Here is a 136501-nt window from a genome sequence, read left to right on the forward strand (position 1 = left end):
ATATGTTGGGCCCCAAAAAGACACATTGTGCCTGGGATAGAGAAGAAGTAGGAGAAAAAGATAGAGGACCAGTGTGCACATCTGAGACCAGCCTGCCTTGGAGAGCAGGAGTCCAGGACAACTGTGGAGCTGGGGCAGAGACTTCCCAGAGCCTTGTGATGATGACTTTGTCGGTGCTCTAAAATTTCCCTGTAGACTGATTCCCCTGGTGCCCGAAATAAGTCCCTGGCATTCAGGTCCTTTCTGACCAGCTCAGCTACTCTCAATTTCCTAATAAATTTAAAGTCCTTGGAGTGGCTCCAGTGATGTGTTCATGGACCAGAATCCCACACTTTCTCAGGGGCTTGCTCATGAGGTAGTCCCAGGGCCTGGCACACCTGCCAGCTCCAGCCTCCTGGGCTGCTTTTCCTAGGCGGATATAAGAGAGGTCTGGGCAAAACCAAAAATGGGTCCAGAAGTGTTGAACCAGAGCCTCTGTCTCATCTCTGGTGCCCTTATTGTGAATCACAGGGTTCAGAGGAAGAGGGCCAAGGTCACTGGCTAAGCCTCGGAGGCAGAAACTTTCACTGACTGTAGGTCTGGCAGGATCTTTCCTCCCACCCTGAGCCATGGATGGTACCTCTCATACAGGCCGGTTCAGATTCTGTGTCACCGCCCTGAAAGAGGGGCCCAGGCCAGAGCATGGGGGTCAGGGACTCACAGGAGCCCCTTGAGTAAGAGCCCCTTTGCTGTCCTACCTTCCACCATAAGCGGTGAAGCTGGCTCTTGGTCAAGGGAGTCACCGTTCCTGAGTGAGTCAGGGTCACTCGGTGACAGCTGTAGCTCGCCTTACATGAGCTAAATTGGGAGCTGGAATGTCCCACACAGATGCCCCTTGTCCCCCGCCCCCACATTAAAAAATAATCTCCTCTCTGGGCAGTGAGAGACAAACAGTGCCGCCCATAGAGTGGACGAGAGTGGTTTGGGAAACAAAAGGAGAAATTCCCAGGGACAGAGCCATTCAGGGAGGGAGGGGTAGAAAAAGCTACGTGTGCCTGGCTGGGGTACAGAGCAGAGACTCAAGAGAGACACAGAAGTGTCTGAACACAGCTCTCTAAGACAAGCCAAGTTGTTAGAGGACGGGACAGAAGAGATAGCAGAGCTATTTCGGGAGTGCGCAACAGAAGGGAACACGAGAATCCGCAGACTGTCTGAAGTAAACGAGGAAGGGTCCGGAGGCAGTGAGGGAAGGCCAGAACCAGGGTCAAGGCCAGGGTAGGCACGACTGCTGAGGGGATGAACTTCACAGTGGGTTTCAAGCCGCTGCTAGGGGACGCGCACAGCATGGACAGCCTGGAGAAGCAGCTCATATGCCCCATCTGCCTGGAGATGTTCTCCAAACCGGTGGTGATCCTGCCCTGCCAGCACAACCTGTGCCGCAAGTGTGCCAATGACGTCTTCCAGGTGGGCCGGGGCAGGGGCAGGGCCGGGTAAAGCAGTGCAGACTCGTGGGAGACTTCTCTTCAGGTCAGCGCTGAGATCCCAGAAGGTGATGGGAGGAGGGTTCCGTGAGGTGGGTGGTGGCTGTCCTGGCTGAAGAGCAGAAGAAGAGCCAGGGGTCCTAGCAGATCCCTAAGCATGAGTCAGCAGCTGCTCTGCAGGCTGGCGAGTACAGCCTGTGCATGGACAGCCGCTGGGATGCTGGTATCTACAGAGGAAAGGAGACCCCCTTAGAAACTGGGAGAGAAGTGATCCTCCACCAGGCTGTGTGACAGTCTGTGCTAGACTCTGCATTCCAGTTTGGAGTTTGAGATTTCGAGAACAATATGGAAAATCTGGAGAAAATAGCAGTGAGATAATGAAACATTAAAAAATAAACTCGGGGGCTTCCCTGGTGGCGCAGTGGTTGGGAGTCCGCCTGCCGGGGCAGGGGACACGGGTTCGTGCCCCGGTCCGGGAGGATCCCACATGCCGCGGAGCGGCTGGGCCCGTCAGCCATGGCCGCTGAGCCTGCGCGTCCGGAGCCTGTGCTCCGCAATGGGAGAGACCACAACAGTGAGAGGCCCGCGTACAGCAAAAAAAAAAAAACCCAAAAAACAAAAAAAACCCAACTCTGTGAGAAAGGTCCATGATGACAGTGAAACTATTCATATTCAAAGCAAAGCTGAATGCATCCATCTTTGGGGGGGCAGAGTTAGACAGTGGGCAGGAGACTAGGAATCCTCCTCCCAGCTGAAGTTCACACCTGTGTCCCACCTCAGACTGGTCAGTAAAGGGACCTGCTGGTTAAAATGGATTGAGGTCACTTAAGCAGGGAAAAGGCAGAGAATAAATTTTACTTCCCCAAAATGTAACCAGTCTTGGCTTATGTGTGGTCATGGAGCAAATCATAGTTAATCAAATTCACAGATATCATTTTTAGCTCCTGGTTTCAAAAATAAAAGCACATATCAGAATGGTTTATATAGATGGGTTTTCTTTCTTGCCCCGTGCCCTGGTGTAGGTTCTAGTAACCTATAAAATGAAAAAGGATCAGGGAGAGTGAGGGATAAAGGCATGTACACACACACACACACACACACACACACACACACACACTTGCAAATGAAGTAAAAACTCAGAATAGACCAGAGTTGGCTGGCTTAGTAGGCATGGCAGCAATAAGGAACATCATGAACACATATTCTTCATCTGTATCAGAAATTATGAGGAAATGTGTTGAACACAGTGATTTTCAACTTAACCAAGAAAATGTTTCCCTTTTAAGTTCTTTAGGGGCAGCATGTTTGGGGGAAAATAATGGGCTGGCTAATTCAGGTCATTCCACAGCTGTGCCCTGTGACCCACCCTTTGCTGTCTGCCATCTTCACTGAACTCCATGGTCTCTCCTGCCATCTTCCCATCAAGGCTTGTTCCCATCTCCTGTTCCTCTTCGTGTCCAAACCTGCCATTATTTGGCTCCAGAGAACCTCAGAGCCAGTGATTTTCCCTCTCTGGGATCTGCTTATCCCGGGCACTAAGTCATGTACCAGAGGCTATGCCTTGCCCACTATCTTGGGTTTTCCCTCGGTCTTAGTAACACTGAACATCCTTCAGGCTGAGATGCCTAGGAGGGAATGACAACAAGATTTTGCCATCCCTTCTCATGAATTTGTAGTGAAACGTCGTTTCATTAGAGCCTGAAATATGTGAAAGCAAAACAAAGTTTTGAAAGTGAAGGTAACGTGTTCTGTAAAAAACTGGTCAGAATATTAAAGTGCATGGCACGCAGTGTCACTGGGTAGAGGACCCAGGGACGGTCCTACATATGGAGGCTAGAAGATGTTCCAGTCCATCCTCTGTATCTAGACACACTGTTTTGGTTCCTTGAAGCTCTGGGATACTGATCTGGGCCCTGAAAGACCTGGGAATTGTTTGGTACAGAATATTTGGGAGAGAACATGATTCCCAGAGCTTTGGGATGGTTCTGTACATCTGGGCTACTGTGTATCCTTTAAAGTGCTGGGCACCCCTGGGCCCTCCAAGGAGAGAAGTTGAACAGCTCATTTCCTTGCTGCTTTATTTGGGGTGGCCTGGTGGGAGGCTGACCCAGTTCTTCAGCTGCACTATGTATACACATCTCAGTAGACCTCCCTCTGAAAGATGAGCATATTTAGTTTCTTCACACATTGCCTCCACATTTTGACAACTCTAGGCATAATCAGATTGTCTGTTTTCTAAGTATGGGGACAAGAATAGGACTTGTGGTTTCTCTCTCTTAAAACTACTTAGGAAGAACACCCTTAGAACATTGCCTAGAAAGTTAATAGGACTTAGAAAAGTGATACCAGTATATTATACACCCCCCCACACACTTTTTTTTCAAACGCTATAGGAATTTATATCATGAAAAGTAAATCTTCACCTCAGGCCCTATGTAATTCCCTTCTCCAGATGGAGGTAGCCATTACCAACTTTCTTGGGTATCCTTCCAGAAATTTTCCTGGTCCGGTACACGTTTTTGTGTGTATGTGTGTGTGTGTATACACACACGTTTAAGCTAAATTCATCCTATACCTGCCTTTGTTCACTCTCTTGGCCATTGTTTCATATCCACACATTCTGATATGCACCTTCGTTTTGGGGACTTCCCCGGCGGTCCAGTGGTTAAGGCTTTGCACTTCCACTGCAGGGGGCACGGGTTTGACCCCTGGTCAGGGAACTAAGATCCCACAGGCCTTTCGGCACAGAAAAAATAAAATAAAATAAAATAAAGTTAACGCACCTTCCTTTTTCATGGCTGTATAGTTGTCCATTGTTGTAGCTGGGCCACAGTCTGTTTAATCTGCACTCTGAAACATTTAGATGATGCTCAGTGTTCTGCTGTCCTCAAAACTGCTGTGATGGGCAACAAACAAGAATTTGGAGAGATTATGATCTTATAACATCAGGTTAACAAAAGAGCCAGGAAGCAAAATTTTAAAAGTTAAAATATTTCATTGAGGTAATTCCCTGGCAGTCCAGTGGTTAGGACTCCAAGCTGTCACTGCTGAGGGCCCAGGTTCAATCCCTGGTCGGGGAGCTAAGATCCCACATGCCACACAACACAGCCAAAAAAGAAAAAAAAATTTTTTTTCATTGAAAATGTTGAACCATATTAAGGGTTTGGGAGGAAGTCATCCATAATCCCACCTCCTCCAACACAACTATTTTCATGTTTGCATATTACTTTCAAGTGCTTGTCTCATACATATTTTTACTTGGTTGCCATCACAATTTAACTAGTTTTCTTCAGAGCTGTGATACAGCTCTCTCTCTCTCTCTCTCTCTCTCTCTGAATTTAAACAGAATAAAACACCAAAACACCACATTAACCCCCTCTAATTTCTCTCTCTCTCTTTCCCCGCACTTGCACCCACTCAGCTACCAAGCATTTTGACTAGAGGAAAGCTGTCGGTGTGGGAATTTGACACAAACATCTTCCCATGTGTTTCTGAATTTGTAAACTCTATTCACTCCTAAACTACTTTAAAACAGCCTTCGGTTTATTTTTATACCTGCCCCCACTTCACTGTGGGCACTTGTTTATGAGCTGCAACCTGTTGTAATTTAACAGGCAACCAGAAGGGCTTGTAAGAAGGTTGATCAGAAACAGCTTTTCTGGACGGTGTCCATGTAGGGAGAGATTTACAGAGATGGGAATAGCAAGAAAGGGGCCTCCTTCTCTCATAAAGGGCAGTCTGGGAAGGAGATGACCTCTTTTACTTCATCCCGAATTCCACTTCTTTACCAGCTAATTGTTAGGACCTGCTGTCATCAAGTACAGGCCAGCTGGTGAAAACCCTACACAGCCTGTCTCCTCGGCCACTTCCACCTGCTACTGAGGGCACCAAGACATCCCCTCCCCAGCCCAGCCTTGGGCAGGTCTCCTTTTTGAGAAATTGGTTCACTGAAATTTTGTGAATTGTGTTAACCTTGTAGCAGGCTTAGGATCTTCCTTTAGGGAAGAAACTGGGTTGAGTGGGAAACAAAATCATAGAGACTCAGCATTCCTGGGCTCAAGTCCCACCAGCTTCTTCCTTAATTTGTCATGTGATATAAAGCAGGCTATTTCACCTCTTCAAGCCTGTTTACACATGTATGGATGAAACGGAGGTTTTAAACTGATCTTTAACATCCTTGTAATTCTAACAATCTGATTTCACAAATTCAAGAAATATCATTGTGGATTTCCATTTTTTCAGGACTTTGCATTCTGTTACTAGCGTCCTACCTTGGTTCACGCTTCTGCTTACCAGCCCTCCTTTCAGCCAGCCTCCATTCACAAACCCCTGTGCCACACTCATTGCTAGGTTCTGTTGGGCAGAGCTAGCTCACCACCCAAAACCCCTTCTCCACCCACAGCTCAGCTTTTGCCACCAATGCCTGTATTCTTCTAAAGCTCAGAGGAAGAGGGCCAAGGTCACCAGACCAAATGTCTGGTCTTCTGCCACCATTTTCCCAGTTTCTCCAGTGTATTCTGAGGGTCTGGCCCAGAGGATCTGCATGGTCCGCTATTCATCACTGGCCAGGCCAATAGTTTAGGGGAGGTAGCCTCCAACAACCCCCCTTCCATCCTGGGCCAGTATCCCCAATCAGCATCACTCTGGATAGCCAGGAAAGTGGGAAAACATTCTGAGATAAGAATAGATTTGATAGAGAAACTGCATTCACAGAGCATCTTTCTAGATGGAACATTTCTATTGGATGCCATGGACCATTACAAAAGAAATAGAAGGCACCATATAGCTCTTATGCCACACAAAACCCCTGATCGTGGCCTAGAATTCCATGTATTTATTCCACTCCATTTTATCCTTCACGGTGAAGAAAGAACAGTTATTTCATGTCCTGTGGTTCTATGTGGTCATATATTTTTAAGGTCTAGATTAGGATTTTTAATAACCATTTGTACAGTGCTTTATAATTTATAGAGTACCTTCACATGTGTGATTCCATTTGAGTTAGAATCAATGTTATTTCCATTTTACAGGGGAGAACACAGGAAACATGTTACAGTCACACAAACAAAGGGACAGAGTAGGGACGTAAATCTAGGTGTTCTGTTTCCTAGAGTGATGGAATTTTCTCTACACATCACATCATTGGCCCGTGAAATTTTACTTTATGGGGCTGGCTCCCTTGTGTAAATGTAAGATTTAAGCAAAGTTATTTCTTAGTCTTGAAAGAGAAAGATAAGCAGAAGCAGAAGATAGCTTATGCTAACTGGATATTGGTCAGCTGAGAGATCTTTAGCCCAAGGTGGGGACTGTCAGCTATGGAGACGTGTTAAGGAAGTTGCCATGCGCACCTCAGAGTGTAAAGTTCCTATTTGTGGTGAGACCATCTGGGGACTCACGATCAGGGCAGGAAGTCATCTCTTTTTGTGCTATAGATCCCTTTTTGGTTTGTGAAGCCTATGGATCCTAAGGACAATGTATGTGTGTGTTTTTTAAGAACAGGGTTTTTAAGTGCATAAATTATAACATATATGATTATAAAGAAAACCAATTGCATTAGAATACAGCATGCAGTCTCAGTGGGGGTGATATTGCTCCAATTATATCTGTGGTATTAAAATTTATTGCAATTTTACGTTTTATTTATTTTCTGCTCTTACGTAAAACTTTATTCCCCAGCTCTGTTGAGGTATAATTGACAAAATTATATATATTTAAGGTATACAACATGATAATGTGATATATCTATACATTGTAAAATGATTACCACAATCAAGGTAGTTAACACATCCATCACCTCACAGTTTCCATTTTTGTGTGTGAGGGGTCTAGACTCTCTCAGCAGATGCCAAGTACACAATATAGTGTCATTAACTACAGTCACCATGCTGTACATCAGCTCCCGGGAACTTCATTTTATAACTGAAAGTTTGTGCCCTTTGACCAACAGCTACCCATTTCCCCACCACGAGCCTCTGGCCACTGACTTTCTAGTCTCTGCTTCTATGAGTTTGACATTTTTAAGATTTGTGGTGTTAAAATTTAATTGCGGGGGATAGCAATTGGGGGGAAATGTCTTAAAACGCTCTTAGAAGAGGCAGGAGTGAAAAAAAGCTTGAGAAACGCTGGAATATAATTACCAAAATAATTAGAACATGTTTTTTGATAGAGTAATATATGTGCTTCTCGATTAACACATTAAATAATGAGATGGGGGAATTCCCTGGCGGGCCAGTGGTTAGGACTCTGCCCTTCCACTGCACGGGGCACGGGTTCAATCCCTGGTCAGGGAACTAAGATCCCGCATGCCTCATGGTGCAGCCAAAAACAAAAACAAAAAGAGAGAGAAGGAACAGTGGGCCTAATAACTACTATAGTTTAGAAGTAGTGATAAGCATAAATTGTTTTTGGAGATTTGATCAACAACTGTAATGTGATATGAAAATACCCGTGATTTCTGTTGGTGACAAAGTCACAGGTACTGCTAAACCTGCGTGGTTTGTTGCCTACCTTCATAATTGAAGAAAGCGCTCAAGTTCTACTAGGCACGTTAGTGAAAATGAAGATGTAATTGTTTTCCCGTCGAGGTTCACAGACCCCTTAAGTTGTAGTCATGGATCTTTTGGGGGCTGTGGCCCCCAGGTTAAGTTCTCCAGCATTTATTCTCCAGCTCTGTTGAGGTATAATTGACAAAATTATACATTTTGTCATACAAAATGTATACAGCACACAGCTTCCAGTGTCTTCCCAAGCATCCAGTCTTGAAATGCCTGAATTGTCTTACTCCCTCCTTTCCCCCACAGCCCACCCACAGCCAAGTGATTGGCCAGATTCCACCTCTGGCATCCCTAGTCTTTGCAGGATTACTGCCACTACCTGAGGGCAAGCCTGTGACCTGCACTGACTGTGGCTCTTGCTTCTGATCTGTGCCTTTAGATCAGAAGCAAAAGCCATAGTCTCCTCTCCCATGTATCCAAATCACCTGTTAGATTAATATTCTAATTTTCTCTTGCAGTTTAGAAACCTTGCCTATAAAGTTAAGTTCAGATCTTTACCCTTGGATTCAAAGCCCTCTATGTTTTTACCACAATTATTTTTAAAAAGCCCTTCTTGGGGGCTTCCCTGGTGGCGCAGTGGTTAAGAATCCGCCTGCCAATGCAGGGGACACGGGTGAGAGCCCTGGTCCGGGAGCCACAGCTACTGAGCCTGCGCTCTAGAGCCCGCGAGCCACAACTACTGAGCCCACGTGCCACAACTGCTGAAGCCCACGTGCCAACAGCCCGTGCTCTGCAACGAGAAGCCACCGCAACAGAGAGTAGCCCCTGCTCTCCATAACTAGAGAAAGCCCGCGTGCAGCAACGAAAAACAACGCAGCCAAAAAACAAAGGAAAAAAAAAAAGCCCTTCTTGGTAAACCTACCTTTCTAGCTCCTCCCCCACCCCGCAACCCCTGCCCGTCTCAGGACTCCTCTGTCTGTAACCTAAACTCCTATAGGATCTCTGATCTCCTGAAACTCCTTCCTAACGACCATCTCCTGCTTCCTGTCTACCCTGTCTTCAGATGGTATCTTCTTAAACACCTCCTCCCTCGAACTAACATAGTTCCTTTCTCCTAAATAGCGTTTTCACTTGTTAACTCGTCTGGCACTCTAGCGCCCCCTTTCATTCACGGCAGGATTGAGCATTGCACTTTTTAAAAGTAAAGGGTTTTTTTTCTTCCCCCAAACCCAAAGTCCTTGTACAAAATTTGGAAATTATATTTTTTTAAAAAAAGGAATCACCCACAATTCTATCACTCAATGGAAATGATTGTCAAAATGTTTAATTTTTATTTTATGTATTTTATAAAGTAATTTCATGGTCTATACAAAGATATTTGGTAAATGTAGAGGACTACAAAGAAGAAATTCTAAAATCCTGTAAATCCCATCACCCATTTCAAAATTGGGATCCTACTGTCTCTATAGACTTATATCCTGCTTTTTTCATGGGTCTCTCCCCATGTTAAGAACTGTTAAAGATAGTTGCATTATAATTCCTCTATAACTCATTTAATCTTTACTATTCAATAACCAGCATGTTAACTATCTGAAAAAGCAATTTTACTGTTCATTCTGGTTACAAAAATAATACAGGTGTATTATGTAAAATTTAAACCTCACAGATAATACAAATTGTAGAATGTATAAATCCATCTAAACACACTAGGACTGTTTCAGAGGAGATGGGATTTCAGGAAGTGCTGACATCAGGCGGGAAGAGGGCGATCCAGGGACAGCTAGGGACTGGCAAAAGCAAGTGAGATACCGGATCACAGGAGCCAAAAGGTTAAACAGAGTGGGATATGGTGGCCTGCAAGGTGTGAGAGGAGAAGGTTGTTATGAAAACCAACAACTCCCTTCCCCCACACTGGTCAGTATTCTTACCATAAATATATCCATTAAGGCTCATTGCCCAGAAAACATCAGCCTTTCAAAGGAGCTAGTGCTAAGTACAAATCCTCTTTTTAGATCTGAGGACATTTGAGCCCTAAGAGAAATTATTTTCCCAAGGTCATAAATGGCAAATCCCAAACCATATCTTCAGATCAGTGTTACTTTCCCTACATCATCCTGCATTAAATGCCCTCCGTTAAAATACAGAGATGTTGCCAAGAATGGGTAACAATTTTATCTACATATCCAGTACAGGTGACTTTCTCAAGGTAGCCACCTAGCATCTGCACAAGGTTTGGGACACAAGACACACAAGTTTTGATAAGGGGAGGGAGTCAGAAAAGGGTTAGAGCAAACATCCCAAGCTTCATTCTCGTTTCACCTTCCTGATGTTTGCCAAAGCTGTGTACCACCTATGCTATGCTTGAGTATTTCTATTTAAAGGAACTCACATTTTAAAAAACTTTTTATTTTACAATATATTGGAGTATAGTTGATTAACAGTGTTGTGGAAAGGAACTCACCTTTTTTTAAAAATAAATTTATTTTTGGCTGCGTTGAGTCTTCGTTGCTTCACACGGGCTTTCTCTAGTTGCGGCGAGTGGGGGCTACTCTTCCTTGCAGTGCGCGGGCTTCTCATTGCGGTGGCTTCTCTTGCTGCGGAGCACAGGCTCTAGGCACGTGGGCTTCAGTAGTTTGGGCACACGCGCTCAGTAGTTGTGGCTCACAGGCTCTAGAGCGCAGGCTCAGTCGTTGTGGCACACGAGCTTAGTTGCTCCGTGGCATGTGGGATCTTCCGGACCAGGGATGGAACCTGTGTCCCCTGCATTGGCAGGTGGATTCTTAACCCCTGCGCCACCAGGGAAGTCCTGCCAGTCCGCCTTCATTCCAGCCAGCAGGAAGGAGAGAAGAGGAGGAGTAGGGCCTGCCCTTCCCATTAAAGATACTTCCTAGAAATTGCACAAAACATTTCTATTTATATACCATTGGCCACAATGCAGTCACCTGGTCATACTCATCTGGAAGGGAGGCTTGGTCACATGGTCTTTATTCCATGTGTCTTGCTAACAACTCAGGGGCTCTATTATTGAAGAAGAAGGGGTGAATATCAAGCAACAATAAGCAGTATTTACAAGTCTTTCATCTCTGCTGCTCTCCCCAGATTGACTGTTTCTCTTCCTTGCAGACCAGCCTTCTCTGTTCACAGTGTCTGACCCCTCACACTGTCCACTTGCACAGATTTTGGGGTGGCCACAATGTCAGCTTTTAGCCCAACTTCACAAGTCTTTTTTCAGTTCAAAAGCTGCACATGGTCTAGTCACCTCAGCCTCTGTGACTCGATTCCAAGTTCCTAGAGGGAAAATTTGATTGGTCCTGTTGGGTCAGGTGATCACCTCCTCAATTCTGAGCCAAGGATCGGTGGCCTGGGCCACGGCAGGGCTCTCCCTTTTAGGATGGAATGGAGAAAGTCCCCTAAGAGGTGTAAGTGGGAGGAGGCGGTGAGCAGCTCTGGTAAACCCTTCTTCTGAGCTTCCTCCTGTCATAACACGCAGCCCATTGGATGTGGCTGTCGGTTTGCTCTCCCTGAGGGTAATGTGACGTACCTGTTCATGTTTTATCCCCAGAGCCTAGCAATTACCTGACACACTCAATGTTTATGGTAGGATGAATAACCCAATCTCGTCCTTAATTGTACAGAGGTTGAATGCTTGCCCAAATATGCATAGTAGGGCAGTGTCGGGGCAGCACAAGAACCCAGGACTACTGATTCCCGGTCTCTGGAGTGATTTTCCCGAATTACCCGGCTTGATATGTCTGCCCCATTGTTCAGCACTTGTCTCCGAGCCCCTGACCGTGGCTGCAGAGAACGTCCCCCAGATGTGGCCCGTGAGAGCCCCAGGCTGGAGGACTGCAACACTCAGAGTCCATTTCCTACTTTGGCCTTCCTGCTGAGGTCAATGTCTCCCCACAGCTCCAAGCTGGGCCCCTTTGAGGAGAGCTTGCCCTAACTAGGCTTGATCAAGCTAGGCTCTGGATGCAGGGACACTCAAGGAGGTGGGCTGAGTAACAAGGCAAAGGTGGGAAAGTCTCCATGGCCACCCACCGGGAGCTGCTCTCAGAGGAGCGCCCAGCCATAGAAAAGAGCCGATGCTTCCTCTTCACCACTCTCCTACTCCCCAGGCCGCGTGACATCCCCCCTGCCTCCTCCCAATTCCCCCATGACTCACTGTGCCTTTCTCTCACGCTCCCCGTCCCCACAGGCCTCAAACCCTCTGTGGCAGTCCCGGGGCTCCACCACTGTGTCTTCAGGAGGCCGTTTCCGCTGCCCGTCTTGCAGGCATGAGGTTGTCCTGGACCGACATGGTGTCTACGGCCTGCAGCGAAACCTGCTAGTGGAGAACATTATCGACATTTACAAGCAGGAGTCCTCCCGGTGAGCTGTTAGGGTCTCTTGTTTCTCTAAAGTGCAGGGCCTGGGACACAGGCAGGGAACCCATCAGGGCCAGAAGAGAGGAGCTGAAACGATCAACCTGCCTCTTCAGTTTAGTGATGAGAGGACTGGACCTGAGAAGAGGAGGGACTTGCCCCCAGCTCGTCAGGTCACCCAGCTCAGGCAGCCTCTGATTCCTGGTTAGTGCTTCCCCCTCTTCACCTGGGGAGGGGCTGGCCGTCCACCAGCAAGGTCCTTGCCAACCCTCCATGACATCCCGCCCCACGGGACTTCCCTGCCCTGGAATAGAAACTACTCTTGGATCTAGGTCTCCTCTACGCCGTAGCTCTATTCCTCAAAGGAAGAGCCCCGTGGAAGTCACTTGCCTGCCCAGCCACAGCACCAGCTGCAGGGGCAGAGAAGGTGACGCTGGGTGGTGGAGGCTGATGAGAAGGTGTTCATGGAGCCTCACACTCTTGCCCCCCACCCAGCCTGGCCCCTGACCCTCCTGCCACCCTGCCCGCTCCCCTCCAGGCCGCTGCATTCCAAGGCTGAGCAGCACCTCATGTGCGAGGAGCATGAAGATGAGAAGATCAATATCTACTGCCTGAGCTGTGAAGTGCCCACTTGCTCTCTCTGCAAGGTCTTCGGCGCCCACAAGGACTGTGAAGTGGCCCCACTGCCCACGATTTACAAACGCCAGAAGGTATCAAGCAGCAGAGGGAGCAGGCGTGTGGGGGTGGGGACGTAGGACAGGGTCTCAAACTATAGCCTCTTAGTCCACGTGGTTTCAAAGGCAGGCAGATCAGGGCTGAGGTCCCAAGTCTATGCGTGACTCAGTGTGTGACCTTGGGTAAGTCACTTGACCTCTCTGGCCCTCACGTTCCTCACTTGTAAAATGGGGATGAAAATGCTTGCCCCTGAGAGCTGTAAGGATAAAATGAGAAATGGATGCAGTACGGTGGACTCTCAAGGCCATCTCACTGTCACACGTCTAGATTCTACATAAAACATAATTCAAAAATTAAATTGGTAGACACGTAGGAAGTAAAGGAAAGCTCCAAGTGCCGCTGAGGTGGGGAGAGGAGGAGGGGAAGTGGGATGAGAACAGAACCCTGAGTGATAAGCACGGAAAAGGCAGGATTTCCCACAGGGCAAATTATTACTGAACTAGAGAGATGAGATTATATCTCCAAACTCCTAAAAGGTGGGGGGCCTGCAGTGAGGACCCCCAAGGATCCCAGGTTAAACTGGAATCCCAGGAATCCCTAAAGTGGTCAGTTGTGCCACCTGGCTTTTGACAAAAGCGAATGCAAATTCTGCCTGGAGGAAAAACCCTCAATTTAGGCCTTGGGTTTTTCTTAGATGAAGAACAACAAAAGATTAGCTCATGATTGAAGATACACAAAGAAATTCAGATACTGGAATTACTGAAGAATGAAAAGTCACTTTGCATAAAATGCTTGAAAATGGAATTTTAAAATAAGCAATAGGGACTTCCCTGCCGGTCCAGTGGTTAAGAATCTGCCGTCCAATGCAGAGACCAGGGTTTGATCCTTGGTCAGGGAACTAGGATCCTACATGCTGTGGGGCACCTAAGCCTGCACGCCACAATGAAGAGCCCGTGTGCTGCAACAAAGATCCTGCATGCCGCAACTAAGGCCCGATGCAGCCAAAAATAAATAAATAAATATTTTTAAAAAGCAATAATAGACTATCAAAAAAGCAGATTTGACAAAGAACCAAATAGAGCTTTTAGAAATGAAAATATAATTGTTGAAATAAAACATTCAAAGGATGAATTAAATGACAGATTTCTCTCAGGAAGAGAGGACTGGGGAATTCCCTGGTGGTCCAGTGGTTAGGACTCCACACTTTCACTGTTGAGGGCCCCCGTTCAATCCCTGGTCAGGGAACTAAGATCCCACAAGCCACGGGGCACAGCCAAAAAAAATTTTTTTAATTAAAAAAAAAAAAAAAGTGGGGAAGAGGGGACTGAAAAAACAACTTAGAATACAGCACTGGGAGATGAGGAGGTTGAGAATGAGAAGGTTTAACATATATCTAATCAGAGTCACAGAACGAGAGAATAAAGAGAATGGAAAAGAGGCAATATTATCCTAATGGATAATCGTGAAGAATTTTTCAAAATTGATGGAAGACGTGAATCTACAGATAAGGCATCTAGGCCAGTGCCTGGCATCTGGTGGATATTTGGTGAATGTCTCTTCCTTTCTCATTTGGTGGTGGGGGACTTCCTCTCTGCACCTCCTTCCAGAATCCATGGAGTGTGCTTCCACACTTCTTGAATGGCTCTAACTCTCTAGATCTCTGTCAGAGCTGCCCTGAAGATGCCCTAATGGTGGAGTGGAGGGGCAGTCCTTTCCTGGGCAGCCTGGCCAGGGTGGGAGGGGCACAGCTCTTGACTAGGTCCTCCAGCCCTAAGTGCTGGCCTGTGTGTGTGGCAGACTGAGCTCAGTGATGGCATCTCGATGCTGGTGGCAGGCAATGACCGTGTGCAAGCAGTGATCACGCAGATGGAGGAGGTGTGCCAGACCATTGAGGTGAGCCTGGGATGGGAGGGAGGGAAAGTTTCTGGACTCCTGGAGGTGGATCACAAGTAGTGGGATGTGCTTACCAGGCTGCTGGTTTGAATCCCAGCTCTGTCCCTGACTAGCTCTGTGACTTTGGTCCAGTAACTTAACTTCTCTGTGTTCAGTTTTTCTTGTTTTTAACTATATAAAATATTGATGAGAGAATGATATGTTAGCTACCTCACTGGATCTTTTTGAGAATTAAATGAGATACTACAAGTAATATAGAGAGCACTCATGAAGCTTCTTTAAAATATAGTGTTATCTGCTGAGAGAGTAGATCTTAAAAGTTCTCATCACAGGGGAAAAAAATTTGTAATCTGTGTATGGTGCTGGATGTTAACTAGACATATTGTGATCATTTCACAATATATACAAATATTGAATCATCATGCTGTACACCTGAAGCTAATATAATGTTATATGTCAATTAAACCTTAACAAAATATATATCATTATTATTACTGAAAAGATCTGGAAATCAGCAGCCCTTGGCTGGAGTTCTGTCTCTGCCACTAATTTGTGGTGTAATCGACAGGTCACTTTTCTTCTTGGCTGACTGTGACTTCCATTAAGTCGGGAGTGGGACAAGCAGCCCCGTGCTCTCCCAGTTATGAGGTCTCATCCTTGCTTCCGGTCTTTCAGGACAACAGCCGGAGGCAGAAGCAGTTGCTAAATCAGAGGTTTGAGGCCCTGTGCGCAGTTCTGGAGGAGCGTAAGGGTGAGCTGCTGCAGGCGCTGGCCCGGAAGCAGGAGGAGAAGCTGCAGCGCGTCAGGGGCCTCATCCGTCAGTACGGAGACCACCTGGAGGCCTCCTCTAAGCTGGTGGAGTCCGCCATCCAGTCCATGGAGGAACCGCAGATGGCGCTCTATCTGCAGGTGGGCTTAGGGGGATGGTGTCAGGCTGCCTAGCGGCTGCAGTGGGGGCCTCGGCACAGGCAGACCGGGTTCAAGTCTTATCTCTGGCACCTACTTGCCCCACGGCCTTGGGCAAATCACCCCCTCTGAGTCCATTATTTCCTTAACGAATTGGGACGCGCATCCCCACCGACCCCGCAGGACTGTGTTGGGCATCAGAAATGGGACTTTGCCAGAGGTTGGCACAATGCTTACTCTCATCCTCTTTTCTTCCCTGCAGCAGGCCAAGGAGCTGATCAATAAGTGAGTAGGTGGAGTGGGAAGGGAAAGGAAGGGGCCGCGGGGGCTCCGCTGCCACCGGGAGGGGGTGAGGGTGCTGGGTGTTTCCAAATGAGTCGCTGCCGCTGCGGTTGCCGCAGGGTCGGGACAATGTCAAAGGTGGAGCTGGCTGGACGGCCCGAGCCCGGCTATGAAAGCATGGAGCAATTCACCGTGAGCGTGGAGCACGTAGCCGAAATGCTGAGGACCATCGACTTCCAGCCAGGTGAGGGAGCGAGGATGGGAGGGGGCGGCGGGCCGCTAGGACTAGGCGTCCAGACCCTCCAGGTTGGGGGTCGGGGGATGGGTGCAAGACGGCCAGAGAATCGGGGACTCCAGCTCACCCAGCCTTCCTTCCGCCCAGGCGCTTCTGGGGAGGAAGAGGATGAGGAGGTAGCGTTGGACGGGGAAGAGGGCAGCGCAGGGGCAGAGGAAGAGCGGCTGGAGGGGCCGGAAGGTGAGTGTGGGCATTGGCGGGGTCTGCCTGGTACCGCCCCTCCCCCGGCGATCTCCCTCTCTGCCGCATCAGGGATCGCTTGGGGCCCCCACTCCCAACCTCAACCAGGAGTGGTGCGCCCCCTAGCGCGCGTGCTGAAGTACAACTTTCTTTCCCACCATCCATTCCTCTGGGGGTTTGGGAGTCCCCGTTGGGGAGTCCGCGTTGGGGGTGGGGGTGGGGAGTGGAGGAGAAACCCTCCTGGCTGGGGAAAGGGAGTGAGCTGGGCTTCGGAGTTGCCTTGTCTCTTTGGAGCGCCCGCCCACCGAGCTTTCTTTCCCGGGGACAGGCCTGCATTGACTCGCCCCTGTTGGGGAGGCTGCGCACCCGCGGCCTGGCGCTCGGGTGGTGAAGGACCTGAGCAGGGACCACCCGCCACCCAGCTCGGGGCGCCGCCGCGGGGGAGGGGCTCAATAAAGGGCTACTGCGTCCCGACCCGCAGCTCCTTTCACTGCTCACTCTCTCAGCCTCGGCTTCGGCGACGATCGCATCACCATCCATCCCAACCTTCTCCTAATCTGGGACCATTTCGGGGGCGGAAGTGGAATGAACCCCTGTTGGGCACCTCCTCGATATCAGGCACGGATTCGCAAGCCCAGTGCCAAGAGGGTCGTGGGTGGTGCGGTGGCACCGGGGCTTGAGTTCCTGGGAGACTTGGGGACGATGGGGACCGCAGGACCCTGGCTGAAAGCCGTTCTCGCGGAGCCCTCCCGCAGCATCTGGTCCCCTCTCGCCGACCTGGGAGCCCCACTTTCCCACGGGTTTACACCCTGCTGTGGTTCCCCGCGCCCCGCAGCAGAGGCCAACGGCTCTTCGGCACTTTTATTAAAAACTAGTAACGCGGAGAGTGCTCAGGGTGTCCCTAGGCCGCTCTAGCCCCGCGGGACTGGGTCAGTTCCTGCCGCGCACGTCTCAGCCCGGGGGTGGGGGATGGGGGTCGAGATTTTCGGGGCCCCAGACCCCGCCGATCACTTGCCCACCGAGTCGAATATGATGCGGTTCTGCTCGGCGCGCTCCCTCTGGCTCTGCGTCCGCGCCAGCTCCAACAGGGTCCGTAGCAGGTGGAAGGTGAGGTCAATGGACAGCGGAGGGTCGTCCCGTCGCGGCCGCTCGCCTGTGATCGCGGATCCCCATCGGCCCTGCCCCGCGCGGCGCGGGAAGCGCTCCGCCAGCAGCAAGAGGAGCGCGCGGGCCCCGCCGCCGTGGTTCCGTGTCCCGGGGCTCCAGCGCAGACTTGGGTCCTGGACCCCGGCCGCCGCCGCCTCCGGGCTCCACTGGCTGCCCCCCGGGCGCAGCTGTGCCAGGAGCAGCAGCGCCGCCAGCAGCGCCGCGCGTCCCGCCGGCCTCATGGTACCACCGGCCCTGGACACACAGGCGTAGCCCAGGGTGAGGTGCGCCAGGGGCAGTCGCAGGGGGAGCCACTCTCCTTCCCGCGCACTTCCAGCGCCCCTGTCGGGCCCCTGCGACTGCTGCCCGGTGCCCACAGCCTTCCCTCCAGCCCCAGCCGCTGCCCAGTCCTGTGCCACCCTTTTCTCCCTCCCTCCCTCTTGGCGGGTCGCGGTGGGTGAGCTGAGCGCAGTCCCGGTGCTGAGGGAGTCTGGGCGGACGCTGAGAGCCACTCACAGTTTGCCGGAGAGCGTCTGTACCCTGCAGGAAAGAGCTCCTGTCTCTGTCCCTCGAGGCGGGCTGTTCCTTGGGGAACACGGGGTCTGTCCCGGGACTGCTGCCAGCCTTATATAGCGCCAGGACAGCTCCGGCTGACGTCAACAAGGAACATGCACTGATTGTAGAGCAATGACGGCCGCAGCTTCGAGTCCGACCCTTGGGGCTGCGAGACCCCGTGGGGCGCGTCTCTGGAATTGACACCTGGCTCAAGAGAGGGAGAAGCCTGCTGAGGAGTAAAGACTGCTCCAGCCATGAGAGTCCTTCACCTGTTTAGAACAGTCAGCAGTGACCAGGGGACCTGTCCCCAGACCAGACTAGTCCAGATCTGCAGTCTTCTCTGGCACATGAAAGGAAGACTGGATCGTGGGGCTGTCCATGGTGCTGACCTTGCCCTCAGCCTCTAGAAGGGGCCAGAGGCCTCTGGAGAATGCTGTCCTGCTCAGACCCAGTCCCTTGCCCCAGCTATCAGTTCTGTAAACAGAGGCCATCAGGACAGCACTGCTGGCCCTCAGCTACCACCATGGTACCCACCCAAGAGGCGTCTGAGGCAGCTTGAGCTGCCAGGGGTTTTGATGTCATTTTAGCCCCAGGATCTAAATTCTAGGGCTGTCTGACTGAGGCACTATAAAAAAGAGGGCCTCTGGTCAGGGTGCTTTCAGACAACAAAAGGCTGGTCCATCTGCTTATAGGTTTGCCCCAAAGCAGGAGTTTAGCCAAGTTAATTTTTCTCCTGGGAATCACAGCAGCAGTATTACTTTATCTTTGACCTCCAGGTTAAGATCACTGGGTAGGAAGTAAGGAAACTTGGTGTCTTAAGTGTTTGAGCTGCTATAACAAAAATGCCATAAACTGGGTGGCTTATAAACAACAAACATTTATTTCTCACAGTTCTGGAGGCTGGGAAGTCCAAGGTCATGGTGCCAGTAGGTTTGGTGTCTGGTGAGGACCTGCTCTCTGGTTCACAGGTGGCAGCTCTTGCTGTCTCATCACATGGCCTCTTTTGTAAGTGTACTGATCCCATGAGCCCTCTGCCCTCATGGCCTAATCACTTCCCAAAGGCCCCACCTCCTAATACCATCACCTTGGGCATTAGGTTTTCATCATATAAATTGGGGAGTATACAAACATTCAAACTATAGCACATGGGTTCAAGTTTCTACTCTGCCCGTAACTCATGGTGTGGACAGGTCACCTCACTTCTGTGGACCTCAGTGTCCTCATCTGTAAAAGATTGGGCTTAAGTCGTCTCCAGGTTCTTTCCAAACTCTAGAAAACGGGAATCCCCAGTTGGTTTCTGCTGGGTCTTACTCATTGCCTCTGCAAGTTCCAGATTACCTATTTAGAAATATATTTATGGAGGCATCATATAAAGAGCTTGAGGGGCTCCCCCAAAATTGGAGCTAGACTAGGGCTGGGAAGGGTTAGAAAAACAGGTGTGTCTATGAAGAGTGGGGATGAGTGGTACTTGCCGGGATATGAGTGTCAACTGAAGGTGACAAAATCATATGGTTCAACAAGTATTTATGGAGTGCCCACTGTGTGGTGGGTATAAGGCCATTATAAAGGTTTTAGTGATTTCAGTAGGAGTCAGGTTACATTTTAGAGTGAAACAGGCCACTTCAGAGTGCTAACCCCATTAAGTTCTGACCAGCCACCAAAGCCTGTGAAAACCAATGTGCCCACTTTGAGGAGGTGGTTTGACCCTTCCAGGGTCAAGCTGCATCACTGCAAGCTTGGAATGATGGGGTGAGGCACACTTAGAGCTGATGTGCCTTCCAGGACAGGTAGGAGTTCCAGATAACGGCAACACACTGGACGACAGCCAACCTAAGGAACAGGGATGGCACCGTGAAGAAGCAGCAGAACAAGGACAAGCAAGCGGGGAGAGATGGGAAAGTACAGTGGGATAAGAGGGATTATTTCCAAGAATGCCCAGATTTAGCTCTCCTTCCTTCAGCCCCCACGGAGGGACGTGTGGCTCAGACGAGAGGAAAACCAGCTCGGGTTCTGGTGCCAGCCCAGAGCTCTGTCTCCTGGACAAAAGCCCCAAAGTTAACCCCCTCTCAGCCACCGTCTCGCCACGCATGGCTCCATTATTTGTACTCCTGTCCAGGCTCCTTCTAAATACACATCTGTCCATCTTGTACAGCTGAGATCTCATCTTCCGAAAAATGTGCTGCCTGCCATGTAAAGTAGCACCTCCTTCTCTTTATTTTAAATATACCTTGCTCTAGTTTCAAAGAGCACTGCAAGGACCCTAAAGTTTCATTTAGTTCATAAGTCTATACTCCTTTTAGCTATGCTACTCATGTCCATTTTGAGCCTGTCCCCTCTGAAGAGTTTCATGTTTTTCCCTGTTCCCAAAGCCCCCACACCTCCAATAATTTTAACCACTCATCTTGGTTCCACTATATTTTTTTTTACTGAGATTTCAGCAACTACCTTTATTACCTAGGATAAAATAATATTTTGCAGTGGACTAACCTGACCACGTTCCTACTTGTCTCTTTGGTCTACCTTTCTGCCTAACCTAGGCTGTAGTCCTGACCCTGCAGACATGCCATCAAAGGTAGAGAGCCCAGGTGGGATGGAGACAAGGACTGCGGAGCAAGATCCTCCCTAGGAAGATGAAAGAAGTCAGCAGGCAGACACTCTGGGATGTTCTGTAATAAAATGCTCAGGAGTCTGAGGAGCTCTGACCAGGGCAGAGTGTTCTGGGGGGTCTAAGGTAGTTCAAGGTTAAAATGAGAATCACTTTGTCTCTAACCGTTCATAATGTGCATCTTCCTTGAAAGGTGGGGTGGGGATCTGTCATACCTGTAATGAAGAGGGACCAGGTAGAAGTTGGCTAACTGCACAGCAGGCCAGAGCTACAACAGAGAGAAGGTAAAGGTTGGTGGGCTGCCTCCATCACCTGACCCCAGACTCCCCGCCTTGCCTGGTCTGACTCCGGCTTCTACAGACAAGGATACGTTGCACAACTGGGTGAGTGCTTCCCTGAGTATGGTGCCCATGTGGGAATGACAGAGTAATCCCAACTGAGGGATTTCTGTGTCAGGAGGACCCCCAGTCCCTGGCACTTCTGGACTCAAGAAAGAAGAAGAGGCAGCTGAGGTGTCAGCTCTTACATAGTAGTTGGTGATGAGAGCATCAGGATAATCCTGAGGAGACAAGAGAAGGAACAAGTGAACATTTGCATTTCCAGGCAGCTCAGACCTCCGGATCTGAGTATCACATAGAGACTTCTGTTCAGAGAAGACACCCCTGCACCACTGCCCCTCAGCTCCTCTCCTTCAGAGCTGGGGCTCTGCCTGCACCTCCACCCTTCCCATCCCCATGAAGCCTGCCTCATTCCCCCGGGCCTGCCAGCCTGCCATCCAGAAATCATCCCCACACCTGCCCAGCTCACCTGCTGGAGTTTGGCCCAATTGTCCTGGGCTGACAGTCCATTGAGTGTCCCTACCAGTGAGAGGAAACAGCCCAGAAAACATGGGGCAAAACCCCCCTAGGGAAGAGAAATTAAAGCACTGTGAGCACCTAAACCCCTGTCCTCCCTCGACACAGCTCACCCTCCCCAACTCCCTTTTCCTTGTGCTCACCTGATCCAACAGCATCTTCTTTAGTGCATCTACCTTGGTGGTGCCAGGGATGAGCCGGTCCAAAACCTTGTACCAGCCTCCTACTACAGGGCCCTGAAAGTAACCCCCAAAGAGGGGAGCAGGGGTGCAGAGGGGAGCATGAGGCCTTTACATCACAAAGCTCCGCCCCCAAACATTAGAAACCAAACCCCAGGGGGAGCAGACACTCAAGGCTGGCTTAGATATGAGAGGGTCCAAGGGAAACTAAAGGATGACAGGGAACTGAAACCACTGTCCAATCCATCGGCAGCCCTGCTGTGGGCAGAACTTACCACAAAGCCACAGCCCAGGGAGACCATGGTCAGGGTCCGGCCAGTCTTGTGTGCCTGCAGACCTCGCCTCTCCACCAGCTGCTGTGAGATAACATCACCCAGGCCCATCAGAGACCCTGTGCAGGGTACACAGGTGTTGTCAGGACATCTCCCAGGGACGAGCTGCCATCCCAAGGAGCGGGGTAAGTCTGCTCACTGAATGAAGCTCTGGCACTCTGAGGCCAGGGGTTTCATTCTGGGGCAAATGGCCAGTCCCTTCCTGCTGCTTCAAGGACGGTAACACCTCCCCAAGGATGGTGATATTTCATATGTGTCCTGTTAGAAACTGGGATGAGCAGCCTTGAGCAGGCCAGGGCCCAAGAACACTGCACTGAGCAGTGAAGGAAAGTTGGACTCAGAAACCGCAGGTAGGGGAAGGAGAATCTGAGGTGTCAGGGGCTGAGACGCACTGACTGTCGGAATTGGAAAGGCCTTCCAGACGTTTTCGTGCAAACCCCTTACTCTAGAGTTATGGATAGAAACGAAGGTCCGGGACCTCACATAACCAGTAAGTGGTAGAGCCAAGGCCAAGGACCAGGTGGCTTGATTTCCCAGACAGTGTTCTTTCCAGGACGCCTTACTATGAATAGATCATGTGCAAAACGCTAAGGAATCCTGGGGTTGTTTTTCCCCCAAGCCGAAGGCAAGGCCCTGGCCAATGTCCTTCACCTTGGTTTTGGGGTCTCTGTTTGTGGAGAACAGCAAGAATAACTCTAAAACATAAGTGTTCAAATGGTCCCAGGCAGGAGGATGACTGGCTGAGCTGGTCAGAGTCCCTGCAAGAAAGGATCCTGTCACCTCCCAGCAGTCAGGTACACCCAGACTTCCCATTCACAGCCTCAGACTGAGCTGCCAACAGGTATTAAGGCCATTTCTCACCAGGTCTTTGCACCCGCTTCCCCTCCCTCACTTGCACAGACACCCAGCTCCAAGCAGCACTAGTAGGACACCCACACCCAGAAACCAAGACAGAAACCATCACTGTTTGGGCTTCCCTGGTGGCACAGTGGTTAAGAATCCATCTACTAATGCAGGGGACACGGGTTCAAGCCCTGGTCCGGGAAGATCCCACATGCCGCGGAGCAACTAAGCCCATGCGCCACAACTACTGAGCCTGCGCTCTAGAGCCTGCGAGCCACAACTACTGAAGCCCGTGTGCCTAGAGCCCGTGCTCCACAACAAGAGAAGCCACTGCGATGAGAAGCCCGCACACCGAAGAGTAGCCCCTGCTCGCCGCAACTAGAGAAAGCCCGCGTGCAGCAACGAAGACCCAACGCAGTCAAAAAAAAAAGAAACCATCACTGTTTACAGAGCCCCCGTCAGTGATGGTGGTGTGATGGTTTCTAGCAAACACACACTTCTACTAGGGCCACTTGGGAGTGACCATATGACCTTCAGCTTGCCTGTCCATCACGGTGAGTAATGAGAGTCCCCTCCAGCCCCATAGCCACCACTGTCCCTGTGCCCTCAATTAGCACTGGGCAAACACATCCTCATCTTGGCCCGGAGCTGGCTCTGACGTCCGTGCTGGCTGCACACTCATTGCTCTTCGCCCGCACCCCTGCACAGCCCTGCCCCTGTGCAGCCTCGTCAGAGGCAGCTGAGTAAGGCTGAGAGCTGGGGTCGGCCTGGGGCACCCACAGGTGACCTAGGCTGCTGGCCTCAGCTGCTGGGACCCCCAGCACACCCACCAAGGGAGCCCTGCCTCTCCTCTCCCTGAAACCCCCAAAGCGGTGGAGTCCCTTCCCAGAACGTGGCTAGACACGGCCTCGCAGAGGGCGAGGACAGAATCCCAGACGTCTTTGTTCTCTGACCCCCCGCCATACCGAGCCTGGCAGGTGCTCAGAAAATCAACTGGGAGAAACGTCCGAGGTACCACCCAGACAACAAGACTGCCCTGGGAAGGGCACAGAGGACGCCAAGTGGAGCCCAAAGGATGCACCCAGGCTCAAGGTGTGAGGAGCAGTGGGGAGAAGGCTCGCTCCCCTCCGCAACTGGCACTAACACCCTATCCCCTCTCCCTGACAACTTGGGGTCACCAGCTGCGTGCCCAGGGAGGGGAGGGAGCTGCTGTGGCCGTGCATAAGGGAAGAGTGACCCTGACGAGGCCTGGGGAAGGGGGAACAGAAAGACAGTCACTGCTTAAATGAAGGGACTAACAGTTCGACAATTGGCAAGATGTTTACACTGTACAAAAGGGCTCTCATACATTTAATCCTCACAAAAGGTCTGCAAGGTAGAGGTCACACCTCCACTGAATGTCTTTGGGAGATGAGGTGACTTGGTAAGGAGTGGAGCCTGAAAGCAGGCCTTCTCTCAAGGGGGTACAGGAGGCCAGGGAATCCCCAGCAGAGGCTGAGACCTGGGCTCAGGGGCCAGTGGGCACCAAGAGGCTCCTGGGGCTGCTACTCACGGGGGTTCCTGCCCAAACAAGGCCCAAAGGCCCGCACATCAAAGACACTTCCTGGACTAACGCACTTCCTCTCTGTCTTTTACTCCCCAGAATGTGACCACCTCTGTTCCCTGTCACCTTGTGGGGAGGGCAAGCAGCAATATTCTTGGGAAGGAAACGGTCACAAAGAGAGGGGTGTTTTCACTCTTCATGGCTTACCAACAGTCACACAACAAGCTAAAGGCAGAGCAGGAGTGAAAACCAAAGTCCCTGACGTGTAGTCCCACAGTCCTGGAAGCCTGCAGCCTTTGAGAAAGATGGATTCCAGGCCCCCAAACCATGCCCATCAGGCCTGAGAGACAACCAAGCAGCAGGAGTGGGTAGGGGGTGTGTAGCCTGTAGCCCTGCCAGTTCTGTCCATTTCAGACAGAACCGTGCCCAGTTCCTCCTCTGGAGGAACACAGATCATCAGGCCCTGTGGGCCTGCAGCAGCTCCAGGGAGCTCTAAGGCTTTGGTCTAAGCACAGAGCAAGGCCTTTTTTGGTCAGAGTGATTGTTTGAGCAGGAAGGGGTGACATCCAGATTCCTCATCCCACCTTCCCCAACCCAGAGCCCAAACAGACCCCAACCACCCTAGGCTCTGGGAGTCCTCTTGGACGTATTTGGTTGGCCTGGACCCTCCAGTGCTCTGGCTCCCCTTTCCTTGGACTTGTTTCCAGGGCGTTGGGACTAGAGGCCTGCCGAGACATAATGCCTGAGCCCCGATGGGGCAGGACAAGGGGCTGCCGGGCAGTGATGCCCCAACGCCAGGCTGGGCGCAGAGCCCAGCGGGCAGACGCTGGCGTGGGTGTGACATCATGCCCCTGGGTAGGTGCCAGTTCTCATGCCGTCACTCGCCACCAGATTCAGCAGAGTGGGGCGGCGGGTAGGGGTTGGGGAGCGCCTGCATCTGAGCACAGATCTATTTGGGATCACCTTCTGCCCGCTAGTGGAAAAGCCCCAACTTCCGTGCCCTCATCCTAGGCATGGGTGGGGGTAAGTTCTCTACTTCCCCTATTTTGTTCCTCTCCTGGCTTTTGTGTGTCGAGTCTTAGATGCAAGAAACCAAAGTATTAATGGAAGATGAGAAAACGGAGGGGCAAGAAGTTGGAATGAGGAGCAGGAAACTGTCCTTGACTATGGGAGGCCTGGGTCGGCAGGGGTAGCTGCTGGCAGGGGGCCAGGGCGCTGTCTCATTCCTCTCCAGAAGCTTCCAATAATTAAATAGCTGCCTGGGGTAGGGGCTTGGTCTGGCAGAGCGTGGAGGGAGCTGATGCCCAGCAGTGACAGGGGAGCGCCTCCTCTGGGATCTGTCGGAGGGCTCTCCCCACTCCTGGCCTGAACCCTTGCCACTGCTAGAAAGTAAGACAAAATGGAGGGCTCTGTAGCTTGTCAGGTACCGAAGCCCAGACCAGCTGGAACTATACTCAGCATTCTGAGGTCGCAGGTCTCAGTCGCAGGGCAGTGCATTGGGAAGTGCCCCAGGTTCTAATGCCAGCTCCACCACTGACCATGAAACCTCATGCATATCACTCCTCCCTCGTGCCTCAGTTTCCTTCTCTGTAGTATCAGGGGCTGGACTGGATGGTCTCTAATGCCTGTTGAGCTCTCACATTCAGACTGCAGGGAAACCAGTGTCTGCAGAAGCTCAGCTGCTTCCACAGCAGGACCAGAGTGGCCTAAGATGGATAGAACTGGGCCCCCTGGAGACTGGAAGGGCCCTCAAGAACGGATGGGAGAAGGCTGACTCAGACTCTGCAGAACACACAGCAGACCTTTGCCCAGGGTGCCCTGTTCCTGACTCTGGCTTGGCCCACAATGGGTGTACCAGACACTTCTTTTGAACCATATCAGATCTTTTTGATTCACTTATCTCTTACTCCAGCCACCACTGCAGTTCAGCTGATGGGTCCTTGTCTCAGGCCTATGCCTTACCTGGGTCTGAGCTACTGATGCTTTACCTGGGGATGATGCCTGTGCAACCTGGTAGAGCACAGAGCACGGACATCAACATCCCATATGGCAAACCTTTGACCAGCGTGGGATGGAGCCGGTGGGTAAAGGTTTCTCCTTTTCTCCAGAAAAGACTATTCACCCATAAAGTCCTAAGAGGCATTTCAAAGAGCTTCTCAGTCAGTTTTAAGGGACTGAGCAGCCATGTGCCCTAAGCAGTGTCCATTTGATAACGCATTCTTCTATTGGCTGTCCCTCTTCCCTCTCTCCCCACCATGGGATTACTTCCTAACAAAGTACCTGCAAAGAAGCTTCAGACTCTACTTTTTGGAGAACCGAGGCTAGATGGTTATCCATGTTCCAAATTTACGGCAAGTGGAACAAACCCAACCCAAACACCACTATAAAAATAAGAGCTTGTTGTTCTTGGGTTGCCAACACTCATATAAAGGGCCAACCCCTGGAGCCTTTAAGTTTCTTGAGCATTTTCTGATTTCTAAAGCCTTTTCAGAGATAATCCCTACACTGACTCTGTGAGGTCATATAACTAAACTCAAATTCTAAACGAGGAAACTGAGGCTCAAAGAGGTTTATTTTCTTGTCCTGATTCACACAGCTCCTAAGTTCTATGGCTCTGAGATTCAAACCTTGGTCTTCTAACTCCAAGTCTGAAATCTCTATTCTGTTTTCCATTGTGATGAGCTATGCCATGGGACCTTAGGAACTACTGTGCTGGGATCTAAAGACAGCTCAGTGAGCTAAATCCACTTCCCCCCTTTATTTGTAGTTGCATTCGAGTACACTGAGCAGCAGGGAAGGAAAAGTCTGAAAGGTCTGGGAAAGTCTGAGAAAAGTGCTACCTAGAGGTTGCTTCAGGGCTGAGATACTGGTACAGCCTCAGGAAGACTCGGGGTGTGGAGCCACAGGGCTCTAGCACTGACAGACCATCACCCCAGTTCAGCTACGTACCTGCACTTGGACCCCTTGGAGCTCTAGCTCCTGCCTTCGTCAGCTGCAGATCCCTTGGGTAAGGAAACACAAGGACTATCCTTCCCTCCCTATTCTTGATGGCCACGAAGGGGAGAGGGGGAAACTTCCTTCCAGCAGTTAGGGTCCCTGAGGGAATCTGAGGCTGGGCAAAGGGCCCAGCGTGTCAGTTCCCATCACAGCCACCCAGTACAGCATGAGTCACCACACACACAGCCAGGTGAGTCATGCAGGCTGACGGACACTCTGAGGACAGGATGGGGGATAGCTGGGCACAGGAGGCTGGAGAGGGGCCCAGAGAGGAGCAAAAGACTCCTTGGCCAGTCACTCAATGAAGTTCCTAGTGCTGGTGTGGGGCTATTCCAGTAACAGGACTTCCGTTGCATCCTGGCTTTCAGTAGCATCCCCCCCCACCCCTTTTTAACAGTCTTCCTCTCAGAAGCCCATGGTCCTCATTAGAACCCTGTTCCCTTCCTCTAAGCATAGGCAAGACCTTGTGTTAACCGGTCACCTTCGCATTGCCCCAATAGTCACAGGCCTTCCAATCCTTCCCCCTATAAAATTTATCTCTGTGCCATCTCCTCTCCTATTAGCTAATCTGCAAAATGAGATGATAACAAATACAGGTAAGTCACTGGGTTACCTTTGTGAGGTCGCTACTCAATCACTGGATTTAGAGTAAAAATAAATCCTTGATTAGTATATCGTTTGAGGATACATCCATAGATAGTAAACTATAAGCAAAGCAAAAGAATGATATAAACAAAATTCAGGAAAGTGGTTATTTCTTAGGGTGTATGAATTAGGGACAGGCATTCAAGGGGTCTCAAAGCTGGGTACTGATACAGGAGTATTCAGTTTACTTTTATTTCAATGGTACATACATTATCGTAATCATTTTTTTGTGTATTAAGATATATTTCACAATAAGAACAATACTAAGAAAAATAAACTGGGGTAAGAGTCTGATTCCAGCACTTATTAGGTGTGTGATCTAATGTGGACCCAAGTAATCTTAGCCCACTTTGTGTCCCCACCTTTGTGGGGACCCTATTAGATAATGTGTGCTGCAAGTGTTTTGCACACTGTGAAATGTTAAAGGAGCCTTTGTTATTGTTCATCTTCTAAGTTAAGGCCTCCTCGGGGCAATGCCTTTCTTTTCCTAAGGGGATGACTCCTCAGGTTTGTGAGGACTTTCAGATCCTACTTTATAGCCAGGTCATCTATGCATACCCCTTTCCTTAAGAACAGCCTTGGGGACCCTCCCTCCAAAACAGACTGGGGTGAGAGCCAATCCTTCAAGGGGTCTGAATAAAAGCAAAAGATGAGGGCGGGGGTGCAGCGAGCTTCTGCCTCCCAGATCAGCCTGCGCTGGTACCACTAGGTCCCACTGGGACACTTACCAGCTGTCAGGACCTGTACTTTCCACGGGTGAGCAGTCAGAGCCCGCTGGTATGCCCGCCAAAGTGCCATGCTTTCTGTCAAGGCGAGAGGAGAGGGGGGTCACCCCCACTGCCCCTCTCCACACTTAAAGAGACTTTTGTCCTTCCCTTGCGCCCACTCCCTCTCCCCCTCCCGCTTCTAAATGGGCAGAGGCTTCCTGGACAGCTTCCTGTCACAGGGATCGCCTTAGGCAATCGGGGAAGAGAGGAAGGCTGTGGGCGGCTATGGAATACCGGTGGCCGCCACCCGCCACCCCACCCCCAGCCCTGAAGCAGGTCTATCTGGGGTCCTCTGTCCCGACCGAGACACACAAGAGGACAGGTTTGCTCTGGCTTTCACCCAGAGCCTGGTCGGTCCCCAGATTCAGACTCTCAGTTGGAACCAGCCCGCATCCTTCCTGAGCCCAACTCCACCCCAGAAAAACGGCCTCTGACTCCCTGGGCCTGGAACGATCACACACACTGCTGCCGCTACGTGATCGCTGCGCTGTGAGCCGGTGACCGCGGAACTCTCGCTACTAACCAGCGCGCGAGCTCAGCCCCTCCCACGTGACCTGAGCGGCGGAGGGACTTCCGCCCCAAATCCCGTCCCTTCCGCTCGGCTGAGCGCTAGGCTTTCCCCTGCCTCCAGGGCCGGAATGGGAGTGCATTCAGCCACTAGTACCGTGGAGAAGGGCTCAGCTGGGTCTGCGCTGAGTCTTGGTGCGGGGCCCGCCTGCCCACCTGGGCCCGACCCCTGTCTGCTTCTGCCCCTTCTCTCCCCGCTGCACGGGCCTCTTAACCTGGATAGACTCTCACTGTTCCCGCGTCCCGGAACTGGCCAAGGTCCAGACGTCGTTCTCGGTCCCAGGAATCAAAGTTTGGAAACTATTAGCCATAGTTAAATGTGTGCGTGTGTGTTACTTAAAAAAAAAAAAAAAAAAGTAAGTTCTTCACTAGCCTCAACTGTGAGCTCCTGAATGGGTGGAACTGGGTCTTGTTCGTATTTGTCGTCCTCATAGCAACTAGTTCAATACTTTGTGCACAGTAGCCTTTAGAAATGCTGCGTAAAGATGACTGCTCCATGGCAATCATTCAGATTACAGAACCTCTAGTTTAGATACTGGTTTCATAACTAGCGGGTTTGCAGCCTTGGTCATCAGTAGACTTGAAGTTCCTCACCTGTGAAATTAGGGGGTTGGATTCTTTGTTTTTCAAACTGGGCTCCTCAGTTTTAGGGCTTTATAGATGTTTGGGGAAGGGGTATCACAGGTTCTTCTTCACCTAAGCTTTTAAAAAATACATGTATACTTCTAGAAAAAGCCACATTTAAACAAGGGCCCACAACTAAAACTGTTAGGAAACCAATAGATGAGGTGATTTCCTAATCCCTTTCCAGCTCTTAACATTCTAAAATTTTGTGAATATACTGCAACATCCTTTCTAGGGTAGTGGAAACATTCACAAGGCTGACAGCCTTTGTTTAATCATCCCTAGGGAGCTCACACTTCAGGAGGCAACCATATCTGACTCTTTCAGGGTCTTTACCTGGCTAGCTCCAGCCCCAATTAACTCAATTCCTATATGATTAAGGCAGGGAGAATCCTGTAACAGATAACTGGAGAAACACAGTAAGGAGGCAAGAGAATTCGATGTCACAAACATTTAACTAAAGCTTTCTATATGCAAAACACCAAGCTAGAGGAGTAAATTTACACTAGTAGTAGGAGACCAAATGTGCTAAGTTGGAAAGTTGTATTCTGAAGTCAGACTGTCTACCACCACTCAGTAGTTATGTGACCTTATTCAGACTGCTTAACCTCTCAGAATCTTATCTTTGTCAAGTAAAATGGGGCAATACCAACCTCATAGGGTTAAATTAAGTAACATATGCTAAAGTACTTGAAATAGATCAAGTGCCTAATAAACTCTCATTTAACCTCTTTTCCTTCCTTTTCTCTTGGGAGCACATGGGAGAATAATTTTTACTGGAGAAATCTGGGAAGCCCCTTGGTGGAGGTGGAATTTGAGCCGGGGCCTTGAACAATGAACAGGACTTAGGTGGAGATGGTGGAAAAGGACACTCCAGGAGGAGGGAATAGTGTGAGCAAAGGCACAAAGGAAGAAAAGTACGGGAACCTATGGACAGTATAAAGTATATATCAGGAGGAAAGTTTGGAAGGGGAGCGGCCTGGGGCAAAAAGGGCTTATGGCAGAGAAAGAGAGCAAGGGCTGAAAGCATTTTCCTGCTTTTCTTTTGGAGGATGAGATTAGGGCAGAGACCCAGCAGCAGGAGCAGGGCTGCCAACACCAACCTACAGCCTCAATGACATGGGTCCCCAGGCCCCATCTTTTCTACCACTGAAAGTGGGATTTCCTGAGGCAGTGTCAAAGGGCTGTTGTGTAGAATGAACAAAGCTCCTCTGCAATGGAAAGCACTTCCCTACCAGTCCTCTCAAAAAGAAAACTGGCATAACCTGAGCTGGCACAATAGGATGGTGCATACTTGGCTGCTTTGCACTGACGTGAGTTGTGGTCTCTCAGCTGCTAATAGTCTGGGTTGCCTCCAAATGTTTCCTCTTCTGTACAGGGGAGGAACTGAACTACTTGATTCCTTTCCTCTTAAAGGAGATTTTCTCACATAATGCTAAACTCCCTACACTGAAGAGGCAGAAAGCTGTTCCCACATATTTGGCCAATCAGGCTATAGTGTCAAAGTGTTCTTTTCCAGGTAGGCACTGAACTAATCTCCACTCCCTTAAATAGGAGCTGGCTATGTGTTTTCCTCTATTTCCTGAAGTCATCCGACTACTCCCTGCCCCAAACCTCAGGTTGTACTCTTATACATTCCAAGACTATGGTTTGCTTATTTCTCCTTGTGGGGTCTATCCTTGCTTAAGAGGCAATATTGCAGTCACTGTGAGTCTGCAACATCCCACATGAGGATTCTAACAAGATGAGCTATAATACAGCACTGTGCTTGGGTTTGAAATACCTCCTATAGGGTTGAAATAAAGTAGCTAAATATGTTTAATAAGTCAACAATGTGACAGTATAATGAAGGATCAAAAATCATGACGTGTAAAAGAATGGTTAAAGTAACTGAAGATATTTAATCTAGAGAAGAAAAGACTTGGGAAACACATGATAGCTATTTTTAAATACTTAAAAGGGCAATCATAGGGAAGAGTGACTAGATTTCCTAACACCCATGGTAAAATTTATAGAGGTATACTGTTTGACTTGATATAAAGGAAGATTTTTTAAAAATGACTGTCTAGGAGTGCTCAAGAAGGGTCAGATGACCAGTGATTGGGAACATTTCATAAGCAGGAGCAAGTAAGATCTGAGCCACTGTTCTGTTGGCAGGGTGTCTGTGGTGTGTTCCTCAGTTAAGAAAGTACTATAAGCAGCTTCAGTGCAATGAATTACCATCACCCCCTTGTGGGCCTGTGTGTTGGGTACTCTAAAGAGGAAGTTAGGAAGGCAGTAATACTGGATCCTGGAATATAGTCAGACAGGAGCCTTCATGCCGATACCCTTTCCAGTTCTCCAAACACCCACTCACATGTGGTCTCAAAAACACCCAGTACCTTTACTTAGTTTTACCCACTTCACAATATGCTCAATATGAGCAATTTGACTCCCAAGCCTAGGTCAGGCCTGAGTGTTGCTCGTGAGTCATAGTTTTATGCTGAGGAGACTTGAGAGTTTGTGGAGGGAGAACCCCCTTGCCCGCGGGGGGCTGTGATGACAGAAGAAGTCTGTGGAAAGAGAGGGATCTAAGGAGTCCTGGGGAGGCAGGTCTAAAGGTCCAGGCCTGGCAGCATCACTGTCCAGGAAAGCCCCAGTTCCTATGGCTGTGTGCACGGGGCCAATTGTTCTCGGCAGACTTCATCCTGAGTGTTCTGTGGGGACCACGACTAGGGACCAGGCAGAAGGCGATGGCTGGTTGGAGGGAAGCCAGGCCCTTTAGTGGGGGAGGCCGGCTGGAACATAGCATTGAAGTGGGCTCGGCTTTCAAGCTGCATACGGTGGCCCAGTGGACAGGTGAGTGCACGGACAAAATGGATCCGAACCAGCCCTGACTGCCCCCCAGAGACCAGCCATCCGTAGGAGTCCAGGTTTGGGCTGAAACGTACCTGTGAAGAGAATAGAAAACAAAAGAGATGCTCACAGTTGTTGCTTTAGGGTGAGTCTTAGCTGTAAGAGAAAAAAAAAAAAAAAAAAAAAGAGCCACAATCTGAAAGGATAGGAGGACCACGATGGGGTGAGAGGTAGGAATGAGAAGACGATGAATGAGGAATGTCTATCATGCTCTGGAGGATGAGAGTGCCGGAGCTGTTCCCCCGCTTCACCGTCTCCATTACCTTTTCATCTCCCATTTCATTGCTCACAGGCCCAGAGTTGGGAGGAAATGAGATGAAGGATGGCAAAGATGAGAGAGAAGGTTCCTACCTTGTGAATAGCTTCCAGCTGAAGCCGGTCCAGGCAGAGCCGCGTTTGCCCCTCTCCCTCCTGCATGCGCAGCATTGGTTCTCTGTGGGGCAGGCCGTGGAATGAACTCTGGGGAGGAGGGTGTAATAGGAGAGAGAAAGCGAGCAGCTTCTTAGTTTTGCATCTTTCTGCTGGAACTCCTTAGGATTCCCTACTATACAAGGACTCAAGTTTTTTACTTTTTCTAATGCCACACCCATTCTCCTGGCCTCAATTTACCAAATCTGTGTCTTGAAAGAGCAAGTAGTGATGGTTGACGGTTTCAGCGTAAGTTCGAGCCTTGGGAGGGTTGGGGGCCCCGGATGAAGCAGAAGAGTGGTCCTGACCTTCAGGACTGTCTTGATATGGCATCAGATCTGCTTTATATATAGGCTAGAAAGAAGAATGTTAGATTAGGTTCTATAATACTGAAGACTGAATAAAAGTAAAAGAGAAAATTGGTTTGGAGCAGGAAAGACTGTAAGTAGTATATTTAAACATATGTGCAGATGCACGAGGGTAGGGGAGATTATGTACACCCTTATTCTAAGGCTTCCAGGGAGAATATCAGGGCTGGGAGACCTAGTACTAATTTGTACTCTGCTGCTAATTGGTAGCACTAATTTGAGAGGTCATGTGGATTAGGACCCAACAGATGGTGCTGCTATTAAATATTCATATACGTACGAATCTTCGCTCTACAGGTCGTTTGACGTTTATTGGGTTCAGTGCCATATCAGGCAATATAGCTGCAATGAGCTCCCCAGATATATCTCCTGCAGCTATTGTCCCAAGCCAGTCGGATCCTGAAAGACTCTAATAGGAAGAGAGAGATATTTTTCATTCATTCATTCACTCATATTTATTCAGTTCTGTGAACTGGTAACAACTTCACAATCTGAGGGGGGAGAGACATTCGCACAAACAAATATGAGTTTATCATAACCCATATCCCTGAAGATACAATTACCACACACCTATCTTCTCCTTTTATCCGAAACTAATGCCTCTGGGAGTTCCCCAGTGGTCCAGTGGTAAAGAATCCGCCTTCCAATGCAGGGAACGCGGGTTCGATCTCTGGTCAGGGAACTAAGATCCCACATGGCGCGGGGCAACTAAGCCAACGTGCGCCACAACTACTGAGCTCGCGCACCTCAACTAGAGCTCATGTGCCACAAACTACAGAGCCCATGTGCCCTGGAGCCTGCGCACAACTAGGGAAGAGAAAACCCGCACGCCGCAACTAGAGAGAAGCCCACGCGTCGCAACGAGAAAGATCCCGCGTGCCTCAGTGAAGATCCTGTGTGTCGCGACTAAGACCCTACGCAGCCAAAAAGAATTAAACAAATTAAAAAATATTAAAACAAAACAAAACCGACCAACCAACCAAAAAAACCACTACTGCCTCTTTCTGACCACCACTAGGTGAGTAAAGGAACGTTTTCCTGTGTGATGAAGGTTTGGAAGAGAGGGGCTCACCCAGACAGTGCCTTTTCGAGGAGCAGTGAAGTAGGCTTTGAAACCAAGGTAACCAGCATCAATATAATGAATTCCACAGAGTCCATAACTGTAAGAGAAAGAGAAAAGAAAACCTTCCTTTTTCTAAGAGTAGACTCATTTCTTCCCCCATAATTCACACTCTCTCAGGGAAACAACCCTCAACCCTCCTCTCCCCACAACCATCTGGCACAGTGCACCCCAACCCTTAGGGCCTGTCCCCAGAGCTCCTCCTCTCTCCATCCTGCCGTACGAGGCATAGCAGTTGTCCTGAGCCACAGTGACACCATTGTAAGGGAGCAGCCAGGCCAGCTCTGTACTCAAGAAGCGCTTGATAGAGTTTATTGGTTCATAAGGTCGTCGAAGGTCCCAGAATTTGATTTTCCGGTCGCTCCCTGCAGAGACTAGGAAATGACTGTGGAAAGACGGGAGAAGAGGGAGAGGATCAAATCTGAACAAGCCTGGAAGAGTCCGCCTGTCCCAGTCTTCACCTCCCACCTCCACAACTCTCCTATTCTATACCTGTTAGCTTTGCACCATTGAAGGGTACGCACAGCCTGGTCGTGGGCTAGGAAACACTGGAAGGGGTAGAGCTTCAAGGAGCCATCAGAGAGCCGTATCCGCTGCAGAGGCGAGTTCGTGGGAAGGTTCCAGAAAACCACCATGCCTGAGGTGGGGACAGAACGCATAGGTATTAGAGCCAGGTTCTCCCTTCTTGTTCTAATTCCTTTCTCTAGCTCCTAGGATCTATGTCTTCTACTCTCAGACCTGATGCCTTATGAAAGGCTACAGAGATCATGATTAGCTAGTCAACATTCCCTCCACGGTTTAAAGACTCAACCTGATACTTTTAGTTCCAATTCTCATCAACATAAAGTAATAGCTCAGTCTGAGATCTGCAGTTGAAAGACAGGCTGAATGAACCCAGTTTCCTCTACTCCCTACTAAACAAAAACAAAGGGATTTAAAACAAAAGCATAAACCTTCCAGGACAAGGGTTGCCAAACTACAGCCGATGGGCCAAATACAGCTTGCTGCCTACTTTGGTAAATAAGTTTGACTGGAACACAGCCACACCCATTTGCTTACCTAAGGTCTGCTTTCACTTTATAATGGCAGAGTTGGATAGTTCCAACAATGGCCAAACAACCCACAAAGCATAAAATACTCACTACCTGAACCTTAAGAGAAATGTTTGCCAACTCTGCTCTAAGGCAAAGAGAACAGGCAAGGAGCCAAAAGCAACAAAATGTAGAGGAATAGAAAACAAATGGACAAACAGAAACTAACTCAGCTGATCCAAAACAAGCTGACCCCTGACCAGGCTGGCAGAGGACAAAGTAATCAAAAGTATAACTTTGATAAAAGTGAAAGACAAATTAAAGAACAAGAATTTAATAAACAAAAGTGGGGGGAACCAGGACTTCCCTGGTGGCGCAGTGGTTAAGAATCTGCCTGCCGGGCTTCCCTGGTGGCGCAGTGGTTGAGAGTCCGCCTGCCGATGCAGGGGACACGGGTTCGTGCCCCGGTCCGGGAAGATCCCACATGCCGCGGAGCAGCTAGGCCCGTGAGCCGTGACCGCTGAGCCTGTGTGTCTGGAGCCTGTGCTCCGCAACGGGAGAGGCCACAACAGTGAGAGGCCCGCGTACCGCAAAAAAGAAAAAAAAAAAAAAAAAAAGAATCTGCCTGCCAATGCAGGGGACACGGGTTCGAGCCCTGGTCTGGGAAGATCCCACATGCCGCGGAGCAACGAAGCCCATGCGCCACAACTACTGAGCCTGCGCTCTAGAGCCCGTGAGCCACAACTACTGAGCCTACATGCCTAGAGCCCGTGCTCCACAATAAGAGAAGCCACCACAATGAGAAGCCCGCACACCGCAACAGAGTAGCCCCCACTCGCCGCAACTAGAGAAAGCCCGTGCACAGCAACGAAGACCCAATGCAGCCAATTAAATCAATTAAAAAAAAAAGTTGGGGGAAGCATGTGAAGCTAAAACCCCTTTTATACATAAACTCAGGAAATGTAGCATCTATGAGCCTTTTTGAAAAAACTTGACAGTGAATTACAGCTAAGCAATACAAGTAATTCAGCAATGGAGGGGGAGACCGAGATGAAAGGACTGGTGGAGACAGGCAATCATTTTCAATATAGAGTTAAGATTAAGTAACTCTGGGAATTAAGATAGCAAAACAGCACTGAGTATCACATACCTTGACAGTGTAAGAACAAGACCACCGAAAGAAACACAATTAGGAGACTGTGAGAAGGATGACAGGAAGCAGTGTAAGAGTGCTAATTTCCTTATCACCCTAGCAGAAAGTCTACTGGTATGTCTAAAAGTGAAGCTGTCGTTTAAAAACAATAACAACCTAATAACGCCAATTACTTAATGTTATTTATAATTTTTTACTTTTTTCCTTTTTAATCTTAAAAGTATCTTTATGGAACTAATCTCTCTGTGGTGAAGGAACATTTATTGGGAGCTTAGCGAATTTTTCAGTTTCACTTGCCTTTTCCTTCCATAAAGTTAAAGTATACTTAAACTTAATACTTTTTAATTTAAAATAGTATCTAGAGTATGATCCCATTTTTACAGAATTCTTTATCTCTCCATCTAATCTTTTTATCTTTGTACATGCATAGAGAGCAGCATGAAATGATGTTTATCTACTCAATTATTTCTTTCTGAGTAGGAAAATTCTAGTGACTTTTTTTCTCTTCTTTGTATTTTTTTACACTCATGAATAGTTATAAGTATATAATGTCGAACACTGAATCAAAAAGGAAACAACAGAAAAACAAGCATATATAAAAGTTTAAAGAGCGGTAACTCCTTATGTTCTGCTTTGCTTTTCACCATTATAATATCCAGCAGCCAGGTGGTGGTGGGGCCGGGTGGGTATCCAAGCCAGGCTAAGGCACTGACCACACTCAGAGGGGTCTGACGCTTGCATAGACCCCACCTGCAGGGTTGCCACACATTGGACCTGCAGGGACAGGAGAGACAAGGCTAGGGTTAGGGATAACTACTGTTTGGAACAAAGGCTCCAATCCTTGTTTAATCCAGCAGGAGGTGGGGGATTTTTCAGGTGGAAGGAGACTCGCTGTGGAATCAGTAAGGGAGGCTCAAGAAGATGGAGCCTTGGCTAAGGTGGCAGGTTCCTCACTCACCTTATAGATGGCAGGCTTCACTGCATCTGTGAGGGAAGAAGAGCAGTAACTGACACTCTGCATCCAGAGGACTGAGGTCCTATTAGGCCTTGCTCTTAGACCAGCAACCCCGGCCCTTTCAACCATGCCCTTCCCACACACTCTTCTCTCTCCACCATCAAATGTATGAACCTGCCTCTATCTGCCCCCAGATTCTCCTTTCCTCCTTTCTATATGATAGTGCCCTTCCTCCTATCAGAATGGCTAACCCCTCCACTCGGCTCTCTTCTCATCCCCTCCTTTTCCAGAGCGTGGCTCATCTGGCTACCCTCCCCTTCTCCTGCCCTGTCCACTTTCTCTCTCCCTATTGGGTCACTCTCATACGCACATGTAAACATGCACTCTTGTCTTCTATCTAAATCAAACGAACAAACCAAAGCCTTCCTTTACCCATTATTCTTTTTTTTTTTTGGCCACGCCACGCGGCATGTGGGATCTCAGTTCCCTGACCAGGGATTGAACCCACGCCCCTGCATTGGAAGCAAGGAGTCTTAACCACTGGACTACCAGGAAAGTACTCCTTTACCCCTTTTTCACCTCCAGCCACCGCCCTCATTTATATGATCCCCTTCATAGCCAAACTTCCGAAATAATTGTCTATACATTTCTGTCTTCACTTCCTCACCTCCCACTCCCTCCTCAGCCCACTCCCACCACCAGACCACCGAACAGGGGATTTCTCAGGGTTCAAACCTAGGTGCCCTCTTCTTTACTTACTCAGTGCTGTTGAAAAACAAATAAATTCAACCAAATAGGAGCTGCATTTCCTGCCCCTTCCTCTTCGTGTTCACCTTCACAAAGGTGAATATAGAGGGAGAACTCCATATTCTCTCCCTCTCTTCACAACAAAGAGTGTGTTTACGTGTATGTGTGGTGGTGAGGGCAGGAGAGGTGGAGGACAGGATCTGGGGAGGAAGAGGAATATGGCAGGGGAGACAAGCCCCAGGCACAAGCCTCAGCCTTCAGCAGCTCTTTACACAGCCAATTAACTGTGGTAGCAAGAGGGGGAAGACATGAGAGCACAGGAGAGCAAGGACAGGGGGCAGATAAAAGGTAATGTGATGAAAGAGGGCAGTTACAAGACTGCAGAAGAGAGGACTGCATGCAGGCTGCCAAAGAGAGAGGTCAAGAACAACACGTGTGAAGTCAGAATGGGAGGAGTGACTCGGTAAGGCTTTGTACTGGAGAGACTGGGCCTGGAGGAGTTTCAGGGGAGACAGGCCCTGCTAAGCTCTGGCCACAACTCCAGCAGCCCCATTCTCCTTGCTCTGCTACTCACCTAGGGGCTGCTGAGCCAGCAGGGCCTCGGGATGGGGCAGACTGAACAGCAGCACCTTCCCGTCTGAGCAGGCAAGAGCCAGGAGACCCAACCGGGGCAAGAGAGGAGCCTAGAGGGTGAGACCAGATCTGCACTGAGGCTTGCTGCCTTCAGGCACCTCTCAGAAAACTTTTCAGGTTCAGGTCCCTGAAAATATGATATGGAGCTGCTGGAAAAACTCCACCCACCACTCTCTAACCTCCCTTCCTCCAACTGTGGGAAGACCCAGGGCCCCTTGGTCCTGGCTCTGTGTCCTAGGGCCATCCCACAATCAACTGGGAGGTACCTTCCGAGGGGTGCCTGGAAGTTCCCACGCTCCACTGGGGCAGAACTTGAGGTCCCAGATGCAGCCGTGGTCACAAGCAATCCCATAGACAAAGTGGGCTCTGTTGCCAGGACTGAGGAGAGAAAGCATGTGGGCAGAGTGGGTGGGAAGGAGGGGCCTGGTGCTGCCAGAGCCTGCGCTCCTCGTCTCAACCCAATCCGAGCCTTGCCCCCTTCCCCTGCCCAGCCCCATCCTTCTCGCCTCCTCAACCACCCTCCAATGGCAGTGTCCCAGCCCCACCTCACCAGCTTTCTTGCTGCAAGGTCCCAAGGTCCCAGAGCTGGAGCAGCCCAGGGCCCGAATAAAGCTGGCTCAGTGGGTGTGTCTCATTCATGTCAGGGCTGGAGAAAAGAGCCACATACTGCGAGGCTGATGCCCCCTCTGGCACTGGGCACCAGTCCAGAGCCCAGAGCGGTCCCCCCGTAAAGAAGGACACATCCCAGCGCTCTGGATGTGCTGTGATAGAGCTAAATCTAGAGAAAAGTCAAAGATGGGATGAAAAAAGGAGTTAATAAAAGGTAGTAAGGACTTCAGTAGGTGAATGGATAAATAAACTGTAATACACCCAGACAATGGAATATTATTTCACACTAAAAAGAAATGAGCCATCAAGCCATGAAAAGACATGAAGGAACCTTAAATGCACATTACTAAGTGAAAGAAGCCCACCTGAAAAGGCTATATACTGTATGATTCCAACTATAAGATATTCTGGAAAAGGTAAAACTATGGAGATAGTAAAATGATCAGTGATAACCAGAGGTGGGGGAGGTAGAGGATGAATAGGCAGAACTGAGTACCTTTAGGGCAGTGAAAATACTCTGGATGATACCATATTGATGGATACATGTCGTTATACATTTGTCCGAACCCACAGAATGTACAACACTAAGAGTGCACCCAAAGGTAAACTATGGACTTTGAGCTATTATGATGTGTCAGTGTAGGTGCATCAACTGTAACAAACGTGCCCCTCTGGTGAGGGATGTTGATAATGGGGGAGGCTGTGCGTGTGGGGGGCAGGGAGTATATGGGAGAAACCCTCTCAATTTTGTTGTGAACCTAAAACTGCTCTTAAAAAAGAAAAAAGAAAAAAGTAATGCGAACAGAATGGGAGCTCCTGTGAACTGACTTAAGCAAGCACCAGAACATCAGTCACAGTCTACAAGTGAAACCAGTCCTAGCCACCATTTATATCTTCCTCCTTTCCTTCCCAAAGTCTGTCTAGTCCTAGGCCTACCTTTAAAGATGACAGGTTGTGCATTCTGGTTTACTACAGTGTTCTCTCTAGGGCCAGTCAGTCTAGGTCTATCGGAGTAGATGTGACCTTGAAAACTGGTTTTACCCTCAACCTCCCTAGGCTCCCTCAGTCTGGCCAGCAGCGATAAGCGCTGCAAATTCGAGGGAGCTGACCAGATCTAGCCAGCACTCCTACCCTTGGGACCAATTGGACCAGCATTAAAGGAAGAACAGGGCCAATCTATCATCCCTTTCAACATCCATTTTTCATTCTTCTGTCTCCCAGCATCAGAAAAAGAGGTGCAATCATCACCTGTTTATTCGGTAGAGTGTGCCATCTTCAGGAAGTCCTTCACGCTGTACAGAAAACAGTGGCGACTTCTCCTCCTGGGGCAGGTAGCGAGCTGCCTCACTGGGGGCGGGCAAGGGGACAGCCGAAGTTTGGAAGGGTTTCATCCACCCTGGGTTTCCCAGTATAAATCTAGAGTCCGCTGTTACCCTTCTGTCTCCAGTCGTGTCACCCCCTCCCAGATTTCAAAGATGTTTCTTCAACTTACAGTTCAGATAACAATTGCCACTTCCAGGCTAAAGGAATCCATTCCGCAAACTCCCAGTATGAATGCTTCTGTTCTCGGCTGGAGAAACAGAAGCATCGTGAATGAAGGAAGAGAGAAATTCTAGAGCAGCGCTGCCCAATAGAAGCAGTGCTGCCCAAGAGCAGCTCCCAATGATGGGAGCAATCTATTATCTGTGCTGAGTAACACACTAGCCGCCAGCTCCAAGTAGCTACTGGGCACTTGAAATGTGGCTAGTGCAACTGAGAAACTGGACTTTTAATTATATGGAGTTAATTGCAAATGAAATTTAAATGGCTTCATGCAGCTAGTGGCTACCATATTGGACAGCACAGCTCAAGAGCTCTTGCCTTGGACTTCCTTGGTGGCGCAGTGGTTAAGAATCCACCTGCCAATGCAGGGGATGGGTTCGATCCCGGGCCCGGGAAGATCCCCATGCCACGAAGCAACAAAGCCCATGTGCCACAACTACTGAGCCTTAGCTCTAGAGCCCGCGAGCCACAACTAATGAACCCGCATGCCACAACTACTGAAGCCCACATGCCTAGAGCCTGTGCTCCACAACAAGAGGAGCCACCGCAATGAGAAGCCCGCGCACCGCAACGAAGAGTAGCCCCCACTCGCCACAACTAGAGAAAGCCTGCGCAGCAACGAAGACCCAAGGCAAACAAAAAACAAAGTACAATAAAATTTTTTTAAAAAGGAGCTCTTGCCTTTGGAGCAGTGCCTTTTAGTTATGAATGTCTTCACAGTGCTCTACCCTGCGAGTGCCTTCCGCCCTTCCCACAGCCCCACTGCTAGATCGTCCTTTGCTCTCCTCCACCACCCTTTCATCCTCAGCCCCCGTTCCCCAAGTCTCACAGGTCCTTGGTGAGATGAAGGCACTTCCAAACAGGAGCCATGATGTGATTTGGTAAGCCATTGGGAGCCACTCCCCGGCAGTGTGGCTTCTGCTTCTGAGGATCAAATTGAAGAAAGTGTAAGGGAGAGAATCTTATAAGCTGGAGAAAGTCCCCAGAGGACCGCTTTCCCAACTTTTACTTTTCTTGGCATTACTTCCTCTCCAACCTTTTACCTATCAGCATCTTAAAAGATTTGTATCTCAACCATTACAATGACTTCTTCATCTTCTGCTCTTATTCCTCCATCAAAACCGCAAAACCTGCTCTCTGTTTTCTGTTCATCTTTCTTGGCGTGTCTCCATGGCACTTGATTCAGAGGACTCCTTTTGCTTCTTGAAACTCCTGCCCTATGGGGTAGTCTCCCCTTATTCCTCCCATGTCTCTAATATTCCTTTGCAGGCTCTCCCTCCTCTGATCCATTTGGTCAGTGACGGTATTTCCCAGAGTCCCTCTGTCTCCTCAGCCCTCAATACACATACTCCTGGTAATTTCATCCTATGTCTCATGGCTTTGACCACCATTTTAATGCCTGATTATCAAGTCTGCATCTTAGTAAATGTAAACTTTACTCAGTCTCAACTTTTCTACAAATTCTAGACTCAGTGTGGTGCTGAGCCATATTAGAGCCTGAGGCAAAAGGGAATATCAATTATATGGTTCCTATCTTTATTTAAATTTTTGATATTTTCTTCACCATAGATTTGTTGCATTAATTTTGATTTTTAAAATGTTGCATCGAGATATTTATCTTGATTACTGGGGGTTTTGGTGCTCCCTTAAATGTTGCATCTGGAGAAGGCAGGCACGGGTCCCATATATCTGACTGGCAAAGAGACGTCTCCAGAAGGATGGCCCTTGATCTACCAGCACCTCCAACTCGACATGTCAGAAAGTAAACTCATCACCTCGCCTGCCCACCTTCCTCCGTCCTGAGTCCCCCACTCTTTCTGTGTGCCCAGGTTCAGTGTATGAGAGCACCATCAAAGCTGGAAACTCTTACTCCAACTCCCAACTGCTATTAATTCTCTTATATATCTCCTTTGTCTGCCTCCCCGTCTTCTTTTCCTTCACTGCTTAATTTAGGCCCTTACTAACTCTGGAGAACTGGAGAACTGAAGCTGTCTTCTTTATTGTCAACTGCAAATTAATCTATTTTCTTAACTGATCATGTTATTTTTCTATCTAAAAACCTCTGTTGTATAGAGTTTCTGTTTGGGATGACAAAAGTTTTGGAAATGGATAGTGGTGATGGTTACACTACATTGTGAATGCACTGAATGCCAATGAATTATACATTTTAAAATGATAAATTTTATCTACTTTACCATAATTACACACACACACACACGCACACACTTTGTTGGCTCCTATCAGTTTTAGTCCTTTCATCCTCTCTAGTTTAATCTTCCCCACCACTTTACCCCAGGCCCTATGCTGCAGCCACAACCAATTTCTGGGAAAACATTCCTCGCTGGCAAACGTCTATTCCTTTCAAGACCTAGCTCAAGTATCGTTCCTCCATGAAGTCCAAGCAGTTAATCATCCTTCCTCTATACGCCTAAAGCATGTTGTTCCCTCCTGATGCAGCACTTATTACACCGTGAGCTTTGTAAAGCAGGACCTTGTCTTATTCATGCTTGTGTTTCCTAGCATAGAATAGATGCTCAACATATGAACAAATAATCTTGTTTAGTTACACCCGCAGCCCCTACAATTTCAACTGTGTTTGAAGTTGCTCTTTTTTCCTTCTACCTGTTTTGGCCATCCTAGTTACTAGGCCTAAGCTTTCCTTCTAGGCATCCTGCTGACCCCCTAATAATCCTGCCATCCCCATTCACTTTGTCTATTCAGGTTACCCCTGAAGTGGATCCTCGTGCGGTGCTTCGGGGCACTGTAGGCTCGGGGTCAGACGAGCTCTCGCTTGGGGCCTCACTTTCTTCTCCATCTTCAGCCTCAACCTGGAGAACAAAGTCTTCATCCCGTGCGGTGTCATCCTCTTCTTCTCCATAATGACAGGCTGCCTGCTGCTGGCTCTTCTTGGGTTTGGTGGGGCTGCTCACCTTGGGGCTCTCAGGACAGGACACTGGAGCAGGCAGGGCTGTTGAGAGCTCTTCAGCCAGTTCCTGAAGATACAGAAGTGCCCTGTAGGATAGGGCAGAGTCAGAGCAATACTCACAGACACTTAACCGAGAGCCCACTTTGCCCGACACTTGGCTGATTCTTATCTCACTAGATCCTCCCAGTGACCATGTGAAGTGGCCATTAATTTCCCTTCCCCTTTGATAGATGTAGAAACAGAAATCCAGGAAAGTTAAGTGACTTGGCTGAGATGATTCAGATCACATATGTGGAATCTGAACCCAGGTCTTCTGACTCCAAGTCCAAAGCACTTTTCACTCTACCACAGTCAAAGATCATTGAGGGCAAAGGGAAAGAATGGAGGGGCACATATATACTGACACATACTGGGCAGTAAAATAGCAAAGAAGACTTGGAGGACACTGTGAACAATGCGATAGGATATGAGGTACAGAAAGGAACCTCCCAGATAGACAAATTTAACCACAGATAAAACTGCTGTGGTAAGAGCTAGAAGACTGCTCAAGTCCCCAGAACCCAGACCCCACCCCTGCTTACCTGACACCTCACCAGTCCACTCATCTCTCCAGCATCTGCCCCACCCTCATCCCTTCACCCAGCCCCCCTCCACCAAGCTGTGCCCCGAAATCCTTACACTTGGGCAGCCCTTCGGCGGGGTCGTTCCCCAGGAGGGGTCTCAAAGTCCTCAGGGGGCCTCTTTGGATGTGGAGACTCTGGCTGATCTAGGCCTTTTGACAACTTCAGCAGTAGCAGATCTGCCTTGGACTTTCGACCTCGTTTCTTAGGCATGGGGGTGGACAGAGGGTTGGACTGATCTAAGAGACCAGGAACCCGAGGGGCTGATGGAGAATTAGGCTGCTGGGGCCTTTTGGGGCCTTTCCGTGTCCTACCACCTCTCTTCGGGCCAGGCTTTGAGGCCCTAGGCTTTGGGACCTTTGACATCTCTGAAGAAAGATCTGTAGAGAAGAATATGGGTCTGTGAGATGGGACCAGAGCTCAAGCCTCTTTGGAACAGATTACATCATACCCAGGTTTGTAAGGTCCTATGAGCTCAACCTGCTCTCGTTCATCTTAAGCTGAGCATGGGGAGATAAAAAGCTGAAAGGTCAAGGGACATACCTTGCTGTTCCAGTCTGGAGAGGGTTTCCTGTCCTGGAGGGAGCCTCCTCTCATCAAGAGAATCCTCAAATCCAGGCAAAGGGGTAAGTAATGACGTCTCTATGGAATCCTCCACACTGGTTGTTTCTGAAGAGGTCTTGACATCAAGCTGGTTTAGCACCTCTTGTCCAGGAGAGTCTACCACAGTCATGTTCCCCACGGGGCCGGCCTCCTCCAGAGCAACACAGCCGACCCCGTAGGGATCCATCAGCACCCCCTAAAATGGCTGGGCCTGCATATAAGAGACATACAAGTGAGTAGAAGGTAAAAGCTATTTGCACTGGCTCAGATTTTTCTTTCCTGTCTTTCACTTCTCACAACCATTTCTCCAACCTCCCCCCACCTTCCCCACCAACCAGAAACCCAAGCTCTCTGATCATTCATTCACTCAGCAATAATCACTAAGCATCTTCTATATATCAGGCACTATTCTAGGAACTGGTAACATGACAATAAGCAAGACAGACAAGGTCCCTGACCTCACGGAACTCACGTGTTAGTGGAGCTAACAATAAACAAACATACAAGAATAAAGCTACCATTTATTAAATGCTTACTGTGTGCCAAGTATTGTACTAAGTGCTTTATTTAGATGATTTAAAGTGAGTGAACAATTATTTAACTCCTCTCCCTGAAGCCCAATGAAATGAATCATCTCCTCCCCTTCAAAAAAAAAAAAAAAGAGAGAGAGAGAGAGAATCACCTGTTATGATTGTAGGAAAGGGCCACAAGTTTCTAGAATAGACTATAAAGAATAGCTGCCAGATACTATAAAGTTTACATCAAATTGAAGGAGGACAGGATGACTAGATCTGACATCCATCTTTGTGAATATTAGTCAAGGTACAGATTTATTTAAGAATAAGTAATTCTCTAGTGTCCTGCTAGCAATCTTTCAGCTGGATGGGGGAGGTGGTAGCCTATGAGACAATTAAGGAACATCCTACTACATTAAGAGACCATTTCCACACTGAAGAATAGACTAAAAAATGGTCATGAATCTTCATTTTCTTCAAACCCAGGAAACCAGCTGTGCAACCATGGACCAAAGTAAACTGACAGAGATAAACAATACACTGACTACCAAACCAAAAACCTGAGCAACATAGAACTCTGCAAGGGCCTAGTTTTTGGCCAGAATAACCTACTTGTCTGTAACAAAAGGGAAGAAATAGCTCAGATCCCAGGAGGAACCCCTCCATAGGTCTATATATGTCTTAAGGATAAAGAACTCATCAGCCTCAGTGGAAAAGTGTGCTAATACAAATACCACAAGAAATATCATACAAATTAAAGTTTCCAACTGTCTCTCTTGAGGAAGCTACAGTCTATCATTATAAACTATAACAATAGCCAACTCTATAACTCAAGTGCTAAGAAAACATTATAACATCATATGCTAGGAGTATAATATAACACTATCAAGGTAAATAGAGGTCAATGAGAATCCACCTACATTGTTCTCTGGTAAACAGCAAACCCTGAGAGAACTACTCCATTCAAAATTAGTAATAAGCAAAAAGGATCCAATGGGACCTATGCATAGTTACTATGAAAAGAATAAAAAGGACACAAATGAAAAAGGTGAAAAGTACCCTTTCAAAGAAAGTCTCCAGAAAACAAGAAATTTTCCAACAAAAGCTTCTATTCTTTCAAAAAAGCCAGAGAGACTGTGGAATCCAAGATGTAAGAGACCAAAGAAGAGATAAAACAATGGCAAGGCAAAAAAAAAAAAAAATGAGCTGGCAGTCATAAGGAAAGAAACTGAGTAAAAGAATAAAATCAAAGAAATGAAAACCAGAGAAGCAAAATGCTGAAACTATATGTACTACTGAAAAGACAATCAGTGATATGAAAGACATGTTTGAAAAAAACCACACAGGTTGTAAAGAGATAAAAGTGATTAGTGAGAAGATGATATGGATGAAAAGAGAAAGTGGGAAGCCAACATATGAATAATTGATGTTCCTGAAGAAGAAAGAAGAAAAATGGGAGCAGAAAAAAAAAATGTTCAAAGACCTAACAAAAGAAAATTTCCTGAAATGAAAACTAGAAATGCATACTTTCCTAACATAAAGGGAGATCTCAGTCTATAGATCAAAAGGGCTTATGGTGCAAAAGGGAGACAAAAATCAATAAATGCTCATCAAGACCAAGAAATACAAGTGAAGATACTAAATTTCTCCTACAAAGAGAAAAAAAAAATCAGGTCAGCCTCAGAGTTCTCAGAAACATTTGATGCCAGAAGATAAAGAAACATTAAAAGGATCAAGAGAATTCTTTACTTAACTGTCATTCATGTAAAGGTAATGGGATGACATTCTAAATATGCAAGTTTCTAAAAAAATCCACTTGAAGACCTAATTTAGCCAATGAAAGATAAATCAATATAAAGAACTTTCTAATGGAGAAGCTGTGTTATTAAAAGGCTGGCAGTAAGGATTTAACCGAGTGACACATCATTAACTGTGGTAACTACAGGTCTAAAACAGACTATAAATTTAAAATTTCAATGCCCCACAATGTAAAAATACCAATATTCTGATTGTAGTAGATTGGGGCAAAAGAAGAAGTTCTTAATTTTGCTTCTAAGGCTGACAAATTGAAAAATATAGGTTTACTAATACCATTTTTTTGGGGGAGTTGCACCGTGTGGCTTACAGTACCTCAGTTCTTGGACAAGGGATTGAACCCCAGCCACGGCAGTGAAAACCTGGAATCCTAACAACTAGGCCACCAGGGAACTCCCTACTAATACCATTTAGATGTTTGATAGAACTAAAAACAGTATACTATATTGCTTCCAAAATACCCAATAGGGCTAAGAAACGGAAGGAATTTTTAAAAAGACCACATAATAAAAGATCATTAAAAATAATGGAAACACACACACATAAAGAGAAAAGAAAAAAAAAACACAAGGGTGACAGAAACAAGATAAATAAAAGGGATTTATTACAGGGTATTAAATGGTTCACATCAGTGGTTCTCAAAGGGTAGTCCCAGAACTGGCACATGACCTGGAAGTCAGTTAAGTGCAAACTTCCAGTCCTACCCCAGACCTACTGAATCAGAAACTCTGGGATGGGGCTAGCACTTCATGTTATAGCAAGCCTTTCAGGTGATTCTGATGCATACTCAAGTTTGAAAACGACCTGCATAGAGGATCACTGGAAGGGTTGGGGAAAAAACATTTAGGAACAAGTACTTGTCAAATTGAGAAGTTGTTTACAGCTGCTGGTTCAAGAACCACATGGCTTCTCCTCTGCCATGGTGGGGAGCCAGAAGCTGGATCAAGAAGCCCCTGCCATAGCTGATGGCTCCATAAATAAGCTGCCTCTGCAATAATCAGAAAGTGACCAACTGAGGAAGACTCTTCTCTGGCTCCCAGATCCAGAACCGTATCACTGCCACAATCTGCAACAGCAAAATGCATGCCTTCTGGCCTGCCTCCTCTCTAAACTCAAGTCTAAATCTGAGTTCTTCAAGAGCACATTTGACTGGCAAGGCCTAAATCATATTCAGAATCTTGGATGGAAAAATTCCAGGAAATGAAGTTTCTAGCTTTCCAGGCTCTCGGAGGGTGCTCATTCTCTCACATCCCACTTACCCCAGGGTAGAAAGTAGGATCAGTGTTTTCTCAATTCCTCTCCAGTGTCAATTCTTGACCAATAGTCCTCCCCATCTTGTAAAAACCTTGTTCCTTCCAAGCTCATACATTCAGCTAAACCACTGCTAGTCACTCCACTGTCACACCTGAACCTTGTCAGCATATAAAACCTTTTAACCTCTAAAATCACTAAGACACCCAATATCTGATCACAGCCTCCCATCATTACAGCTAGATTGCTCAACTACTATCACTATATCTATTCTTTAACCATATTAATTAATCCACCTATCTCTCCAATTTCTCCCTGTCAGCCACATACCATCTAGTTTAGACTCCTTTATTTTAATCAGACTCTTGTTGATATTACAAACTTCCTTTCTTTTTGTCTTTTTGTTCCATCGGCCCAGCAAAATTCAAGCCTGGATGAACCAATCACCCATCTTCTCCATGGGAGCATGTAAGCTAGTTGAGCGCTAGCAATCACACGTTCTCTCTAATCAGCTCCCATACCCTCTCTCCTCCAATGTCTGATACCCTAGTCCTCAGCAGATGACTTAGCCTCAGATTTCTGAAACAATCAAAAACCAAACTTCAATTTCTTGTCAGATAACCTAACACTCCCTGCCTCTGAGCCCTTCATCCACTTTCTAAAGCCAAACTTTCCACTTGTGTTCTAGCCCCATGCCCCCTCCTGCCCCACCCAAAGAAACTGAAGATATTTATCCTTTTCCTTTCCATTGGCTCCTTCTAAACAGAATTTAACGGGAATTCCCTAGTGGTCCAGTGGTTAGCGCTCTGCGCTTCCACCGCAGGGGGCACGGGTTCAATCCCTAGTGGAGGAACTAAGATCCCGCATGCTGTATGGTGCGCCACCTCCCTCCCGCCAAAATAAATAAAATACGTGCCTCCCCAAAATAAATAAATAATATAAAAGTTAAAAAATAAACAACATTTAACTATTTTTGAATTTTCAACTTAACACAAATACAACTATCCTTCAACCCACAGTTCTCCAACTAATATCCTCCTGCCCCTCACAGTCAAACTTTAAGAGCTGTCTGCCCTTGATGTTTTAATCACCCTGCTGCATCCTAACTAGGAGACTGCCCTCAGCTCATCACTGAAGCTAAAGTGATCAATAACTGTTGTGTCAATTATTCTAATAAACTCTTCTCAGTCTCGTTTAACTTGACCTCTCAGCAGCACCAAGGCTCCTTACCACTTGTTTCTTGAAACATTCTCTTTTCTTGAGAAGCAATTCAAGTCCAGTAACCTTCCAGATGTTTACAAAATTTCCTGTCTTTTACAGTTGTCTTACACCTATTTGGTAGCTTTTTTGCTTGTTTGCAAACTCACCACTTTTGTCTCTCCAAAGTATTCAGTTTCGTTTGCTTTCTTTTCTTTTTTAGAATTGTTTTTATAAAATCTTTAGTTGATAAAAAATACTTATAAATAAGTGTAGAATATAAAGAATAACAATAAAACACCTGTATATCTGCCATGTTTCAACTTACTTTTCATAGAAACAGTAACTCTTACATACTCAAATTTCCTTAAAATTTAAATATATGTCACAACTATATAAACATAGTGACAAATCAACTGATATTAAAAATGTTCGAACCAATACAATGACTCTTGGCAAGCATTCAGTTCAACTAGTTAGAGTGACCGGGCCTATAGGAAAAAAAGTCTACAGGCTTCGAGAATTCAGCGTGCCATGGGCATCAGTAAAGTATGCTTTACACAGGAAATGGAGAATGTCAGTTAACAGAGGGAGCTAGTTAAATGGAATCAGTTAAGAGAATTTCTACATGTCTTAAAGATTTTTCCATATCATTTTTCCACATACATCTTTTTCATTCTTCTTAGTTACTATATGGTGTTCCATAGGATTATAGTTTATTTGGATATTTCCCATTTAATGGACAATTGGATTATAATACTATTACAAATAATATTGCAGTGAATATTCTAGTATAGATCTCTTCATTAATGGGAAATTATTTTTCTAGAATCATCATCTGAAGTGGAATTACTGTACTGGGTTAAAGGGTAGACACATTTCAAAATTTAATAGATACTGCCAAACAGGTCACCAAGGTGAAAATCAATTTATACTCTTACTAACTGTAAAAATGGGTATACCCATTTTACCACCCCTTGTCAGTCTTTGATTTTTGCCAGTCTGATGGGTGAAAGAATTCTTCCCTACTGTATTTATTTGCATTGTCCTGATAATGAGATTAGCAACTTCTCTTTATATGTTGGACACCTATGTCTTTTATGAATTGCCGATACACATAATTTGCCTTTATTTCTACAGGACAAATTGATCATTCCTTATTGATCTGTGCAGTTATTTATGTTGCAAATATTTTCTCTCTGTATCTCCCTCTTAAAAAAACTTTGCTTATGTTTCTTGCTAAACTGAAGTTAAATTTTATGAGTTAAATTTCTCAGTCTTCTCCTTTATGGCTTCTGTTTGTGTCTTTTTTTTTTTTTGGCCATGTTGCATGATGCGGGGGTCTTAGTTCCCTGACCAGGGATTGAACCCGTGCCCCCTGCCGTGGAAGTGCAGAGTCCTAACCACTGGACCACCAGGGAATTCCCCTGTTTGTGTCTTAAAAAGGCATTTCCTACCCCACTGATATAATATCAGAATATAAAATATCTTCTTTTATTTTCTTCTAATAATTTTTCTAGTTTTGGATTTTACATGTAGCTCTTTAGTCCATCTGGAATTTTCTTATCATAAGAGATACAGGTATTTACTTATTCCATATCTATCTTCCTTAAAAGTTTCATGAGATAGAGATCTTGTCTCTCTGACTCACTATTGTATCTAGAACCTGGTACATGGTAAGCGCAATAATTAACCTTTGTTGATTGAACAACTAACTTCTCAAGGTACAAAAATCTCTATAAGGATTCACTTCTCATAGAAGGCATGGCATTGGTGGTTAATTTCCATTTTTGACTACACAATGCAAATTCTGGACACAAGTAAAAGATGTTTAGTAAATGTGTACCAGAGTTTATAAAATTTTGCATCGGCACCCCAACTTGTCTGGTTCCCATGCTGCTCCAATGCTGCCAGCCTGATCTCCCCAGATGTGTAAAGTGATTAGATAACACTGCTCCTCAAGTATGGAGTTACTTTACATACACTGTTTGGTCTAATACATTGTTTCTCAAAGTGTTCCTATGGTACAACTGGTGGTATGCAAGATGATTTCTGAGATACAAAAATGAACGATTTTGGGCCTCCCTGGTGGCGCAGTGGTTGAGAGTCCGCCTGCCGATGCAGGGGACACGGGTTCGTGCCCCGATCCCGGAGGATCCCACATGCCGCGGAGCGGCTGGGCCCGCGAGCCATGGCCGCGGAGCCTGTGTGTCCGGAGCCTGTGCTCCGCAACGGGAGAGGCCACAGCAGTGAGAGGCCCGCGTACAGCAAAAAAAAAAAAAAAAAAAAAAAAAATGAACGATTTTATTTGACTAATTGTGTTTTTATTTTAACTTGTATATATAAAAAGAAAACTGTAACTAGTCCATGAAACCCATGGTTTCATCTACATTGTTTAGATCAAGACTAAAGCACTTAAATCTTAAAATTAAATCAATTTAAAGAAAATTACTAAGAAAACAATACTACAGTTGATAAGAAGGGGTGGCCAAAAGAGACGAAGGCACAGGAATGACAGATTTGTGTAACAATATGCCCCTGGGGCTATAAGCCTTGGCCATACCCTGCACCCCTCTAACAAAGTGAGTTACCACGGGTGAAGCTGAAGTCACCACCTCTGCCTTCCCCAACAGAAAGCCAAGTTGCTGCGGGATAAAAGGACTAGATTGGGAAACATAACTGGCCCCTGGCTGCGCCAATGAGGTTGCAGCGCGCGGGGCACAACACCCAGGGTTAGAAGAGCCTCACCGAGGAAGAGGCTAGACACACAGCAGAATGAGAAGACCGATCCGCTACCTCTCTAGGGGTGACCGCCTGCCCTTTCTCAGTCCTGGGCGAGGGGTAGTTTTCATCACTAGCCTGTTCGGGAAGCGAGCCCTGAGTTTCGTAAGGCTGAGGACTACGGTAGGTTCGCAGAGTCCGAGGGTTGCAATGTAGGCAGCGCTGCGGCCGGGACACAGGATAAGGTGTTACGGACACCGCGTGGGGAAAGAAGGCGAGACCCGAGGAGAGCAGAGATGGGGGATGCACGGTTGCCATCGTGGGTTAGGGAGGTGGGGACCACGACGGTTTCCGGAGTTCAGGGGCTGAAGGTCGCGATGCTGTGCAGAGGCGGAAAAGCGGAGCCGGAGTTGGTTCCCAATATCTTAGTGCTACCGAAAAAGAAGTGGGGTGGGGGGTTAGTAATCTTGGGGCCCCGCACATCCCGCTGTGGTACACTCACCCTCACCAAAGTCCTTCCGGAAGCCCAAGTTCGAAGATGGCGCCGCCTGTCTGGTCGCCGTTCTATGACGAAATCTGGTAGCTACTCTTCATTGACGTCCCCCCAGTGCACAAGGTAAACACGTGGGCTTGGTTGGGAGTTTGTGCCCCAGGACGTTTTCTATTAGACTATGTATTCCATAATGCAGTGCGGCCAGCGTCCCCGAGCCCTGTCGCAGCGGGCGCAGCTCCCGGGCCTTAGCGGCGCAGGGGACGCCGCTGCACGGCCTTATGGGAATTGCAGTGTCCTGAAGGGAAGACTGACGCCTGCGCGGACAGTCGTCGCGCCCCCGCCGGTTCCCACGCGGCTTCTACTCGATCCTCGAGAGTGCGAGTGCCCAGGCCCGAGTGTCGCTCCCGAGCGCGGAATCCTGGCTTTCTGTCGAGACTACCGGCCTGTGGCTGGCAGGGCCGGGCTGGCGTGGGAGTATTGACCTGCAGCCCCGCCGTCGAGCCGAAGACTGGGAGACAAAGGAATCCTTGCCTCGGGGGACGACTCCGGCTTCCCCCTCAGGGCAGCCCCCAGCAGATCCAGCCACTAGTGAAGTCAAGGATGGACCCGAGACAGAAACACCGTGAAAGGGAAGAGCAGTAGAAAAGCCTGGCATGGGGACGCTCTACTCAAGTGATCCTCGGGCTTGGACCCTCCCCTTGGTCGTAGGCCTTGCCCCACTCCCTCCCTGGGAGGTAGGATGCTGGTGGGGAAAGAATGTAACAAACTTCCGCCTTTTCCTGAGGCATTTAAAGCTGTGTAAATCTCACAGGTCTCCACACACCGAATAGTGGAGTTCAGGATGTATAAACAAACAGGAAAGGGTGGGGTAAACCAATCTTTCTCTTCCCAGATAATCTCATCTATTAAATTCCCTTGGTTACACAAAACATTTAAGAAAAGCATGGGAGAAGCTAGCTAAGATTTAAAATCTGGAGCAAGGGGACTCCCATCCCATTTGCCCTAAGTGGCCTAAAGACAAGCTAAGGCTGCGCTGTGGCTTAGGACTGACTCCTTTCTGAGAGTGCAAAATCGGGTGCAGTCGAGGCTTCAGTTCCTCTAATACGGGGTATCTACAATGCTTGTCCGATGGACAGCTCTCAACTTGACAACTTCAAGCATTTATTTTTCTATTAAAATTTTTTTTCAAGCATTTATTTCTGTAATGAACAAATCTGACTCTTCTCCATTTCTGTTGCCTCAGATTAGACTATCTTTGACTTCAACTAAAGCAAAATCTTTTTTATACTAATAATTGTATTTATTTTGGGGAAAAGACATTCACATGGCTGAAAATTCAAGATACATAGGGTATAAAGTGAAGAGTACCTCTCACCTGTCTCCAGCCTCCCAGACCACATCCACCCAGGCAGTTTTCTTGTTACAGGTCCAAGATATTTTCTTTATTTATACACATGCAAATACATATATATCTCCCCCCCACACACCTTTTTTTAAAACCTTTTGGCTGCGCTGCGCATGTGGGATCTAGATCCCCAGCCAGGGAATCTTTCCCCTTTTTAATTCAAACAGCAACTACACACACTGTCCTGCACCTTACTTCTTTTGAGTGTACCTTGGAGACTATTCCATTTTTCTATATAAAAACCTTCCTTATTCTTTGTTATGACTGCTTAGTATGTAATTATATGAATGTAGTATAATTAGCCCTTATTATTAATGGATATCCAGGTGGTTTCCAGTCTTTTGCTATTATAAACAATGCTGCTATAAATAACTCTGTATCTAAGCTACTTCAAATGTGCAACTATATGGCTAGCGTAAGTTCCTAGAAACAGAATTGCTGGACCAAAGTTTAGGTGCATTTGTGATTTTGATTGATAGGCAATTTTTTTTGGGGGGGGCTCCCATTGCGGAGCGCAGGCTCCGGACACGCAGGCTCAGCAGCCATGGCTCACGGGCCCAGCCGCTCCGCAGCATGTGGGATCCTCCCGGACTGGGGCACGAACCTGTGTCCCCTACATAGGCAGGCGGACTCTCAACCACTGCGCCACCAGGGAAGCCCTAGGCAATCTTTTTTTTTTAAATTGATCTGGTTCTCTGCCTCTAATCTCTACCAGCTACCTTTCTAAAGCACAGAGCTGACCCTGTTGAACCTCTGCTTAATTTTGATGATTGAGTGGTATGCTCAATATGTAAAAAAAAAATGAATTCATCATGATCTTTATAGAGAGAAAGCCAAAAATTCAACAACTTCTCATTGTATGCCACTGGAAGTAAGCAGTGATCAATCCTAAAAACTGGCAATTAAAAGGAAAGAATTAAACATGTATCTTGCCTTTCCAGTATGAATTGTAATTCAGAATAGTAACTGACGACAGGGAGTTCTTCATAGAAGATTATCAGCTAGTACATATGGAATGATGTAATTAGGAAAAAAAAATTTACCATGTTGCATCCTCTAGTGAAATAATTCAGGCAACAATAAAAGTGGATGAAACCACTAAATGAAAGTTTGTTGGGAAACTTTAAAACACCTGGACCTCTGGGCTTCCCAGGTGGCGCAGTGGTTGAGAGTCTGCCTGCCGATGCAGGGAACATGGGTTCGTGCCCCGGTCTGGGAAGATCCCACATGCCGCGGAGCGGCTGGGCCCGTGAGCCATGGCCGCTGGGCCTGCGCGTCCGGAGCCTGTGCTCCGCAATGGGAGAGGCCACAGCAGTGAGAGGCCCACGTACCGAAAAAAAAAAAAAAAAAAAAAAACACCTGGACCCATTCATCACTGAAAATGGACCGACCAACCTGACGGCAAGGCAGTATGAAGCATACTCAACCTGGTTCCTGGCACGAGTCTATGTCATGAGAAAAGAAGAGGGGTTGGAGAGACTGCTTTTGATTACAAAAAATTTAAGACAAAATGACGACATGTAATATATGGATTTGTTTGGATCCTGATTCAACAGTATAAAAAGCTGCTTTTGAGACAATCAAGGAAATTTGATTATAGATTGGACAATAAGGAAGAGTTTTGTTTTTTTTTTTGCGGTACGCGGGCCTCTCACCACTGTGGCCTCTCCCGTTGCGCAGCACAGGCTCCGGACGCGCAGGCTCAGCGGCCATGGCTCACGGGCCCAGCCGCTCCGAGAGGCATGTGGGATCTTCCCAGACCAGGGCACGAACCCATGTCCCCTGCATCGGCAGGCGGACTCTCAACCACTGCGCCACCAGGGAAGTCCAAGAGTTTAATAAGTGTAATGACATGGTAAGCTTCCATATTTTTTAGAGACATACTGACGTTTGGAGGAGTAAAACGATATAATGACTGGGATTTGCTCTAATACAACTTCAGCAAGGAAAAAAAGGGAAACAAAAAGAAAGCGTATGTGGTGAATCTTGATAATTACTACACTTGGTGATGGGGATTCTTTGTATAGTTCACTGTACTTCTATGCTGCTTGAAATTTTTCAGTAAAACATACACACACACACACAAAACGGGTAACTCTAACATTTTTTTTAGGCTTACCACAACGGTTAGACTCTCACAATCTGGACCCAATCCAACCTAAGTTAGCAGCTGTATCACTAATTGTCCACATAACCCGAGGTTCTAGCTTTACCACACTACTTGACACTTTGGAATTGGCCAGTCATTTTAAGGCCTATTCTGTAATCTAAGTTATTTCCTCTGTTGATCTGCACTCTCATTCTTTTCCAACTGGGAAACTTCTTATCCTTCAAGGACTAGGTCAGATGTTACCTGTGAAGTCTTCTCCAACCTCACTAGATCTCCTGGCAACATCCTGGGTTGCTTCCAATGAACTCTGTTCATACTACTAGTAGAATGTATCTCATACTGTAGATATCATCTGTCTTCCTCCATCATGATGAGTACTCCTTAATGGCAGATAGCATAAAAATTACGGGCACAGTCTCTAGATCCAGAATGCCGGAAATCACATGCTGGTTTAGTTAGTGTTACCTTGGGCAACTAACTTAACCTCTCTGTGCCCCAGTTATCTCATCTATAAAATCGCACTTCATAGAGTGGTATTAATCTTCCTAAATGGATAAGAAAGGGACTACAACAGTTTATGACACACAGTAAATACTCAATACTAAGGATACAAAATATTAATATATTGTGTAACTATTTAATATAAATATCAATATATTGGTTTAACTTAAATATTAATGTAATAATAATACTAAAATACTAAGGATAGGACTCTTATTTGTCCTTATTATACTTTTCCTCATATCTAGCTCAGTGTCTGGCACATAGATGCTCAATAAATGGTTGATGACTTGGATAGTTTCTGGTCTCCATACTGACCTTCACTTTGGCCCCAAAGCACTGGCATGGAGGTTGGTAGCAGGTGCTAAGAGGGGCTGGAGAGTCTGGACTCCTAACCTAAGCGGTGGTGATGCTAAAAGAGATAAAAGGCAGCAGAGTTGCTAAGTGTAGGGAGTATGTCATTTATTGACCCTGTGTTCCCCCACTCACTGGTCACTACTCTTGACTCGCAGCACAACAGGTACAGAACTGCAAGGGATCATGCCCAGCTCCGTGATCACCAGATCCACCAGTTCTGGGGGGGTCACATCATAGACCAGATTCAACAACCGTAGGGACGAGTGGTTCTGCCAGTCAGCCAGGGCCACATGTTCTCCTCGCTCACACAGCAGATCGTCAGGGTCATCTGCAATGGGAGGTGTACCCTTTTACGTACTTTTAAAAAATAAGCTGTGGGCTTCCCTTGTGGCACGGTGGTTAAGAATTCACCTTCCCCCCCCCGCCCCCCCCCAAAGAAGAATCCACCTGCCAATGCAGGGGACACAGGTTCGAGCCCTTGTCCGGGAAGATCCCACGTGCTGTGGAGCAACCAAGCCACAACTACTGCGTCTGCGCTCTAGAGCCCGTGAGCCACAACTACTGAAGTCCGCACACCTAGAGCCCGTGTCCGCAATGAGAAGCCCGCGCACCACAATGAAAAGTAACCCCCACTCGCTGCAACTAGAGAAAGCTCGCACACAGCAACGAACGCCCAACGCAGCCAAAAATAAATAAATAAATTTATAAAAAAATAAAAATAAAAAATAAGTTGTACTTCAACCTCCCCTCTCCCTCCCAAATCTTCTCAGGTCCCTGGAACCTTCTCTCCTGCCCTCCTGGGCCTCCTTACCTAGCTCATTAGAGACAAAGGCATCAGTCTGCACACGCTCACAAAACTTGTATGTTTCACAGCAGACCAGCACTGGCACATTATGGGCCCGTGCCACCAGGGCCAGCTGTGCTGTCCCTACCCGTGACATCACAGACCCGTTGGCCAGGAGTGCATGAGCTCCCAACAGCACCTTAGAAACCTATTTTGGAGAGTAGAGAGGAGGAAAAAAAATGTCATGTGTGACCAATGCAGAATAAGGTTCCCAACTCTTACCCAGGGCAGCAATATTAAGGCAATGGGTAACAAATCTTAATAAAGGCTCTTGGAAAACACCTGACCACTGACTCACTGCACCACCCACAGGAAAACTAAACTCTTTTGTCCTGTTCCCTCTCAGCGGCTACTAGTTTTATATAAGATTCTTGCAATAGCTAGACATGCTATATAACATACTGTGGATGCTGCTTCTACTAAATATAAACACAGCCGTATGATTCTAGTATTTCTAGACAATCACAACGTTGGGAAGGCGAGACTATGTCTATACTACTATACCCTTTTACTCCAACTTTGGAGTCCTTTTCCTCTGCCCTCACCTCTGGGAGCACATAGGAAGCTGCAGGAATCAGCAGGTAGGAGGCAGGGACCCCAGCACGGACCAGAAAACGTAGCGTGTGCCTTCCCTCCAGCCGTGGCCGGCTGTCCACCACTACCACCCGAAACCGCCGGCCCTTAGCCCAAGCCTCCTGAAGAATTCGTGATACCAGAGATGAGCTGGAGTGAATGGAGAGGATTCAGTTATAAATGTCACTGACTGATAGTCAGCTCATTCCAAAAGGGCAAAGGGGCAGTTCCTTCTTCAAATCATTTCACTCCCCGTTTTTCTCAGTCATAGGGTCTGGCCCATACCATCCATATACCAGGATCACATCTCCATTACTGATCTTCTCATAAGCAAAGCGTGAGATTGCCTCAGCTGCAAGCACAATCTTCTCTTTCACGTATAGATTGATGGCTGCTCGAAGTTCTGACTTGGCCTAAATGGAGCAAGATACTTATGGAACAAGAATTGGACACAACTTTCCCTTTGATTATCATGCTGGATGCTTGAATATGCATATAATGCCAAGCCTAAAGGGGGCCCAGGTCAGACAGACCCACCACCTCCTTAACCCCTGACCAGGCAGACCAGAGAGTTGCCCCTTCTGGGAGCCCCGAACATGTTTCCAGCTCTATCCCCCAGGTTCATGCCTTGCTCATTCCTCATACTCATCACCTCCTCTTCCCGCTTGGAGCTGCTCACACCCGTGATCTCCTTGTTAAGGAACTTGATGGCGTTGTACATGCTCGCTGACAGGGGACGGCACTGAGTCAGGAAGCTACGAAAACAACACCTTGCATCTGTGCAACTCTTCACAGCTCACAAAGCTTTCACACTTAAAAACATTTTTTTAAAGAGAAGACAGAAAAATGAAAATAGAGGTAGACGAGCAAGAAAAGGGGTCCAAGTGCAATATAAATTCAGTATCTGGCATCGTTGGTTTTCTTGGCTTTGTGCATGTTAGACCTGGTATTTCTACTGATACAGTATTCCTATAGTTTCTCATACTGTTCAGTTTGACAGTCTTCAATAGTAACTAATACTATTTTTCTAGGGTGTCAAATTCAGAACCAGGCAGATCCATCTCCTGACCCTAAACATGGTCCTCAAGTAAATCGCTTGAGGAAATTGGATCCCAAAGATTACAGGAGGGGAATTTTGAAGTGTGTCCATATTTCACTGGAGATCAAAGAAGCCTAACTAAAAGAATTGTGGCTGACTCACATGATAACTTCTTTTTGAAAGGGCTATTTTATCTTGAAGATTATGAGTTTAGAGGAACCAAGGTGATTGGCAGTGGAAAGAATCAGAACGTGTGAAATTCCTTAAAAATTTATTGACTTAAATAACTTTGTCTGTGTTACACATAATAAAAAAAAAAAAAACCCTTTACACTTTGGGGAAAAAAAAAAAAAAAGGGTCCAAGGAAAGGACTGAGCAAGGTGGGGTGGGAGTGGATGTGCAGTGGTCATCCTTACCTGAAGTAGGGCTTTAGTTTATTCACTAGGTCCCTTGACAGCTCTTCATTGGGAGGTGTGGTGTAATCCTGAATCACCTGTAGGGTACACAGGTTGATCAGCAAAATGCGCCCTAACAAGTCTCTGAAAGGGGGATAGGGTAAGCTTCTCTGAGGAAAGTCTTCTGAGGGTGGAGTCATTCCCTCTTCCCCCCAGAGATTACTCTGGGTGAGAGAAGCTGGGGTAGTGTTGGCGAAGGTGAGGCTGGATCATAAGAGGTAACAAAATGGGACATACCTGCTGCAAGGCACGAAGCAAAGCAATGCACCGGGCATTGGAGCCACTGACCAGGCCCTGGGAGTACTGCAGGCCGAGTCGCACCATGGCTGGGTGGATCACAGAGGATGGGATGCTGATGGGATGGCGGTGTCACACACTTTGCAAGGGAACTTGAGCACCTACCGCCCACCTGCCCCTGATGAAAAGGAACCTCCTTCACTCGCACAGACACCCCCATTTCCTCTAGAGTTCTGCCTTATGTTCATGCTTCTTTCCACAGATCCAACCTCAAGTTTCCAGTCACTTTCAAAACAGAATTACTAAAACTCCTCATGCTTAAAAGTTATTGACAATTTCATAAACTCCTACCTCATAAACTGGGTCAGAGAGTTTTGTCTGCTGTACTGGGGTAGGTGGGAGAAGAGACTGACTTTGGATCCATAATCCTTTCGTGTAGGAACCTTGACAAAACAGGGAACAGGACCAAGAGCCCAGAGTTTAAAACTGTGGGATAATGCTGGGAAGGAAGAAGATGGTGAGCCCAATACCCACCCTTTTCCAGGGTCTCCCTTCGCCCCGTGCACGTTTTCTCCCTCTATTCCATCTCCCTAGGCTCTTTCTGGCCACACACCAAACCCACTTCCTACCCGCTGTCGTTCTGGTTTTTTAACAAGCCTCCTCAGAAGCGTGGGGTCATCCACCTGACTATGCTCCGGTAGACGTTTCACTCCTAGAAGATAACAATCGTGTTTTCAAGACACTGTAGGTGATAATGAGAAATCTGCTTTCAGGGCATAAGGGACATCAAGAAAGATTTGAGAGAGAGATGGAAAAAAACAGGAGAAAAGAGTAGAAAAAGAAACAAGGGTAGGATGAGGTTAAGGAGAGAATTGTGAACTCTGGGAACCAAGGTGAAAATTGGGAGCTGTTTTACTGTGGGGAAGCCTGAGCTAACATAGGCATTTGAACCAACAGAGGCCTTGAAGATACCTGAGGGGGTTTCTCCAGCTGTGCTGGGGCAGGCCTGAGGAGGTGGCCCTCCTTGGTCCCCTTTTCTTGCCTGCTTCAGGGCCCGCTCAGCCTCCTGCTTGGCCCGCCTTTCAGCTCGAAGTTCAGCCTTACTCCGACCTGCTGGAACTTTGTCCTTGGCACTGCCCAACTGACTGTCCAGTCCAGGCAGGTCTTTGGTTGGGCCTGCTAAAGGTAGAAGGAAGAGGTGCCCAAGCCCTAGGTAGGTAACAGCTATGCCCCAACCAAAGCTTCTTTTCCTGTTTATCTAAACTTTTTCACTTTTCACTTGTTCAAACCAACTTTGTCCTGTCTCCCCGCCCCTTCTCTCCCACCACATCCCTTTACCAGCTCCACACCCCGGCCCTTTAAAAAAGCCCCCGCACCTTGACATTGGGCTGCAGACACAGCAGAGCCAGTTTCTGGTTCTGCCCCCTTTTCCTCCTTCCGTTTCTTCTTCTGCTGTTTCTTTTCCTTCCGAAGCTGCAGCTTTTCTTCTTGGGTCATCTCCCTCCCCCCTGCCTAAGACACAGACATAGAACACTAATCTTCCCCAACAATTCCAAAAATGAATAAACACTACTGGATACTTACTAGTCTCCCACAGGATCCCTAATCCTTCCTAAGTCTCAGCAGGTACCTGTTACGAGCTTAGAGCCCACAGGGGTCGAAGTTTCTCCTGCAGGTCACAGTCACATTACCATTAGGGATAAAAAAAGCTCTGTAAAATCTCTCGGCTTTACCAAGAAATAAAGTGAAACGGGGATGAAGACTGGGTCGGAACGAAGTTGACACGGCCTCCTGCGTACCGCCTGACAGGCGGCTAGGGAGGGCATCCGTACTTACCCCAGGCCGAGGAACAAGCTCCGCCTTCATCGCAGATCCCGAGTCTGCATCAGAAAACAGGGCACAAAGTGAACCAGAGAGGCTCCAGGAGGGTTTGCGGGGACACGTACTCGGCGCTGCTGGCTGCTGGGTCTGCATGACCACGGGTCCGCCACCAGGCGGGAGGTGAGCCGGGGATCGGCGTGGGGGACGCAGTGCGCGGCAGGATCAAAGGGAAGGGGGGCGGGGGAAGGCGGGAGCACGCACACCTCCCGGAGGAACAAGTCGGTACGCGGCACGGAGTGCGCCCGAGGCAGTGCGGACCAGAGTCCGGCGTGGCGCGGGAACCGAACGACAGGGCCCAGAGGTACTCAGGGCCCATCAGTAGCCGTCCGAGGCCCGTCCGTCTGCGTACCTGTTTGTGCGCCCGGCCCTTCACTCACCCTCGCGAACAGCCACGGCCACGGCAGCCATCATCCTCCGTCCTAGGCTCCGCCCGCCTGGGTCACAGGGACTACAGCGACCCCTGGGCCGACAGCCTCGGCGCGCAGCCCCAACCGGACTACAAGCCCCGAAGTGCTCTGGGGCTCTCTGCCCCTGGCTACGGGTCGCGATAAGGGCCGTCTCAGCTTTGGGCTCCCAATCCCGGCTGTCGGCTCTTGCCCTTTAGACTACAGTTCCCAGGATGCAGGGGGCGCTGCGCCCCAGAGCGGACTTCCCCAGCCCTTCCCACCTCTGATCGCAAGTCCCCCCCCAAAAAATGGCGAGCGAGGCGGCGGGGACGCGCTGAGGAGCGGAGGCGAGCGTGCAAAGCCGCTGTGGCCCTCACAGTCCGGACCCGGCCGGGCCCTGCCGCAGGGAACATGCACTTTTCCATTCCTGAAACCGAGTCCCGCAGCGGGGACAGCGGCGGCTCCGCCTACGTGGTGAGGAGCGGCCGGAGCCCGGCCGGGCAGGGGCGGGGATAACGGGCCGGAGACCTCTCCGAGCGGCCTCCGAAGTCCGGCCGTCACCTTTCGGGCCTGGTCACAGGCCGCCGAGTCCCGACGGCCTCGCTGGGAGCTTATATTACGTCTCAGATTCATCCAAAGGTCTCCCCAGCTCCTGTAGGTCCTTTGTTCGGCCGCATCGCCTCCCCCGGCTGGGCCGCGGCTACTCTGGTGGGCGTCCCTGGCCTCTTGGGGAGGAAGACTGCAGCCTGAGCGCCCGGGTTTCCCCCGACTGGTCCTTCTGCTTTGGGACCTGGCTCTGGGGAAAATCGACTGGCCACCTTTGGAAGATCTCGGCGCGTTGCTCAGGCGGAGCTGTGGCAGGCAACTTCCGGCCAGGGTTCTCAAGCCCCGCCAAAATGGCGAGCGAGGCGAGCGACCCTAAACAAGACCGCGACCCTAAACTGCTTGCCTGCTTTTGTGTCCTCAGGCCTATAACATTCACGTGAATGGAGTCCTGCACTGTCGGGTGCGCTACAGCCAACTCCTGGGGCTGCACGAGCAGGTGGGACTAGCACCCCTGCCTTGAGGCAGCTTCAAGCCCTTTTCTACGCCTGGGCATCAGTGTCTCCATTTCCCTCCTCGTCGCTTTCCCGTAGGCTGTAGTTCCCCTATAATCACTGCCACAGGGAAGGATTTGGTGCTTTATCTTAGCGTCTTACATTTCCGGGTAACTCCCAGGAAGCTTAATGTCTGCCAGTAACTGCTCCTCCCTATACTCACATACTCCCTCCTTTCTTCTCTGTCCGCATCTTACACAGCCTGTACACTGCCTGTGCCTGTGCATGGAGAAAACGACAACCCTTCCCCCTAAGCTGCCAAAGCACTTTCCTTCTGTCATCTGAGCTGCAACTTGAAATTCTTTTCCCTGCTCATATTGATACAAACCATTCACCAGTTTCTGTCTGTGTTCCTTGACTCACCTGAGCGGGTGTAGCTGTTCCAGTTATCCTTATGTGTCTGTGATGTAACGTTTCTCTGTTCTCCTCACCAGATTCTGAGCTCTGTATTTAACTCGGTACAGAGTCCTGGTTTTACTGATAACTAGTTGTGCAACCCTGAGCAAGTTACCTGATTTCTTTGGGCCTCAGCTTCCGCAACTGAAAAATGGAGTCATTGATCTGCAAAGTCCCTTTAAGTCCTAAAATACTTCGTGAATATATTTAGCTATTACTTAACTGTGCACATAAACTTTCCTTACACAGCCCTTTGCTTCCTGTGAGGGTTCAATGAACACAGCTTTGCTAGATAAGCAAGGGTCTCCCTAGGCCCTGGCCCTATACAAACCCTTCCCACACTGTGGGGGGACTGACTTGTACACTGTAAGATTGGAAAGAACATATATCTAGGACAGGAACGGCTCCCTTGGGATGCTGCCCCTGCCAAAGGGATGATTTCCTGGATGACCAGGGTAGACAGGGGAGCAGGGACTAAGGAAAGGGAAGGGGAGCTCAAGAGAACATTATGAATGTGGATTGCCTCTTCTCATTTGCTATGTTTATGTGAAGAGTTGTATCTCTTTCTCCAAATAGCTTCGGAAGGAATATGGGGCCAATGTGCTTCCTGCATTTCCCCCAAAGAAGCTTTTCTCTCTGACACCCGCTGAGGTAGAACAGAGGAGAGAGCAGTTAGAGAAGTACATGCAAGCTGGTGAGTGGTTGGAGGGAACTTTAGGCTGACTCTGTTGAGGACTGTGGACAGAGACTCAAAACAGCTGATTTTGTAGAAGGTCCTGAAGGAATCTGAGGATCTGGGAAGGCTATTGTTTTATCTATTATTTAATTAGCAAAAGTAAATAGCATGCAAGGATGCTGTGGTATCTAGGTGCCAGCAAAGCAATTTGGGCACTGACGTCTATGAGAAATACTAATATAGCACTAACTAGTCTTAAAGCAGTTTCGATCGGCGGGGAGAACTTAATTTGTATCTGATGTGCTTTAGATGAACATTATTTTTCCCTAGTTCTATAGACTGGACTCAACTAGATGGTAGCCAAGGGTGGGGCAGGTGAAGAATTTATGCAAACAGTGAGTGAGGTGAGGCCAGTTGGGAGATGTGACAAGCCACCATCAGCCCAGGAAAGGGGACCTGGGGGGCCTGCCAAAAAGAGAACTGGGGGGATCCAAGAGGGAATCATAAGTTATTAGAACATCATTCTCTTGTCCCCACAGTTCGGCAAGACCCCTTGCTTGGGAGCAGTGAGACCTTCAATAGTTTCCTGCGTCGGGCACAACAGGTAAGGCTTTGGATGGGACCAAGTTTTAAGGGAAGCACCTTCCTGCAGGGCCACATCATTTTAATGAGGTGGGTACAGAGGAGCCATCCTGGCACCTTTCTGTATGGAATGGGGCTTCTGCTGTACCAGTGAAATCAAGGAAACCCAGTCTATAATTAAACAGCTGAGAATAAAGTCACCAGAGGGACCTACAATACAGCATAGTTGGGAAGGGTCAGAGCTGGATGCTGGGCATGTTGTTAACAAGGCGCCTCCCATTCCCGTGTATGCTCACAACCAGGAGACACAGCAGGTCCCAACAGAAGAGGTCTCCTTGGAAGTGCTACTTAGCAACGGGCAGAAAGTTCTGGTCAATGTGCTAACTTCAGATCAGACTGAGGATGTCCTGGAGGTGAGGCCCTTGTTCTGCACTGCCCCTCCTCCCCCTGCACCCCAGGTTCCCAGGCTTGGGGTGATTGGAACCATCCAGCATGATGAGCGGTATTTCCTTCCCTATTCCTAGGCTGTGGCTGCAAAGCTGGATCTTCCAGATGACTTGATCGGATACTTTAGTCTCTTTCTTGTTCGAGAAAAAGAGGATGGAGCCTTTTCGTGTGAGTTTGTCTGGACTTTACAGCTTCCCTCTGTTTCCACTAGTGAATTTGCCTGTCTCCCCCAAGAATGTGGCATTTCCCCAGGGCTTCTCTCTTGAATTCCCTCTCCTGAGTTTCATTACATTTTCTTTTTCTTTTTTTTCTTTTTTAAACCCATAGTTGTACGGAAGTTGCAAGAGTTTGAGCTGCCTTATGTGTCTGTTGCCAGTCTTCGGAGTCAAGAGTATAAGATTATGCTAAGGAAGAGGTCAGGGCTGGGCTTGGAGGAGGGAGAGGGTGCTGGACTGGATTATGGGGCCACGTATTGAGACAGAATAATCTGGACAAGGAGGTAGTGCTGGGTGTTTCTACCAGGCCTCCCAAGCTTCCTCCAACTGTATCACCATTAGCCCCATACATAGTTCCAGATTGCTCCGGTTTTGCCCCTTTTCCATTCTGCCTCTTGCCTTCCCCCAGCTTAGCCCCATTACCCCTTTCCACCCCTTGGCCTCACAGTTATTGGGACTCTGCCTATGATGACGATGTCATGGAGAACCGGGTTGGCCTGAACCTGCTTTATGCTCAGGTGAGCTTGGAGCTGCCTCAGAACCCTTCCCCTGAAAATGGCTCTGGTGTCCCTCTGCCAAGAAAACTCCTTTCGTATCTTTACTGCCAGTTCATGGGGAAGTTTCTAGAATACTCTCAGGGCATCCGGCACAACCTCTACTCTCCCTGCTTTGTAAGCTGATACGGTCAAGGACTCAACTGCGAAGAGCTTGCTCAAATGTGGGGCTAGGGGTCAGGCTGGACAGAGGTAACTGGACACTCTGGGTCTCTGAATGGGAGCCCCGAACACCCCACCCCTTGTCTCCGCTGTAGACAGTATCAGACATTGAGCGTGGGTGGATCCTAGTCACCAAGGAGCAGCACCGGCAGCTCAAATCACTGCAAGAGAAGGTCTCCAAGAAGGAGGTGAGCCCTGCCTCCCTGTCTGCCTCCAAGGGGTTGCTTCCTCTGGGCTGTCCCACTTCCCCTCCTGACCCGTCCCGCGTGCTGACTGGGTTTCAGTTCCTGCGGCTGGCCCAGACGCTGCGGCACTATGGCTACTTGCGCTTTGATGCCTGTGTGGCTGACTTCCCGGAGAAGGACTGTCCAGTGGTGGTGAGCGCAGGCAACAGTGAGCTCAGCCTCCAGCTCCGCCTGCCTGGCCAGCAACTCCGTGAAGGCTCCTTCCGGGTCACCCGCATGCGGTGCTGGCGGGTCACTTCCTCTGTGAGTTGGGGTAGGAGGGGGAGGCCTTTGGGATGGAGGCCCGGCAAGCCTTGAGCTTCGGGAATGGGCTGGAGTGGGTCAGGGAGAGGCACATCGGTCAGAATGAGCTCAGCCTAATTCTTACCCTTCCTCTCCCAGGTGCCACTGCCCAGTGGAGGCACAAGCAGCCCAGGTCGCGGCCGGGGTGAGGTGCGCCTGGAACTGGCTTTTGAATACCTCATGAGCAAGGACCGGCTACAGTGGGTCACCATCACCAGCCCCCAGGTGTGAGCCCACCCTCAGGCCTCCTCTGGAGCCCATTGCACCGTCTCTCTTAGATACCCAAGTCTAGGGCTTCCAGGACTCCATGTGAGTGGGAGCCCTTGTCTTAGGGGTGCTGGGCTCAGGATGACCACCCAGTCAGGCTGAGCTCTCTCCTTGCCCTCAGGCTATCATGATGAGCATCTGCTTGCAGTCCATGGTAGATGAACTGATGGTGAAGAAATCCGGCGGCAGTATCAGGAAGGTAAGCAGCAAGCACAGACCAAGCAGCCGAGTGGTTGTGCTCTCCCTGCCGTTTGTCCTAGGTGTGATGCCTCTCCCGAGAGGGAGGGGAAGGGATGGGGATTCCAAAGGGAGTGATCAGCCCTTATCAGCACCTCATGTCTCCATCCCCAGATGCTACGCCGGCGGGTGGGGGGCACCCTGAGACGCTCAGACAGCCAGCAAGCAGTGAAGTCCCCACCGCTGCTTGTAAGTACTACTCCCTGGTCAGTCCCCAGCCCCCAGGCCTTGTGTCACCTCCCCAGTGAGGTCTCTGATGCCTCTGCCTCCTCCTCCCCAGGAGTCACCTGATGCCAGCCGGGAGTCCATGGTCAAACTCTCAGTGAGTTTCCCACGAGGGTTGGTGAGGTTGGTATTTGTAGGGGACCTTAGGGAGGCTTGAGCCCTCTGACCCCAACCCTGCCTTTATTACAGAGCAAGCTGAGTGCCGTGAGCTTGCGGGGGATTGGCACTCCCAGTACAGATGCCAGTGCCAGTGATGTCCACGGCAATTTCGCCTTTGAGGGCATTGGAGATGAGGATCTGTGATCTCCAGAGCTCGGATGTCTGCCCTCTACCCTGGAGGAGTGTTCAGAAACCTGCCCTGTGCCTGTATCCCCCAAACTGGGGTATTTTTCTTCGTATTGTCCCCTTTTCTCCTCGGCCAGGGGCCTCCTAACCTGCCTTCCCTTCCCCTCCCCAGGGCTGGCTATACAAAGGATCGCTCAGAGCTGGCCTTCAATGCCAAATTAGCATTTAGTATTTTGCACAAAGTCCACGGGACCATGGCTACCTGCCTGGGGAGGAACCACAACTCCCCCCAGGCTGCTTCTGGCTTCTCGGGGCCATGAGCCAAGGGGATGGGCAGAGGTCTGTGTATGGTCTGGCCCAGCTCCCCGTCATTAAACTCAGCCTGACTGCTGCCTACCTCTGGTTCCCTCTCACTGCCCCTGCTCCCCCCATCACAGCACGGACTGCTGTGCTACGGGCGAGGCCAAGCCGTGCTTGCCACCGCCAACTCAGCATAGACGTGGCTTTGTTAGTGTTTCCTTTATTATAAAGCACTGAAATAAGTTAAATAAACAGGTGCGAGGCTGGACAGTCCCCCAGCCAGTTCATCCACCGCCCCTGGGAGCAGTGGAGGTGGATACAGGGCCCTTCTCACTGAGCTTATGAAGTCGCATCAGTCAAGGCAAGGCCCCCCTGGTCCATATGGGCCTCCCGCCCATGGGGTTTGGACTGGTCCGTATAGTGCCTAGGTTAGTCTGTGTGGAGCCCCTGGCCAGCGGGGGAGGAAGGTAAAGGTGGCTTCTGGTCCATCTGTATAAAACATACAGGAGGGTCAGGGCTAATTCATAGAGCCCTAGGGGAGAAGGACCTAGTTCAGGGTGAGTCTGTGTGGAGAGCTCGGCTACCAGTGGCACCCAGGGCTGTTGGGCCCCGAGAGCTCAAAACAGAGGGGGGACTGTGAGGTGGCGCCCAGCCCTCAGAGGCAGAGAGGCCCGGCCCTCCTGCCCCACCATGGCCGTGCACCTTCTGGTGGCGTTTGTAGTTGTCCCAGTGGCCCGTGGTATAGGCGCAGGTGGCACAGCGGAAGGGCTTCTCGCCTGTGTGCCGCAGCATGTGGCGTTTGAGGTTCATGCTCTGGTTGCAGCTGTAGTTGCAAAGACTACACCGGAAAGGTTTGTCCCCAGAGTGGATTCGACCGTGACGCTTGAGGTTAGCCAGGTTGCCACAGGCATAGGGGCAGAGGGGGCACTTGTAGGGCTTCTCTCCTGTGTGGACGCGCTGGTGCCGTTTCAGGTTATCCAGATGAGCAGAGGCGTAAGGACAGCGGGCACAGCGGAAGGGCTTCTCACCACTGTGCGTCTTCATGTGCCGAGCCAAGTGGTTGGGATAGTGAGTGGCAAAGGGGCAGAGGCTACAGGCAAAGCCTTTGTCACTGGGGCCCTGGGGTCCACCACTGGCGCCACTTCCAGTCTCTCCTCGCATGCAGCGCCCACACATGGCGGCTCCCAGCCGACTACCCTCCCCCTCTTCCAGCTCTTGTCCACAGTTCCGGCAGGTCCAAGGGAACAGCAGCTCTGGCAGTGGTTCTGATCCAGTCCCACACAGGCCTTCCCCTTCTCCCCTCAGCTGCCCACAGTCCGGCAGGAAACTGGCACCACCTGGTGGCACATGGAGGCTCAAATCTGGAAGCAGCAGGGCATCTGTGGAGACAGTGAGACCTGGGCTATGAATCCAAGTACCCCTAAGGCCACCCACCCACGTCCCAGGTTCTTTGGTCCCTGGCTTTTTACCTTCAGGTCGCCGGGGCACTGCCCCCTCCTGCTCTGTGGGACTGGGAGGCCGGGCAGGACGTGGAGCACAGCAGCGGAAGCCACAGGTCGGGCAGGGAGGAGTGGGGGGCCCCGCATGGGTGCGCTGATGCCGCCTCAGGTTGCCCAGGCTGCTGCAGGCAAAGGGGCAGTGGGGACAGCGGTAGGGCTTCTCGCCAGTGTGGGTGCGAGTATGTCGCGTCAGGTTGACGAGCTGGGCTGAGGCGTAGGGGCAGCGGCCACAGCGGAACGGCTTCTCCCCGCTGTGTGTCTGCATGTGCCGCTTCAGGTGGCTCGAGTAGTGGGACACGAAGGCGCAGAGGCGGCATGAGTATAGTAGCCGTGGGGGCAGCGGGGGCCCCCCACCCGGCCCTCCTGCCCCACAACACGGCCCCTCACCTGTGGGCCCCCCACACAGCTGGCAGGCTGGGCCTGGCCTCTCACCCCTGGCCTCCCCTGGACCCCTGGCTGGCTCCTCAACTTCACTCTCCGCACTTAGTGCCCGGCCGCCCCCAGACTCGTCGTCGCTCAGCCCATAGGGAAGCCCAGGCCTGGCCCCCAGAGAGTCTCCTGGTGAGACAGACATGAGAAGAGACATCAACACAGGCTAGGAACAGACTCCAAACTCCCTTTCTCACTTGCGGTCTCCCCACCTGCTGGGCTCCACCCTTTTCTTCAATTCAATGATCCTAAAAATTCAACACAAATCATCTACCTCCAAGTCTGGACTAACCTAGTGATGACAGAGTTGTACATAGGACCGGTGAATGGAAAAAGACCAAGGGCTCACGGTGGACCACATACTGAAATGAATCAATAAATAATTAACTGATTCTTGGGATAAGAAAGTAAAAATACACAAGGCAGAGGCCTGATACTTTTTTCTAGTGCCTCTATCAGTAAGGACTCTTAGTTTTTATTTTACAATCACCTCCATACTATCTCAAGAGGCAAAATTTGGAGGGAAGAGGAAACAAAGTAACGCATGTAATACCACTTCTAAGCCTAAAGGATGGGTTCTCTTTTACGTGGATTCTCTCAATGACTTTCAAAATCATCCTTCAGAAGTGGCATTAGTGGAATAGGTAGTACAGCAAACTAGGACGGGGTGATGCTAAGATCACAGGGAAGAGGAATGTGGAGGGATATTTCAGGGCAGAGACTAATACCTCCATACAGGAGGAGTGTATGCTGCAGGTGACAGGGAGATTAGATGTAAGTACTAACTTGAATGAGGTTGCTTCCCAGAACCTCTTAAAAATAAACTCATCTAAGGAATGGGCTAGGGAGCGGGATGAAGTTATTAAAAGGGCATTTACTTTTAACCAGTTGTTCCGTATGATTTCTCTACCGTCCTATTCATACCACCTTTGAACCAGGCCCCAGAACTTGACCTCAACAAAGTGATGGACCATCAGGCAAATGAAGAAATCTAGCTCAAATCTAAACTGAACCAGCCCCAGTGGCAGGAAACGGTGTTTTTGCTCACTGGCACTATACTCTAACCCGCCTCCTAAAGGCTGGGGTTCCAGCGGTCACTTCCTTAAGTCCCCCAAACCCACCTTCAGAGTCTCTCTCGAAGCCCATGAGCTGGTCGCTGTTGCCGTCACCTTCCTCCTCTTCCTCTTCTTCCTCAAACTCCAGATCCTGGCCTAGTAGCAAATCACTCTCCAATACCAGGGCCCCGGGTCCTTCGTCGAGGGAGTCTTCGGTATCCACTGAAGAGGGGAAGAGGCTTGTAGATCCTCCCTCAGGAACCGGGCCCATCATTCGCACCCGGGGAGCCAGCCCTCGCAGACCGTACTTCCCGCACTCGTAGACCCTCTCGGGTTCCGTTAGTACCTCGATGGGAAGCTAGGAGTCCAGATCGCCCACCCCATCCCTCAAGAGTCCCCCTCCGCCCAGACCTGAACCCACACCACTGACCCCACCCCCGCTCCTCCCCGCTCGCAGCCCCTGACCCCTGACCTTTGACCCCCTCGCATTTCACGGGCTGCGGGTGGCTTTGCTTCCTTCGGGGCATCGTGACCGGCTCCAGCCCGACGCGCCTCCGGCCTGCGGCCGCCCGGCCCCGCCCCTCCCAATTCGGCCCGCCCGCCCTTCCTCTCAGGGCCCGCGGGCCGCCCCCATGCAGCGGCGCGGGCCCCGGGCAGCCCCCGGCCCTGGCCCCGGCGCCCAGCTCAGGCCGCTCCCGCCGCCGCCGCCGCCGCCGCCGCGTCCATTCATGGAGCCCCCTACCCCCGCCCTACGGAGACCAGCTGGTACCTCCGTACTCGCTTCCGCTTCCGCTGTCGCAGAGCCACACGGGACGCGTAGTCCGTGGAAAGCAGAAGCCCCGAAAGCGTCCACAGCGTGACCAGGAAGTGATTGTGACGGAAGCAAGCGGGCGAGCCAATCGGGGATCAGATGAAAACTGGCCGGCAAGGAGGGCAGGTCAAACCGTGACCCTGGCTTTAGTCTTAAGGGTCGCCTGGCCGATCCTGACCCCTCCCTGGAGGAACAGGGAAATCGTTCCCCACCCTAGGAGGGGGTGAGGATGAGCCGCGACGCCAGGCCAGGCTGCCAGCGGCTCAGGGAGTTACCATAACCGACCCCCCTCTCCCTGAGTCTCGCACATCACAGGCAGGCAGGTAGGTGGGCAGGTGCGCGCCCGCGCGCGCACACACACCACACACACACCGCACACACACACACACACCACACACACCCACGCACCACACCACCCACACACAGGGAAGGGCTAGGTCGATGCTACTGGTGGGGACCAACTATGGAGCCAGGGCATCCTTGGTGGGTGGCCTGGACAGGATGGCAGCAGAGAAAAAAGGACACCATGGGCACGATTAGGTTTTGGCCTTTAGTCTGAAAAAGTGTTGACTGAAAGTGTACAACAGAGAGCGGGTACAAGCGGCTGGGGGCCATGGAGCCGCCAATAAAAAAGAATGTCCTTAAATAAAGTTCACAGAGTAAAAACCAGAACCACCAGTCCTTCCCTCCAACACAACAGAGCACAGGCACAGAACCGGTGATGAGCCCCAAGGAGCAAGGAGGCGGCTGGGGAGGACAGCAGAGGCTCCCAGGCTGCTGTGTGGAGGGAGAGCCCTCTTTGGAATGGGCTGAGCAAAGCCACCCAGCTCCCCCTGCACACCTCATAACCACTGCTAAGGCTAAAGAAAAAGACAAAACTCAGTCTCAGTCTGGAGGGCTCAGAAAACAGTCTAGGTGGGCAGGGGTCTGGACAACCGCTAGTCCCGCTTGGCCTTCTTCTTCTTGTCACTGTTGCCATTTTCTTCAGCCTCCTCAGTAGAGAGCACCTCCTCCAGTTTCCGCTTGCCACTCTCTGGCTGAAGTGCTGCTGTGTTTCGGGGCTTGAAGCAAATGATGATGCAGGTCATGTTGTCACATCCTGTACCGTCCCCAGAAGTGTCTGGTGCCAGGCACTGATCCAGCAGCTACAAAAGGGATGGGGTAGCTCAGCTTCAGGGTTTGAAAACCTTTCTGGGAACCTAAAGTCTCAAAGGGCTGGCCTTGCTGAGACAGGGTGGCAGAAGCGGGGGGAACGGGCAACAGGGGTCACAAAACAGGCCACTTGCTAGTGCATGAGGCATAAGGATAAGTCAGGGAAATGAGGGAAAGTGAAACTTTCTAGTCAGAGTTTAGTATCTGTCAGTAATTAGTGATACTCCCAGGCTCTGGTCTTAACTCAGGCCAAAAGAGAAAACCTTGGATACACAGACCAGACACCCTCTCTCCTCTACCCTGGGACTTACCTCTTCCACGATAGATGACAATAACCGAAGCTCCCCATTTTCATCACGCTGGCTGATCTTCGATTGAATAAAGTCTATAACTTCCTGGCTGCTCATCACATTCCTGGGGTCAAAAACAACAGTAAGAATCTTCTTTAGTCCCAGCAAGGCAGAGTAGAGGATAGAGGTCACAGATGGCTCAGGCCAACGTAAACACCCACAGAGATTTTTCTCAACTTTGCCTTAGGCTTGGGGGTCTTGACACCAAGCTGCTGCCTATCTAGGCTCTAATTCTAGAGCAGCCTGAGAAAAGGGGCTGACTACAGCCATTAAAAGGAAGATAAAGCAGCTCAGAGCCCTAGAAGAGAAGTAATGCTGCAGGGGAAAAAAGGGAATTTTAGGGTGTTCGCCAGTGCTTACCAGATGCCATCACAGGCAATGACCATGAATTCGTGATCGTCAGTGAGAGTCAGCACCTTGATGTCAGGAAGGGCCGAAATCATCTGTTCCTCAGGTGGCAAGTTCTTGTTTCTCTTGTAGAAGTGGTCTCCTGAAGTAAAGGAATGCATGGATGATGAGTAAGTAGTTTGAGCACTTCGCACAGATTTGTGTTTGAGGCCAGTCAAACCCTGCCATTTATTTCCCTTCTTTACAAAGTTCCATAATCTAGTGGAATGGAGAAGTGAGTTCTACTTTTTCTGGTTTCAGCCCTGTCTTTGGGTTACTGAACCTTAGGTCAGTCACTAACCTGTTTTTCCATCATCTAGAAATGATACCTATTTTACCTGTTTCATAGAGATGATTAAGGGACATAGGTAGTAGATACAAAAATACTTGGAAAGATAAAAAGGCCATGAAGATAAAAGTTTGCTATAGGTAGTCTGGAACAGAGAACAAGACCCCAGAAGTTTTTCCCATAGTTTCTTGGCCCTTACCAATGGCTCTGGAGAGGTTGAGGCCACCATTGACTCGCCCATCCATGGTGACCTTGCCACCAGCATTCTTGATGCGTGCTAGCTCCACTTCATCCTCTGGTTTGTGGTCATAGGACATGTCTAAAGCTTTGCCAGCCTCAGACACCACACAGCGGGAGTCTCCTGCATTGGCTACAATCAACTGCTTCCCTCGTATCAGAGCCACCACCGCTGTTGTACCACTGTCAGAGCCAGGCTTAAAAGGAAGAAAGGGACCATCATGGGAGCTTCTGGACACCAGCTCTAATCATTCCCCTATGTCTTCTCATCTCACTAGGACCACCAAGAGCACTTTAACAGACAGGAGGAGCATAGCTTTAATCTTTCCAGATAGAGCATGCTCTCCCCCTTTTCTGAGATAATTCTACCCAAAAGGCCTAATTCCCCTTGCAGAGTAAATCCCTCCATGACCATGACTTCAGTGCTAAGATAGGAAGGGGACCCTTCTCCCAAAATCAAAATCAGAGAATTCACACTTGGCCTCTTGGCTTTCCAGACTCATTGCCCTCCTTTCCCCACACACCTCCTCTTTGCCTTCCATCCCAGGCACCATCATCTCCTCTTCTTCTTCCTCATCCTCTTCAGCCTCCTCAGTGTCATCCTCGTCTTCCTCATTCTCTGCCTCTTCACTGCTGTAGCCATCTTCTTCCTCACTGCATTCCTGCCAGAGGGACAATCCCAGGCTACTGAGACTGAGATGACCTCCTTGCCCCCTCCCCTCAACTCACGCTCAGAACCAAGAGGCCCTGACTGAACATAGATCCTTAAACACTGAAAGATGCAAATATATGATCATGATGGAAAAATGTGGAGGACGGGAGAGAGGACTAGGATGGATATAACTAATATCCTGAACTAGGTTCAGCGGTCACTAGCAGGAAACCTCGGGGAAGGCCAGAGCTGCTAGCCAAAAGCACCTTCCAGGCAACATGACCAGAAAATAAGTTGCCCAGAAAAAGAAACACCCAAATATCCAAAGTAACAACCACCAACTTCTTGTTCTCTCTCTAGGAGACAGAGTCTGAAAGGCCAGAACTAGATCTGTTTGTTATAATGTCAACAAAGAGGTTAAGAGGGCTAATGGTACCCATGTTGGTGGAGATAATGAATTTTTAAAAAGCTTAGACTGTAGTTGGGGGATGATGTCAAAATAGGAGACAGAAAAGAGTAGAAAGCTATGCACGGCGACCAAGCAGGCCCTCTCTACAACTTCAACGTCTATCTGCCCCCACTGGGCCCTTACCTCGCTGTCTTCCTCCTCCTCCTCCGCCTCATCTGACTCATCCTCACTGTCCTCAAAGAACTTGGACTTAGCAACTCGAGGCAGCTTGTCGGAGGCTGAAGAGCAAGAAGGCCCAGCCTCACCAGTGGGAGTGCCAGGCTCCCCACCTTGGCCTGCCTCAGTCCCACATTCCGAGTTGGAGGAAAGGCCCGTGTGAGCCTTGGCTGTGGGGCCATTTTCCTCTGAAGCAGTTTCCCTAGATGGGTCCCCAGGTCCTGCCTCCCCGTTGAGGCCCTGGGACCCTGGTTCCTCGCCTGTCCCGGCTCCAGATTTGCTGTGGGGAGCACCCTTGTGACAGTTCTGCCCGTAGCGTGTCAGCAGCTCTTCAATAGTCATGGCAGCCTCTTCGTGCAGCAGTGCAGCCTCCTCATTGTCCACTGCAGGGGAGAGGCGAAATCAGCACCCCATGCCAGGCTCCTCAGGGCACCAGTCCCTCACTACCTCCACAGCCCTTGCAACCTGCGTTCCAACTTCCCCACCACCTCCCACTCCTAAGGCTCTTCTCACTTATCAAATCTCAGAAGAATAGCCCTTTGCTCCCTTTTCCTCAAGTAACATCAGCCTCCAGAGACTTCCTCTGGTCTTTGTCTTGCACTCCCTTCTTAGTCAAAGGAATACTAGTTACTATATGTGTTCCCTGTCACCTCTCATTTTTTATTGGTAAGTTGGAAACCCTAATCTGGCTGAGGACCCAGAAAGTCCACAATGCTACTAGTCCAGGCCTAGGGCTCAGGCTTAATGACTGGCTGTTATGGCTAAAGGCAGCTCCAGTCTTAAAAAAAAGATCACATAAACATTAAAATGAACCAGAAAGACCCAATCGCAATGACAAAAGATGACGTATATAAAAATGCTTACAACTACAACACTATGAACTCAACAAAGGTTAATCCTCTCTCTCCTTTTCATAACCACCTGTAGTACAGGAGATTCTTTAACATAAGCATCTCCCAGGTCCCTAGGAAGCCATCTTTCAGAATTGACACACAACTAATATGTATTAAAGAACAGTTCTTTAATATGCCGATTTCCTCTCAAACAAAAGATGCCACACTCACCATCATCTTCATCAGCTACTTTTTCTTTTTCATCCTCATCCTCAGTGGGTCGCCCTGCAATCTGCGCCAGCTCCTTAATGACTTCCTCAGTGGTCAGTTTGGCATCGATAGCCAGGAAGGCATCTTCCAAAGCCTGAATATAATCAAACTAGTATGAGGCAAATGTAGGAAGAAGTACGCGGGTACAAAATGAACTGCCTATACACAAGCCTGGGCACGAGGATGAGATGCAAATTAGAGTGTGATCCACCAAGCTGTGAGATACTCACAGACAAATAAAAAACAGTTTAGAGACTTAGGAATCAATAAGGTAGCTCTAAAAGGATCAAGTGGGAATAAGCTCATTTTAGGTACAGAATTCTTTAAAAAATACAGTAAGAAGAAGTTGGGTGGCAATGAAAAAGGTAAAGCCAAGGACTGGAAAAAAAAGGGAAAGTCTGCAGAAATGGAGAATGAACAGTGTGGGAAGACAGACCTTCTGTAGCTTGCCTTCTTTGTAGGCCTTCTGATCTTTGATGATATCAGGAAGATATTTGGCACAGTACAAGGCAACTTCCTCCCCTAGAACAAAGGTAAAGTCACCCAGAGCATAGCTTCACACACACAGAAAGTGATATAATATCAGCACACCATTCTAAAGTGAATCCCAAGGATTGAGGAGATGACTATCTTAGCACAACTGAAACCTATTTAAAAGACAATGTTTTGGGAAGTTCTGACCAAGAAAATGGATTTCACCATCACCTCTGTCAGGGCTATATTAATATATCCCATGTCTTTTCTCGCCTGTATACTTAGTTTTCAGTGAAAAAGAGATAAATGCTAATGTAGGAAGAGGCTTCTTGGATTAAAACAAGGCCTGGTGAGATTAAGAACCAATACACTATCCTCCTGGGAAGGAAGAATGGCAGAATAGAGAAAAACAGCACTAGGCAGGAAATCTTATCTGAGGACCAGAACCCTGGAAAGTAAAAGAACGAAGGACCTGGAAGTGGGGTCCTAGAATGTTACCATATGATCTGCTAAAGTTACCTCCATGTCCATCGTAGACAGAAAACATAGCTGTCTCACTGTCCAGCTCAGGAATACAGTTGTGAGCATCCTAGGAAAAAGAGCATAATCAGCATTTCTTACGGTCAAAGGGTATTCTTCCTTGTGCACCTCAGGTCATTAAGGATTGCCTTCACACCTTAACCTCACTAACCCTTCCCTGGCTGACCTACATGGCCTAGAAATAAGAAAGGAAGATGGGATGATAAATAAGAACAGTACACAGGAGGGAGGAAGGAAGGGAGGGGGAAAAAGGAAAGGAAGGAGGGAGGGAAGAAGGGAAAGAGATGAATCAGGTCACTACCTCTGCAGTCTAGCAGCCTCAGCCTAGGAGATCTCAGTACAGATGGCAGAATGTTTGGCTGTTGGAACTCTAGACCTGACCCTTTTGGATCTGTGGCAACTATGGGAAGAACCAGAATAAAGGATCTTTAAAGTCACTTCCAGGCCCATTCTATGAATCAGTGAACTTAAAGGAAGAAAATGTTAGGGAAGATAGCAAAAAGCGACTTGAGGGCATTACTGACCTAAAAAGTTTCTAGGAGAATCCTAAGACAGCCTGAGTGAAAGCACTAGAAATTGGTAAAGCTAGATACACTTACTACTCCCCACCTCCCAAAAACCACCATCTAAACAAATTACTCCCCTTTTCTCTTAAAGTTTAACTCACTTAAGAAGTTACCCCCAAGGCTAGGCAGAGGATATATTTACAAAAGAATAACTATTATTTTCAACAAATAGTTATTAAACTACACTGTGTGTAGTACTTGTTAACTGGAATTTACAATGCCCCATTAAATCAGCCGTCCCATCTCCTATCCCCAGCTGGAACTGAGATACCATTTAACTCTGAAGGCATAGCACACCTGAAGAGAAATTTGCAATGGTCCTGCTACACGAACATTTTATTTGGGAGGCTGGGCTTGATCAAATTCTTCTATTAATAAAACTGCCACCCAAACTAATATTACTGGCTAAGCCAAAGTTCAGGCAAGACTGTCAGACCTAGATAAAAGGGTACCGCCGCTTACCCTGCCCCATCTTGGAAAACAACCCAACCTTCCTTTCAGGTATTCTCTACAGACAAAAAGGATTTAAATAGCTATTTACTTTTTTTTTTTTTTTTTTTTTTTTTTTTGTAGTACGCGGGCCTCTCACTGTTGTGGCCTCTCCCGTTGTGGTGCACAGGCTCCGGACGCACAGGCTCAGCGGCCATGGCTCACGGGCCCAGCGGCTCCGCGGCATGTGGGATCTTCCGGGCCGGGGCACGAACCCGTGTCCCCTGCATCAGCAGGCAGACTCTCAACCACTGCGCCACCAGGGAAGCCCCTAGCTATTTACTTTGATTAGTTAGTAAAGTTAATAGTTCTCCTTTCTCTTTCAGGTATTAGTATTTTAAAATTTCTAATTATATTCATAGTCAGGAGACCTGAGTGTAGTAGTTCTGTTGTCACTAAAGTAAGACTATTCCTTCATTATACAAGTCTAGAATATAAAACTTAGGGGGCTTCCCTGGTAGTGCAGTAGCTGAGAATCTGCCTGCCAAGGCAGGGGACACGGGTTTGATCCCTGGGCCGGGAAGATTCCACATGCCGCAGAGCAACTAAGCCCGTGCACCACAACTACTGAGACTGTGTGCCGCAACTACTGAAGCCCACACACCTAGAGACCGTGCTCTGCAACAAGAGAAGCCACCACAATGAGAAGCACCGTGCACCGCAACTATAGAGAGCCCACGTGCAGCAAAGAAGACCCAACTCAGCCAAAAATAAATGTAAAAAAAGGGGCTTCCGTGGTGGCGCAGTGGTTGAGAGTCTGCCTGCCAATGCAGGGGACACGGGTTTGAGCCCTGGTCTGGGAGGATCCCAAATGCCGCGGAGCAACTGGGCCCGTGAGCCACAACTACTGAGCCTGCGCGTCTGGAGCCTGTGCTCCGCAACAAGAGAGGCCGCGACAGTGAGAGGCCCGTGCACCGCGATGAAGAGTGGCCCCCGCTCGTTGCAACTAGAGAAAACCCTCGCACAGAAACGAAGACCCAACACAGCCAAAAACAACAACAACAACAACAACAACAAAAAACTCACTTAAAAAAAAAACAACCCCCCCCAAAAAAACTTAGGGTTTTAAAGTAGGGAAGGAGAGCACTGAAAAGGAGCTACTCTTTCTTGTATTTCCCTCTGATTGTCTCCAGGAGAAAGTGCCCCAGAAGCTAATGGGCGTCCACAGAAGGCCTCTGATGGCCTATCTATGGTCACTGACACAACTGCCTCTTAGCCTCACCCCCAGGATCTATGTGTTCTGGGTGCTCAGGATATATCAGTGAACAAAATAAAGACCCACACTTCATAAAACACTTATATTCTAGTGAGGGATATAGACAACAAACACAATAAATAGGTAAATCATATAGAATGATGGCGTAATTCACATAGAAAGATGGTAGTGCTGTGAAATAAAGAAGAAGTGAGATGGGATGGGTTGGATGACAAAGGCAGTGAGAGAATCGGCATGGGACACAGTAGAGCACAGGTATGCTAAACCCATAAGAAACTGTACCTCAGCTGTCACTACCTTGGTCATGCTGTGAGTGTCTGATTAGTTTCAGCAAAACAGTTTTGTCACATTTATGTTGATTTTAATTCTGTTGATTTTGTAGTTTGGTTTGTTGGCATGTAATTTATGTCCAGTTCTATGTTTGTACACATATAAGTAACATTACATTAAAATTATTTTAGTGAATACTGGAGATCCACAAATATTGCTTTCCTTAAAAAAAAAAACAAACAAAAAAAATCCATGGAAGATCTCCAAGATATTTTGTTAAATAAAACAAAGTGCATAATGATATATTTAGTACGCTGCTTTCTGTATAGGAGGGAGCATAGGAATAGACATTTGTCTTCTCATACTTTAATACTACAAGGACACTCAGAAAACTAATACAAGTAAACTGTGGGAGGGCATGAGGGTGCAGACAGACTGACGGGAGCAAGACTTAACCATGGGAATGTTTAGCTTTTTCAAAAGTAAATGAAATGTCTTTTTAAAAAGACTCAATATATGCTAAAATTTGAGAGGCTGGTCCAACTAATTTCACTCTTTTGGTAGACGAGAGAGGAGCACTCTTCCTGTCCACTGCTTCCCAGTGGACAAGAGAATCAACTGGTCTTTCTCTGTCCTGCAACGTACTCTAAATCACAGCTGTATCATCTTTTTTTTTTTTTTTTTTTTTCTTTCTTTTTGCGGTATGCGGGCCTCTCACTGTTGTGGCCTCTCCCGTTGCGGAGCACAGGCTCCGGATGCACAGGCCCAGCGGCCATGGCTCACGGGCCCAGCCGCTCTGCGGCATATGGGATCCTCCCAGATCGGGGCACGAACCCATATCCCCTGCATCGGCAGGCGGACTCTCAACCACTGCGCCACCAGGGAGGCCCTGTATCATCTTTTTTTAAAAAATAGATCTTTACTGGAGTATAATTGCTTCACAATACTGTGTTAGTTTCTTTTGCACAACAAAGTGAATCAGCCATATGCATACACATGTCCCCATATCCTCTCTCTCTTGCATATCCCTCCCACCCTCCCTATCCCACCCCTCTAGGTCATCACAAAGCACCGAGCCAATCCCCCTGTGCTATGCTGCTCCTTCCCACCAGCCAACTATTTTACATTCGGTAGTGTATATATGTCGATGACACTCTCACTTCGCCCCAGCTTCCCCCTCCCACCCCATGTTCCCAAGTCCATTCTCTATGTCCACCTCTTTATTCCTGCCCTGTAACTAGGTTCATCAGTACCGTTTTTTTGTTTTGTTTTGTTTTAGATTCCATATATATGCGTTAGCACACGGTATTTGTCTTTCTCTTTCTGACTTACTTCACTCTGTATGACAGACTCTAGGTCCATCCACCTCACTACAAATAACTCAATTTCGTTTCTTTTTATGGCTGAGTAACATTCCATTGTATATATGTGCCACATCTTCTTTATCCATTCATCTGTTGATGGATGTTTAGGTTGGTGTACTATCTCTTTTGAACCCACACCTCTATTTAAAAAAATCTTTTTGACTTCTCATCTGTTCCTCACAAGATCATGTGACTTTGAAGCAGATCTAGCAACAGTGAACACAGGAAAAAATATTTAACCTCAATAGTAATCAAAGAAATGAACATTAAAAAAACAAGGAATTATCATTTTGTGCAAATTAGAATGATGAAAAAGATTAATAGTATCCAGTAATAATAAGAGTGAAGATGAAAACATTCTCATGTACTCTGATCAAACAGGAATATAAATTACTCATTTTCCTGGAGGGCAATTTGGTAATATGTACCACAATGTGCATGTCTTTTGATCTAGTAATTTGACTTTTAAAAGTTTATTTTATGGGACTACTGACACAAGGAAACAAAGATATGAAGAATGTTCATTACAGCATTATTTACAATAAAAAACAATTATAACCACCTAAATTTCCATGAATAGATTAGATGACAAACAGTACATCCCTCCAATGGAATACATGCAGCTGTTAGAAATGATGAATATGTATTCATTTAGAAATGAGTTCACAATATATTGTGATAAAAAGCAAAAAATAAAGTATCTATGTATATGTTAGAAGTCTTTAAGATCACACATCAAACTTAGTGGAGGGTGAAATCTGAGTAATAATTATATCCTACTCTTCAAGATTTTTATTTTTATACAGTTAGCCATATCGTTCCATTCTGAATAATGACCACAACAAAAGAAACCTATGGTTGCCCTTAAGCTGCCAAGCTACCATATACTGTGTGATCTCTGGTCAGCTATCTATTGGTGTGCCTCAATTTTACCCTCTATAGTATGGAATAAGAATATCTACATTACTCATATCATCACAGGACTATCATGATGATGATGTAAAACATGTAAAAATTCTTTGTATACTGGAACGTAATATATAAGTATATATATTCTGCTCTGAAATTTAGTTTTCTCTATCACATTTGTCTTCTCTATCCTTTTTCTCAAAGAGGAATGCCCACAATAAAGACTCATCTTATGCCTTGAGGTCTCAGTTCCTAGAACCACTCCACATTACCTTCTCCTCAACTTCTTGGTGAGGTGTTGGATCTATATCACTTGGAACTGCTCTACCTTCTCTAAGCACTTCAATTTCCCCCTTATATCTTCAATCATAGCTTCCATACCTTTACCTTTGTCTGTCTCTGTCCTTTTCTGAGTCAGAGCTAAGTACTGCATATTTCAACTCTGTCTCTTAGCAATCTAGAAAAACTCATCCAACCTTGTATAACCCGAGCAAAAGCTTTCTTCACACTTGAATCAGAGCCACTAAGTATTGCCAGTCATAAAATGTCATGAAATCATGTTGATTGTGGTGACTACTTCCATTTAGCACTTTTTTCTCTATTCTGCATTGACTCTTAAATATATTAACCACAGTCAGGCACAAACCTTTCCCACATTATCCAAGGTCTCAATGTTATTTTCCTTTCACTCATAGCAGATGAGCTAACCTCTTACTTTACTTAGATCAAGGTCTTATTTCAAGATCTACCTCATCTTCCCTATTCTAACTCAAAATTTCTCCATAGCTGTATCTAACATCTCCTTCACTTCTGCCTCAGAAGCAATATTTCTCCTCTATCGTTTTAAAATAAATTTATTTATTTATTTTTGGCTACGTTAGGTCCTCGTTGCTGTGCTCAGGCTTTCTCCAGTTGTGTCAAGTGGGCTGCTCACTGCGGTGGCTTCTCTTGCTGCGGAGCACTGGCTCTATGTGTGCAGGCTTCAGGAGCTGTGGCACATGGGCTCAGTAGTTGTGGCTCACGAGCTCTAGAGTGCAGGATCAGTAGTTGTGGCACATGGGCTTAGCTGCTCCGTGGCATGTGGGATCTTCCTGGCTCAGGGTTTGAACCTGTGTCCCCTGCATTGGCAGGCGGGTTCTTAACCACTGCGCCACCAGGGAAGTCCCTCTCCTCTCTTTCTAGATTAACATTTCCTCTTAAACTCAAACCCTTCTCCTTCAAGATCATACTTCAAGAAGCAGGCAATCACTATAACAGCAATCCAAATAGCCATTTTGCAGGCTTCATTCTCCCCAACGGCTGTATGTAATTAAATAGTACAAACCATGTCAGCTTTCTCGAAAGTTCTCTTGGGTTCTGTGAAGAACTGTAGTTCTATACCTCCAATTGCCTGTTTCTACAGGATATCCCTTCTCCACCTCAAGCTTAATATATGTAAACAGGAACTTAGCAGTCCCCCCAAAAATCAGAGCTTCCCCTACATGTCTTATTTCTGTCAATGGAATCTTAACTCTCCTAGCAACACCTAATATCAGTCCCGCTTGACTTCCTGGCTGTCTTCCACCAACCATTACTGAGTCCTGCTGACTTTTCCCTCATAATTGTGATCCTGGATTACTTTATTCTTAATGGTATTTTAACTCCTCTCCTGTCTCTAGTCTCTGCCCCCTGTAATCCAGCCTACATACATCCAGCTGCCAGATTAATCTCCCTAATATAACATTTTATTGCTAGGCCCTTCAATGGACTCTACTGCATTAGATTAATTCCATACAAGTTACTGGCAATTTAAGGCACTCAGTAATCATTCCTATCCATCTCCATAACCTAACCTCTTTAACTCATACCATTCCCCAAAAGAAACTACTCCTGACACTCTTGATAGTGAATACCCTACCCCAGCAAAGTAGTAAGCATGCCCTGCTTCAGTCTTTCCTCCTATCCTTTCTTCTAATACTTTTCTTCTCCCACTTTCCTCCTCCCCATTTGTTACCATTTATACTCTTTCCTAAAGGTCCAGTTAGTCTCACCACCTCCAAGAGATCTTTCTTCATCACACCAATACTCTGTGATCATTCCCCACCCGAGCTCTTTCAATATTTATTGCTTCTACCAATAATTTGGCATTCAGCATATGCTATCTTGTATTGTTATCCAACATTCCATAGGGGAAAAGGGAGTCCTAGGTCCAAAACAGCATGAAAACAGACTGTCTTAAATTTCTTTACAGCGCTGGGGCCTAACAGTATGTTCTGTAACACAGCAGGATGTTTGCTTATGATGGTGAGTTCCCAGCTGCCTCAGAACAAATATCTTAGGGATACCTCCTCCTTCATTTACTACCCAAAACCTAAAGTTGTATCATAACACAATAACCACTGAGATGGTAAGAAAGAAATGATGCAGTGACACAGATCACCTGAATGAAGGCTCTTAGGTCTTGCTTTACTAAATTATATATCACACAGCCCCTTCTGACCTTCTAGACACCAGTGGATCTGCTATTAATAAAGACCTGGTTATCTTTCCTGATGTCAATTTCCTAAGGTTACAAATACATCCACAAAGGCTCCTGTGTCACTTGATCAACCACTTAGGTTTATGATACTTAAATTTACCTAAATCTTTGCAATTCAAGATAAAACTTTTGAAGGTGGTTGGAAAGGGAACTACATTTTTAGTTTTAAAAAGTCACGTATTACTGTCTGACTTTTAAAATTATATGCATGTATTACCACTGTGCTATAGACTGAATGTTTTGTGTCTCCCGAACATTCCTATGTTGAAACTTCATGGCCAAAGTGATGGTATTTGGAGGTAGGGCCTTTGGGGGTAATTAAGTCACGACAGATGAGCCCTCATGAATGAAATCAGTGCCCTTATAAAAGACCCCAGAGAGGTCCTCTGCCTTGTGAGGACACAGCTAAAACACAGCCACTATGAACCAAGAAGTGGGCCCTCTCCAGACACCTTGATCTTAAGCTTCCCATTAGGGTCTCAAAGAGATATTTACACACCCATGTTCATAGCAGCTTTGTTCACAAGAGCCAAAAAGTAGAAAAACCCATGTGTTCATCAACAGATGAATGGATAAACAAAATGTGATATATACATACAAAGGAACATCATTAAGCCTTAAAAAGAAAGGAAATTCTGACACATGCTATAACATGGATGAACGCTGAGGACATTATGCTATGTGAAATAAGCCAGTCATAAAGACAAATCTGTCTTTATATGAGGTACCCAGAGTAGTCAAATTCAGAGACAGAAAGTAGAACAGTGGTTGTCAGGGGCTGGGGGAAGGGGGAATGGGGAGTGGTTTAATAGGTATAGAGTTTCAGTTTTGCAAGATGAAAAGAATTCTGGAGACTGGTTGCACAACAATGTGAATTTACTTAATGCTACTGAACTGTACGTTTTAAATGGTTAAGATGGTAAATTTTATGTTATGTGTATTTTACCAAACAAACAAACTTCCTACAAAGAAAAGCCCAGTCTCAGATGGCATCACTGGTGAGTTCTACCAAATATTTAAAGACTAATTAATAGCAATTCTTCACAAATTCTTCCAAAATACAGAAGACGGGGTAACACTTACCAACTCATTCTATGAATCCAGTATTATCCTGATACCAAAACGAGACAGACATCACAAGAAAACTATAGACTTAATATCATTAAGATAGTAATACTCATCAATATATCTACAAATTCAGAACAATTCCTATCAAAATCCCAGACGCCTTTTGTACTGAAACTGACAAGCTGATCCTAAAGTTCATATGGAAATACAAGGGACCCAGAAAAGAAGAAACAAGAAAAGGAACAAAGCTGGAAGACTCGTACTTCCCAACTTCAAAACCACAAAGCTATAGTAACCCAAGACAGTGTGGTACATAGATCAATGGAATGGAATTAAGAGTCCAGAAATAAACCCTCATATTTATGGTCAATTGACCTTAAACAATGATGCCAAGATAATTCAGACAGGGAAAAGAATACGCTTCTTAACAAATGATGGGGACTTCCCTGGTGGTTCAGTGGTTACGAATCTGCCTTCCAATGAAGGGGATGCAGGTTCGATCCCTGGTCAGGGAACTAAGATCCCACATGCCACGGGGCAACTAAGCCCTGAGCTGCAACGCCCTTGCGCTCTAGAGCCCATGCGCCACAACTAAAGAGAAGCCCGCATGCTGCAACGAAGATCCTGCGTGCCGCAACTAAGACCCAATGCAGCCAAATAAATAAATAAATACCTAAAAAAACAAAAACAAACGACACTGGAACAAACACATATCCAGATATAAAAGTTTGAACTTGGACCCCTTCTTTACGCCATACACAAAAATTAACTCAAAATGAATCACAGACCTAAATGTAAGAGCCAAAACTATAAAACTCTTAACAGATAAACTGGACTTCATCAAAATTAATAACTTTTGTGCTTCAAAGGACACCAACAGGGGCTTCCCTGGCAGTCCAGTGGTTAAGACTCTGCACTTCTACTGCAGGGGAGCACAGGTTCGATCCCTGGTTGGGGAACTAAGATCCTCCATGCCCACATGCTGCTCGGCATGGCCAAAAAAAAAAAGGACAAAGGATCTGAACAGCCATTTCTCCAAGAGTACAGAAACGGCCAATAAACACAAGGAAAAATGCTCAAACATCATTAGCCATCACGGAAATACAAGAAAACCACAATGAAACACCATTTCACACCCACCAGAATGGCTACAATTGGAGGAAAAAAAAAAAGATAACAGGTGTAGGGAGGAGGTAAAGAAACTGACACCCTCATATACTGCTGGTAGAAATGTAAAATGGCGCAACCACTTTGGAAAATAGTTAGGCAGTTCCTCAAAATGTTAAACGTGCAGTTACTATATGACCCAGCAATTCTACTCCTAGGAATATACTCAAGAGAAATAAAACTTATTTCCACACAAAAATTTGAACATGAATATTCATAGCACCATTATTCATAATAGCCAAAACGTGGAAATCCAAACCACCATCAACTGATGGATGAATAAACAAAATGTGCATACAATGGAAGATTATTCAGCCATAAAAAGGAATGACGTACTGATTGATTCATGATACAACCTGGATGACCCTTAAAAATGTTGTTTAGGGGCTTCCCTGGCGGTGCAGTGGTTAAGAATCCACCTGTCAATGCAGGGGACATGGGTTCGAGCCCTGGTCCAGGAAGATCCCACATGCCACGGAGCAACTAAGCCCATGTGCCACAACTACTGAGCCTGTGCTCTAGAGCCTGCGAGCCACAACTATTGAGCCTGCACGCCACAACTACTGAAGCCCGCGTGCCTAGAGTCCGTGCTCCGCAACAAGAGAAGCCACTGCAATGAGAAGCCTGTGCACTGCAATGAAGAGTAGCCCCAGCTCACCGCAACTAGAGAAAGCCGGCATGCAGCAACGAAGACCCAACGCAGCCAAAAATTAATAAATAAATAAATAAAATTAAAATATATATATATATTGTTTAGTAAAAAGCAACCAGACATAAAAGGTGACATATTTATATGAAATGTTCAGAATAAACAAATCCATAAGACATAATGTAAATTAGTGGTTGCCAGGGGTTAGAGGAGGGGGGATAGGGAGCGGACTAATAATGGCTACAAGATTTCTTTTTCGCGTGATGAAAATGTTCTAAAATTAATAGTGGTGATGGCTGCACAACTCTGTGAGTACATTAACTATTGAAATGTACACTTTAAATGGATATGGTACCTGAATTATATCTCGATACAGTTGTTTAAAAAGGGACCTGTATATACATTTTCAAGTACTATGCATGATTAAAAGTTGACACACTCCATCTCTGAGCTAGACTTAGAGGGAAACAGAAAACAACTCCACTGGAACTGGTACTCAGTTTACAGTGTGTCATTAAAAATCAGTGATGCTTTCAGTTCTAAAGATTTGTGCTTCCAGACAGCACAATTTTAATGGCAGCTAACGGTGGTAAGAACTACTGATCAGATCTGTCAAATTTCTACACTCAAATTCAAGCCCTTACCTCTCAAAGTATAATTCCAAGATGGTAACCCAATAGAGGGTCAGGGGTTCAGAAGCAGTATTAACTGCTAGGGGATTGGGCAACAGAAATAATGTAAAATATTCTTGAAATCTTGAGAAATAAGTTCTGACTTTAACTTACAGTTGCTTGAAAACTTATAAAGGAATAGTATAGTAGAAAACAATTTCTCCATATTAATGGACATACATTTGATATCATTTCATGCTAATTTTGAATTGTAAAGAATAGGAACTGCATGCTGATCAAAAAGAATGCCCTTTTATGAAAGTTGCTTAACTGTATCCTAGACAAAGGAATTCTGATCTGGTTCAGTAAGTAAAAAGTGCTTTAAGCTACAGATGAGACACTAATCTGAGGTACAAACAATAAATGCTCTTCTGCCTCAGATGCCCTCTCTCAAGTGGAACCCCACAGCATGCCTGTGGTATCTCATTTTGTATTTCCCCTATTAATATAATGATTGAAACTGTCATGCATGTATCTTTAAGAACTTTCTGCTCAACATTATCTACATTCAATTCTAGATGACCCTCTGTGACCACTAATAAGCCAGCTTCTATATGGCAATAAACAGCTAGCCTACTCAAATTTATACTCTAGGTATTGATGCTGCCTTTAAAAGGGACAAATATAAGATATATATATATAGATAGATATATATAGAGAGATATGCCTATATATATATATCCTAATTCCCCACAGGAAGCAATTTTGTCACTTCCAGAGAACCTCATAACCAAAAACTAAAAGTAGTCTAGTCTCTTTGAGACTACATCAACTAAAACTGTTTTCAGATTGGACTTCTCATTAGACATCAGAAACTCAGAGCCTTTCCATATATATTTCTCAGGCACCCTTCCACAACCTACCTGTTAACCCCCAAAATACATACCTCAACCAGCTTGAGGGTCCCTCCAAACCATGGAGAAGGAAGAAGGGAAGGGAACATCAACTGTGGTATTTTGATTACCCCTCCTCAAAACACCCTGGTTCCACAGGAAGAGGGGCTGGAGAGAGGCAGAAAGTATAAAATGCCAGCTATTGATAGTTGCCATTCTTGCCTCAAGAGAAGGGATAAAACAGTACTCTATAAGGCTGACTACACACCAGTCAGGATTTCAGTAACCTTTATAATGTGTATGGGTGTGATAAACTTACCTCAACTAAATCATTAGGACCAGGCAAATAAGGTCAATAGAATTAATAAACTGGTGAAATTCAGCCCTAAAGGTTAAGAGGGACAGGAGTACACTTTCTGAAAAGGTACGATTCACTCAAGAGGCTAGAAGTCAGTTCTTTTCTTGCCATAGCAAAGAAACTATGTTATACTTCAGGGAGAAAGGAAACAAAGCCAGAAGCAAAAGTATCAATGCAGCAGAACAGGATCCCAAACAGGACTTCAAGAAGATTTGATGGGGTATACTTAACTATTCAAACAAAGGGAAATTCAGAAACCGCATAATAAAATTTTAAAACCCTAAGTGGTTATCTCTCAGGAGGAAGATTAGGATCTAAGGAATAGTCTAGCAAGATCTCTACAAACCAAACAGCCCCTGATGAAAAGTTATGTTCTAATTACCAGAGGAGAAACCAAAAATAAAGGGAAATGCCCTGCAGAGAAGAAGCAAACAGTACAGAATCACTGGGCAAAAGACTTGGAAAATTGATTATCCAAGCAACTCAATTCATAAAGGAAACTAGAAAGAGTAACAAAGAAGTGGAACAACCACAGCAGAGAGGAAAGTGGAAAATATGGAATGAGAAACCCAAAGGAAAAGCCTTACTGTGACATGAGATAGTCACCTCAAATCTTACAATATTAACAGAAAATGGCATAGAACTGGAACCTCCAAATTACCAACTAACCCAAACCTCAGACTGACAATGAAACTACATCCAGATATTTCTATCAGCCAGACAATTACATTTACCAAGCACCCAGTAAACTCAATACTGTGCACCATAGAGAAATATAAATGCTTTATTTCAGGTTGACACAGATGAGAACAGTGTGTAGTACAAGGTCTTGAACAATTTTCATCCTACAGATTCTTTCCACCAAGGCACAAGTAACCTAATCTCTCTGGGCGTCGGTTTTTGAGCTGTAAAATGTGGTGAGATGAACTATATAGGATCCTCTCCATTCCTGAGATTTTAAGCATATGATAAAGTCTGCCGTGGGTATAAAATCTGAGTCTGAGAACAAACCATTTAAGTTTATACTGTCATTCCAGAGCTAACCACAGGGAGGAGTGAGGGATTTGAAGAAATTCCCAAGGGAGACTTTTGGCTGTTACCTGAAGCCCACCTAGTAGTGGATAAACCTTCGATCCCAGACATAATTAGAGCATTTCCCTGGCTCCTCTGCCTAGACCTCACAAAACTCTTCACAAAAACACGTCTTACACATGTCTTTCTTCCTTTCCCTCCTACCATAGTTTTCTCTGTTCTCCTTTGTAGTTTCACACCCATTTGCCCAACACTACTCCTTTTTATCCAGAATTTTTCCATTTTTCCCTTTTATCGATAGTAAATTTTTCTATAAAAAAATCATTCTTTGTAGGTTAAGAAAAAAAAAGTTGATGAAATGATTGAAAATCAAGGAAACTATAAGCTACAACAAGCACAGGCAAAATGACAATTACTAAGTTTTAGAGAAATTCCGAGTGGCAGAAAAACATCAGGCATAATTTTAAAAGAAATTATAGTGACTGACACAGTTCAAGGCTTCCAAAGGCCAAGAAAGGCCCTGAAAGAATACAAACGAGTGACAATTCTTGGAGGTCAAGTCAAACCTCTGAAATTAACATGTGGTGCCCAGGGCCAGGCATCTAGGTATTAAGATTTTGAAGCGGACCATTTGCCTGGCTTCCTTTCCTGTCAAACTCCTCTTCCAAAGACGCCTCACACATCACTTTTTTTTTTTAAGTACAGTCGTTCACATCTATCCGCCTCTCTCTAGCAAAAGTCAATGGATAAATAGTCCCTCTCTTCATCTTTACTCCCACATTAAACCTCACGCCGTTTACGAGCCTGGAGGGCTGGTTTGTCACGAGAGGATGGCGCGAAGGCACTGGGAGGTCGGTCAGTGGGCGGAAGGTGCCTCTCCCCACATGGCCGAGCCCTCGCCGCCAAGCTGGCCACCGTCACACGGTCTCCTAGCACCGGCAGCTCCCTCTCGGCCCCGGCCCCGCTCTCGCTGTCGCCCCCCAATTTGCCGCTGCGATCACAGGCTCTCGATTCGGACCCTTCCCCGGGGATGACCCCATCCCCCCCGGCTCCCTTTCTCCGTCAGGTTCCCGCCCTACATCCGTCAGCCTATGGGCCCCTCCCGCCTCACCTCCATGGACACGCGCCAGCCTTGCATGGCGGAGAAGCCGTAGGGCAGCGGCAGCCGCGAGGCGCCGACCCCGTCCCCGGAGCACTTCACCGTGTTGGGCTGGGAGAGGTAGGCACCCATGGCGGCGGCTAACCGGCGGCCTCAGGAGCAGGCGAACGGAGCGCGACCCGTGCCGGCGCCGGAGCCGGAGCCTCGGGTGCGCGCGTGGCAGGAGTGGGCCCGGCTGCGCGGCCGACGCAAGGTGCCGGTGAAAGGCGCGAGGCGGCCCAGGAGGCGGTAACGGGACCGGAGCAGAGAGGGAGCGGAAGCGGAAACGGCGCTGCTTCAGACCCCGCCCGGCCGGCGCGGCGCGGCGCGGCGCTGCGGGCAGTCATTTCCTTAGCAACTCGCCCCGCCCGCGGGGACAACGGCCCGCCCAACCGCCCTCCCGCGAGATTGGCGCGGCCACGCCCACCAACGGCCGCGGCCTCCTTGGGGCAGACCGGGAGGTTGTTCCTCGCCAGTATCTCTCCCGAACTGTGTCCCACTGTCCCCCGCCTCCGCTCCCCTACGCCGGCCTCTCGCGTTTTGTCTGAAGCTCTTTTGTGCGGGACCTGGCACTTCCGGTTCATCCTCCAGCGTGTCAGCTCACTCTCCACCGCGCCCTCAGACTCCCTCAAACCCCGCCCCGTACGGTTCAATTAAAGTTGACTAGTGTTCTGAGCGCAAGAAGTACCCTGGCCAGGCGTTGTGAGGCCTATGCGAGTAGGATGTGAGAGAGTCTTTCTGACAAGAGAAAATGAAGACCTCGATCTGTCACCCAGTCTATACTGGTCGAGAAGAAATCAAAGGAGAGTGGAAGAGCTGTTACTTGAGGTCCTCAGGATGCCCCAGGCGTGCGTTATACCAGGGGGAGAAGGGAATAATGTTACAAGGTTGCAGGGGTGAAGAATGAAAGTAAACTGCTTTGGTGAGGGTTTTTGAGGAAACTATCTGGCCTCGTTGGAAATTGATTTTAAGTGGTAATATTAGATAGGATAGAGATGGTCGCAAGCGCCAAAATGGGTGACTTGGACTTCACTGCTGTCCTGGTGTAGCACTTGGGGATTGTTGGTCTAGTCTTCGTGTACAGTGTAGATTGGAGGGAGAGTCTGGAAACTAACTGGTTAAAGGGCTCTTAATCTAAGCATGGGACGAGAAGGGCAGGGACTAAGGTGGGTGGCAATGGGAATAGAGATAAAGGAACAAATTAGACGATAAGAAATGGACAGGATTTAGTAACATTGGATTCAGGAGGTGGAAGAGAAAGGGAAAATTCTCAAAGGATAAGCAGATTAATTCTTTTAAAATACAAAGATCATGGCTTCCTCCTACTCTTCAGTTAGTCCAAATTCCTTAACATAGTTTACCAGACCCTTCATGCTTGAAAAGCTTCTTCCATGTCTCTCCCATTCCTCTCCATTTCCACTACCCAGTGCTTCAGCAATATGTCTTTGGGTTCCTCCATGCTTTCTCTTCCTATGCTTTCACGCATGGAACATACCTCCTCACCCACCCACCCTCATCATTACTACCTTCCGGAAGTCTTCTAATATCCCTACAAGGTTTGGGTCCCCACTGTCTTTCCTGACAGACTATAAGCCTTTAGGAAGTCAGAAACTCTGTCAAACTTACTGTTGTATACCCCAGCATCCCTAGCACAATTCTTTTTTTTTTTTTTTTTTTTGCGGTATGCGGGCCTCTCACTGTTGTGGCCTCCCCCGTTGCGGAGCACAGGCTCTGGACATGCAGGCCCAGCGGCCATGGCTCACGGGCCCAGCCGCTCCACAGCATGTGGGATCTTCCCGGACCGGGGCACGAACCCATGTCCCCTGCATCGGCAGGCGGACTCTCAACCACTGCGCCACCAGGGAAGCCCCCTAGCACAATTCTTATCTGTGCTTAATAGTATTTAAATACTTGTTGAATGAATGAATATCACCAAGGTTTTGACTCTGAATGACAAAAATTGGCAGAGCCGGTAACAGAAAATGGTGTGATGGGGGCGGGGGGGCGGGGGTGAATGCTAGTTTGGGGAGAAAATGGTGCGTTTGGTTTAAGGTGACAACTAGATATACAAACATTGCAGATATTGGCTTGAAGTTAGGCTATGAAGGTAGGAAGTGTTAATTAGGCCTGTTGGTCATCCAAACCTGGATAAGATCTCTTACCAAGGCAGTGTTAAAGGAGCATGAAATTACTCGGACTGTTTTTTTTTTTTTTTTTTTTTTTTTTTTTTATTTATGCTTTGGCTGTGTTGGGTCTTCGTTGCTGCACGCGGGCTTTCTCTAGTTGCGGCGAGCGGGGGCTACTCTTCGTTGCGGTGCGCGGGCTTCTCACTGCGGTGGCTTCTCTTGTTGCGGAGCACGAGCTCTAGGTGCGTCGGCTTCACTGGTTGTGGTACGTGGGCTCAGTAGTTGTGGCTCGCGGGCTCTAGAATGCAGTCTCGGTAGTTGTGGTGCACGGGCTTAGTTGCCCCGCAACATGTGGGATCTTCCCGTACCAGGGCTGTCACCCGTGTCCCCTGCACTGGCAGGCGGATTCTTAACCACTGTGTCACCAGGGAGACCCTCAACCTCTTTTTTTTTTTTTCCTTCTAAGAGTGGAATGTGATGTTGTGGGAAAAAAGCGTGAGTTTTGATATATATATATATTACCTATGTGGTCTTTCACAAGTTACTTATTCTCTCTGAGACTCAGTTCCTCATCTATAAAACAGACATACAGTATCTACTTTTTCGGATTGCTTTAAGGCTAAGAGGAACTGAATATAAAATGCCAAGTTTACATAAATGTTGTATTATTATTCAACCAAAAATCTACCATTCATTAGGTATACATATATACAAGCTAAATATGGAATGGAAATAACATTAAATTATGTTCACAAAAAAATAGAAGAAGGCCTGAAACAAAATGGGAGAAAAACAGATAAGGAAAAAAGTGGGAAAGAAAATATTATTCAAAAAAAAAAGTGAGGCACTGGGAGGGCAGTGGTGCCTCTGAGAGAAGAAATGGAGATACTAAGGGGCTCATGGAAAGAGGTGGGAAAGAGACAAAGAATATGAAGGTTATCCTCTCCCTATTCCATCTCCATTTCCCCCAAACCACTACATTACACTTCTGAGGACACAAAGCTTTCATGCTTTGAGCAAAAAAAATTTTTTTAACTAAAAATACTCTAAAACACTGTATTCACAGATTGATTTTCATGAGTCTTTCTGTAAACTATGAGCTTCAGAAATCTGACCTATCACACATGGTAACAGAAGCAGCTTCTGAACATGTATTTTAGGGGCTGGCCTGAATATAAAAAGGGTCTCTAAAATTTATACCAAGTTCACACAAGGGATAAAGGCATGGAATTGGTTTGTTGTGGGTAGAAAATAACTAATTCTAAGCATTTGGCGATTCCTATATATATTCACAATATTGAGGTATTACCTTTGCCTTATTTTTAAAAATAATATTTATTTATTTGCTGCGCCACTTACAGGATCTTAGTTCCTGGACCAGGGACTGAACCCGGGTATCAGCGGTGATAGCACCAAATCCTTAACCACTGGACTACCAGGGAATTCCTGATTTTTATATTTAAAATTAGGTTGCTTATATTTTCTTGTTTCTCAACTGGATCGAATATTGAAAATAAACTCACAAATACTTGTCATTTTTAAAACATTGTCTGTTTCTATTAGCCTCTCATGAGTTTCTTTCCAGTTATCTCTCATAAGAGAAAGAAGAAAAGAGAAGAAGGTGGCTTAAGCCAGTGTTTTTCAAGTATGAGTAATTGTGTACCACTGAGACATACCTGCAGATACCAAGGGATTTAAGGGACTGTCCCCCGTCCGCCCCTCCCTGGCCCCCCGGGCTGGGCAACATTGCCTTAAAAGTTAAATGCTAACTTCAGAGTATAATGTGATACCAGTTAAATTGTAAACTTAAACATAAATTCAGGATCACTCAAAAATATAAAATGTTAATCCAGATGATCCAAAATATGCTAACATGCTTATATTATAAAACTTAAAGCACAGTGTTTTAAAATTCTCATAGAAGTGCTCATTTCGGCAGCACATATACTGATCCAGCAATCCCACCCCTGGGCATATATCCAGAGAAAACCACAATCCAAAAGGTTACATGCGCCCCAGTGTTCATTGCAGCGCTGTTTAAAATACCAAAGATATGGAAGCAACCTAAATGTCCATTGACAGAAATGGATAAAGAAGATGTGGTACAAGGGCTTCCCTGGTGGCGCAGTGTTTGGGAGTCCGCCTGCCGATGCAGGGGACACGGGTTCATGCCCCGGTCCAGGAAGATCCCACATGCCGCGGAGCAACTAAGCCCGTGCACCACAACTACTGAGCCTGCGCTCTAGAGCCACAACTACTGAGCCCATGTGCCACAGCTACTGAAGTCAACGCACCTAGAGCCCGTGCTCCACAACAAGAGAAGCCATTGCAATGAGAAGCCCGCACACTACAACGAAGAGTAGCCCCCGCTCGCTGCAACTAGAGAAAGCCCACGAGCAGCAACAAAGACCCAATGCAGCCAAAAATAAATAAAAATTAAAAAAAAAGAAAATTAATAAGACCCTATTGTATAGCACAAGGAATTCTACCCAATACTCCATAATGATATGGGAAAAGAATCTAAAAAAGAGTGGACATATGTATGTGTATAACTGATTCACTTTGCTGTACAGCAGAAACTAACACAACATTGTACATCAACTATACTCCAATAAAAATTTTTAAAAAACAAAAAAAGTAAAATTCTCATAGAAGACTCAGAGTGCCTTGGAAGTTCAAGACCCCCAGAGGGTAACAGACCATAGATTGAGAAACCTAACCTGCATGTGGAAGATGTTAAGTGAGGAGAGAATCAGAAAAAGGCAAGAAATTGAGATGTAAGTCCTCCCAGGCTAACGCCCACCCAGGCTTTTCTCGGGGTTCCTAATTCTGCTTTTGACCATATCCAGTTTCTGATGACATTATACTATTCATAAAAGATTACCTTTGGAAGCTCAGCAGTTTTTATGCTACATTCCATTCTGTGTGTGATTAAAGGTGAAAGATTGGTCCAGGGAGGGAAAAAAAAAGTGGGGGCAAGATTTAGTGCTAAGAAAGAAGGAATATAGATATTTTGACATTACTAGAAAAGGGAAGGAGTCCATTTCTGAGGTTCTGTTCTAGCCCCTACTCCTCTTTGTACTCATAAGTTTTAACGGGTGCCCAATAAATGAAACATTTCCTAAAGTCAGAGAAGTGTTATATATTACAGTCACAGTTTTATATTTCTAGAAGCCAAGATGTAAATTCATTTTGAAGCAGTCTGCCTTTACTTAGGAAAATCACCAGGATGGGCCCACTACACATACATAAAGCAAATACCCATCTTTATCCTAAAGAAAATCATGAAATGACCATTAACCAAAATCCAGATATTTCAGACTGAGATGCTGAGGTTAATTTATTTATTAGTGTTATAAATTGTGTCTTTCACTGGATTGTGCCCTTGCAGGGAGAGAGATATCCGTTTTTCCCCCTAAATAAGAATATAGACTGGAATGTTTCTTAAAATCCTTATTGTTCTTAGGAGACCAGTGTTTGTTTGTTTGTTTGTTTTAAGTTATTTATTTTTGGCTGCATTGGGTCTTCGTTGCTGTGCACGGGCTTTCTCTAGTTGCAGCGAGCGGGGGCTGCTCTTCATTGTGGTGCACGGGCTTCTCATTGCAGTGGCTTCTCTTGTTGTGGAGCATGGGCTCTAGGCGCACGGGCTTCAGTAGTTGTGGAACACGGGCTCAGTAGTTGTGGCTCGTGGACTCTAGAGTGCAGGCTCAGTAGTTGTGGTGCATGGGCTTAGTTGCTCCGCAGCATGTGGGATCTTCCCGGACCAGGGCTCGAACCCGTGTCCCCTGCATTGGCAGGCGGATTCTTAACCACTGCACCACCAGGGAAGCCTCAATGTTTGTTTTTAATTCAAGTGTTTGCTCACAGGTGATCACAAAACTGGAGCCACCCTGAGGTGTGTGCCAGTCTTTTCTGTATACCTCACACCGGACAGACTAGTCTGAACAACTGGTATCTCACAAAGTGGAGTTAGAGCCAGATTATCTGAAGCCTGGAAAGTGTCCACAATTCCTGGGATTGCATCAACCAGGTCAAGGTGGAGGTGAGTTTTTCCCCCTAAGGAAAAGGATAGATGTTCTAGAGTGAAAATAAGCAGGACTTGAACAGGAAGAGAAAGATTCTCTTTGGACTCATGCCTGTTGCTGGCATCAAGACTCCAAGACGTGGCACAGTCTGGAGATTCCTGTTGGGGAAAGTGGGTGGGCTGAGCTGGCTCTGCCTTACCAGGAATCTGAAGAAGAGCCACTTCTAGTGGCAGTTGTGGGCTACTCTTTGTTTTTCATGTCTGTGCCTCTGTGTCTTGTTAAATAGCCTGGACTGAACTGAGCTTTGGGGAATCAAGTGAGGAGATCTATGTCCATTGGGATGGGGCCATGTGGGGAGGCTGAAGGAGGTGGTGACAAAGTTCAAGAGCCGCAGTGGTTTGGAGCAGGGACAGCTGGCAAAAGTGATAGTAATTTCCTGTGAGGATCTGTGGCACACTTAACCATTCCTTAGAGAATTCTGAGAATCCTTTAGTAAGAGAACTCCTTTGCTCTGTTGGCTGCTGAGAACTGAAGACACACAAGTTGAGTCTGACAGATTGGCCCAAGAGAACCAGAGTGTTACTTAGAAAAATCCTGCTGGTTCTTGTAGTCACCAGGAGGGCAAAAGTTCTTAACTGAGGCTCACATCCCAAGTAACAAATGACCTCACATTTGTAATCTCTTGGCTCTTTGATTTGCTAAGGAATAAAGATCAAACAGTAGTAATAGGAAACCTGCCAGCTGGAATCCTGCTACCCTGTCCACCAAAATGGCTTTCTTACCACTGGAAGATTGTGCCAACTCCTCCTCTCAAACGGTTCTTTCCTCAACCTTGATAGTTTCATCATGAGTATGTTTAGCTGAGATCTTGAGAGGATCCTTCTGCAGAGCTCCATAGTTCTCTCTGTGTGTATCTCCATCCTTTCTGGCACTCTTCCCTGAAGATGTTAGCCACCTTGGCCTCCCTGAACTCCAAACTCTGTCTTCCCAATGCAGTGAGATTGTCAGGCTCTGTTTAGGTTTCCTCTTTCTACAAGGTGGCCTGAAAACACTTTCTAGGCTGTAAGCTGGGGTACTCATCTCATAGGATTCACTTCATTTGTTTACCTTCTCTCAGGGATCACTATCCTGTGCTGCCTGTTGTCCAATATCTGAAAATTGTTGCTTCATATATTTTGTCCAGTTTTCTAGATGATTAAGGCAGAAGGGTAAACGTGGTCCCTGTTATACCATCATGGCCAGAAATGGAAGTTTTCCTAAGCAGTTTTATAAATTGTTATTGATAACTATGTTTTTCAGTGAGATTGTATGGGTGGTTTTAAAAAAAATTCCTTAATTGTTTCTGGTATATCAAAATGTACTTTGCCCTCACTCTTTAATGATATTTTGGCTGGGGATAAAATTCTAGGTTTATAGGGAAGTCTTTTATCAGTCTTCACTGTTGTTTCATAGGTAATCTGTTTTTTTCCCTCTCATCTCTGGTAGCTTTTTACAATTTTCTCTTTATCCTTAATGTTGTGTAAATATTCCTATAATGTGCCTCAGCATGTGTTTAGTTTATTAGTACTAAAGGCTTATTTTTAAAATTTGGTGTCTAATGTCTTTCATCAATATTTTAAAATTTTATCTCTTGCTTTTTAAACATTGTTTCACCATCATTCTGTTTATTTTCTTCTAGAATTCTCATTATACATGTTGGAGCTCTCCATCTATCCCCCCTCTCTCTTAACTATATATATCCTTGTGTTTCTGTGCTGCATTCTGAGTAATTTATTCTGTCTTCAGTTATACCCAGTTTAGAGCTCTTACTAACATCTTATTTTCACTGTCTTGTTTCTCTTAGTCCCAAACAAAACAGGCAAGGAGTTCCTTTGCTTGTTTTTGTAGAGTATTTTGTCACTTTCTTCCCAAGCTTTCTCCAGTAATAAACAAGTGTCCTTATCAGACTCTCTACTTTTTTTTCACTTGCTCTCTTAAGAACGTTTTTCCTAGAGAGTCTCTTCTCTCCCAGATGTAAAAAACTTTGTAAAAACAAAGATTTCAATTCAGGGAGTTCCCCGCTGGTCCAGTAGTTAAGAATCTGCCTTCGAATGTAGGGAGCGCAGGTTCGATCCCTGATTGGAGAACTAAGATCCCACATGCTGTGGAGCAACTAAGCCCGTGCTCCACAGCTATAGAGCCCACTCGCCTCAACAAAGATCCCGTGTGCCAACTAAGACCTGATGCAGCCAAGTAAATAAATAAACAAACAAATAAATTTTAAAAAATAAAATAAATTCAAACTGAAAAGCCAGAGGTGAAGTGAAGGGAAGAAAAATAACACCTATGTTGGAAATCTTCGACTCTTACTGCTAAAAAATGAGGCATATGTCACAAAACTTGGGGTGCAAAATCATGTTTTAGGTCCAACTTCCTATCTTCTGAGACTGGAGAGTCAGAGAAAAGGAGGGTTCAGTCTTCTCTGGATTGTTCTTGCCTCCCTTAACGTTCCTATTCATCCTTTATTTACTTATTTATCTTTATAAAATTATTTATTTATTTATTTTGGCTGCGTTGGGTCTTCGTTGCTGCGTGCAGGCTTTCTCTGGTTGCGGCGAGCAGCGGTTACTCTTTGTTGAGGTGTGCGGGCTTCTCATTGCAGTGGCTTCTCTTGCTGCGAAGAACGGGCTCTAGGCGCACTGGCTGCAGTATGGGCTCAGTAGTTGTGGCTCACGGGCTCTAGGCGCACTGGCTGCAGTAGCTGCAGCACATGGGCTCAGTAGTTGTGGCTCACGGACTCTAGAGCACAGGCTCAGTAGTTGTGGCCCACGTACTTAGTTGCTCCGCGGCATGGGGGATCTTCCCGGACCAGGGCTTGAACCTATGTCCCCTGCGTTGGCAGGTGGATTCTTAACCATTGTGCCACCAGGGAAGCCCCCTATTCATCCTTTAAAACCCAGGTCAGGCAGACATCACTCTTGTTCTCTGGGAAGCTTTATGTACTAGTTTCCTATGGCTGCTGTAACAAGTTACCACAAACTTGGTGGATTAAAACCCCACAAATTAATTTTCTTACAGTTCTGGAGGCCAGATGTCTGAAACTGGTTTCACTGGTTTACAGTTAAGGTGTCAGCAGTCCTGGTTCCTTCTAGGGGCTCTAGGGAAGAATCCATTTCCTTTCCTTTTCTAGCTACTGGAGGCTGCTTGCATTCCTGGGCATAAAGACAATCTCTTGCTTCAGTGGTTACATTTCTTTCTCTTCTGTAGTCAAATTTCCCTCTGCCTCCCTCTTTTATGTGCACTTATGATTACATTTAGGGCCTATCCTAGTAATCCGGGATAATATCTCCATCTCAAAATGTTTAATTTAATCGCATCTGTAAAGTACCTTTTGCCATATGAGGTGATATTCACAAATTCCAGGGATTAGGACATGGGTATCTCTGGGACCATTATTCAGCCTACGACAGCTTCCCCTGTATCTTTCTTCTATGAAGTCAATCAGGTCCTTCTCTATTCAGCCTATAGAACTTTATACATACTTCTGTTGTACTTGTTAAGTATTGGCACTTTTTTGTTTACACAGATATCTTCCTAAATAAGTATGAGCTCTTTAAGGACAGGAACTTTGTCTTATTGATTTGTCTGCCTAGCATGGCACCTAGCACGTACTCTTACTAGCCAATAAATATTTGTTTAGTTAAATTGAATTTTGTTCTCTGATTCCAGCCTGGCTGTGAGCTGTGAAATAATGAAATCTTAGACTACTAATGCTACAAGGGATCTCCAAAGGCCTTTCCTTAAATTCTGAATCTATGTTTTTTCAGGAAATAATTTTAGATTTAGGAAAGTTCTCTCTATTACTACAACAAAGGTAAATTAAGTAAATGAAGAGAAACAAAAGGGGTTTTAGCCCAGAAAAAAGCTGTGGAATGGCCTGATAATTATTTTAAACTCACAACATCCCTGTGAAATAAAATAGGTATTAACTCTATGCCAGTAAAACACAGAGCAAAATAAATAATAAATAAATTTGATTTGAACATAATTGAATACAGTTGTGGAAAGCTAATAATCTAAAAATTAATAAATCTAATTCTTAATTTAGATGAGCTGCTTTTTTTTCTTAATTTCCCAGTGCCCCTATTTATCTATCATGTTTATTTTAGAAGTTGACTCAATTTCTTATGACATGACGTAGAGGTGTAGGGCAAATCATGTTCCCGTTTCATAACTTAAACAATGAAGCTCAGAGGCCTAAGTTATGAGGCAATGTCTGGACAGGAATAAGCATGAGCTATGATGATGGTTACCACCCTTCAGCCTAATGACGAGCCAGGCTACCTGCATCAGCATCACCTGGGCAGAATCTTAGGCATACAGATACTCAAGTCCTCCCCGGCCCCCAGATTCAGATTCAGTTGATTCAGGTAGGGTCCTGGGAAGGTGCATGTTTTAAAGCACCTCTCAGACGATTCACAATTATCACGAAATCTAGGTTTCTCTTAGTTTGAGGTCCTATAGAAATGTAAGTGCCAAGCTTGAGGCAAAGGAACATTTTTGTCCCTTTGATTATGTCTTCATTCTGAAAAGAGGCTCTTTTGGAAGAAAAGAATCCACATCACATCCCTAGAAGAATGATCAGATTGGAGGTGTGACTAGTGAGTCGCACACTGAGGAAGAAAAGCTTTGAGCAAAAACCCAGTTGATTTTCTAATTGCCCTGATTTATGGAAACCAAGATCTGAAAGATTCTGGACAGTTTTATTGAGGTATGATTTTCACATTGTAAGATTCACTCACTGTTAATTCAATGATTTTTAGTAAATGTATAGAGTTGTGCAACCAGCATGTCACAATCCAAGCTACAGTCCACTTGGGAGCTGAGGTCAGCAGGTCATTTGGGAAGCTTAGAAATTAGTCATATATATATATGGGTATTCTAAAAGCATTGCCTTTCTTTATTCTACAATTATGTAATAAATTGTTTCTTTGTTAAATATTGTTTCTTTTTTGAATAAAAAATACGTACATGTGGCACAAAGTACAAAAGGCATAAATGGGCATACAAATAGTTTCCCTCCCACTCTGTCACCCAGCCACCTGGCTTCTATTCCCAATAAATTAGTTCTCAAGGTGGATTACTAACCTGAAATGAAAATCTTTAGGCAAATTAAGTTTGAAGTGAGAGTGGAGCATCCAATATTATCTTGGAGCTTGGGCAAGAAGTGCTAGAGATAAATATAACTGTCATCCTGGTGATGTATTGGAGGCTCATCAATGGACATATTTTCTAAAGGATGGTGTAGAGAGAACAAAGAATATAACTTTGGACACATTGACAGGCACATTAATAGTTAGGAGGGGGAAATTTCCTGGCTGTCCAGTGGTTAGGACTCGGCACTCTCACTGCCGGGGCCTCGGGTTTGATTACTGGTCAGGGAACTAAGATCTCACAAGCAGTGTGGTGCGGCCAAAAAAAAAAAAAAAAAAAAAAAAAAAAAAAGGAGGGAAGAACAGAACGTAAAGGAGAAAAAATTAGGAACTGAGAGAGAAATGAAATAAATTTGTATTATGAAAAGTAACAGAGGAGCTTTAAGAACGTGCTGTTCAGTGGTCCCAAATGCTAAAGAGGTCATGGAGAATGGGAAATGAGAAAGGGATTTTGGAATAAAGGTTTAAAATAAACTGAGTGTAAAGTTTCAATAGAGATAGAGATAGGATGGGATTCACAGTGTAGGAGATTGGGAAGACAATGGGATTTTCCTAATATACAAAGAGCTCTAACAAGCCAATAAGAAAAAGATGATCAACCTAGTTAAAAATATGCAAAGAACATGTACAGGCAAGAAACTGAAGAGGAAATGCAATTGGGCAGTAAACATATGAAAACAATGGTATTGGAGCAACTGGACATCCACATACAAAAAAAAAAGAATCTAGACACAGGCTATATACACTTCACAAAAATTAACTCACAGTGGATCATAGACCTAAGTATGAAATGTGGAACTATAAAACTAGAAGATAACATAGGAGAAAATCTAGATGACCTTGGGTATGGTGATGCCTTTTTAGATGAAACACCAAAGACATGATCCATAAAAGAAATAATTGATAAGCTGAACTTCAGTAAAATTAAAAACTTCTGCTCAATGTCAAGAGAATAAGAAGACAGCACAAACTGGGAGAAAATACTTGGTAAACACACATATGATAAAGGACTGTTACCCAAAATACATTAAAAAACCCTTGAAACTCAACAATAAGAAAACAACCCAACTAAAAAATGGGCCAAAGACCTTAACAGACACCTTAGCAAAGAAGATATACAGATGGCAAATAAGCATATGAAAAGATACTCCACATCATATGTCCCAGGGTAATGAAAATTAAAACAGTGGGATACCACTATAAACCTAGTAGAATGGCCCAAAACAGAAAAAAGGACAAATGCTGGTGAGAATGTGGAGCAATAGGAACACTCATCCATTGCTGGTGGAAGTGCAAAATGGTACAACCACTTTGGAAGATTGTTCAGTGGTTTCTTATAAAACTAAACATACTCATAATGTATGATCCAGAAATTGCACTCCTTAGTATTTACCCAAGGTAGATGAAAACTTATGTCCACACAAAAACCTGCACATGGATGTATATAGGAGCTTTATTCATAATTGCCAGAACTTGGAAGCAACCAAGATGTCTTTCAATAGGTAAATGGATAAACTGTGGTACATCCAGACAATGGAATATTATTCAGCACTAAAAATAAATGCTCTATCAAGCCATAAAAAGACATGGAGGAAACTTAAAGGCATATTACTAAGTGAAAGAAGCAAATCTGAAAAGGCTACATACTGTATGATTCTGACATTCTGGAAAAGGCAAAACTATGGAGACAATAACAAGATTAGTGGTTGCCAGGGATGGGTAGGCAGAGCACAGAGGATTTTTAGGGCAGTAAAAACACTCTGTATGATATTATAATGATGGATATATGCCATTATGCATTTGTCTAAACCCATAGAATGTACAACACAAAGAACCTTAAGGTAAACTATGGACTTGTGTGATTATGATGGGTCAATGTAAGTTCATCCCTGGTAAAACCTATACCATTCTGGTGATTTGGTAATGGGGGAGGCTGTGCAAATGTGGGGGCAGGGGTATGTGGGAAATCTCTGTACTTTCCTCTCAGTTTTGTTGTAAGTGTAAAACTGTTCTAAAAAAGTCTTTTAAAAAAAGGATGTTTAACAGTATGGAGGTTCCTTAAAAAACTACAAATAGAACTACCATATGACCCAGCAATCCCACTACTGGGCATATACCCTGAGAAAACCATAATTCAAAAAGAGACATGTACCAAAATGTTCATTGCAGCTCTATTCACAATAGCCCAGAGCTGGAAACAACCTAAGTGTCCATCATCGGATGAATGGATAAAGAAGATGTGGCACATATATACAATGGAATATTACTCAGCCATAAAAAGAAACGAAACTGAGCTATTTGTAATGAGGTGGATAGACCTAGAGTCTGTCATACAGAGTGAAGTAAGTCAGAAAGAGAAAGACAAATACCGTATGCTAACACATATATACGGAATTTAAAAAAAAAATGTCATGAAGAACCTAGGGGTAAAACGGGAATAAAGGCACAGACCTACTTGAGAATGGACTTGAGGATATGGGGAGGGGGAAGGGTAAGCTGTGACAAAGCGAAAGAGAGGCATGGACCTATATACACTACCAAACGTAAGGTAGATAGATAGTGGGAAGCAGCCGCAGAGCACAGGGAGATCAGCTCGGTGCTTTGTGACCGCCTGGAGGGGTGGGATGGGGAGGGTGGGAGGGAGGGAGATGCATGAGGGAAGGGATGTGGGAACAGATGTATATGTATGACTGATTCACTTTGTTATAAAGCAGAAACTAATAAAAAAAAAAAAAGAAAGTTAACCAGGAACCTGAAATACCATAAAGTCTAATAGCTAATATCTCCAACATATATAATGAGATCTAAACTGAAAAAAAAAATCCTTGGGTTTGAATAACTTGAACTCTACGTATTGGCTCACAATGAAGTTATCATATCATTTGCTTTATTAAAAAAAGATGGAAACTCAAAAAAAAATAAAATAAAAATAAAAAATAAAAAAGGATGTTTAACTTCCCTAATTAAATATATGTAAATTAAAACAGTAGGATATCTTTTTTTTTCCTTAATATATCACCAAAGGTGAAAAGATTGGTAATATGCAATGTTGGTAAGGATGTTGGGAAGCAGGAACCCTAACATACTCATGGTGGTATGGTTATTTGATATCTTTTTGAAGAGAAACTTGGCAATATCTACTCAAAATGTCCTTAGTCTTTGACTTAGCAATTCCACTTTTAAGAATGAGTAAAATCATTTTCACAAGTAGGCAAAGGTGTATGTAGCAGAATGTTCACTACAGCCTTATCTATAATAAATAATGTTGGAAATAACCTCAAAGTTCCCTGGAGTTATTAAACATTGGCACATTTGGATAATGGAATACTCTACAGTAGTTAAAAAATTATAGTGCTGTATGTGCTGCTGTGTAAAAAAGTGAAAAGAGTAAATTGAAAAAGATTATGTGGTATACGCTTGCCTTTATTTTAAATTATATACACATATATTAATATATACATAGAGAAAATAAATATGGAGAAATATATATCAAAGTCTTAATTATTCTGGTGAATTAAGGTAAGAGATTTTCACTTTCTATAGCAATTGTTAATTCACAGTATTCGTAGAATAGTTGTGAGGATTAAATGAATTAATGTCATAAGGCAGTTATGACATAATTGGAATTATGTGGAATATAGCACATACAAGCTACTATATAAAGTTACATTATACTATGTTATTTTTGAAATAGTTTGATTTGTTACAATAAGCATGATTCTTAAAGCAGAAAAAAAAATGATGTGGTAAAAATGTAGGCAGTGTTTGAGCATTTTATTTTTTTATTTTTTGGCTGCACCGCTGCAGCATGTGGGATCTTATTTCCCGCACCAGGATTCGAATACACGCCCCCTGCATTGGAAGGGCAGACTTAACCACTAGACTGCCAGGGAAGCCCCCTTGAGTATTTTCAACATGAATGAAAAGGGACTTCCCTGGAGATCCCGTGGTTAAGACTCCATGCTTCCAGGGAGGGGGGAAAGGTGGGTGGGGTGGGGGGTAAGCGGTGCAGCCAAAAAAACATACAAAAAACCCCCAACCAACCAACCAACCAACCCCCCCCAAAAAAAAAAACATGAATGAAAGGTTAAAAACAAAACGAGAACTTGAAGATGCCAATGGGTCCTCTGTGCAGATTTGAAAGGAGCTAGTTGAAAGGTAAAGGTTGATAATACTAAGAACCAGACAGAAGAGAATGGGAAACTGTAATAATAGTATCAACGGATACTTAATGAATGTTTACCATGCGCCAGGTGTTCAGTTGCTTTGGAGTCTACCTACCTGGTGAAGAGATTAATCTGGACAGGAGGAGGAGCATCCTTTCCTTGAGATTAGAACAAAGATTCTTAACCTCAACTCCCTGAAATTATATGCTAAATTTGGTGGGCAAATGCCTTTTAAAAATATCCAAAACAAGGTCCAGATTTCTAAAAGAGTGTTTGAGCCCTCTCTTTCAAAGGTGAAAGAATCAAGGAACGATAAAAGTTTGATTTAAAAAATTTTAAGGTGAAGAGATGGAAAATGAGGGAACTTTTGCCAGATAGCCTTCTATCAGTTAAATAGGATTAGAGATTCCCTTTAAGGACAGTGAGATTTGGTGATTATGACATTTCCAAGGACTGATGATTGATTCATCCTTCTCCCTCCACAATGCGTGTCTAGGAGCAGAGTTAACTTCTTTGGGGCTCCGGGTTTGGTTTTCGAAGATCAATGGGCTCACCCACAATCTATCATTTTTTCTTTTCACCTCCTCGCAGTCAACCTAAATTCTTTCCAAACATCTTTTCAAGGAAGTCTTCTTTGATAAATCTTAACTGTTTCGGATTCTAGATATAGTTCTTACCAACTTTCGGTGAATAGCTTAATGCCTCTGATTCAGTATTTTTCCATTTGGCAACTATTACTGAATGAAATTTTCAATTTCTTACGAGGATCAAAAGATATCTGTGAAAACCTCTTGCAAAGTTTTGGCTAACATCAGAACTATCCAATTACGAAGCGTTAACTATTCATTTTCAGTGTTAACGTGTCCAGTAATTTTTTTTAAGTTTTCTGAAGAATTGGTGTTCTGCGCAGTCTCACCCCCAAATACTGAAAGCGGGTGGCCGCTCCTCTCAGATTGAGGCTACGTCTTTCGCTCCTTTTGTCTTTGAGTCGGACTAGAACTGTCATGGCGCCTTCAAGAAGAGGGGGAAGGCCTTCCCTTCGCCCAGCAGAATCATCGGGGGCACCAGGACCGGACAGAGGGGTGGACAGAGAGGCAGGCCCCAATTGAGACCGAAAACACCGAACGCTCCAAGAGGTCTCAGCCGGACAGGCTCTAGGGGAGGAAACCGGGGTGAAGACTACCCCTGCGAGCGACCGTCTGCCCGGGGCACCGCCCACCCTGGCCGCCCTGTCCAATGGAAACCCAACGGCACTGCGGCACCGCCCATCTGTTGGTCTGGACGCCGCGAAGGCGGGGCCCGCAGTTCGGTTGCGCCGCGGAGCGCAGCTGTGAGCGAGTCTTTCTGATCCGGGGCTCCGGAACCCGAGCTGGAGCTGAAGCGCAGGCTGCGGGGAGCGGAGTCGGGAGGTGAGCGCCGAGGGGACTGAGAGGGAGGGAAGGTTTCGGCTAAAGGACGAGAGGATCGGCCTCCGCGGCCAGGACGGTGGGACCCCGGCAGGCGGGTGTCTGGAGGCGGCCCTGCTCACTCGGCAGCCAAGGCCCGGCCCGCCGGAGCCGAGAGTACACCTCGGCCCCACAGTCCCTGCTCGGCCCTCCCCGACCGTTCCCGAGCGTCGGCGGCAGCGCCCTGAATTCTGCGGGCGCGGGGCGCGAGGCCCCGGCGTTCGTGTCGAACTCGGGCTGACGAGAGGCGGGGCCGGCGGCGGGGGCGGGGGCGGCGGTCGCGGGCCCGGCGGCCTGCGGAAGCGCAGCGTCGGGGCCGCGCCTGCTCGCGGGGTCGGCGCGCCGACTGCGCGGGGGCGTGGCCTGCGCCCCTGACTGCGCCGCGGGGCTGGCCTTTGGTGAGGTGGCTGCGGCTCGCTGCAGGGCCGGCCCCGGGGCCCGACGGTCTCTCGCCGACAGCAAGCTAGGCGACCTGTTGGAGTGTGAAATTCCTCCCCGAGCTTGCTTGTTCTGCAGGTCTCAGGCCTTCTTTGGTCCGCTGAGGGTGAGGGCGGGCGAGAGGCCTGTGAGCTGTTGCTGAGGAGTTGAAATGCTGAGAAGCTGCAGCCCAAAAAATGAAAAACTTTGCAGGAAAAAACTTTGCAACGATTTATCTACACTGCACGGAAGTGAACACTAGGCATCTCGGGGTGGCGAGGAGATTCCCTTGAGGGGCGTCAATGGCCTTTTCCATATGTGATCTCATTTAAACCTCTGAACGACCGACCCTGAGACAAAAACTCCAGTGTTGCCATCAGTAGGGGGAGTGCTGGGGGATCTTGGGCATTGCCTTCATTTTGCCTACGGGGGAGAGATTGGGGAGGGAGAAGACAAGCACATTCGAAGAGCATCTATGACTGGTAAAGGTTTGGCATCTCTCGCGGTGCCCTGCTGTGGATTAATTGTGCCCTGGGTCCAGAAATTTCTTTAGAGCCCATTGGCTACAGGCTTCCTGTATTAGAATTCCATTGGTATTTCTTATAATGTAGCTGGAAACATTACTTAGCTGTTCAGATTAAGGATGCATTCTATAAATAAAGTAACCCATATGAACTTTCTTACCATTTTTTTAAAGCTACTTTTCAGGTAGATTACTAAGACTGGTTGATTGAAATCTGTGCTAGGCAAGGACCGAGAAAAAAACATAGGCGAAATAACATCTTGCCAGATTTTCTCTGTAGTGCTTTGTTTGCCCTCTGATATTTACTGGAATGTCATCTAATAAAAATCTCCTGGCTTGGGTTAAACACAGTGTAGGTTGGGGGCAGAGACGGGCAGAAGGGGGCATCTGAGAGTTCTAAAAAGAAATGAGGGCTTTTCAGAAGGTCGGTGTTGATCAGAAGCGTCTGTATTTTGAACTGACTTACAGGAGCAAATGTACTTTACGGGATATCATTTTCATCCTGGCGAGCACTCCCTTGAGCCCAGCACACATCAGGTTCCAACTCCTTCACGGCCTTCGTTCTTAGAGATATGGGATAACATTCAGGGATTGTCCTGTGATTCTGAAGTTAGTGACATTTAGCTTTTGAGGATTCTTTTTCTTTAGGTAGCCATGTCAATGTATAATACTATACACTAGTTAGTATAAAATGTTATACTATATAGTGCTTTTTCCTATAATGGCTGTGTCTTGAGTTATTTGTACTTGAAAGGAATACCTATGTCAGAGGATGGAGGCTTTGAGCCATGTGAATGAAATGAAAACTGGAAGCTTAAAGTCTTAGCTCTGCCTTAAGTTTGCAGCTTTATGAGTGGGGGCATCTTATTTATTTTGTTCACTATTGTATCTCAAGCACCTAGCTCAGTGCTTGGCCCGCAGTAAGTGCTTAATAAACATTTGTTGAATGAGTGAAAAAAAAAAGTGTTGCTAACCAATACCCACCCATTTGCCACACTCACATCACAGGGAAGGTGAGGTCATCAGGGATGAAGTCACTAGCCACTGCCAGTCACCTGGCCCAAGGGTAGCCTCATCATGGACTGGCAGGCTTATTCTGTGCATAGGAGAGATGGACAGTGAATGCCAAGTTTAGTTCAAGTAGAATAAATCAGCTGAGGGTTTCAGCTGAATAAATTGGTTGAGAGTGCTACAGCTCTAGATCTAGAGCTGGTTCAGTGGAACATTTGGGGGTCTGGAGTCATCTGTTCCGAATAGTGCCCATGTACCTTGGTTCTTGAGCACAGTGCAAGAGGTAGGTGAGGATTCACAGAGAAGGCTATCGGGTAAGTGTTTGCTGAGAAGGAATGAGGCCCCTGGTTTTGCTGTTCATTTGGACCTTATTAAACACTGGTTGTACTACCATAAATCTTGTGCTTGACACTCCTGGGTGAGTCATTTTTTTTAAAGTGATAAAATATGTTTATTAACATAATTAAGCATAGCAACATATTCTTTAAGCTTAAAATATACTTCAGTTGCTCACTGACCTGGGTGAGTCATCTTCAGCCAAGATAGCTCCCCTTCTCTAGACGAGGAGAGTAGTTAATGTTTAGGGTTCATACAGGACTAATTCTGATTAGGGATTTAAAGGAAACAAGGGAGGTCTATGTTTTGTTTTCTTTTTAACCCCAGATTAGGTTATGAGGCTGGAATCTTTATAGAATCGATCCTAACCCTCTCTGCCTTCTCCCATCACCCTTGCTCCAACCAGTGCAGGCCTGAGTGTTTGTTCCAGCATGTCGGAGGGCGAGTCCCAGACCGTACTCAGCAGTGGCTCAGACCCAAAGGTCGAATCCTCATCCTCAGCTCCTGGCCTGACGTCAGTGTCACCTCCTGTGACCTCCACGACCTCCGCAGCTTCCCCAGAGGAAGAAGAAGAAAGTGAAGATGAGTCTGAGATCTTGGAAGAGTCACCCTGTGGGCGCTGGCAGAAGAGGCGAGAAGAGGTGAGGTAGCAGTAGTGACTCTTGAGAGTGAGACTAAGAGGCAAGACGTGGAGGGGCAGAGTCTCCGCGGGGCCGACCGAACTCCAACGGGCCAGAGCCCGGGAGAAGGGGATCGTGCGGAGCATCACAATCGAGAGCGCGTGTGGTAACTTTAATTCCCTTTCATTTGGATTTCTTCTCAGGTGAATCAGCGGAATGTACCGGGTATCGACAGTGCATACCTGGCCATGGATACAGAGGAGGGTGTAGAGGTTGTGTGGAATGAGGTACAGTTCTCTGAGCGAAAGAACTACAAGCTGCAGGAGGTAAGTAATGGTGAAAGGATGCAGCCTGTGAGGTGTTAGGATGCTGGTGTAAAGAGGCATTGGGGTTGGGAAGCTACTATGAGAAGAGTACATTGGGGTTCGATCATTTCTAGGGGGGATAGGGAATGGCTTTTTAGGATGATAATGCTTTCTGAAGCCTGTTATCCCAATGTTTCCCCTGCTTCCAGGAAAAGGTCCGTGCTGTGTTTGATAATCTGATTCAGTTGGAACATCTCAACATTGTCAAGTTTCACAAGTATTGGGCTGACATTAAAGAGAACAAGGCCAGGGTAAGAACTTTTTCCTGAGCTTACTGCAAAGAGACTAGCTACACTTATTGTTCATTCTATATTCAGAAAAAGATAGTTTTGAAACAGAGCTGGAATCAGCTGCTGTTGAGATGAGAGTAAGGCTATGACCACCACCTGTGCCTTTTGTCTGGTTATAGTCGGGACAGAAATCAGTGAATTTTTGTTTCTTCCTTCCCGTAGCTCATATTGCTCAGTAGTTTTCATTTGCCCTATTAGATCTAAGGAAGTGATGCTAAGAACAAAAGAGAGATACTTTATTAAGAAAAACACCAGGCTTCCAAATTTTATGTATATGTTGTATATGTGTTACCTAGATAAGGGATCATTTCTACTATAAGGATTTATTTGTGTGCTTTGCCTCTCCAGGTCATTTTTATCACAGAATACATGTCATCTGGGAGTCTTAAGCAATTTCTGAAGAAGACCAAAAAGAACCACAAGACTATGAATGAAAAAGTATGGAGGGAGAGCAGAAAAAGCTTTAGGCTGGTTTGGAGGCTTAAAAAAGATTATGTTAATTATGAAGCTGATCAGGATGGGATGGAGGGAACTGGTTGGAGGGTTAAGGGAGGGGATTACTGCTGACCCTTGGATCAAACTCTGTTCCAGGCTTGGAAGCGTTGGTGCACACAAATCCTCTCTGCCCTAAGGTGAGTAGGATCTGGTTAGTGTCTTTCCCATATTTATTCCTGATTTAGTTCCTCCAAACAGAGTTCAGGGCACTACTCTGCCGTTCTTTTCTGCCTCTCCCCACTTTCTTTGAGTCATATACTTCAAGATTAGGCCCCTGTCGGTCTTTTAAAGGGTTCATCCTAACGCCTTGACCACGATGCTGTCTCCCACCTCTTCTCCTAGCGCTTATCCAGCTATTTAACTCATCAGGCATAATGGAGATTCAGAGTGTGGGTATTATCTTTGTGGTGACCAGCAGGAGACCAGGCCCTTGCTCCTCTCAGCCCTTGGGATCCCCCTGCCCTAATTTCCCAGTGGCCCCTCTAACAGCCCAGTGCCCCCACAGCTACCTGCACTCCTGTGACCCCCCCATCATCCATGGGAACCTGACCTGTGACACCATCTTCATCCAGCACAACGGACTCATCAAGATTGGCTCTGGTGAGGGGAGGGAGAGGTTCTGGGCAGGGGAGCCTCGGGAATTTGGGAACCATGGGGGTAAGATGAAAGGAATGGGGGAAGACAGAGCACAGTTCTGAGGTGTGGGCTGGTGATAAGAGAAAGGACCTTACTAGGGGTCATTGATAGAGAGAGGCCAGTCAATTAGTGGAGAAGGCGTAGGGTCTAATCTTGTACCTTTTTGGAGGGAAACGGGGGTTCATACAGAGATCTTGACAGGAGGTTGGGAAAGGGCAAGGGTTGGGTGTAAGGGATGATTTGAGTCCCTGGGGCCAGACCCTACCAAAGGAGGTCCCAGGCTGTGCCTGCTGTGAGTGCTTTCATTTGCTGTGTATACGTGTGCAGTGTTTAACATTTCCGTGTGCCGTGTCTGTGTGTTGTTTGTGTGTCCATTTGTCTGGGGCTTGGCTGCTCCATCGCTCACAACTTTTCTCTGTTTTCCTCCCTCCCGCTTACGGGCTGCTCTGTACCCAACAGTCTTTCATAGGATTTTTGCTAATGGTGAGAGCTCCCTCTGCCCTACTTGGGGCGCTGTTTGTGCTTCCTCTGCTCCCCTTTGCGGCTGCCCAGTGCATGCAGTCGTGGGAGCAAACACCGTTCCCCTGCCTAATTATGCCTGCTTGGCTTCTGCGCTACCAGCCCTCCCCCTGCTTGCCTTCATAACCTGCTTGTTTCCTGTGGATTCTGCCTGGCTGGCCACTCACGTCCTGGATTCTTAATCGCCCTCATCATCAGGCTGGTTCCCTAAGTCATACTGTGCTCCCAGACTCTCTGTGACTTGTAGTCATTGTTTATGATCCCAGTGAGTCCAAACTGGGCCTGGCCCTGGTTCCTCGTTCAGCTCTGTGGCAGGCAATGTTGAGGAATAAGAGAGTAGGGCAGGGGTCTAAAAATTTTTGTGGATTACAAGTGAAGCTGATTTAAGGGTATTGGTTCAGTTTTGAGCTGTTTTTGAGTTTCAGTCAGTAAAGGTGGGTAAGAAGGACGCTGTCTACTTGGTTGTATGTTACTCCTTCTTATCCATCTTCATCCAAGTTTCTGAGGTCTCTTAATTGTTCCAGATTAGGAAGGGCTGCCTGTGTTTTTACACTGTTTGCAGGGTGGATGAAAGAACTAGACCAAACGTTTTCATGTGATCTGGGGTTAGGTGTGCCTGGGCTTTGGGGAAGGTAAGCAGGTCACAAGTGAGTTTTTCCTTAGACTGTGTTGTTCCTTGCCAGCCCAAAGCCCCCGTGTACCTGTTAGTTTAGTGCGGAGCCTTTGTTGCTACCGAGTTAGGGACCTTAGATGAGAAGCAGTAGACCTGAGAAAGGGGAGATAGGTGGTGTTCACGTTTAGTCCGGAGTTCATGATGGGGAAGGGATAGGTTTGCGCCTGTTGAGGGTTAAAGACTTCAGGAGAGAATTTGTCTTTTGGGGGCCTCTCTCTGGAGTGAGGCTGTGCTTTGTTGATGGTGGTCAGATTGTGGGTATCTCCCCTACTCCCAGTGGCTCCTGACACTATCAATAATCATGTGAAGACTTGTCGGGAAGAGCAGAAGAATCTCCACTTCTTTGCACCAGAATATGGAGGTGAGGCATCCCAGTTTCTCTGCCCTGTGCCCATACCCCAGGTTTTCCACTTTACAACCTGAGGGTCGGAGGTAACATAACTGAAACTTTCGTCCTTCTCTACTGGCATGCAATAAGTTTTAAGACACCTCTGCCATGCCCTGCCCGGATCCTCTGATTCACCAAAGCTTCTGTGTTTCCCCTAGAAGTCACTAATGTGACAACGGCAGTAGACATCTACTCCTTTGGCATGTGTGCACTGGAGGTGAGGAGACCAGAAGGGTGGGTAGTGGAAAGGGGTCAAATTAGAAGATAGAAGGGAAATGGAGGGTTGACAACTAAGGTACTGGTCTTGAGGGAGTGATTGTGGGAGCGCTGAGGTTCTTAGGTCTCTGTTTTTCCTTTTTATTACCCCTCACTGCAGATGGCAGTGCTAGAGATTCAGGGCAATGGAGAGTCCTCATATGTGCCACAGGAAGCCATCAGCAGTGCCATTCAGCTTCTAGAAGACCCATTACAGAGGGTAAGAATCTTCAGGATCACTCCTCCTTAACAGACTTTGAAATGTCTTCAGATTTTTCTTCCTTTTACCTACTGGGAATATGCTCTCTTCTTTTTTTTTTTTTTTTTTGCGGTACGCGGGCCTCTCACTGTTGTGGCCTCTCCCATTGCGGAGCACAGGCTCTGGACGAGCAGGCTCAGTGGCCATGGCTCACGGGCCCAGCCGCTCCACGGCATGTGGGATCTTCCCGGACCGGGGCACGAACCCGTGTCCCCTGCATCGGCAGGCGGACTCTCAACCACTGTGCCACCAGGGAAGCCCTATGCTCTCTTCTAAGAGTAAGAAAACATAAAGCAGAAAGGGCACTCAAAGTAGTGAACATTTTCTTAGGTGTTTTTGGTACACAGACACACACAGACATTCTCTCTCTCTCTCACAGGTTAGGGGTTTAAGATGGGTAATATTGGGACTAAAGTTTGTGTGTTAACTTAGGTTTGTCTACGTGAAGGCAAACTAATTTGATGGTTACCTCAGGTAATTGGTATACACTCTCAGACAACCATCTTGGTATGTATTTTTCTTTCATATAGGCATGACCATCATTGGCACACACCCTTTTATTTATTGTTTATTTATTTATTTATTCATTCATTCATTTATTTGGCTGTGCCAGGTCTTAGTTTCGGCACATGGGAATCTTCGTTGCTGCGTGCAGGATCTTCGTTGCGTCATGTGGGATCTTTAGTTGCGGCATGCACACTCTTAGTTGTGGCCTGTGGGACTCTAGTTCCCTGACCAGGGATCAAACCCGGGCTCCCTGCATTGGGAGCGCAGAGCCTTAGCCACTGGACCACCAGGGAAGTTCCAACCATCTTGATATTTTTGAACAAATCAATCAGTTTGAATTACTCAAATTAGTCATTTGGGGTTTTATATTTATGTAGTTTTTAGGGAAAGTGCCCTGAAATAAATGAGCTAAGATTTAAAGGATATAGAGGGGGACTTCCCTGGTGGCGCAGTGGTTAAGATTCTGCGCTCCCAATGCAGGGGGCCCGGGTTCGATCCCTGGTCAGGGAACTAGATCCCACATGCATGCCGCAACTAAGAGTTCGCATGCCGCAACTAAGACCCGGCATAACCAAAATGGAAAATAATAATAATAAATAAAAAGGATATAGGGGTTATGAATCAGGAAGTAGACTATAGTAAGTAGGGTCTGGACAGGAAGGTCCAAACAAGGTTAGTTTGTAACTCATTAGATGCTTATAAAAGGGAGGAGGATAACATGTATAAAATGGATAACTAATAAGAACCTGCTGTATAAAAAAATAAATAAAATTCAAAAAAAGGGGGAGGAGAGAAAAGAAGGAAGATTAGTGGGAAGTCTTGAGGCTAGTGTGGAATAAGTTTCTAGTTCAGTGTCAGGGTGGGCTGTTCAAGTAAGAGATTAGGTATATGGCCTTGTTGGCCTTCCAGATTGAAAGGAGGAGAGCAGGTTAACTGTCCTGGGACCTGTGGGGTTAGAGGGAGCATGGGGAAGTCCAGTGAATTTAATAAATGATGTAGTGGACAAAGGAAATTGTGGTGGTAGGCTTGGGAAATAAAAAGATGGTAACTATTATTGACCACAGTGGGTGAGTTTGGAAAGAGAGAGGTAAATTTGGTGAGGGTTGGAGAAGGTAGGCAGTGAGTGGGCTAATAAAGCAGAGAGATAGAAAATAAGGAAAAAGAAATCATAAGTTTGAACTGTAAAGAAAAAAAGCTTGCGGTTGGGAAGCAGAAAAATAATGAAAACTAGAAAGACAGTGAATGATACCTTTCATATAATACCTTACAGTTTTCGAAGTCCTTTCAAATACATTAGCAATTTGTTCCCTCAGCCAGTGCTGAGCACCTAGTATGCACACAGCCTTGTGCTGGATATAATGTGAGAGAGAGAGAGAGAGAGACGAACACAGTGGAGTGCTTGCCAGATGCCTGCTCCACTCCCTTGTTCCCTTTTCTAGGAGTTCATTCAAAAGTGCCTGCAGTCTGAACCCGCTCGCAGACCAACAGCCAGAGAACTTCTGTTCCACCCGGCACTGTTTGAAGTGCCCTCGCTCAAACTCCTTGCTGCCCACTGCATTGTGGGACACCAGCGTGAGTCCTCTTGACCCTCCTAGGAATTTTTTTTCCAGTCTGGAGCCTTGTAACTCTCACTGGCATGTTTCCTTTCCTCTTCTACTTCCAAAGGGATTCTTTCCGTTCCTCCCCCACCCTCCCCCAGGACCCCTTGTGCCTTCTGTGATATTAATCTGAACTATCCTTCCATAACTTCCCATTCCATCATGCCCTCCAGACATGATCCCAGAGAATGCTCTGGAGGAGATCACCAAAAACATGGATACCAGTGCTGTACTGGCTGAAATCCCTGCAGGACCAGGAAGAGAACCAGTTCAGACGCTGTGAGTAACTAACTGAGAGGTTCTGAAAGGGACAGATTGGTCACTCCCACCCTGAGGTTTCTGTCAACTGTCCATTCTCTGGGAGTGGTCGAATCGGCAGTTTTGCTCGTTTCCTTCCTTCCATCTTCCTTCTCTTTTCTTCTCCAGGTACTCTCAGTCACCAGCTCTGGAACTGGATAAATTCCTTGAAGATGTCAGGTGAGAGAAGAATGAGAAAAAAAGCTTCCTTGAGGAGGCAGGGGTGGGTGTCCTAAGGCATCCACGGAGCCCATCCGACCTGTCTGATCTCCACTTAGGAACGGGATCTACCCCCTGACGGCCTTTGGGCTGCCTCGGCCCCAGCAGCCACAGCAGGAGGAGGTGACATCACCTGTGGTGCCGCCGTCTGTCAAGACTCCAACACCTGAACCGGCTGAGGTGGAGACCCGCAAGGTGGGGCTGTGTGGGTGTGGCTGTCTCTGTGGTCGTGGTGGAAGGGAGAGAGGACATCTCAGATAAGGCTTTGCCCTTTAGGGAGAAGAATGTGTTTCTGCTCCCTGGCGTTCATGTCCCGTGGGCTGGAAAGGCTTCCAGCTCTTGTGGGTTTTTTGCTCACTGGTCCCTACTCTAGTGACCCTCTCTGTCCCCTCTCCCTAGGTGGTGCTGATGCAGTGCAACATCGAGTCGGTGGAGGAGGGCGTCAAACACCATGTAAGGCTCAGGGCCGGGGCTGCATGGGGCTGGGTGGCCAGAGGGTGGGGAAGGGGAGCCTCATTTTCTGACTGTCCTACTCTCCAGCTGACGCTTCTGCTGAAGCTGGAGGACAAACTGAACCGGCACCTGAGCTGTGACCTGATGCCAAGTGAGTCTTTCCTTTCCCTCAGAGGATGGAGAGTCTATGAGCCTTATCTGTGAGGGACATATTCAGGGGTGGGGAAGGTGACAGGGCAGTAACACATTGACTCACATAGAATGAGTATCGTTGCCCCTAAAATTGGAGGGTGGATCTGACAGTTTTGCTTGTGTCATTCTTTCCCAGCCAGGGTCACCTGACTGGGGCTGTTCCAAGGGCTCTGTGCCCCTCACTGCTGCACTGTACTCACCCTCTCCCGTTTCTCTGTCAGATGAGAACATCCCCGAGTTGGCGGCCGAGCTGGTGCAGCTGGGCTTCATTAGCGAGGTGAGGTTTCTGGCCTCCAGCCGCCCCCGCCGCCCCGGGCTGCCCCTTCTCTCCTCTGCCCGGTCTCACTGAGCTCCTCCCCTTTAGGCGGACCAGAGCCGACTGACTTCTCTGCTGGAGGAGACCCTGAGCAAGTTCAATTTTGCCAGGAACAGCACCCTGAACTCAGCCGCTGTCACCGTCTCCTCTTAGAGCTCACTCGGGCCCAGCCCCTAATCTGAGCTGTGGCTGTCACGACATGTGCTACAGCCTTCCTGCCCCTTCCCCCCAGACAGTATTACCCTGTGAAGCCCCTCTCTCCTTTATTATTCAGGAGGGCTTTGGGGCTCCCTGGTTCTGAGCATCACCCTACCCACCCCTCCCCTTCTCTTCCATCCCTCTGCACTTTGTTTACTTGTTTTGCACAGACGTGGGCCTGGGCCTTCTCAGCAGCCGCCTTCTACTAGTCGGAGGCTAGTAGCTGATCTGCTGGCTCCCGCCCAGCCTGTGTGGAAAGGAAGCCCACGGGCGCTGGGAGCTGAATTCTACAATCCCGCTGGGGCGGACGGGGCGGGAGAGAAGGGTGGTGCTGCAGGGGTGGCCCCGGGGGGCCATTCGATTCGCCTCAGTTGCTGCTGTAATAAAAGTCTACTTTTTGCTACGCGCGTCGTGTGGGTGTGTGTGTGGGGGGGGGGGTGTCTGTGGGGGGGGGGGGCGCGCGCGCGCCTGCCTCTCCCGCCAGGGGGCGCGGAGGTTGGGCTGCAGGTGCTCAGGGAGAGCGGAACTGGCCGGGGAGCGAGGGCGGGGCCAGGGCAGGTAGAGCTGCCCCGCGGCCAGCGCTGAGGGACCCATGAAGTGCCGCTGCCGCCTCTGCGTTTTCGGTAATTTCTGGCCCTTCCGGTCGCCTTCTCCCCTGAGCGCCCACCCTGGACCCGCCCTATGCCCCGTGGCCGACTGCGGGCGGCAGCGAGGGGCCTCCGCCGCCTCGGCCGTCTGCTCTCCCGCTCAGGCCTGCCCCTCCCCCCGTGCTTTGCAGACGCGGCCAGGGGGCCCCGGCGGCTCATGCGCGTGGGCCTGGCGCTGATCCTGGTGGGCCACGTGAACCTGCTGCTGGGGGCCGTGCTGCACGGCACCGTCCTACGGCACGTGGCCAACCCCCGCGGCGCCGTCACCTCGGAGTACACCACCGCCAATGTCATCTCCGTGGGCTCCGGGCTGCTGGTGAGCGGGGCCGGGCCGTGGGGCGGGCGGTTGGCGCTGGAGAGCGGCGCGGGCCTCAGGTTTTGTTTCTTCCAGAGCGTTTCCGTGGGACTTCTGGCCCTTTTGACATCCAGGAACCTTCTTCGCCCACGACTGGTGAGGGGATTTCTGGAGCTTTAATGAGGAGGCCCGGAGTCAGGGAAATGGGGGCTGACTCAGCTTCATCTCTGGTGGGAGGAGGAGCCCCAGATGGAGTAACCGAGGTGTCAGTGGGAGAGGCAGCCACCCCCAGGCTGCTCACCCTGACCTCTGCCCCTGCCAGCACTGGGCCCTGCTGGCACTAGCCCTGGTGAACCTTCTCTTGTCTGCTGCCTGCTCCCTGGGCCTCCTCCTCGCTGTGTCATTAACTGTGGCCAACGGCGGCCGCCGTCTTATTGCTGACTGCCACCCAGGACTGCTGGATCCTTTGTTACCACTGGACCAGGGGCCTGGACACACTGACTGCCCCTTTGACCCCACAAGAATCTATGTGAGTCCTTTCTCTTCCCAGCCTTTCTGCGGTCCACGGAGCCTTGGCCCTGCCCTGTGATCGCCCCTACTTGCCGCTCCTGCCCCGCTTCCTCTAGCCTCCCGCCCTTCCCTCACCGTTTAGGAGACAGCCTTGGCTCTCTGGATCCCTTCTTTGCTCATGTCTGCAGCGGAGGCTGCTCTGTCTGGTTACTGCTGTGTGGCTGCGCTCGCCCTACGTGGGGTTGGGCCCTGTAGGGAGGAAGGGCTACAGGAGCAGGTAAGGAAGATGCACAGGAAGGGTTCACTCAACACAGAATGCGTTGAAAAGATGCTGAATTATATACAGGGCCGGAGTACTAACCCCACCCTCTTCTGTAGCTGGAGGAACTGACAGAGCTTGAACTTCCTAAATGTAGGAGGCAGGAAAATGAGCAGCTACTGGATCAAACTCGAGAAATCCAGATACCACAGAAAAGTTGGGTTTAGGGACAGGTAATGGGCCAGGAGGATTGTGGCCTGGGAAAGGGTGGTGGCAGGGACCACTCTTAGAACTGGGTTGGGTCCTTTGCTATGCTGCTTGCCCTCTGACTCAGGCTCTTCCTTCTATCAAGCAGGTGCTGATCCGGAGGCTCAGTCCACAAGGATCTTCCACTGACCCCTAGGATATGTTTATATAATAACAGTTGTAATAAAAGAACTTCTACTTCATTGTGATTCCTTTTGGGGGAAAGGGGCGCTGGGCTAGTGTTGGGGGTGAACTTGATCAAAGAATACAGTGGTCTCAGTTACTTACAAGACTTTAATGAGGGATGGAACCTACTAACTCTGCCAGTTACTGAAAGGAGAAGCTGGTGCTGGGCAGTCCCCCGCACCACTGACTGATGAACTTCAGCACGTCTTGGCACACAGGGCTGTGGGAGGTCTGTGAGGAAACAGAGAGCATGAGAGGAACTCAGCAGCGCTGGGAAAAAACATTCCTGATACAAAGAAAACTTGCTCCATCTCAGTGTGGGGAGCAGGGTTCAGGCCTGCACCTGCCCTCTTGACAGCACCTCCCCTACGCGGCACGGTTGCTGGTGGGTTCTTCAGCGCTGTTCTCCCTACCCCCATCTCTCAAGCCTTCCTCTCTAACCTTGATGGCCATAAGGAACTTATTCCAGTTGTCCTTGTTAGCTGCCTTCCCTGGCCGCTTAAATTCAATTTTGTTCCTCAGAATGGGGTATCCTGGAGGGGCGGGGGGAGAAAAAAAGATGAACTGGAGTTTGCGATGGGTTGAGGGGGAAGAATGAAGAGCAATTTAGGGGTAGAAAGTAGGCTGTTCTTGTCCTCTGCATCCTTTCCTGAATCACAGTAAAATAGTTTCTTGATCCTGCTGTTTTTCCCTCCTCTCCACCCACCACAGAACATGGGGTGCTGTAGGGTTCTGTACCTGTAATGAGGCAGGGCAGTGCCCGAACTCCAGTGCTGGCCGCCACCAGGGAAGCCTCGTAGGCACCGCGCTCATCCCGAGGTAGAACCTGCTCCAACCGCTGGTCCATTGAGATTGTGAGCACCCAGTCTCGAACCTCTTCTCTCTGAGCCTCCTGGGAAGGACAGAGCAGCTTCACGCAGGGCAGGGCAAGTGGAAGGTGGTGGGTAGAGGGTTTGCTGAGCCGTCATCCTGTGCACCACCTTTCACCCACAAACGATCCTCCTGGGATTGGCGGTCACAGTCACAGCCTTAGCTTTTTCCTCTGCTTCTGCTTTCACTGAACGAACAGTGAGGGCTGAGGCCCTTCCAGAGACGTTGCTGACTGATGCCATTACAAAGTGTTGGGAGGACCATCCTAAAGTGGCCTCCCTTTCCAGTGCGCTCACACTCGTGAGGCCTCCTGTTCTCCAATCCTGTGCCCTTACCGGGACGTGCTGCTTGGCTGGGAGTGGCACCTCAAAGGGAATGTCTGTATCCTGAAAGTCAGAGTGGTCAAGGGCATCCAGAGTCCCTTCTTCGATTGCCTGCGGCAGAGTGGGCAGCCATGAGATAGGCACAGCCTGTGACAGGCAAAACCTCCCAACCTCTGGGCACAACTGCCCTACTCACATCGGTCAGATCCAAAAAGCGGTTGAGGAAGATGAAGGCCATGTTCTCCCAGCCAACTGCCTGCACCAGAGAAAAGGTACAAGTGGGAGTGAGCAGCTGGGCGTGGCTGTGTTTCTCCAGGATGCAGGGGGGAGAACCCAGGAAGATACAGGAAAATGATCTCCGTAACGTCAGCCCTACGCTCAGCTCTGCTCTACCTGAGCAGCGGGGATTTCCTACTTTCCAACTTTTGATTTCCTTCTCTCCTGGGCCCCGCCCTTGCTTGGCCCCATTGCTCACCTTGGCGGCAATGCCTGCTTCATAGAAGGCCTTGTCTGCAGGTAGTAGCTGGGTGTGACGTAAGAGTGAAACAGAAAGCCTGGCAGCCACAGTTTCCTATGGGTTAAAGTCAAAGCACTATGATCCTGGCACTATGTGACTGAGCTGCCAGACCAATGATCTTATAACTAAGGCAGCCATAGAACCAGAAAACCAACAATCAATATTAAATTGCTCTGGGTCATGCAGTTCTGGGTCTTAGTTTTTTTTTCATCTGCGCAAGAGAACTGGACCTAGGTTATTTCTAAATTTCCTCCCACCTCTAGAATTCTACTGTCCAACTCCGGGAAATAAATATACAATATACTATCATGGATAAGCCAAAGGCATGTATATATTATAAGAGGTCAATGCAGAAATCATGGAATTTGAATGTTTGAGCATAATGAGGCTGGAGCTGTGTGGGCACAGAGCCCTAAGAAGGTCAGAGGAATACAAAGAAAACCATCTCAGCAAGGGTAAAGAGAAGCTAGGAGAGCAGTGGGCCAAGCCTGAGACCGTCCAGAACTTGAACTCATTCAACTTCATACATTTGAAGCTGTGTCTGTAAGACTGAGAGCGCCTCCCCACTCTTGTCTCACCAGCTGTTGGATGCTCTGGGCCGCAGAGCGAGTGGCATAGTAATGCGCGATCAGCAGCATGGTCTCGAACTCCTCGTGGGCTGGAGAGTTTGCCTCGCTGGACTTCACCAAGTTTTCACACTAGAGCAGGGAGAGTGCACAGCCTGGGTCAGGGGTCAGAGGAGTGCCAGGGCCAGAGTGGTCAACTGATGGCCACCTGGACAGAGGAAGGTAGAGTCCGAGGGTGAAGGTTTATGTGCGTGAAAGAAAAGGCGAGGACAGGGACAGGCGGAGTGGCCTTTCGGCTCTGCTGTCCAGGCGACTTCCTCACCAGGTTGAAGAGGACGTCCCGAAGGTCAGCCCAGTTGTGATAGGCCTCGGCACTGTTGGTCCCGGGGGAGCTCACCATGTCAGTGAAGATCCTTCTGTAGATGTTGAAGTTCTGGAGGTGGAGGGGGAAGGAGAGCTGAGTGAGAAGAGCACAACTAGAAGAGAAAGTCAGGGGAAGTGGGGCCAAAGAGGAAAACAGGCTGTAAACGTGCACGCGCGCGGAGGAGCTATGGGACGCTGCTGGACAAAGTGTTATTTTAAGAGAAGAGGAAGAAGGGCAAGAAAAAGCGATTTCTTCCCATCTGGCGCCGTGGGTGTGGGCAAATGTGGGACTGTGAATGTGCAGTCACACTGTTAACGGGGTGACAGTGTCCGGAGAGCTGTGATGCTCAGACAGGAGAGCGGTGCTCACTCTGGAGGAAGTTAGGAAGGCCCTAGAGGTGTGTGCGGTTCATCTCTGAAAGACTGTTCCCTGCGTGTTAGCTAAGGGCACGGGCAGGTTGCTGGGTGTTCCTTCCAAGGATAAATCCTCTAGAGAGGCTGTACATTCCTGAAGAGGCTGGGTGGGGTCTCTGGGGACCATGCTCTCTAATGAAAGAATCCTTTGAGAAGACAGATCCTGAGGGCGTGAGTGGTTCTTGAGAAGGTAAGAATTTCCTTGAGGAAACGTTCACCCCAAGGAGCCGGCTGATACCTGTGGGTTAGCAGGGGCTCCGTGTTGCACATACAGGGCCAGTGCCTGGGCACAGCCACCCTCTCGGATCAGGTGCGTCGCATACAAAGCCACGTACTTGTGCAGAATCTTGTAGTTCTGTTCCAGAGGTGCAGGAAAAGCAAGGGGAGGTTGGGGTCAGTAAGACCAAGCAGTGAGGGTGGGGTGGTGACTTGAGGCCATGGATTTGTTTAGGCGGCCAAGGGCATATGCAAGCCAGGCCCAGCTAGGCCTCTGACCCCACTGTCAGAGTGTGAAGACTGAGCTCTCTGACGCTGATTAGGGATCTCTGGGGTTTGGGCTTTGGAGGAAGTAAAGAGAGACAGCTCTGGGACAGGTGGGGAGTCAGAAAAATACATAGAAGAGCTGGCAGTGGGATGAAGAGAGGAGTACCTGCTTGGTAGCGGTTTCAATGCACTTGTCCCACTGGCCCTGCTCCACATATAGGTCCAAAGCAGCCACCACATCCACACCCACCAGCTACGGATCAGTTGAAAAGACAGAGTTACACGAGGAGAAGGAGACAGAGATCTCTTGAGCTTGCCTCCTGCTGACTCTGCCAGTCTCACCGAGTCCACTTTGCCCTGGTTCTTGAGGAAGTCTTTATAATGCTGGTCCACATAGTCTTCATACCTGTGAAGATGTGCAGAGATCTCGCACTTCACGGTCCTGGGATGCACACCCTTCCCATGAGGACTTTCTCCCAATCTTTACAAAAGGAAGTAAAGAGAATTTCTAGTGAGGAGGGGTCATGAGCTTACCGGGGATCTAACTCCTTAGCCACACGCTTGGCCTTGTTCCATTCCTCACCCTCAATGAAAGCATCGATCGCTTCCTTGACTAGGTCCAGGTTCAGATAGAGCTCTGCAGCCTGCACAGTGGAAAGTCAGAGACTGGAGATCATCTTTCCCCTCCCTCCCCAGTCTCCCCCTCTGGGAACTCTCTGTGAACTCTGGGGAAACAGAAATGCATGCCATGCCTGCCGGGAGACCCACCTCATACAGCTTCCCGAGTGCAGGTGTCACCTTTCCACCCGTCTCTGTGCAATCTATTTCTATTCAGTCCCAGCACGCTACTTACTGCACTGTACTTTCCAATTCCAATCAGCTGGGGTCCCACAGCCCGAACTACTTCCAGACTGCGTTGGGGAGGTAGGAACTTGATGGAGAGTTCAGCTGCCTGAGTGGTTGAACAGAAGATAGAAATGGGTAGGAGAGACAAATATTGCTGGGGGGTCCTCGACCTGCTCTGTTTTTTCCCCTCCAGTTGCCAACTTTCTTGCACTCTTCCTCACTTTCCGCCCTCTTGGGCAAATCCTGCCTCATGGTCCATCAGAGCCTTTAAATAGAGGACCTATCTGTTCCTCTCAACTCATCCTCTTTCAGACACTCATCGCTGTCTGAGATCACTGCATTTGGTCCTGTCACCTTTGACAAACTGGTTTCTCAAGTTCTTTGTCACAAACAGAATCTTAGTAGCATGGTATAGAGAAAGAACCCCTAAAATCTGAGCCCAGGGCATTCTGCAACTATTTGTTTTAGGCTTTTCTGAGCTTCAGTTTCTTCACCCATAAGAGTGATGGTCAGGGCTTCCCTGGTGGTGCAGTGGTTAAGAATCCGCCTGCCAATGCAGGGGACACGGGTTCGAGCCCTGGTCCGGGAAGATCCCACATGCCGCGGAGCAACTAAGCCCGTGCGCCATAACTACTGAGCCTGCGAGCCACAACTACGGAGCCCGTGAGCCACAACTACTGAAGCCTGCATGCCTAGAGCCCATGCTCCGCAACAAGAGAAGCCACTGCAGTGAGAAGCCCATGCACCGCAACAAAGAGTAGCCCCCGCTCGCCGCAACTAGAGAAAGCTCGCGTGCAGCAATGAAGACTCAGTGCAGCCAAAAATAAATAAATAAAAAATGAAGTATAGAATCTTTAAAAAAAAAAAAAAAGAGTGACGGTCAGTCTAGGTTTGTACTGTCCAGAACAGCAGCCACTAGTCACATGTGGCCAGTCCCAACTGCGACGTGCAGTAACCTTAAATGTTTCAAAGACTTTAGTATGAAAAAAGGAATGTAGAATACCTTGATAAATGTTTATATTGATTACATGTTGAAATAATAGTTTCGATATATTGGGTTAAATAGAATATAATTATTTTCACCTGTTTCTTTATACTTATTTGAATGTGGGGCTACTAGAAATTTTAAAATTACATGTATGACTTAAACCTTTGTGACCTGCATTACGTTTCTACTGGACAGTGTTGGTCTAGATGACCTTGGAGACCTCTTCTAACCCTAAAACTCAGTAATTCTAAAAACCCAAGTGTTCCATGAGTTCACTCTGTTTGCACTGTGATGCCGACACCCTCACCAGATTTTAATTTCCACATGGTGCAGTTTAGCTATAGTCTATGCTAATCCTCCTGGTCTTCCCCCACCTATTCTTGCCTCTCTTTTTTTTTTAAGTTTTTGGCCACACCCCATGGCATGTGGGATCTTAGTTCCCTGACCAGGGATCGAACCCACGCCTCCTGCATTGGAAGGCAGAGTCTTAACCATTGGACCGCCAGGGAAGTCCCTTGCCTCTCTTTCTTTACCTGCCAAACCCTTCAAGTGCTCCCATCCAGGAAGCCACCCTCTGACTAATCTGAAGAAGGTATAGTCATGAACAGACCCGAGTAAACAATGACCCAGAGTAAGATACAGAAGATGCTTAATACTTGATTAAAACCTGTTAAACTCTCTTAAAGTCCTTTCTACTTCCTTCCCCTCCAACTTCTAGGGGCTATTCAATTACAAGGCCTCACAAACCTAAGGGAAATTCTGCAGGGGCATCAGCACACCAACATTTTATTCAGGGGCTGATCCATCTCACCCCTTCATAACTCCCAATACCATATTTCCCTGCATCTAAGGCACATCATTAAAATATACATGTATCCCCATCTCAAAGATACCAAGAATCTATCGTAGAATTGATGAAACATATTGGCTTGGCTTAATCTGCTAGAGGCTTCTTTTCAGGAGCTGCTGGGTAGAGGAGGGGCCTCTGCTTTTTTCATGGCCTCCATCTGGCCCAGCTCCAGGGTCTGGATTTGCCCTTCCAGCTCTGACCCTAGGCCTACCTCCTCCCTCACGAAGGCTCCCCTACCCCAGCCCACAGAGATCTCACCCTTCTCTGAACTCTACTTGAATCACAGACTTCAGTCTTCACTAAGTTGCGATATTAACTAATTGAGCCACATGTTAGTCTACCTTCCCCCAGTTTCTGACTCTCCGGGTTCTGTGTTATATCCCTTTTTATAGCCTTCATAGGTTCTGGATCTAGCATCTAGCAAGCACTCAGTAGATACCTGCTACCTGATTGAAAACAAAAAGACACAGGAGGAAAAAGATGAATGTCTGAGAAGGAATGCTGGATGTGAATGGAGGCCGGGAAGCATAGGGCCAGGCAGGTGTGGCAGCCTCACCTTCATCCAGCACTTCTCCACCAGGCTGCTGCTTCCTGCGTCCCGCACTTTGAGGTAACAGTCGACTGCACGGCTGTATTCTCCAGCCTGCTCCCACTGTCGAGCTTGTTCCACCAGTCCTTCCATGCCCCTGTGCAGATGAGTGTGCTTGTGACCAGGAATGGGAGGGGCAGCGTGGCCGATTCTGTGCACACCTTCTGACCACCCACCCCCAGCCCTGCCAACATTTTCGGGTCCCCTGGCTTCATACCTGGCCCCCTTCTTGGTAGCTTCCCGCTCATACTCTTCCTGCAGTGCCTCCAGCTGGCCAGGCACGTAGTCCTTGCAGATCCGCAGGGCATCGCTCCATAGTCCAGCCTCCTGCTCAGATTTCCAGGTATCAGGATGGTTAGCGGCAGGCATGACAGCTTTCCAGTGCCACTCAGGTGCCATGGCCCACTGATCCCTAGGTCCTGGGACTTCTCTTCCCCTTCCTCTTTGTCTCCTTCCCCCTCCCCAGTGTTAACCTCCTGTATCATTCTCAGTACCAGGGCTCAGTGTAGTGCTCTGTGGGCTCTCATGTCCTCTCACCCTCCCCTCATGGCCCTGAATCTGCTGACCCACCTTATAGTAATTGAGGGCCAGGCCTGGTCTCTGGGCCCGAAGCAGCAGCCCTTCTGCTTTCTGGAAGTCCTTCTCCTCCAAGGCCCCCCGGGCCTGCCCCACGAGCACCTCAGCGACGCTGTCAGGGTCGTGGGCCTCGGCCACACGTTGAGCTGCCTCCCAATCCTGGTTATGGACAAACCTGCTCCCAGATGAGGACAGAGAGGAGGCTGAGTATAGGAATGAGGCCTCCACGATGAGAGGCAAAAAGCCATGTCACTGAGGGGGTATAAGATTTATTGGTACTAGGTTTAGATGAAGGTGAAGATGACAATGAAAGATCCTGGGGCTGAGTCTGGGAGGACAGGATGAAGGAATTTATGGGGTAACTCACATGAGGACTGCTTCCTTGGGTTTACCAGCCCTGATGAATTCAGCTTCAGCCTCTTCAAATTTTCCCTAGACGGAGAGAAAGGCAGCCATACATGATGAGACAGAGATTGGCATCACAGGCAGCCATGAGACAGGAGGTTTGACTGCCTGGCAGCAGTGGGCTAGGGGATGGGAAGGAGGGCTCTGTGGTCAGAGTCAAAAGCAATGGAGAAGAATCACATCCATACCTCATCCTCCAGGTACATAGCGTATCTGAGATGAATCTCAGGGGTTTTGTGCTTGAGGGCCAGCCGAGAGAGTTCAAAAGCAAATTCTAAGGAGCTGAAATGGAAGGTGCAGATAAGGTTTGCCTACTCTACACTTCCTTTTATAAGAGGAAAAGAAAAACAGAGGGCAAAGATTGAGAGGAGGAAAAGGCACAGATTAAGAAAGACAATCAATATGAAATGATAGAGAAGCACAGAGAGCACAGCACTGACAGGAAGGAAGGACTCCTGGTGCTCTGACCACCTCCTCCTGAGCCACATCTACATTAGCAGAAAAATAATCTTCCCCAAACAAGTAAAACTACCCGCAGCAATCTGACTCGATGCAGGATTACTCCTGGTGTTCTTAACATTTACTTAAGAAAAGCTCACTTTGGGCAGAAGACCTGCATAGACGTTTTTCAAAAGAGGATACACAGAGGGTCAACATGAAAAGATGCTCTAATCATCTAATCATCAGAGAAATGCAAGTCAAAACCAAAATGAGATAACAACTTGCACCTGTAAGAATGGCTATCATCAAAAAAGGTCTACAAATAGCAAATGTGGGTGAGGATGCGAAGAAAACAGAACCCTTGTGCACTGTTGGTGGGGATGGAATTTGGTGCAGCCAATAGGGAAAAGAGTATGGAGGTTCCTCAAAAAACTAAAAAACAGAACTACCACATGATCCAACAATTCCACTCCTGGGTATATATCTGAAGAAAATAAAAACACTAATTAGAAAAGATACATGCACCCCAATGTTCATAGCAGCACTATTTACAACAGCCAAGATATGGAAGCAACCTAAGTGTCCATCAACAGATAAATGAATAAAGAAGATGTGTTCATATATACAATGGAATACTACTCAACCATAAAAAATGAAATTTTGCCATTTCCAACAACACAGATGGACCTGGAGGGTATTATGCTTAGTGAAATAAGTCAGACAGAGAAAGACAAATACTCTATGTTGTCACTTATATGTGAAATCCAAAAAAACAAAACAAACGAATATAACAAAACAGAAACAGACTCACAGATATAGAGAACAAACTAGTGGTTACCAGTGGGGAGAGGAAAGGGAGGAAGGTCAAGACAGGGCTAGGAGATTAAGAGGTACAGACTACTATATATAAAGTAAATAAGCTACAAGAATACACTATACAGCACAGGGAATATAGCCAATATTTTATAATAACTTTAAATGGAGTATAATTTATAAAAATATTGAATCACCATGTTGGACACCTGAAACTAACATTATAAATCAACTACACTTCAAAAAATTAATAATTTAACTTAATTTTAAAAAGGAAAGAAAAGCTCATTTTGCATTTAATGGAATCACACTTCCGTTACTCAGAAGTAAGTTACTGGCTTAGTGCATTTTAGCTTTAAAAGCTGTTCTCTTTCCACCTTTCTCCTTAGAATAGCCAAAGATTAAACACCATTCTGAGCCTCCTGGGGAACAGGAGCAGAGTTACTAATTATTCTTGCCTCTCTATCAGGTTCTTCCAAGGATCTCTCCTTACCACATTTCTTCACTCTCGCTTCAGCCTCTAGAAATGCTTTTCAGTTATACATCAATTTCCTTTCTCTATATAGAGGCTCTGTCTGGAATGGGGCCAGCAGAGAGAAGGCTTGGGGCCTCACCCGTTGTCAGCAGCATGGTCAATAGCAGCTTCCAGGAGTCCCAGCTTATTGAGCAGTCTAACTGCAGCCTCACCTCCCAGGCTCTTTGCCCACAGATAGGCCACGTGTTTGTGGGCATTAGCTCCTCCGTGAGCCTTGGCCACCTGAAAAGCAAAGCCACTTGGCAATCCTCCAATACAGGGGTACATGGCTGCTCCCTTCTCATCTCTGACCTGACCTCAGCTTGGAAAAAGATCAGGTGCCTCTTCTAGAACAGTAGGAAGAGGGCTAAGTTTCAGGGTCTATTAACCTGATTAGGGTCCCAGGATGGATTTCAGGTCGTTCACAAACCATTAAAATTGAAATTTTAAAAATTAAAAGTGAAATTTTGTGCATAGGTGTGGACTTTTTTCAGAGACACCCATGACCAGTTTAGAATTAGACAGTTACTTGAGAGTGGGAAAGAGGGATGGATGAACCCTGTACCTCCTTACCCAGTAAGGGTAAGAACTCCTTACCCGGTAGGCCTCTTCCCAAAGCCCATTGGACTGGTACATATTCACTGTTGCCTTCCACTCCTGGGCCTCGAGGTAGTGATACTCAGCCTCCTGTAGTCGGCCTTCAGCCTCCAGCTCCTGGGGAGAGGTGGATCAGGATGGAGAGAGGGGGATATGGAGCCTGTTTGGGGGAGAGATGGGCAGGGGCAGGAGAAGGGCTCACCTTGCCCAGGTGTAGGTGTGTGTCACTGAGGAGTTCTGGGTGGTGCTTCCCTATTAGGCGGATCGTATCATCATACAACTTGCGCTTTTTGAACATGGTGATGGCAAGGTCAGGCTCTTCCACTGTCACATACAGCCTGGGGACAGGAGATACACCTGCGGCCTCCTAGACCAGATTCCTGCGGCTAGAGTCGTTCCTAAGGGATTCTGTCACTGCCTCTGGGCAGAGGGCACGTATCTGCAGACCCCATCCCTCCCTCTAGCCCTGAAGCCCCATCTCCTGCTACACCTCCCCTGGGGCCACGTCTCACCTTTCAGCCTCTCGGTACTTGCCCTGCTTCTCCATCTCCTGAGCCTGGGTGATGTACAGCACAGACACATCTTCTGGTCTCATGCACTTCGTTGCCAGCTGTGCGGACACACAGAGCCAGGGTAGCCTCAGGCACCAATTTCCAAGGGAAGCAGAGGGAAACGCGGAGCGGACAAGGAAGTGGGGCTTCAAGGGAGCCCGTTTTCTCAGGAATTCTGAACCTTCCCAACAACCATAGGCATTTGGTTAGCGTCACCCTCCTAGTCAGTTCAGGGAATCCCAAGTCCATAATGAGCAGAGTAAGAACTACATTCTGCTAAGGCAGGAGGGCCAGAGGCACCCTGTGCTGGGGGCACCTGTTCCCACTACCTTGCTCCTACTGTACCCACTGGGCTCTGGGAGCAGAAGAGAGGACGGTTAGCAGTGTGGCCAGAGCTTCGGCAGAGGTATTTCAGATTCCCTAGCCCCCAAGCCCATCTGCTGTCTTCAGAAGTGCGGCTTTGGGAACAAGGGCCTCTCTTCATCCTTGCCTTTCCCTATGGCTAGAGATCAAAGTTACCCAGACTGTTTTTTGGTACTCTTCCTCAGCTTTCAGGGAACCCAGCGAAGTGGGGAGATCAGAGACTAAGCAAAGTGGCAACATAACCACAAAGGTGGAATTCTCTTCTCATGAACTCTGCCCATTCCCTACCTTGTGGGCTTGCTCCCAGCGGCCAGCCTGGGTGTACATGTCTATGGCGTCTTTCGTCCGGCCGCCCTTAGTGTAGAGCTCCTCAGCAATCTGTGGTTGAGACAGGCAGAGGCAAAAGGTCAGAGCATCAGAGTGAAAGCAGCCTGTAGGAGGAAAGAACAAACCTCACTTGGGATGGAGCAGAACCTGGGATACCATTATCCTATAGTCACAGAGAAGCCAAGATGACTACAGGGGTTTCAGACCCTACTGTTTTGAAAAAAGACCAGCCTGAAACAATATGAGGACAATACAGTGGGAGTTTAAGAGGGCCTCACGTTTCTGCAGTGCAAGGCAATTCTATACTCTAACTATATTGGAGTTATTCTTTTTAGTTAATTAATTTGTTTTTGGCTGTGTTAGGTCTTCATTGCTGTGCACGGGCTTCTCATTGCGGTGGCTTCTTTCGTTGCAGAGCACAGGCTCTAGGTGCGGGGGCTTCAGTAGTTGTGGCTCGTGGGCTCTAGAGCGCAGGCTCAGCAGTTGTGGTGCACAGGCTTAGTTGCTCCATGGCATGTGGGATCTTCCCGGACCAGGGATCGAACCTGTGTCCCCTGCATTGGCAGGTGGATTCTTAACCACTGTGCCACCAGGGAAGTCCCTATTCTTTTTTTTAAATTTTAATTAAAAAATTTTTTTATTGAAGTATGGCTGATTGACAATGTGTTAATTTCTACTGTACAGCAAAGTGATTCAGTTATACGTGTATATATATATTCTTTTTCATATTCTTTTCCATTATGGTTTATCACAGGATATTGAATATAGTTCCCTGTGCTATATAGTAGGACCTTGCTGTTTATCCGTCCTGTATATACTAGTTTGCACCTGCTAATGTTGGAGTTATCCATGAAGCATCACTCATGCTTGTACAGGAAGAGAGCTGGAGACTTGCTTTATATGTCTGGGAGAGGGGTCTGTGTTATGTTAGAATGAAATGGGGGAAATAAACCTCTTTCGTCCCATTCAGGGTGGTAACACTGCTGGGTCCCAGAAAGAAGGATTTGGAACACTTCTTGTTCTGGGTTCCCTCCTCATCATCCTGTACCGCATTGCTTCAGGCTGCAGAAAGGGGCTCTCCCTCACCTCGTACTCCTGCAGAGACGCATAGTGTTGGGCCACATGAGGATAGTATTTGGACGCAGTGTTCTGGTCCTGTAGATCTAATATATAAATTGCCTTCTTCCACTGGCGGGCACCCAGGGCAGCCTCAATTGCCTTAATGGAGCACCTGGCATAGTTGGGAAAGGTGTAAATATGTATGAGCAAAGAGGAAAATAGATGGAGGTAAAGGGAAACCTCAAGCATATTCCAACCGACATTTTGAGATCTCTCTTATTTTAGAAAGGCCCTGGCACCCTAACTTTCCCCGTCGCCTCTCATCTCATGCCCAAACGTCCTCTACACCCCCGGACCACCACACCTGGCTTCAATGTAGTGATTAATGGCCGCGTCAAGCTGCTTCTGCTGCACCAAGTGGTCCCCCCACGCCTCCTCTAGTCTCACCACCTCCACTGGGAATGCCAATCGAGCCAGCTCCACCGCTGCCAGAGACAGAGAGGGCACTCAGCTCAGACTTCAGGAAAAGTGAGATAGAGAAATGAGGCGTGGAATACAGGTGAGAAGTGGAGGGGCAGCGGAGCACTGAAGCCAGTCAGCCTGAGCAGAGGCACAGAACAGGTGTGGGCGACTGTCGGGGCCGCAGTCCACAACACTGAGGGATGGGCTGTGGGTGGCTAGTACCTTTCATGAATGCGTTGCCTTTACAGTAGCACTCCAGGGCCCGCTGTGGATTTCGAATCTTCTCAAAGAGATCACCTGCCTGTTAACACATTCCATATTACTACAAAGATACCCTTACTACACAAAAATCAAGTATCAGCCCCCAAAGGAGGCGAATCAGCCACTAGTCAGGGAGGGCTATGTGCTCCAAGACCCCTCTGGGTAGGAAAGGGGCACTGAGCCCTGGGGGTAAGGGACAGGAATAGGAAGCCAGCCATACCCTTTCATACAGTTCGCTCTTG

At 47.5% G+C, this 136501-nt stretch overlaps 11 protein-coding genes and 1 non-coding gene across 26 annotated transcripts in view; 5 read left to right on the plus strand and 7 right to left on the minus strand.

Annotated features, from left to right (window-relative positions):
• The first annotated feature begins 1275 nt into the window (after positions 1 to 1275).
• Positions 1276 to 17464, plus strand: TRIM54 (tripartite motif containing 54). Its single transcript, XM_060116929.1, has 9 exons — positions 1276 to 1443; positions 12153 to 12325; positions 12857 to 13028; positions 14791 to 14886; positions 15562 to 15795; positions 16055 to 16077; positions 16194 to 16318; positions 16457 to 16579; positions 17031 to 17464. The coding sequence occupies exons 1-9, from the start codon at positions 1276 to 1278 to the stop codon at positions 17462 to 17464; spliced, it is 1548 nt and encodes a 515-aa protein (XP_059972912.1).
• Positions 17407 to 19001, minus strand: UCN (urocortin). The gene is made up of 2 exons (XM_060117411.1): positions 18212 to 19001; positions 17407 to 17950 (listed from the first exon to the last, which is right to left on the minus strand). Exon 2 carries the CDS (start codon positions 17935 to 17937, stop codon positions 17557 to 17559), a length of 381 nt encoding a protein of 126 aa, XP_059973394.1. The 5' UTR covers positions 17938 to 17950; positions 18212 to 19001; the 3' UTR covers positions 17407 to 17556.
• Positions 19002 to 19107: 106 nt separating this feature from the next.
• MPV17 (mitochondrial inner membrane protein MPV17) lies at positions 19108 to 29561 on the minus strand. Of its 4 annotated transcripts, none has more exons than XM_060117407.1 (8): positions 29477 to 29561; positions 28977 to 29051; positions 22164 to 22279; positions 21853 to 21945; positions 21663 to 21758; positions 21382 to 21414; positions 21071 to 21123; positions 19108 to 20080 (listed from the first exon to the last, which is right to left on the minus strand). In XM_060117407.1, exons 2-8 carry the CDS (start codon positions 29044 to 29046, stop codon positions 20011 to 20013), a joined length of 531 nt encoding a protein of 176 aa, XP_059973390.1. In that variant the 5' UTR covers positions 29047 to 29051; positions 29477 to 29561; the 3' UTR covers positions 19108 to 20010. The 4 variants fall into 4 exon arrangements, with proteins under 4 accessions (XP_059973390.1, XP_059973391.1, XP_059973392.1 ...); XM_060117408.1 differs by lacking the exon at positions 29477 to 29561 and adding an exon at positions 29430 to 29466; XM_060117409.1 differs by lacking the exon at positions 29477 to 29561 and adding an exon at positions 29328 to 29363.
• Positions 29562 to 32568: 3007 nt separating this feature from the next.
• On the minus strand, positions 32569 to 54076 carry GTF3C2 (general transcription factor IIIC subunit 2). The gene is made up of 19 exons (XM_060117629.1): positions 53818 to 54076; positions 45757 to 46027; positions 45272 to 45593; positions 44394 to 44679; positions 42497 to 42591; positions 41618 to 41695; positions 41374 to 41472; positions 40067 to 40294; positions 39783 to 39894; positions 39458 to 39566; positions 38140 to 38165; positions 37826 to 37955; positions 35490 to 35634; positions 35221 to 35382; positions 34950 to 35037; positions 34158 to 34286; positions 33711 to 33863; positions 33453 to 33560; positions 32569 to 33136 (listed from the first exon to the last, which is right to left on the minus strand). Exons 2-19 carry the CDS (start codon positions 46001 to 46003, stop codon positions 32918 to 32920), a joined length of 2736 nt encoding a protein of 911 aa, XP_059973612.1. The 5' UTR covers positions 46004 to 46027; positions 53818 to 54076; the 3' UTR covers positions 32569 to 32917.
• A 4193-nt stretch (positions 54077 to 58269) lies between these two features.
• Positions 58270 to 63808, minus strand: EIF2B4 (eukaryotic translation initiation factor 2B subunit delta). 5 transcript variants are annotated; one of them, XM_060117965.1, is made up of 13 exons: positions 63588 to 63808; positions 63166 to 63209; positions 62706 to 62841; positions 62302 to 62505; positions 61959 to 62041; positions 61681 to 61772; positions 61330 to 61444; positions 61054 to 61130; positions 60251 to 60353; positions 59884 to 60011; positions 59571 to 59748; positions 58993 to 59173; positions 58270 to 58509 (listed from the first exon to the last, which is right to left on the minus strand). In XM_060117965.1, exons 1-13 carry the CDS (start codon positions 63619 to 63621, stop codon positions 58310 to 58312), a joined length of 1575 nt encoding a protein of 524 aa, XP_059973948.1. In that variant the 5' UTR covers positions 63622 to 63808; the 3' UTR covers positions 58270 to 58309. The 5 variants fall into 5 exon arrangements, with proteins under 5 accessions (XP_059973948.1, XP_059973947.1, XP_059973949.1 ...); XM_060117964.1 differs by having other exon boundaries at positions 62302 to 62508; XM_060117966.1 differs by having other exon boundaries at positions 62302 to 62508; positions 63560 to 63631.
• On the plus strand, positions 60464 to 60564 carry LOC132502269 (small nucleolar RNA SNORA8). Its single transcript, XR_009534461.1, has one exon. It is a non-coding gene; the product is annotated as a small nucleolar RNA SNORA8 (small nucleolar RNA).
• Positions 63809 to 63821: 13 nt separating the features above from the next.
• Positions 63822 to 69662, plus strand: SNX17 (sorting nexin 17). Of its 2 annotated transcripts, XM_060117968.1 has the most exons (15): positions 63823 to 64070; positions 64564 to 64638; positions 65666 to 65783; positions 66305 to 66369; positions 66650 to 66760; positions 66872 to 66962; positions 67122 to 67209; positions 67458 to 67527; positions 67821 to 67913; positions 68010 to 68213; positions 68352 to 68477; positions 68641 to 68718; positions 68871 to 68945; positions 69037 to 69078; positions 69171 to 69662. In XM_060117968.1, exons 1-15 carry the CDS (start codon positions 64008 to 64010, stop codon positions 69282 to 69284), a joined length of 1413 nt encoding a protein of 470 aa, XP_059973951.1. In that variant the 5' UTR covers positions 63823 to 64007; the 3' UTR covers positions 69285 to 69662. The 2 variants fall into 2 exon arrangements, with proteins under 2 accessions (XP_059973952.1, XP_059973951.1); XM_060117969.1 differs by lacking the exon at positions 64564 to 64638 and having other exon boundaries at positions 63822 to 64070.
• Positions 69663 to 69769: 107 nt separating this feature from the next.
• On the minus strand, positions 69770 to 73164 carry ZNF513 (zinc finger protein 513). Its single transcript, XM_060117967.1, has 4 exons — positions 73022 to 73164; positions 72616 to 72771; positions 71036 to 71623; positions 69770 to 70945 (listed from the first exon to the last, which is right to left on the minus strand). The coding sequence occupies exons 1-4, from the start codon at positions 73074 to 73076 to the stop codon at positions 70119 to 70121; spliced, it is 1626 nt and encodes a 541-aa protein (XP_059973950.1). The 5' UTR covers positions 73077 to 73164; the 3' UTR covers positions 69770 to 70118.
• Positions 73165 to 73891: 727 nt separating this feature from the next.
• PPM1G (protein phosphatase, Mg2+/Mn2+ dependent 1G) lies at positions 73892 to 93711 on the minus strand. The gene is made up of 10 exons (XM_060117758.1): positions 93391 to 93711; positions 79149 to 79218; positions 78592 to 78677; positions 78117 to 78249; positions 77020 to 77435; positions 76300 to 76437; positions 75738 to 75972; positions 75223 to 75352; positions 74824 to 74926; positions 73892 to 74505 (listed from the first exon to the last, which is right to left on the minus strand). The coding sequence occupies exons 1-10, from the start codon at positions 93508 to 93510 to the stop codon at positions 74299 to 74301; spliced, it is 1638 nt and encodes a 545-aa protein (XP_059973741.1). The 5' UTR covers positions 93511 to 93711; the 3' UTR covers positions 73892 to 74298.
• Positions 93712 to 110216: 16505 nt separating this feature from the next.
• NRBP1 (nuclear receptor binding protein 1) lies at positions 110217 to 121341 on the plus strand. 2 transcript variants are annotated; one of them, XM_060117440.1, is made up of 18 exons: positions 110217 to 110335; positions 113065 to 113299; positions 113482 to 113604; positions 113793 to 113894; positions 114282 to 114371; positions 114525 to 114565; positions 114934 to 115028; positions 116534 to 116617; positions 116803 to 116861; positions 117021 to 117119; positions 119105 to 119237; positions 119437 to 119542; positions 119690 to 119740; positions 119839 to 119974; positions 120179 to 120232; positions 120320 to 120383; positions 120646 to 120701; positions 120789 to 121341. In XM_060117440.1, exons 2-18 carry the CDS (start codon positions 113090 to 113092, stop codon positions 120891 to 120893), a joined length of 1608 nt encoding a protein of 535 aa, XP_059973423.1. In that variant the 5' UTR covers positions 110217 to 110335; positions 113065 to 113089; the 3' UTR covers positions 120894 to 121341. The 2 variants fall into 2 exon arrangements, with proteins under 2 accessions (XP_059973423.1, XP_059973424.1); XM_060117441.1 differs by having other exon boundaries at positions 110250 to 110335; positions 113070 to 113299.
• A 103-nt stretch (positions 121342 to 121444) lies between these two features.
• Positions 121445 to 123098, plus strand: KRTCAP3 (keratinocyte associated protein 3). Of its 6 annotated transcripts, XM_060117426.1 has the most exons (6): positions 121445 to 121901; positions 121977 to 122036; positions 122203 to 122409; positions 122533 to 122667; positions 122769 to 122882; positions 123005 to 123098. In XM_060117426.1, the coding sequence occupies exons 1-5, from the start codon at positions 121620 to 121622 to the stop codon at positions 122874 to 122876; spliced, it is 792 nt and encodes a 263-aa protein (XP_059973409.1). In that variant the 5' UTR covers positions 121445 to 121619; the 3' UTR covers positions 122877 to 122882; positions 123005 to 123098. The 6 variants fall into 6 exon arrangements, with proteins under 6 accessions (XP_059973409.1, XP_059973407.1, XP_059973406.1 ...); XM_060117424.1 differs by having other exon boundaries at positions 121445 to 122036; positions 123002 to 123098; XM_060117423.1 differs by having other exon boundaries at positions 121445 to 122036.
• Positions 123099 to 123186: 88 nt separating this feature from the next.
• Positions 123187 to 136501, minus strand: part of IFT172 (intraflagellar transport 172) — a 41977-nt gene continuing 28662 nt past the window's right edge. Inside the window, exons 22-48 of the mRNA XM_060117488.1 lie at positions 136480 to 136501; positions 136221 to 136299; positions 135901 to 136021; positions 135564 to 135708; positions 134439 to 134528; positions 133749 to 133846; positions 133439 to 133574; positions 133237 to 133353; positions 132740 to 132882; positions 131060 to 131153; positions 130834 to 130898; positions 130461 to 130641; positions 130108 to 130217; positions 129858 to 129987; positions 127471 to 127569; positions 127152 to 127261; positions 126960 to 127023; positions 126784 to 126870; positions 126373 to 126489; positions 125680 to 125790; positions 125370 to 125489; positions 124750 to 124845; positions 124471 to 124530; positions 124287 to 124385; positions 123820 to 123973; positions 123523 to 123614; positions 123187 to 123312 (exon numbers count right to left, since the gene is read on the minus strand). The exon at positions 136480 to 136501 is cut by the window's right edge and continues 227 nt beyond it. Of these exons, the coding sequence (XP_059973471.1) occupies positions 123223 to 123312; positions 123523 to 123614; positions 123820 to 123973; positions 124287 to 124385; positions 124471 to 124530; positions 124750 to 124845; positions 125370 to 125489; positions 125680 to 125790; positions 126373 to 126489; positions 126784 to 126870; positions 126960 to 127023; positions 127152 to 127261; positions 127471 to 127569; positions 129858 to 129987; positions 130108 to 130217; positions 130461 to 130641; positions 130834 to 130898; positions 131060 to 131153; positions 132740 to 132882; positions 133237 to 133353; positions 133439 to 133574; positions 133749 to 133846; positions 134439 to 134528; positions 135564 to 135708; positions 135901 to 136021; positions 136221 to 136299; positions 136480 to 136501 (2830 nt within the window). The 3' untranslated portion in view covers positions 123187 to 123222. The remainder of the gene's footprint in view (positions 123313 to 123522; positions 123615 to 123819; positions 123974 to 124286; positions 124386 to 124470; positions 124531 to 124749; positions 124846 to 125369; positions 125490 to 125679; positions 125791 to 126372; positions 126490 to 126783; positions 126871 to 126959; positions 127024 to 127151; positions 127262 to 127470; positions 127570 to 129857; positions 129988 to 130107; positions 130218 to 130460; positions 130642 to 130833; positions 130899 to 131059; positions 131154 to 132739; positions 132883 to 133236; positions 133354 to 133438; positions 133575 to 133748; positions 133847 to 134438; positions 134529 to 135563; positions 135709 to 135900; positions 136022 to 136220; positions 136300 to 136479) is intronic.

Source organism: Mesoplodon densirostris, chromosome 14, assembly GCF_025265405.1.
Source record: "Mesoplodon densirostris isolate mMesDen1 chromosome 14, mMesDen1 primary haplotype, whole genome shotgun sequence".
Taxonomy (NCBI): domain Eukaryota; kingdom Metazoa; phylum Chordata; class Mammalia; order Artiodactyla; family Ziphiidae; genus Mesoplodon; species Mesoplodon densirostris.

Bases quoted from the DNA above. Each gene is read 5' to 3' on its own strand.
- TRIM54 (XM_060116929.1), top strand. From the start codon at position 1,276: ATGAACTTCACAGTGGGTTTCAAGCCGCTGCTAGGGGACGCGCACAGC. The intron at 13,029-14,790 runs GTATCAAGCAGC...TGTGTGTGGCAG, and splicing joins CGATTTACAAACGCCAGAAG to ACTGAGCTCAGTGATGGCAT. The intron at 15,796-16,054 runs GTGGGCTTAGGG...TCTTCCCTGCAG, and splicing joins AGATGGCGCTCTATCTGCAG to CAGGCCAAGGAGCTGATCAA.
- UCN (XM_060117411.1), bottom strand. From the start codon at position 17,937: ATGAGGCCGGCGGGACGCGCGGCGCTGCTGGCGGCGCTGCTGCTCCTG.
- MPV17 (XM_060117407.1), bottom strand. From the start codon at position 29,046: ATGGCACTTTGGCGGGCATACCAGCGGGCTCTGACTGCTCACCCGTGG. The intron at 21,946-22,163 runs GTAAGTTCTGCC...GGTTACTTTCAG, and splicing joins CCCTGGGCTGTGGCTTTGTG to GGCCCTGTAGTAGGAGGCTG. The intron at 21,415-21,662 runs GTGAGCTGGGCA...TTGTCTCCTCAG, and splicing joins ATTGGGCCAAACTCCAGCAG to GATTATCCTGATGCTCTCAT.
- GTF3C2 (XM_060117629.1), bottom strand. From the start codon at position 46,003: ATGGATCCCTACGGGGTCGGCTGTGTTGCTCTGGAGGAGGCCGGCCCC. The intron at 34,287-34,949 runs GTGAGCCCCTCT...TCTTCCTATTAG, and splicing joins CTCGAAAAGGCACTGTCTGG to AGTCTTTCAGGATCCGACTG. The intron at 33,137-33,452 runs GTAGGAACCTTC...TTCTCTTCACAG, and splicing joins AGCTGGAAGCTATTCACAAG to GTACGTTTCAGCCCAAACCT.
- EIF2B4 (XM_060117962.1), bottom strand. From the start codon at position 63,303: ATGCAGACCCAGCAGCCAGCAGCGCCGAGTACGTGTCCCCGCAAACCC. The intron at 61,131-61,329 runs GTATGTCCCATT...TGTACCCTACAG, and splicing joins TGCTTCGTGCCTTGCAGCAG to GTGATTCAGGATTACACCAC. The intron at 60,012-60,250 runs GTGATGAGTATG...TGCTCCATTTAG, and splicing joins GCTCCAAGCGGGAAGAGGAG to GCCAAGTCAGAACTTCGAGC.
- SNX17 (XM_060117968.1), top strand. From the start codon at position 64,008: ATGCACTTTTCCATTCCTGAAACCGAGTCCCGCAGCGGGGACAGCGGC. The intron at 64,071-64,563 runs GTGAGGAGCGGC...TTGTGTCCTCAG, and splicing joins GCGGCGGCTCCGCCTACGTG to GCCTATAACATTCACGTGAA. The intron at 67,528-67,820 runs GTGAGCTTGGAG...TCTCCGCTGTAG, and splicing joins TGAACCTGCTTTATGCTCAG to ACAGTATCAGACATTGAGCG.
- ZNF513 (XM_060117967.1), bottom strand. From the start codon at position 73,076: ATGCCCCGAAGGAAGCAAAGCCACCCGCAGCCCGTGAAATGCGAGGGG. The intron at 71,624-72,615 runs GTGGGTTTGGGG...CTGTCTCACCAG, and splicing joins CTTCGAGAGAGACTCTGAAG to GAGACTCTCTGGGGGCCAGG. The intron at 70,946-71,035 runs GTAAAAAGCCAG...CTGTCTCCACAG, and splicing joins AGTGCCCCGGCGACCTGAAG to ATGCCCTGCTGCTTCCAGAT.
- PPM1G (XM_060117758.1), bottom strand. From the start codon at position 93,510: ATGGGTGCCTACCTCTCCCAGCCCAACACGGTGAAGTGCTCCGGGGAC. The intron at 74,927-75,222 runs GTAAGCACTGGC...TTTTGACCCCAG, and splicing joins ATTGCCTGTGATGGCATCTG to GAATGTGATGAGCAGCCAGG. The intron at 74,506-74,823 runs GTAAGTCCCAGG...TCCCTTTTGTAG, and splicing joins TGTCATCTATCGTGGAAGAG to CTGCTGGATCAGTGCCTGGC.
- NRBP1 (XM_060117440.1), top strand. From the start codon at position 113,090: ATGTCGGAGGGCGAGTCCCAGACCGTACTCAGCAGTGGCTCAGACCCA. The intron at 116,862-117,020 runs GTGAGGAGACCA...CCCTCACTGCAG, and splicing joins TTGGCATGTGTGCACTGGAG to ATGGCAGTGCTAGAGATTCA. The intron at 119,238-119,436 runs GTGAGTCCTCTT...CATGCCCTCCAG, and splicing joins CTGCATTGTGGGACACCAGC to ACATGATCCCAGAGAATGCT.
- KRTCAP3 (XM_060117422.1), top strand. From the start codon at position 121,620: ATGCCCCGTGGCCGACTGCGGGCGGCAGCGAGGGGCCTCCGCCGCCTC. The intron at 122,037-122,202 runs GTGAGGGGATTT...TGCCCCTGCCAG, and splicing joins ACCTTCTTCGCCCACGACTG to CACTGGGCCCTGCTGGCACT. The intron at 122,410-122,532 runs GTGAGTCCTTTC...CTCACCGTTTAG, and splicing joins TTGACCCCACAAGAATCTAT to GAGACAGCCTTGGCTCTCTG.